General features: G+C 36.0%; 1 protein-coding gene, 1 long non-coding RNA gene and 1 pseudogene across 2 annotated transcripts; 1 reads left to right on the plus strand and 2 right to left on the minus strand.

Moving 5' to 3' along the window:
* Nucleotides 1-3,022: 3,022 nt before the first annotated feature.
* Nucleotides 3,023-43,787, minus strand: LOC141489933 (uncharacterized). The gene is made up of 3 exons (XR_012469023.1): nucleotides 43,619-43,787; nucleotides 3,520-3,714; nucleotides 3,023-3,290 (listed from the first exon to the last, which is right to left on the minus strand). It is a non-coding gene; the product is annotated as an uncharacterized LOC141489933 (long non-coding RNA).
* Nucleotides 43,788-44,289: 502 nt separating this feature from the next.
* HECA (hdc homolog, cell cycle regulator) lies at nucleotides 44,290-105,261 on the plus strand. Its single transcript, XM_074187704.1, has 4 exons — nucleotides 44,290-44,696; nucleotides 77,960-79,000; nucleotides 89,583-89,737; nucleotides 93,414-105,261. The coding sequence occupies exons 1-4, from the start codon at nucleotides 44,408-44,410 to the stop codon at nucleotides 93,576-93,578; spliced, it is 1,650 nt and encodes a 549-aa protein (XP_074043805.1). The 5' UTR covers nucleotides 44,290-44,407; the 3' UTR covers nucleotides 93,579-105,261.
* LOC141487885 (small ribosomal subunit protein eS25 pseudogene) lies at nucleotides 92,229-93,099 on the minus strand (annotated as a pseudogene).
* Nucleotides 105,262-144,179: the final 38,918 nt, after the last annotated feature.

Consider the following 144,179-nt stretch of genomic DNA (forward strand, 5'->3'; position numbering starts at 1 on the left):
ATCGAGATGTACCAACATGTTATACCCAACAGTTACAAAAATCCCTGTACAGTTCCAGAAAAGTGATGTTCACACTTTTCTCCTATGACCAATCTATTTCTTAATTAAATTGTGTGCTGGGGGAAGTTGTATTAACTCTTTGAAGCCACAAAGATGCCCTTTGGTGCATTAAAACAGTAATGGTGCTAAATGGGACCTTGAATAATTTATCACACTCTCATCATGATAAGACCTTACTTTTAATTGTATCTTTGAAGTCTGCATTCCAATAGTAATGTACTAAATAGTCCTGTGGTAGCCTGGAAGATTTAAAGAGCCTTCCCTAAACATAGGGTGATCTCAGGGCTTGGGCCATTTTATTCATTTGTTAATTTTTTGTTTATTTATTTCCAATATAAAGGTGTTGTTGCAGCCATCAATAGGGCAGGAGCTTTGAGATGCTTTCCCAATGGATTTGTACTAAGCAGGTCCTTCTTTCAACGGGTCAATCCTACATTCTCATGTTCTCCCATCCTAAGAACAAGTTTTTAACCTTTGTCTCCATGTCATTTCTCTCTTCCCTTTCATTACAAAATTCAAAAGAGTTGTTTGAAGGCCTCTATCTATCTCTTCACAGCCTACTCTCTCCACAAGTCCTTTGAAGAATGACTTTACTTCTACTAATTTACTCTTCCTTCTCTATAGGTAGTCACTTTTCTTTTCCTGAGGCTTCAGGTCTGACTTGAACCAACACTGGTTGGGAAGGTTGTAGAATGATTTCTGTTAGCAATAGGCTGAACTGGATGACCCAGGCTGAGATTTCTTCCAATTCAGATTCTGCGATTCCCAAAGTCACGGATTGCTGCCTTCTTCACTATACGCTAACACTATCCCTTCTCTGTAGTATTTGATACTTCTTTTTTTTTTCACAAGGCAAACAGGGTTAAATGGCTTGCCCATGGCCACGCAGTTAGGTAATTATTAAGTGTCTGAGGTCAGATTTGAACTCAAGTACTCCTGACTCCAGGGCCAGTGCTCTATCCACTGCACCACCTAGCTGCCCCTAGTATTTGGTACTTCCAATCACATTGTCACTCTTTTCTTCCCTTTGTTTTAGAGAAATCACATCTTGGCTCTCCTCCTTTTCATATTATTACTGAATCTCTTGTTCATGGTTTCCTTGTTCTTTTCCAGAATTCTTAATATGGATCTCCTCTCTAAGGATCTACTTTGACCCTTTCTTTTCTGTCCTTAATGCTTTTGGCTAAACTTGCATCTTGCTGGAGATTTCCAGATCTACATCTGTATACCTGACCCTTTTTCTGTGTGACATGATCTATAGCTGTTTACAGGACATCTCGAATTCAACACATCCAAAACAAATCTTGTCTTTTTTCCCTAATCTCATTCCCTTTTCTGACTTGGCTATTTTTCTCAATGACACCACCATTCATTCTCTTAGTCTCTCATGTTTGAAAACTTCAGGTTATTTGGACCTCCCTTTTGCCTCTATCATATCGTATACTTATTGACATTCAATCATACCTCTCCTAGTAGACTGTATACTACTTAATGACGTAACTGTATTATTTCTTTATTATTCTATTCTCAGTGTTTATTGAAATGAACTGAACTGAAGCTTCCATCTTTCACTTCTTAAATTCAGCTAATTTAGTCCATTAATTCCATCTCCATGACTCTTTGCTAATCCATCCCTTTCTCTCTTTTCCCAATGCCACCTTCCAAGGTACACCCTAATTATGAATAATTTCCTAACAAATCTTCCGGTTTTCTCTTCTCCTTCTTATACATTCTTCCTACCCTTGCCAAACTAACCTTTCTTATATATATAGATTGTCATATATCTAATGTGTTCAAAAAAATCTTTATTGAGTCCTTATTGCCTACTTTGTAAAGTTCAAACTTTGTTAGCTATTCCAGGTTCCCACAATCTGACATCATTCTATCTTTCTAGCATTATCTCATATTACACAGTATGTGTACCTTGGACCCCTAGTCCTGAAAGCCAAATAAGTTTCATTTTGCCCAGTGCCCACTAGGTTTCTCCACTATCCTTTCTGGAGAATGAAGGAGTCTAGAAACTCAGAAAATGGTTCCAGTCCCTCATGGATAGTGTTCTCCCAAGTGTAGGTTATGTTTCCTTCCACCTCAGCCTTATTTAACCAATAATAGTCATATGTTTGTTTCTACAAAGAGATAATTGCTTCAGTTATAATCACAAATATATAATTTAGCCCCCTAACTTGGAGGAGGCATTATTCTTCCTTTCTCCACTTTAACCTCCTTTTGTCCTTACAAACCTTGTGATTTTGGGAAGTCACTTAATCTCTTTAGATATCAGTTTCTTCAACTATAAAATGAGGTTGTTGGGTAGGAGATCTCTGAGGTCCCTTCTAGGTCTGTGAAGTCTGTGCTTAAGGGACAGCTGAGGGATAAGCAAGTCTGGTAGGTGGTTTTAGGAATCTGAGGACAAGGGCAAAGAGGGTGGTATTGGGTATCAGGCGTGAGATGGGGAAAACATCTACTAAAAAACTATGTTGAGCGAAGGGAGCAGAACTAAGAGAAGAATGTGCACATTAACAACAATATCATGAAGTGATCAATCCTGAAAGATGCAACTGCTCTCAGCAGTTCAGAAAGCTAGGGTAATTGTATTAGATTGGTTATAGACAATGCTAACCCCATCCAGAGAAAGAAAAACAAACAAAACAAAACAAAACAAAATCCTTTAGAATCTGATGAACATGACATTTACTTTTTTTAAAAAAAATATCTCATGCATTTCTTTCCATTAATACTAATTCCCCATACCAAAAATGACTAATCTGTAAACATATTTAATACAAAAATGTATGTACAATTTAACCTGACTGAGGGGAGGGAGTGGGAAGTGAGAGTGGAAGGAAATTTTATAACTTAAAAATATACATATACATATGGATGAATGTTGAAAAACCTTCATAACAATGTATTTGGAAAAATTAAATATCAGTTTAAAAAAAATCTCATCTACTTCCCAGTTTTGATCTTGTTATAGTTCCACAGACTAGGTTACTGAGGACAGGTCTTGTCTCATGTTCCAACACTTCAAGAGACAAACTCAATGATACTTCTCTTCTTTGCACTGACTGCTATGAATTACCTACCTTAGTTTTCCAGTCCAGTTCAATGCAAGGCAATGCAATCATACAGAACAAGCTTTCAATTGTAGCCTTGTCCTTCAAGGTATTCTTAAATTCCACTCTTTCTGGTGTAGCTCACCTCCTACACAAAAGGCACTGTGCTAAAATCTGGGGTTACAAAAACAAAAACAATAAAACCAAAAGTCAAACCCTTAAAGTTTGTTTTTTTTCTTAAAGTTTTTTTTACAACTTTTAAAAACTTTTTTGTTTTGTTATGTTTTTTTTTCCCTTAAACTTTTGATGGCTGAAATCAGATTGTAAAATTCTCAAGATTAGAGACTTAATAATTAAATGTTGTGCACTAGATATCATAGCATGCCTCTATAATCCCTGCTACCTGGGAAGCTGAGGATGGTAGATCTCTTGATTTCTGGATTTTTAAACTTCAGTAGGCTGAGTCAATCAGGTATCTGCTTGAAGTCCCACATGAATATTGAGAAATCCCAGGAAGAAAGGCACCAGATTGTCAAAGGAGGGATGAATTGACCCAGTTCAGAAATAGAGCAGGTCAAGTTCTTGTGCCATTAAGTACCTGGGTGAAAAAGGAAGATTTAGCCTATAAACCAACAAATGAATGAATAATAGAAAAATAAACTAATTGATACATGAATGAATGAACAAATAAATGAGTAGATATATCAATGAATGAATAGGTCAATAAAGAAACAAATGAATGAATAGAGAAGGAAACAAATGAATGAACAGGAAGATGAATAAGTAAAAATATATAAATAAACAAATATACTATAATATAAAAAACTTCTTACTATATATTAGTATAACCAAACTTACTGAATAACAATTTACATTTAAATATATTAATTTTAATGCTTAGATTATTATCACAACTTTTAAATGCTTCTAAGTTTCCATAAGGATTTTTGTCCTTTTTCAAAACATTTTCCTCCTGCATGTTCTTTTTTTTACATTATTTGATAAAGCTTCAAGACTGCTTAATTAACTGTCAGAATGACTTCCCCAAATATCATGCTAATTCTTCATGTTTGAATTGAACTAAAATTGAAAAGAAAAAAAGAGTATTCCATGTCAAATAGGTTATCTAGAGATATAATAGAAACACTTAAAAATTTATCTATTGTATTGATTTAGAATATTTGTTCCCAACCATTAAGGAAACCTCTATATTCAATGGATCTCTGCATTTAAGTTTTTTCAATTTTCAGAGGAAATTACTCAAATCAAAAAGACCCACACCAATATAAAACATTTCAGGAGACTGTAAACTCCTTGAGAAAGGGGAATTTTTATTTTTGTCACTGAATCCACAGAGCTGAGAGTAGGGCCTGGCTCAAAGTAGGCATTTAATAAATGCTAGTTGAATTATATTGTTTGTTACCATTTACTAAGTACCCAATCTTTTTGTGGCATTTAGATTAACAACTATAGGAATTTTTATAGAATATATGAAGTAACCTGAATACAAAATAAGATGACTTCCATTTTAAATTAAAACTAGCACTCAGCCTTTGGGAGAAAGAAGCTAGAGTCACTGCTGGCGAGCATTTCAGATCGCTAGGCTCAGATGATTGAGATTATTAGTAGTAGAGGGAAAGAATGAAGAAAAAGATACATAATATTCCCAAGTCCCTAAAAATCAATTTAGGATTAACTGGATGTAATGCTAAGTGCAAAATTTAATTCTAAGCACCTAATTATTTTCCATTAAGAAGATTTCAGGCTAATTAAAATTAAATTCAATTACTGAGTTGAATCCAGGACTGTGGATTTGGTAATCCTATTTAGCAATGCTCTGTTGGGCTCTTATTTGGAATATTGACTTCAGTTCTGGATGTCACACTTTAGAATGAAGAGTGAGAACCTAGAAGAGGGTGCCACGTGAAGACCCTCTGAAGGAACTGGAAACAGATTGGGGAAGAGAAGATTTGGAGGGGGTGGAGTAGGGAGGGAACCACAAGATTGCTATCTCCATCTCTTGAAGTTCTAGAAGAGAGATTGGTTTTTTTCCTACTTGGTCTTAGAGGCAAGAGCTAACCGTAATGTGATGGGAATTATAGAGAGACATATTTAGGCTTTGATGTATAGAAAAACTTACAATTATAACCCAACAAAGTAGAATAGGCCACAGAGACTGATTGTGTTATTGAAAAACAATCCCTATGTTCTTATTAACCTCTCAGATACTTTCCAACTCTGAAATTCTAGTCAATTTGGAGTTCAGGACCTGAAGTCAGGAAAATCCAGTAGAAATTTCAGTAGAAAAATTCATTAGCTGGGTAAATTACATTTTGGTGAGTCTAATCACGCTTAAAAATTGAGGTTCCTCATCATAGGCACATGGTAGGACCACAATTGAAATGAAATATTTGTCACCCTTTGCTGGGCACCTGATCTGATAAATAATAATTGGCACTGATCACAGCCATAGGGATTTTTACAGTGTAACTGAAATGACCTAAATACAATGTGAGCCAATTTCCTTTGTAGTAGTCAGTTTATGTGAAGAAAGGAGTTGAGATCACTGTTGGTGGGCATTTTAGACCATTGAGTTCAGATCACTGAGTAGTAGAAAGGAAGGAAAGCCTTTCTTAATTCTCCGTTATGGTTTGTTTCAACTCTAAACACAGCTTATTCACATCCATTTCCAAGTTCCTGAACATACTTTCTCATGGAGGTGAAAGAAGATTCAGGAATAATTGAAATATCAACAAGTTGTTAGAGAAATGAAATTTCAAATCATATATCTGGATTAGACCTTAGAGTTTATTGTGGAAATGGGGACAAGAACCACAAAAGACAGAGTTGTCTATGTAATGCTATGTTTCCTATGATCTTTGTTCAGATTGAGCCATGAAAAGAGAGGACTAAAGAACTTTTTTCCATGAAGAGAAATCCTAGGGTATTGGTAGGTCTGGAGATGCGATAGGAACTTATAGAGAAAATACTGATGCCCTGAAGGCCTTTGAGGATAAAAATACAAAAACTTCAAGATTTTATTTTGCAAAAGGCACAGAGAGATCATTTGGAATGAATTTGAATCTTTGTTAGAGATATGAAGGTCTCTAGGAAGGGAAAAACTAAAAACAAAACAAGCCAAAATCTATAGGTGTTTTTCCCTAATATTTCCCTGCCTTTTCAATTTTTGAAGAGAGAAAAAATACTCTGATTTAACATTTCCTCCTTTCTCTGTTCCCCTTCCTCGCTGAGGCCTTCACAACTTTTAATTAAGTATAGATTTTAAGGGTTTCATCAGCCAGTTTTCCTGGTAGTCTCTCTTCTGCTCAGACATATGCTTTTTCCACTCATTTTTGACTCCTAACATACATACCTTCTGCCTAGTTCCATTTTTTTAAAAAACTTGGGTTCTTACCAGAGACTTAACTTTCTTAAAAGGATCACAACTTTTTTTTCTTATCTGAAGTTTCAAAATGAATTTATATTCACAGGATCATACACCTGTCTCTTAAATCATTTTGATCAGAACAGAACACTTAAAAGATATTCTTACAGTGTTTTCTTCATAGGGTGCTAATAAGATTGCAAAATCTTCTGAGACAGATACTATGTCTGACCTCTCTTTGGCATTTCTTGTGGTCTCTAGGAAAGCCCTGATGTTTGTCCTTCATTCTCAAAGAAGATCATGACATTAGAAGGGGATGCCATGATAAGCACATGAATTAAATTTGAGTGATGGGTTGTTGTGCTAAGTCACCACCTTCACTTTCTCCTCCAGAGTCATCTGGGTCCAGTGGCCAGATAGATATGAATCAGGATGACTGAAGATGGTCCTGGATGTGAGGCAATCAGGGCTAAATGACTTGCCCAGGGTCACACAGCTAGTAAGTGGCAAATGTCTGAGATTAGATTCAAACTCCTGACCTCCTGACTCCCAAGGTCAGTACTCTATCCACTCTGTTACCTAACTAACCATGTACATAATAGATGCTTGGCTAGCACTCCTTTTGGTTATATACAGTTCTATCACTACAATATTTTGGAGTTAGATATATTCCAACTATGGGTAAAGTCATCACCTGAGGTCCTACTCTGTTGTCAGAGACAAATATAGAAAAAAATACAATGCATTAAATTATTAAGTGTACCTTAAGAAACAATATAAACAACAAGTGAAATCAAATAGCAAAACTTCTGTATTAATATATGAGACTGTATATCAAGTTTAGGCCCTAAACCTTCAAGGAAGTCTAATCAAATCTTCCTTCATTCTAGTTGGGAGGGCATGGTCACTTTGCCCTTAGGCTGAGGGGTGAATGCTTAAGCATTTTAAAGTCTACTTATTAAAGTCTTTCTGAGCAGGTAGAAAAATGGCCAACAGTTCTCATTTTGAGTTTTAGTCATTGTGATCCTGATCCTGATGTGATGCCAGGGTTTAGTACCAACACACATATCATCTCTCCTTGACTTCTAGTCCCTTCCTCCTTCTCCTGTGTTTGTCCCCCACAACAACACACTGTGTTTTTCTCAGCCCCATTTTTTTTTTTAGGTTTTTGCAAGGCAAAGGGGTTAAGTGGCTTGCCCAAGGCCACATAGCCAGGTAATTAGTAAGTGTCTGAGGTCAAATTTGAACTCAGGTCCTCCTGACTCCAGGGCCAGTGCTCTATCTACTGCGCCACCTAGCTGCTCCCTCAGCCCCATTTTCAATCCCCCTGTCCCCCAGCCTCATTATATAGTCAATCTTTGCCTTCACAGTATTGCAGGTTCACACTCAGTATTTTATTTAATATTTTCTAAAGACTTTTTTCCTAATGAATGAAGCTCTCCCAGCCTGCAGCATGTTGAAAATGGGGTTCATAGACATGTCCTCTGCACTTGTTGCATTGAAATGAATAGATTAGCCTTGTCCAGATGTTAAGAACTATTTCAGATCTTTTGAAACCATTAAGACAACTGGATGTGATTTAGCATGCAAATGTATCCCCGAGTTGGAAATAGTTCTGCTTTACCAAAGCATGCTGCCAAAATATTTCACAACTTCCTTAAAAGGTTTTTATTATTTTGCTCTGCTTATCAGAAATCAGAGGCACTTTCCTTTAACACTTTTTTTCACAGTATTTTCAACCTTTAGTTAATTTAAAGAAAGGCCTAAAGAATTGCCTCAGTTTTGCCAGGGAAGATCAAGGCTATTTGCACATCAGTGTCCACATTTGATAGAACTATCTTTAAACACACACACACACACACACACACACACACACACACACGAAAAACATAAAAACATGGAGATGGTGCTAGGTATAGCAGGTGTGTCCAGACTCTCCTAAACACTAGCCTCTTATCTTTCTTTGACAAGGTGTTAGTTAATTCTCTAGACAAAGTGTTAACTCTTTTTCTTGAGTCCTTACCTACAAATGAGGCCTTTGTTTTGTTGTTTGATTCAAGTTCAAGTTCATCTTGGTATATAAAAGTGAGTCTGATCCTCAGACCAAGGCAATTTCCTGAACAAAAGAAGGTTATTTAGCTCCATATATATGCAAAAACCTGAAATTCATACAGCCCAAATAATGATCAAGAAATCCAATAATCAATTGTATGAAGTTACTTCTATTGTAGAATTGCTCCAAAAGTCAGCCATTAGCTCCCATTAGCTCACAGGCAAAAGAAAAGGATCCCTTTACCAAAATCAGTCACAGTAGATGAGTAATCTTGCAGCCTTATAGAGAGATCAGGGAAGGACTACAGACGTTATATGTAGCTTGTAATGAAATCTTTAGGTTCAAAGGCTTCAAGAGTGGAGGGGTGCTCTGAGAAATTCTTGGGCAGAGGGGACAAGAACCACAGGATTGGAAGTTTTAGTAATTTGTAACATGAAGGTACTCAGACTGTGGTGCCCATGAGTGCTAAGATTTCATAAGGGACCTTAATGATCCAGAATAAATTGAAATAACTTTGCCAGTATATTACCTGCCATAATTGAACATTTACCTACCAGGTTTCAAACATCTAGATGGTAGATAGTGTTTTATTTTGTTCTCTAGATACCCTTCATAAATATTTAACATATAGTAAAAATTAAAAAATAATTGAAATTAAAAAAAGACTCTATGTACTAAAACTCAAAGATTCAGGGAACCCTAAAGTGTTCCAGGGTAAAAATAAGTAGGTCCAACATTTCACCCAAAAGCACAGTAGGTCAGGGAGGCTACCCTGGGACATAAAACCCCAATTCAGGAACTAAAACTATAGAAATGAATAAACCAAAGAACACTCAGTCTAGTGTAAAATTTATTGTAGCTCTAGAGCTCTCTCAAAAGAAGGAGAGAGTAAAATTCTGTAACAACTGCAAGCAGAGAATCAAAGGAAAGAAATGAATTTTCCACAAGGACTACATGAATAGCTAGAAAAGAAAATGAAGCAAAAAGTATAAAATGAAATAAATACCCTGGAGGAAAGAACCAAAAAAGAGAATAAATAGCTTGGGAGGAAAAAGGTAGCAAACCTACTCAAGTAATAAACTCCTTGAAAATTAGAATAAACCAAAAAAGAAATGTGCCTCCATGAGTTAGAAAGAAATACTAGGAAAAATCAAAAGATTGGAAAAAATAGATCAAGTAGATCTGAGATGAAAAGACAATTTGTCTGGAAAACAGGTCACAGAGATAATTTAAGAATCATTCAGCTCCCTGAAAACCAAGATTTTAAACCTGGATACTGTTTTCTTGAGATGTAAAATGAAAACTGTCCACATCTACCAGAACTAGAGGCAAAGAGGAGACAGAAGGACTATATGGATCACTTCCTGAATGAAACTCTCAAAGCAAAAGTTCAGGAAAACTATAACCAAAATTCAGAGGTCCCACATTAAAAAAAATACTGCAAGTATCCAGGAAGAAGTAATTCAAGTACCAAGATAGCACCCAAAATTGGCCTCCTATTTTAAGTGAGAGAAGATCTTGGAACATATTTCAATCAAAATACATAGGCTTACATCCAAGAATAACTTTACCTTGAAACACTAAATAAAAACTACAGCAGGAAAATGAACATTTTATGGAACAGAAGATTTTCAAATATTTCAGATAAAAATATAAGACTTGAGTAGTAACTATGTGATGGAAAAAATAAGACAAGAAAAAATTTTAAAGTTAAATTTATTTGATCAATTGGGACTCTGATTATTTAGTGCTAGCATTCTATTTGGAAGAGAAAGTATAAATATTTATTCAGAACCTAAATTTCTTTTTTTTTCTTTTCACTGCTTTATGGCTTATTTATTCATTTTCATATTATCACATTAGTCTTGTTGTGAAAGTAAACATAAACCCCCTTCCCCCAAAAAAGATAGAGGAACCTCAAGAGAAATGAAGTGAGAGAAAAAAAAAGTGTACTTTCAGTCTGTGTTCAGATTCCATCAACTCTATCTCTGGAAGGAGTTGCCTTCTTTATCATAAGTCCATCAGAGAAGTTGCTTCAATATCTTTTCACACAGTCTCTATTTCTATTTTATTCCTCCCCAATCCCATTTATTCTATTCTCTCTCTCTCCTTTCACCCCCTCAGAAGTGTGCTGTATCTGACTACCTCTCCCATGATCTTCCTTCTCTTCTATTACCTACTCCTCCCCCCTCCCTCCCCCATCTCCCTTATCCCATCCCTTTCCTCTCATTTTTCTCTAGGCTAAGATAGATTTCTATACCCTATTAAATGTATATGTCAAATCTGATTAGAATGAAGGTTTACTCATTCCCCCTGGCCTTCCTCCTTTCACTCCATTGCAAAAGCTTTTTCTTGACTCTTTTATGTGAAATATCTTAGCCCATTCTACATCTCTTTTCCCTTTCTCCCAATAGTTTCCTTTATCACTCATTGACTCCATCTTATACTGTATTATACCTTCATATTCAACTCCTTCCTGTTCCTTGTCTATATATACTCCTTCTAACTGTTCTTATAAATGAGAAGGTTCATATGAGTTATCTTCTTTCCAAGCAGGAAGTTAAATAAGAAAAGCCCAAGTTTTGAGGAGGAGTTGGTTTGGTTTCAACGGTTTTAAGAGATGAAAAAAGATAGGAAGGTAAAAGGAGAATACATTGCACATATGTGTATAGAAAGGAGGGCTTACTACCTCTCATAATTGGGATGCATTATAAGAAAAATATAAAAACATGGAGGAAAAGTTAGGGGTAGTGTACATCAGATAAACCTCACTCTTGTATACACAAAGAATTTGATGTAGAAATACATCAAATACAATGAGAAAGCAAGCAAGGTTTAGAAGAATAGAAGGAATACCAGAGAGGTAATAGTGATAAGAAAAATAAACTTCCTGATCCTGATGGCTGATTAAAGGGGTAGAGAAAGCAAAGAAGTAGAATCTAAAGGGTTATCTTAGATTACCTTCTGGATGACTGGAAAAATGGCTGAAAAACTTATGATATGTTGATTTAATGGAACATTATTAACTATAAGAAATAATAAAAGGGATGACTGAAGATCTTGGGTAATATGAACTGCAAAGAGTAAAATAAACAGAACCAGGGGAACACTTTATATGAGGACAGTGATATTGTAAAGAAAAAATGTTGAAAGATTCAAGAAGATTGATCAATGTGATTACCAGCCACTATCTCTAGAGTACTTGTGGATGAAGACTTCTGTCAAAGAGGTGATAGACTTGAGATGCAAAAGAAACACATTTTTGGATATGACCATTCTATGACTCTATTCTGCTTGACTATACATATTTATTATAAGCAGGGTGAAATAATAAATATTTTAAAAATGAAATAATTTTTAAAAATTGAATTTATTAAACAACTCATTCCCTGAAGGGAAAGAGCCATTTGTAAAATAACACACTTACATTTAATCTGAATTGTTAATATTATTTCCATCACTTTATTCAGTCCAGACAATTAATGAAATAATAAAACAAGCCCTAATTTGTTGCATTTGTCACTTTCCAAGATACAAATATTCTGAAAATTTGATAATCAACTCTCATGAACCAGTTAGAGCTAGTTCCAACATCTGTTTTTTTTTCTTTCCTGTCTTGGCTTTTAAATTGGGGATGGGATTAAAGGAAAAAAGTGGAATTAGTAATCTCCCCCAAAAGAAGTTCATTGAAGCAATTTTCAAAATTCACAAAAAACAATGGGAAGAAGTTCATCAGAAAACACAGATAGGAATACTTTTGAAAATAATATATGGAATTTGTTATATACTTTCTTAAGTAGTATAAAATGGAGGTTTGTTCTCTCAAATAGAATTTTGTATTCTTCAGTGCATATAAAATATTCTTTTCCTAGGAATAATAAATAAAATAAAATAAATTTACAAAATAAGAGACTAGATCATAGTTGGACTCATTTCACTGGAGGAAGGCTTAATGCATCCATGTTGCTGTCATAGACAAGTATGAACAGCTCCTTAATTGTGGGATATATTTCATTTTCGATTCCTAGTACCTAGTAGTGTATCTGGCTGCAAGAACTAGCAATAGATGAGAGTCAAAAAAATAGGTAAGTTAGAGACAATAATATGAATTGGACCCTGGAGGGAGGCAATCTTCATGCAATGCCCCCAGAATGAAGGAGTCATCACTAGATGGAAACATCACTAGAGGGGAAAAGAAGGAGTTTTCAATAGACAAATGAGATAAGAGAATATGAAAGGAGATGGAAATTTGGAAGGAGAGAAATACAGTGGCTCTTGATTCTCTAGTCTGCTTCCTCCTTCTGGGAATCCTCAACTTTTCATTATTTCCTTTTATAAGGATTCTAATCTAGGGTAGTATCATATTTTGTGATGGCTAGATAGGTAGAAGACTTTAAGTGTGTTGGATGACTTGTTTATGGAGAATTTGTGGGAGAAAAGAAAATCCTAAGATCATCTATTTTAAGGTAGAAAAAAACTTCAAAGTCATCTAGTCCAATTCCTTCATTTTACATATGAGGAAACTGAAGCCAAAGAGATTAAATGACTTTTCCAGGGTGACATAGCTGAATAAATGTCATGAGAAGACCTGCACAAGAAGAGGTTGTGCTATCTGAGTTATGAAAGACCTTAGCAGTCCTCCAAGAATTAACTAGGATACAATCTACATAATTGGAGGGAGTCTCCAATTGAATAAGATCATGAATCCATTGAAGAATTTAAATATAGCCAAAAACCTATTCCCAACTGAAAGATCAACAGAAATGTCAAATAAGTCACCTGGGGGAGAACACTTGTGGACAATCAGACTTGTGTTAAGTGGACAGCACTTGAAACCACCTCCTGGGAACAATGAGGATCTGCAGAGTGAGCAAACCACCAGACTAGAGACACAAGAAATTATATAGATCAGAACCCAGAGTTGTCTATCCAGAGCTGCAGGTGTGCTGAGTCAGTCTGGGTGACCCCATTTTTTTTTAGGTTTTTGCAAGGCAAATGGGGTTAATTGGCTTGCCCAAGGCCACACAGCTAGGTAATTATTAAGTGTCTGAGACCGAATTTGAACCCAGATACTCCTGACTCCAGGGCCGGTGCTTTATCCACTGTGCCACCTAGCTGCCCCGTGACCCCATTTTTAAACCTTGTTTAGACTAGGTACATGCACACAGCTAGCCTGCAGGAGATGGCAATCATAGGTGCACTAATCTTCTCCCTATTATACTGTAAAAAAAGGAGGAACTAGGGTAGCATTGATCCCAGTGCTCCTCATTGATTACATGTATCAATCAACACACTTTTGCCTCTATATGGAAGCTGTTTATTACTGTCTATAAAAAGCAGCAGTGGAAGTTTGAATCTTGGCTTGTCATACCCAACTGCTTATTACATTCGTGTGCTAACAAAATCCTTTTCCCTTTCTTTTCCTGAGTTTGCCTCATTGATTGGGAGAGGCCTAAACCAGAATTTATTTTATCACAGGGACCAACATTGGAAAAATAAATGCTACATTTGAGATAGTAAATCTTTTGGAATATTGATAGATTTTTGGAAATGGTTGCTTTTTGAGGTTCTCTGTGCTTCTTTTATTATTCTAAAATACTGAGATCTGTATGTTTTTAGGTAGAGATTTGGTCTCAATATACTAGGAGGTATCAAGTAGAAATATTTCTTAGTGGGGTCAAACCAGTTAAGGAGGAACATTACCTGGAGAATCTTTGAGTCCTTTGGATTATGAAAGACTCTGACACAAGGATTACAGAAAAACCTAACTATAGATGCACAGAAAATTGGTGTTTATGTGTATGTGCATGTTATATGTGTGTTAAAGGAAAAAGTGTGATTGGAATGACTAGAACCTGTGAATATTGTTTTAGGATGACTTCTTGGAGGAGATGAGTCTTAGGCAGAGTTTTAAAAGAAAATTAAGTTGAAGAAAAATTATTTGGAAAACACCAAACTAGTCCAATTCCCTTTTATACAGAGTTGGAAACTGAATCCTAGAGAGATTAATTTACTTAATTTTGCATAAATGAAATATCCTTTTCTATTTTTGCCTATTCATTATGACATCAGTTTATGAAAGAATTGCAATGTAGGAGAGAATGAAGTAGTACAGTAGAATTTTATTTTAAAAGATTAGCCCTTTCTGAGTGCTATGCAAAAGAATTGCACTTTCTCCTTCAACTCAGTATAAACATCTAAATGAAATGTATTGGCTTGTTAGTTTGGGTCTGAAGCTTTAAATTTGTTTTCTTCTACTCTGCTTCATCTGAATAAACTGTATGAGTGATAATATCTGCTCCTGCTAAGAATTATTTCAAAAAGAATGAGAAAGATAAATCTTAACCAAAAAAAATAAAAAGTACCTCAATGTTTCTGTAACGAAGTTCTCATCATCAAGGCCCAGACACTGAGCATGCTGGGGATAACAGCTGGTGTGATGACATTAATAGACAGCCATTGTCCTTGCATCTGGATAGTGGGCTTGTAGTCTGAGGCTATAACTAAGGCAACTACAGAGATGTCTGTCAGATTTTTTTTTGAGGTGGCAAAATGAGATGATAATCACAGTAGAAATATACAACATATAGCACTAATGAAATACCTTAGATATTCAGTCCAGATTAGGAAAGTATATAGTGAAAAAAAATTAGTCTTTCTTCTCTGGTCTTATTTCTGAATTCCTTCAAACTGTTTAGCTATTTTCTTGATAAAAATGAATTTTAAAGATTTTATTTATCTTGAGTTTCACATTTTCCCCCTGATCTTACTTCCCCCCCTCCCCACAGAAGGCAATTTGCCAATCTTTGCATTGTTTTCTTGGTATACATTGATACAGATTGAATGTGATGAGAGAGAAAAATCATATCCTTAAGGAAGAAACATAAAGTATAAGAGATAGCAAGATCAGACAATAAGATATCAGCTTTTTTTTTCTAAGTTTAAGGTAATAATCGTTGGTCTTTGTTCAAAATCCATAGTTGTTTCTCTGGATACAGATGGTATTCTCCATTGCAAACAGCCCCAAATCATCCCTGATTGTAGCACTGATGGAATAAGTGAGTCCATCAAGGTTGATCATCACTTCCATGTTGCTGTTAGCGTATACAAGTGTTCTTCTGCTTCTACTCATCTTACTCAGCATCAGTTCATGCAAATCCCTCCAGGCTTCCCTGAATTTCTATCCTTCCTGGTTTCTAACAGAGCAATAGTGTTCCATGACATATGTATACTACAGTTTGCTAAGCCATTTCCCAATTGAAGAACATTTACTTGATTTCCAATCCTTTGCCGCCACAAACAAGGCTGCTATGAATATTTTTGTACAAGTGATGTTTTTACCCTTTTTCATCATCTCTTCAGGGTATATACCCAGTAGTGGTATTGCTGGATCAAAGGGTTTGCACATTTTTGTTGCCCTTTGGGTATAGTTCCAAATTGGTCTCCAGAAAGGTTGGATGAGTTGACAGCTCTACCAACAATGTAATAGTGTCACAGATTTCCCACAACCCTTCCAACAATGATCATTATCCTTTCTGGTCATATTGGCTAGTCTGAGAGGTGTGAGGTGGTACCTCAGAGAAGCTTTAATTTGCATTTCTCTAATAATTAATGATTTAGAGCAATTTTTCATATGACTATGGTTTGCTTTGATCTCCTCATCTGTAAATTGCCTTTGCAGATAAAAATGAATTTTGAAAAACAAAACCACATTATTTAGGAAAAGAAATACAAAACCCACAAAGGTATATTTTTTTAGTGAAAGAACAATTTGGGACTAAAATATCTCAGTTAGGCTTTATATTAATGTTAGCTCCTTTTGGAAGTTGACATCTGTAGCCTTCCACGGACAGTAAAAATACAGTCATAATAAAAAAAGAATAAAGAAAATGAAAAAGTGAAAATAATGCTCCCATTGTACTTTAGGTCTATCCAAATCAAGATGTTATACACTCTTCATTTTACTTAAACAATTTTCTTCTGAAATCCAAGTTTAGGGAAAGCAGGGCAATGTTATTTTTGTCAGAATTATTAGGTAAGTTTTTTTGCTTCTTTAAATAAATTTTGATACATCGGCATTTAATCATTGAGTTCCTCCAAATCCAAGTATCTGATATGCTGAGATATGAGGAGGCTGTTAATCAAAAAATAATGAGATTTCTGAAGTCTAATCTTAGCTTGTTAGGGATTTAACCAACAACTTAAGACCTCGAATTCCATGCTTAAATAGATCAGTCCTATTTTCTTATCTATTTATATTTATTATGACAGATTCACCAATATTAATCTGCAAGTATTGTATGACATAAATATAGGCCATATCCCTAAAATGAGTGAATTTCATAAAAGAAATACACTGAAAAATTACCTTAAATTACTTAGATACTTTGATGTATATATGCTTTTAAGATTTTGAGTTATCCAAAGTGACTATATAAAATATATTTACTCTGAAACATGCTTCCACAATTCTTTTAGTTTTCAAATGAATTTGATGTTTTATTCAGTTTTGCCAACACTTCTTTTTTTATCTTTATAATTTTTATTATTCTCTTGAGAGCAGGTATTTTTTCCCTATACTTTGTACATAGTAGGTACTTCATAAAAATGTTATTGAATCTAATTCCACTGATTCTCACAATCTAACATCTTCATGGTGGTCTAATTATTTTTTAATAAATTCCCCAAAGCTCAGCATGGTATCTGAGATCACATTTAAATTACAGCTTTTCTTTCAATGCACTAAGAGAGCAATTTTAGGCCATACTCAGTTTTTCTATACAAGCTAGATTTTTGGGAGAAGGCACAGAAGACTTTTCTTTATTTGAACTAATCTGGTATTTATTGAGTATTAATGTCTGAAACTGTAGCATTCTCCAAAACAGAATTCTTTCAGCTAGTCAGTTTTACAAAATACTTTAAGAAGTAACAAGCATCTTTTTTTTAAAACCTTTTTTGGTTTTGTTTGGTATTGAATGTTTTCATCTAGCTAACATTGCAGAAAAAGACCTCAGACTTGAGTCAGAAGGCTGGGATTTTAATCCAACTGTCATTTTCTAGCTCAGTGACTTTGGTCAAACTACTTCCTTCTCTGGTTCTCAGTTCCTTTATCCATAAAGTAACTAGACTACTCCTTTTCAACTGGGACATTTTTGAGATTGTATTTTTTTGGATAGTATGTTTCTTTTCTTTTCCGGGGTGTTAGGAAGGGGAGGCTTACTGAGCAGCTAGTTATTAAGAAGAATATGTGAGTGGATTGTCCAGAAGTTTGTCTTTGATGAGAAGGCTTCCTAATTGGCTAAAAAAGTAAACCTGAGATTTTAAATTGGACAAATGAGCTCTGTCCAGAGTGCCAAATCTGCAGGGGGTGTTCTGAGAAGAAACAGGCCAGTTTTGTTTAGAGCTAGAATAGAGGAAATTGAGACAACCAAACATGAGACCCAGGGTCCAGATGATTCAGGGATAGCTTGAAGATTCATTTAGGGAATTTATTGCCAAATAGACTATATTAATAAGCATAGAAGGTCAACTAATCTGCACTAGGTAGTTTTATATTATTTCTGAAGTTGTACTTTACTTCTTACAAAGAAAAAAAACCAAATAAATATCCCTTCCTAAGCTTAAGAAAGCTTAGATGTGGTAATTAAAAAGATGAGTTATTGGAACTAAAATTATCTCAGAGCCTTTCAACATGGGGATCCCTAACTCTTGGGAGTTGGTTCAGTGGATAGAGTGCTGGGCCTGGAGTCAGGAAGACCTTAATTCAAATTTGACCTAAGACATGTAGTAGATGTGAGACCTTGGTCAAGTCACATAACCCCTATTTGCCTTAATCAACTAGAGAAAAAAATGGTAAACTACTCCAATATCTTTGTCAAGAAAACCCCATGGACATTATGGTCCACAGGGTCACAGGGTTGGATATGACTGAACAGCAACCTTGACTTTTAGAGAATAGGGTTCATGAGCTCTTATAATCATATATAAGCTTAGAAAGCCCAAGAATTAGACAGGTCAGGCAAATTACCTGCTCCAACCACTTGGGTCAGAGAATCTTTGTTAGAGTCTCCTTTCTTCTATTTACATACTACTTGTGCTGGGCAAGTCACTTTATTTTCCTGGACCTCAGTTTTGTCATCTGTAAATAAGCTAGGTGAAACTGATCATCTTCAGGATTCTTTGTAATTCTAAAACTGCATTTCTAAGCTCCTCACTAACATCTGGGATGGTGACAAAATAAGTGTATGGACTTGAGTATTGAAAGTGCCATCAAGCAATTGAGACTTCCAGCGAGATGCCTTAGATCAGGGATTCTTAACTATTTTGAGTGTCTGGTAAAGCCTAGGATGACTTCTCAGAATAATTTTTTAAATATCTAAAATAATATATATATATATATATATATATATATATACATATAGGTTACAAAGGAAAAAATTATATTAAAATTCAAGTATCAAAATATATATTTTTAAAAGTTCATGGACCTCAGGATAAGAACCCCTGGACAATGAACTAAACTTCTAAACCCCTAAAGAAGCCAGAAGAGGAAAAGCAATTCAAATTCCTGAATAATTTATTTGGATTTTTCAATTTATCTTCCATTCTAAGTTGCTTTTCTATCTAGAGATTTTAGCCCATTGTTTCTTTTCCATACACCTTTCCACACCTTATCCCCAGTGCTTCAAATATTTCCTTTCACAAAAACCCCTCTTTTCTACTCAAAATGCCACCACCTTAATTCAGACTTCTTGTCCTATTGTTGCTCTTTCCTTTTCAAACTGGACCAATGACACTTATGGATGATATCATAAATTGGATTTAAATGAGACAGAGCTGCATCCAAGCTGTTAGCCTAACTCTTTCTTCCAGTTGCCTGAGTCCAGTGGCAAGTCAAAAGTCAGGATGACTGGATCTCAGGAGGCAGTGGATTGCATTGGAGTTCTCAATCTCTGATCAAACTCTAAGTGCTCACCATCATTGCTTCAGCTGCCTTCAAGGCCATTGAAGCAAATTGTTCTTATCTGCCTATACCACTGGGGAAAGTCTGCACATGCTTGGTGCAGACATCACCATCACTTGCTATTGGATTTAAGTCCTGTCTGTTACATTCAATGTGGTTTAGCTTGTCTACCCAGATGGTTTTTCTGGGGGTTTTCAGGGAGATCTAGAACCTCCAAATAAAGGGATTGCCTAACCCTTTTCAGGGCTGTTCCTTTACCTTTGGTATCCACCTTTCACCCATCTCTCACATGTGGCTCTAAGAAACTGTAGCCTGGGAGTCATATATATGGAGGTAGAATGATTTGACAACTGAATGGATATTTAATTACATTGAAGTAAAGCTAGTTAGCTCAGCAACTGGATTTCAAGAACATGGAATCTCTCAGGAAATAGGGTAATTCAGAAGAGGCCCTTAAAAGAGTAGACATGAGTAGTAGTCACTCCCACAACCTTAGGAAAAACTGGAAAATGGGTAGTCTTACCTCCCTACTTTTAATTTTTCAGGATATTTAAAAGCCAATATGGTAGCACTCCAAAAGAGTCTTTAAATAATAATAATATTTACTCCCAGGGAAAAGGCCAAAAACTTTTATGTGGGGCAAGTGGTACAAAGTAAGAAAGATTTCAACTATGGGGGAGAGGAAAGGAAGATGGTAGACATCATCTCATGGGGACTGGAGAGAGAGATTTGGAGACATATAATAATAGAACAGAGAGGGTTGGGGAAAGAACTCACCAACTTAACATCTGATAGCATCCTGGTTAATTATTCATGTTTGTTTGGTGTTAGGCTCTGTTGTTTCTACTTTGTTGAAGGATTATAACTGTTGTTTACATACTTTAATTTCAGTGCCTTGGACTAAAGCTGTAGTCATTCTACCCTAGTTATAACTTTATACTCTACCCACTCCTAATCTTCCAGAACTATCTATCCCATCTATCTCAAAAAAATGCAGTATGACAGATCTTCATCAATTTCTGTCTTATATTATTGAAATAGTCTCCTGTTTGACCTCCCTGCCTCAACCATCTCTCCTCTTTAATTCACTCCATAATGATTCCAATGTGATTTTTCTAAAGTGGAGGCATGTTCATGTCTCCCACACTCAATAAACTCCAACAGCTCTTTATTGCTTCTGATAACAAACATAAAATCCTCTTTTGGAATTTAAATCAGGAAGATAAATTCAAATCCCATCCTTAGACTCTTACTAACTGTATGACCCTAGGCCATTAATAACCCCTATACCCCAATTTCTTCATCTGTAAAATGGGAATAATAATGGCATCTACCTCCCAGAGTTGATTTGAGAATCAAATGAGATAATATTTGAAAAGTTCTCTGTAAACTTAGAAGCCTTATATTTATGCCAGTTATTTACTCTGATTTTTATAAATTTATTTTTCAGTCCTAAAATGCTATGTCAAAAAGCAGAACATTGAAGGAGAGGATTAGGAGAAAGGAGTTGGAAGGACAAAGCCTCTTTCACTCTCTTGGAAGGGAAAAGGGAGGTGGGGTAGTAAGAATCTGAAGACACTGTTCAGGACAATTAGGGAAAGAATGGATGAAGATTCAGACAATATCTCTGCAACATTCTTCTTTCTGGTCTTTCCAGGCTAGTCCCATCTGCTCAATTAACACAGCTCCTCCAACCAAGCAAATGCTCCTTGTGGTTCTTATAAAGAGCATTTGTTTTATTAGCAGTTGTAGCATTTTAACCCTTTCCTTAGGAGTGAGTTTGCTAGAACTAGTTCGTAGGGATCTACTTAACCTAAAACAATATTCACAGGGAAAATATTTCACCAAATTCTCTGAGTTGAAAAAAGATATTATCATCATCCATTTAAATATGCCACACATGAATAGTATGAGGGGGAGTGATTAGAGCTGGGTATACTTATCAGAAATAAGCTCTGGAAACTTCTTTTACAACTGACTGAAAGTCTGAGGTGAGATCAGTGATGAAATCTGGTGTACAGATGTCAAGCTGATTGATCCTTTATGAGATTCGCTGTACAGTATAGGAATAAGGGACTAGGTAATCAGTATTACCTGAGTTCAACTACTTGGTCTGGTGCTCCTTTCTGTTCCTTGGACATTATTCCTGAGCCTGTTATACTCTTGTGAAACAAAGTGCTCCTTCCCACTTCATTTCCCATTTCCATCCTTTTGTCTTGGTCATCCCAAATTCTTATTCTGTCTTTACTGGCACCTCAAAGAATCCCTTTCTTCTTTTAATATAAAGCTCAAGCATTATCTTCTACATGAAGCCTACATGTTTGTAAGGGTATGGGTTGTATATTCCTTATTTGTCCTTCCTTCTTTAAGAGGACCATGACTTCAGAAAGGTGATGTCATGACTTGCAAGTAAAATGGATTTAAGTAAAGGAAGACTTGTAAAATCACCAATCTCACTCTCTTCTCCAGAGCCATCCAAGTGTGTAGATCAACTGAGTAAATGATCAAATCACCTAACCTCATTTAAAGTAAATGTCAAAATACTAAGCCTTGATACCTTAAACAAATGAGAATTCTTTATTGAATCAATCAGTCCTAGGTAGGTTATGTGTAGGAAAAATCCTTGATTAAATTCAGTGAAATTTGGAAGAAATATACTCAGCTTAGCTGAGGAAACTTGTTCATAACTGTGTACATAAAATATCAAACCTTTTTTGGGCTTAACAAATTCAAGTTCCTGGTCTTAGAGAGGAAAGGATGTTGAAACTAAAGTCCTTGGGGGAAGGAAGACTGTTTCAGCCTCCTCTCAACCATGGTTGGAATTGGAGGACCTTATAAACTTTGGTAGTTGGACTATTTGGAATTTTTCATCAAAGTCCCAGAAATGTTCCTAGGACAACAAAATGATTGGTGGCAATTTTTGTACCAGGAGTAGCAATAGACTGAACATGATGAAGAAACAGAGATTCAAGGCTCTCAAAGGAGCATAATAGATACTAAAAGGAAACCTAAAGGGAACACCTTGAAGTCTAATAAATGAATTTTTAGACTTTTGCTCTTATGTTCCATAAGCTTGAGCCTACTTCCCTCCATACTCTATATATACTGATAGGAATATATTGCAAATTTTTGGAGAGTAAGGGATATTTTGGATGAACTATTTTGACTTAGTAAATATCTTTTCTAAATATTAATTGATATTAATTGATAACCATGGGGATAAGGAAGTACAATAGGGTGGACATCTGGATCACAACATCAAAAACACAGCAAGCAACCAACCACTCAGGGCTACCCCTGGAGTCTAAGGGGAAAAGTAGTAGACTCACTCTGGGTGCTTGAATTGAAAGATTAAGTCCAGAACTCTTCAACTCAGGCATATAGGTATTTGTTGTCTTCCTCCTCTAAAATATAAAGTCTTGTGATTAGAGGTTGTTTCATTCTTTGTATTGCATCCCAGTACCCCGGGCAGGTGCTTGGAACAGAGTAGGTATTTAGTAAATACTTGTGATTGATCCATTTTTCTCTGTTCTATGTAGGTTTCACTAAACTTTCTGGTCTCTAGTTTTCATAATCTTTCATAATTCTAGCCAGGGTTTTTTAAACTCCTGAGTACAAAAAGATGGAAAAAACTAGTAAATAGGAGACATTATAGTCATGCCACATTAATTTTCCTTTGAAGGTCTCTAGTGAGGAAGAACCCCATTCCTTTTTTGTTTTTTTTTTTAGGTTTTTGCAAGGCAATGGGGGTTAAGTAACTTGTCCAAGGCCACACAGCTAGGTAATTATTAAGTGTCTGAGGTCAGATTTGAACTCAGGTACTCCTGACTCCAGGGCCAGTGTTCTTTTCATTGTGCCACTTTGCCGCCCCAGAATTATTAGAATTATTTTATTTTTAGTGAACACCAACTATTAGAAAGTTTTTCTTTACATCAGTACTAAATCTGCTTCTCTACATTCCTAATTCAGCTCTTTTAAATTAAATAAAATAGTTCTTAAACCTTTTTTTTTAACATGACAATCTTTATATTTGAAGACGGTTACCATGTCTCCTTCTAAGTCTTTTCTTTCTCAAGTTAAGACATACTGAATTTCTTCAACTGTTCATAATATGGCATGGTCATGTAAAAAAAAACACCATAAAAACAAAGAGTTAGGAGAAGGGATTAAGACATCAAATGGCTTTGGATTTTATCTGAAACAGACAAAGAGAAAGAACATATGCACAAACACACAGTTTGGGAAACAGATGGGGATAGAAAAAGGAGACAAAAGGGTTTAAGGAGGGCAGAATAGAAGAGGAATAGTTAAAGTAAAACAAATTTCAACTTCGCAGAGTCATAAATGGAAGATTTAAAGGCAAGAAAGAAAGTTTATGAATCTGCAATTGGGGTATGATTAAAGGAAAGAAAAAAGTGATGGAGTGGAAGTTGATTGTTTCAGTCACAAAATAACTAGTGATATCACATTACTTGTCTTTCACCACCATCTTCTTTATAAAGAGATAAAGGAAGAAATGAACACAAGAAGATTGTATGGAGGAAATTAACAATACTAACCTTGAATGTGAATTGAATGAACTCACTCATAAAATATAAGAGAATAGCAGAATAAATAGGAAAGCAGTCAATAAAACCTTTAAAAATGACTACTAGGTAGCCATGCACTGTGCTAATTGATGGGGGTGGGGTAGGGTGGGAAGAGGCATAAGACATTTCTCTCCCTCGGGGGATAATGATCTAATGGGAAAGAAAACAAGCAATCAGGTATGTACAAACAAGCTATGTATAGGATAAATAGGACATCATTAAGAGAGGGAAGGCTCTGGGATTAAGAAGTTTGGGAAAAATTTCTTGTAAAAGATGGGATTTTTGTTGGAACTTGGAAGGAGAATATTTCTTTGAGGACAGCTAGAGAAAAATGTCTATTGTGGAGAAGTGCAATGACTTGTTTGTGGAACAGCAAAAAGACTAGTGTCAATGAGTACATAATAAGGAGTAAGGAGTCAGAAGACTGGAAAGGGGAGAGTTAGGTTATGAAGGGCTTTGGAGTTTATTGAGTAAGGGAAGTTGGTCCTGACCTTTAGGAGTTAGGCAAAAATTCCTAATTCATCTTTAGATGACTGATGGAGGACTGAGTGAAACAGAGATAAACTTGAAGCAGCAGATGTGCCATCAGGCTATTACAGTAATCCAGACTTGAAGTGTTTTGGACATGTTGAGTTTAAGATGTCTACTGAACATTTAATTTGAAAGTCTGAAAGGCAGTTGTAGATAAAGATTGGAAAGAGAGATTTGTCAGAATAGCTATCTTTCAGAATCATCAACATAGAGATGGGAGCTGATGAGATCACCAAGTGAAATAACATAAAAAGAGAAGAAAAAAAGATCTAAGACAGAACCCTGAGGGACACCTATAGTTAATGGGCATGACCTGGATGAGAATCTACCAAAGGAGATTGAGAAGGTATGAGGAAAAACATGTTTATATGAAACACACTTGAAAAACCAAAGATTCATACAGAGTTCAGTGAAGAACAACATTTATCATGTGTCAGATGAACTAAAATCTTTCACAGTAGCAGTTGTGATCTCAGAGAAAGTAACTGTGAAAATAAACATAACAAAAAGTAACAAATAGGGAAACCATATTTTGCTTAAAGCACTATAGACAATGAAATCATATCAATACTTAATATATAAGTACTAGATGTTTTAGATTTTAGGTAATTAAAGAATGAGTTAATTGGAAAAAATGGATATCAAAACTGTAATGTTTGGGGATCTCAATTTACCCTTTTGCCAAAATAGATATATTTAACAAAAAGATAAACAAGAAAAAAATTATAAAAGTTAGCTAAGCTAGACTTTGGTGATTTCTGAAGAGGGATAAAAGGAAAATTCATACCTTAAAACTTTGTATGATATCTTTTAAAAAGGTGACTAACTCTGGAGTAAAGAAGACCTGTATTCAAATCAAACCTCAAACACTTGACACTTATTAGCTGTGTGACCCTGGGTAAGTCTCTTAATCCCAATACCTTGCAAAAGAAAAAAAGGAACTGCGCAAAAGCTTAAAATATGCAGAAAAGCTGAAAGATAAAACATTTTTTACTGATCATAATGCAATAAAAATTATGACCAATAAAGGGTTTTCAGAGCTAGGTCTCAAACTTAAGTGACAACTCAAAAGTTTATTTTGAAAGAATTGATGAGTTAAAGAACAAATGATAGAAATAATTTCATCAAAGAAAATAACAATAAGAAAATATGCCAAAACTTTGAGGATAAGGGACAGCTAGGTGGCACAGTGGATAGAGTACCAGTCCTGGAGTCAGGAGGACCTGAGTTCAAATTTGACCTCAGACAAATAATCAATAATTACCTAACTGTATGACTTTGGGCAAGTCACTTAACCCTATTGCCTTGCAAAAACAAAAATATAACCCCCCCCAAAACAAACGAAACTTTGAGGATATAGTCAGAGCAGTGCTTAGATGGAAATTTATATAGCTGAATATTTTCATTAACTTTCTTCTTCCTCTCTGATTTCTAGCTTCCCTGACTTCCTTCAAATCTGAACTGAATTCCTATCTTTTATAAGAAATTTTTTTCCCTTCCTCCATAATCTTCTCTCTCAGACTACTCCCAATTTATCCTGTATTTATCTTTTTTTGTATGTGGTTGTTTGAATATTTTTTCTCATTAGAACGTGAGATTCAGAGTCTTTTTGTCTTTCTTTGTATCCTAAGCACTTAGCATACATATATAAAACACAAATATAGAAATCCTAAAAATCAAAGAAGAGAGTAACAAAACTGAAAGCAAAATAAAAAACCCATGGAAGTGGCAAATAAAACCAAGAGCTTTTTATAAAAAAATTAATAAGATAGATTAAATTTTTGACTAATCTGATTTTTAAAAAGGGAAGAAAGTCAAGTTATCAATATTGAATTTTAAGCCAGTATGACCAGAAAGGATAATGATCATTGTTGGAAGGGTTGTGGGAAATCTGGGACACTATTACACTGATGGTGGAGCTGTGAACTCATCCAACCTTTCTGGAGAGAAACTTGGAACTACACCTGAAGAGCAACAAAAATGAGCATACCCTTTGATCCAGCAATAAATATCACTACTGGGTCTATACCCTGAAGAGATCATGAAAAAGGGTAAAAGCGTCACTTGTATAAAAATATTCATAGCAGCCCTGTTTGTGGTGGAAATGAATTGGAAATCAAGTAAATGGCCTTCAATTGGGGAATGGCTTAGCAAACTGTGGTAAAGGTATATCATGGAACACTGTTGTTCTATTAGAAACCAGGAGGGATGGGAATTCAGGGAAGCCTGGAGGGATTTGCATGAACTGATGCTGAGTGAGACAAGCAGAACCAGAAAAACACTGTACACCCTAACAGCAACATGGGGGTGAGGATCAATCTCGATGGATTTGCTTGTTCTATCAGTACAACAATCAGGAACAATTTTGGGCTGTCTGCAATGGAGAATACCACCTGTATCCAGATAAAGAGCTGTAGAGTTTAAACAAAGTTCAAGGACTATTCCCTTTAATTTAGGGGGAAAAAAACCATATCTTATTGTCTGATCTTGTTATCTCTTATACTTTTTGTTTCTCCCTTATGGATATGATTTCTCTCTCATCACATTCAATTTGGATCAATGTACAACATGGAAATAAAGTAAGGACTGACAGATTGCTTTACGTGGGTGGTTGGGGGGAGGGAAGTAAGACGGGGGGGGGATTGCAAAACTCAAAATCTTTAATAAAAAAATTATATATATATATATATTGAATTTTAAAAAGGAGAATTCACAAGAAATGAAGTATAAATAAAGGAAAATATAGAATCATTTTGCTCAATCATATGTCAACAAAACTGATAGCAAATGAAATGGGGGAATATTTTTAAAATACTCTAGTTTCTCTAATAGCAGATTCAGATGAAAAAGACAGAAAATTTAACCTAGTCTCAGAAAAATCATTGAGTAATGCCTAAATAAACTTCAAAGTGGGGGTTGGGAACCTTGTGGGACCATATGGATTTACAAATGAATTTTAATAAACACTAAAAAAGCAATTAAATATGATATTAAATAACCATTTCAAAAATAGGACATGAAGAAATTCTACCACACTCTTCTAATATAAATAAGATTCTCCTACCTAGACTATGAGAGACTAAGCAGAAAATAAAGCTATGAACCAATATCTCTAATGAATATTGATGTAAAATTAATGAATAAAATATTAGCAAAGAAGCTATGACTTTATGTATGTATGCATATATATTAAATATGGCATAACAAGATTGGATTTAAACCAAGAATGTGGGGTTCATTTAATATTAGGTAAACTATAAACATAATAGACAACATTAATAATAAAATCATTATTATATCAATAGCTATAGTAAAAGCTTTTGACAAAATGTATCACCCATATATTTTAATTTTATTTTCCATATAGCAAGTATATTTTACTCCTTCCCACCTATTAGATTCCTTCCCCCAACCTAATTGATCAAATAAAAAAAACCAAATGACTCAATAAATATCTATATAGTTTGACATATTAAATGTCACATTGTGCCTGAAAATGTATGGTTTTCTTTCTATATTTTAAGTTCATCACCTCTCTAGCAGGAAGAGAAGTAGGATGCTTCATCTTTATTCTTTTGGACTTGTGGATTTCATTCTTGGACTTGTAGCTTGTCATTATATATTTAACAGAGGTCTGAAGTCTTTCAAAGTTTTTTTCTTTTCTCTACAATGCTGTTATCACTGTATAAATTATTCTGCTAGATCTTGGCTTCAGCTCATAAAAGATTTCCCAGTTTCCTCTGAAATTATCCATTTCATGATTTCTTAAGGAACAATAATATTTCATTACATTTATATATCACATTTCGTTTAGACATTTCCCTAGAGTAATATAATTCCTTATTTTCCAATTTTTAGCTACCTTGAAAATTGCTGCTATAAATATTTGTGTATGTATAGATCTGTTTCTCTTTTCCTTGCTTTCTTTGAGGATATATATACTTAGTAATGATATAGCTAAGTCAAAAGGTATGTACAGTTTAGTAATTTTCTGGGCACAGATCCAAATTGCTTTCTATAATAGCTGGGCTTCCATTAACAGTACTCAAGTTACCTATTTTCTCACAGTCCCTCCAAAATCTTATTTTCCTCTTTTTTAATATTCATCAATCTTTTATTTGTGAGACTGAACCTCAAAATTACTGCAATTCATGTTTCTCTAATTTTTATTGATTTAAAGCATTTTCATATTATTATATATAATAGCTCAGATTTCTTCCTTTGAAAAACACCTGCTCATATCCTTTTATCTATTTGAATATGGATCTTAATCTTATAAATTTCCATTGGTTCCTTTATATAACTTGGAAATTATTTATAAGGGGAGCATGATAAAGGAATATGATAAAATGAAAAACTTTGTCAGAGAGACTTATTGTAAAGGCTTCCCCCCCATTTAGCATTCTTCCCATTTTTGTTACATTAGATTTGTTTTGCAAAACCTTTTAAATTTCATAAAATCATTATTGTCCATCTTATCTTATGATCTTTTCAACCACTTGTTTGGTACTGAACTTCTCTCTACATTCCATGTGGCACAACGAGAGAGAGAGATCCAAAAGGTAATTTCTTCCTTGATCCTCTAATTTTTTTTTTTTTTCTTTTTTTTGTTTAGCAATAGGTTTAAGTGACTTGCTCAAGGTTACACAACTAGGTAATTATTAAGTGTCTGAGGTTGAATTTGAACTCAATTCCTCCTGATTCCAGTGCTGGTACTCTAACCTCTGTGCCACCTAGCTGTCCTTCTTCTAATTTGTTTTTGATCATTTTTAAACACTTAAGTCACATATGAATGTAGAGCTTATCTTGGTATATAGTTTGAAGAGTTAATCTAAATATAATTTCTACCAACCTGCTCTCTAATTTTCACAGGAGTTTTTGTCAAGTAGTGAATTATTTACCCAATAACTGGAATCTTTGGATTTAAAAAATACTATGATCCTGGTTTCATTTGCTTCTCTGTGTTATGTACTTATTGAATGCTACTGATCCGCTTCTCTTTCTTTTACTCAGAAGCAGATTATTATAATAATTATGATAATATCATTATATTATAATAATTACGGTTTTATAGTATAGTTTGATACCCTTCCTGTCCTTACACATTTTTCATTATTCCTGTTGAGATTCTTCATTTTTAATTCTTCCAATGAATTTGTTATTATTTTTTAAAAATATTCTTTTATAATTTTATTGGTATAGCAATCAACTAGTTAATCAAGAGACACTTATTAAGTGCCTACTATGGTCCAGATCTGATGGGATAAATTGGAGATAACCAATAGGGGGAAAGTGCTAGCATTTAGGGGAATTAGGAAAGGTTTCATTTTGAAGATGTAATTTTAAGCTGGGGCTTGAAGTAAACCATGGCCCCACATATGGAAGATACCCATTAAAAATGTCTGGAGTTGAAAGATGGAGTTTCTTTTGCAAGAAATATCAAGGGAAGAAGTGTCACTAGATCACAGAATGCATAGGGGTAAGCAATATTTTTTTTTAATTTATTTTCATTTCCAAATTCTTTCCCTTACCCTAGGTTCTTCCCCATTCATTCAGAAGGCAAGCAACATGATTTTCATTATAAATGTGGAGTCATGTTAAACATGCTCCTTGTCAACAGATTGAATATGATGGTGGGGGGCAGTGAGAAAAAATGAGGAGTCAACAATTACGAGTCATGAGCCTGGGTGACTGGGCGGTTAGGAAGATAGAAAGTTGGAGGATTTGCAGGGGGGATGTGACCAGTATTAGACATTTGGGGTTTAAGATATCTAAGAGACAGTTGGAGATGCAAGTCTGGAGATCAGGAGAGGTTAGGGCTAGATAAGCAGATTTTAGAATCATTGATATAGAGATAATAATTGAACCATGGGAGCTATAAGATTATTATACAAATATTATAGAAGGGAAATAAGAAGAGAACCCAGAACAGAACCCTGTAGGTTATGCACAGTTAGTGGATATGACCCTGATAAAAATCTAGCAAAGTAGACTGAGGAGTAGTGAAATAGGTAGGAAAAAGACAAAAATAGAATAGTGTCATGGAAACTAAAAGAGAAGACAATATCAAGGAGAAGAAGGTGATTGACAGTTTCAAAGTTTGCAGAGATATCAAGAATAAGAATTTAGAAAAGTATGTTTGGCAATGAAGAGATCATTGGTAACTTTGGAGAGAGTAGTTTTGGTTGAATGGTGAGGTTGGGAGACCAGACAATGAAGAATTAAGAAGAGACTGAGAGGAATATGGAATTGGAAGCATCGATACAACAGTGAATAAGTCCATTAACTTGTATAGTATTGGCATTTTTAATAAGTTGGCTTAACTTACCAATGGGTAATTAATACTTCTCCAGTTAGTTCTGACTTTATTTCTTCAAAAAGTTTTTTTGGTTAGATGCTGAGTTCTTGAGTGAAGTTCGGAAAATATACTTACAAGTATTTTATAGCTTCTGTAGTGATTTTGAAAGAAATTTATCATTCTAGCTCTTATAGAAAAAATTTTGTTATAATATACAGAAAACTTATTAATTATTATAATACTTAAACCTAGAGATTGTTTGAAAATAGAACATTGCCTTGACCTCAGTAAATCTCCAAGAATTCAGGAAATTAGCTACAAAGAAATTTTGTTTTCCCTGGGTCCTGGATTCACCCAAAACCTGATCTTTTGGACCTCTACACTCAGGTCTTGTTTTGGTTCCAATAAAACTTGTGGTTTTGGGTGCCATTTACCCAAATTTTATTGAATATTTATATTTACTCATAGCCATTTCAATCTACCTTGCTTTCAATTTACCCTCTCCGCAAAATTGCTTATAAGCATATACGTGGCTCGTGTATGAGTACCCCTATATATGTCCTTTCCATCTTGCTCTGTTCTATCAAATAAATTTCTTTCTAAAACTCTTTCAGTTGAGGCAACTAGGTGGCACAGTGGATAGACAGGTTCTGGAGTCAGGAAAACTGGAGTTCAAAGCGGACCTCAGACACTTAATTACCTAGCTGTGTGACTTTGGGCAAGTCACTTAAACTCACTGCCTTGCAAAAATAAAAAAAAAAAACCTCTTTCAGATTTTGGGGTTTGTTTTCAGAAACCACATTATGCTTGGTTTTGTTGGTTTTATATATAAAAATACTGATTTCATATGCATTTAGTTTATATCCTGTAACTTTGAAGTTATCAATTATTTTAATTAATTTTGAGTAGACTCTCTAAGCTTTTCTAAGTCCACCATCATATAATATAAAAAAGTAATCATTTTGTTTTCTCTTTTATTATGATTAGTCATTCACTTTCTTTTTTAATCTAGTTCTATTTCTAGCACTAAATTAAATAGTAAGGTTGGTAATGGGCTTTACCCTTATCTCACTGGAAAGATCACTAACTTTTTACCATTATATATAATACTTGCTTTTGGATATAAAGTAATGCTATTTAAAATATTAAAGAAATATCTCTTTATTCCTATTGTCTTTTTTGATTGGAATGAATGTTGCATTTTATCAAAAGCATTTTCCATACCTCTTGATATGCTTCAATTATTTATATTATTAATGGGGTTTTTTATGTTTTATTCTACCTTACATTGAGCGAATCCTATATCCCCAATAACTCATTTCTTCAAAAAATTAAAAGATAAGAATAAATAATAGGGTAAATGGTATCTATATAAAACTAAGGGCTTATATTATATCTAATGGAGAAAAACTAGAAGATTTTCCAGTAAGATTAGGGTAAAATAAAGATGTCCACTCTCAGTATTATTATTTGATATAGTTCTAGGAATTCTATAATAATAACACAAGAAAAAGAAACTTGGGGAGTAGACATATAAAAGAAGAAAAGAAAACTTGAAGGTCTATTTAGAGAATCTAGCGATTCAACTAAAATAGATAAAACAATAATCTCAGCAAACTAGCATTATAAGAAGCAGAAATATTTATATAATACAGAACTCATCAATCATCCTTTCTGTATATTACTAATAAAACCTATAAGGAAGTGAAATTTTATTCAAAAGAACTAATGAATTTACAAAATATTTGTGAATTCATCAATGAAGACACAATTCAATGTATATAATTACAAAATAATCTTGACAGAAGCAAAGACAGACAGACACACACACATACACACACACACACACACACACCTATATGGGTATTCGAAGAAACATTAGTTACTTTTTTTGGTTTTTTGCAAGGCAATGGAGTAAAGTGACTTGCCCAAGGTCACACAGCTAGGCAATTATTAAGTGTCTGAGGTTTGATTTGAACTCAGGTATTCCTGACTCTAGGGCTGGTGCTCTATCCACTGTGCCACCTAGCCACCCCTATTGGTTACTTTTGGTTGGGCCATGTCAACATAATAAAAATGACAAGACTACCCAAATCAATTTGCTTATTCAAAGTCATACTAATTAAAATATCAAAGGGCTATTTTATAGAGTAAGAAAAAATAAGTACAAAAATAATCTGGAGGAAAAAAGATTAAAAATCTCAAGAGAAATTTAAAAATGCAAGCAAAAGGGGGGTGTATCAGATTTCAAAGTACACTATAAAGCTGAAATCATCAAAACTATATAAAAATGTAGAATAGTTGATCAGTGGAAGAAATTAATGTATAACACAGCAACAATTAACATAATGAAAGAGAGTCTGAGAAACTCAAATAACCTTCTACTACCGGAATAAGGACTTTCTCATTAAAAACTGCTGGGAAAAACAAGAAAGTCTAATAGAAATTAGTTTTAATTAACATCTCACACCATTTGCCACAATAACTTTCTATAAATGCATGACATAAGATAAATATTAACATATTAGGGGGAGGGGAAGAGATCCTGATTTAAAAAGGAATAAATAATCAGAGAAAATAAAGTAGATAATTTTTAGTTTATAAAATTGAAATGTTTTTGTATTCACAAAATCAACAAAGGTATAATTAGAAGGGAAATGGTTAACCAGACAAGGTACTTGTGTTGACATTCTCATATAAAAATCTCCTTTATCTAAGATACAGAGGAAACATTCAAATATATAACAAAAATAATCACTGATAATATTAATTTTAAAGATTATGAACAGATGATTTTTAAAAGTAGAAATACAAGCTTTCAGTATTCACATGAAAAATGCTTCAAATCACTAATGATAAGAGAAACACTTAAGTTTCACCTCCCCTCCATCAGACTGACAAATAAGACCCAGAAGGAAAATCACAGTTGTTAGAGGGTATAAGATATAAGGAAAGATAGGGACATGAATGTCTTGTTGGTGGAATTGCAAGTTGGACCAATAATTCTGGACAGCACTTTGGAAATAAAAATACCTAATTGTTTATAATAGACCCCCAAAAGATAAATGAAAGAAGGGAAGATCTCCAGGGAACAAAAACATTTGTAACTGTACTTTTTATTTTAGCAAAGAGTTGGAAACTAAGGTGGTGTTTATCAATTGAAGAATAGTTGAGCAATGCTGATATATGAATGTAATGGAATATTTTGAGTTGGGAGAAATAGTGCAAGGGATGAATTCAGAAACTCCTGGGAATATATATGAATTGATGCAGTGATATGAACAGAAACAGGGGAATAATTTATATACTAAATATAACACTATATAAACAACTTTAAATGACTCCATATAATCAATGACCAAGCATGCAATGATTAACCATGACTTCAGAGGAGTAATGTTGAATTATGTTTACTCCTCTTGACAGAGAGGTAAAGACCTGCAAGTATGTAATGAGAGACATTTTTCCATATTTGATCAATACAATACAAATTTGTTTTGCCTGACTATGCTAACTTGACACAGAGGAGGAATATTTTGTTTGAAGGAAAGTGAATAGGGAGAAGGGGAGGTGGAAAAGTGATACTGATGCCCCCAAAATGAAAGAAAGAAAATCATGTCAGTGAAGTCTTTTAAGAAAATGCACAAAAGATTAGAAGGAGGTTTAAAGGGCAGCACAATAAGATAGCTTTAGCATTAATGTTGAGTAGACACTTTAATAAAAGCTGTAGATGTTACCATCTTTTTTCTGTCCTTTATATTTAGAAAATATACTATGGTGAAAAACATTAAAAAGATAGTGAAGTGAGAGGGAAGAGCACCATCTCATAACTATATGGCTGGGAGAACAAACTTTTTAGTTTGTTATGTAGTTTCTTTTATGTTTAAAAAAATAGGTGAGCACTTGAATAGTTTTTTAAAGGTGATAGAAATAGGGAAAGTCAATTGGAAAAAATGTTGAAAATGTTTTCGTTGGGAATTTTGGGGGTGACTGCATTTTTTTATAGTAAGAATGCTTTTTAAAAATATATTTCATTCATTCTGAGAAGGTTCAGTGCATTGCCAAGGGTCTGAAAACACTTGTGAGTACTTGTAAGTTCTATATGAAAATGAAGGAAAATTCTCTTTTAACACCCAGAAACTCACACCCTAGTTTCCTGCTAGAACTTGCTGGTCTCCATTTCATGTCAGCAAGAAACAACTGCTGTTTCCAAGTAGTCAATAATCTCCCTGCAGTTTGAAGGTTCCATTTTCTTTAAGATGAACATAAAAAACAAAACATAAACCAAACCAAACATAAAGTATAATTGACCTAGTTATTCATCTACCACAAAAGCTTATTCTCCAATTATTACAAGATATTGGAAACTACCTCACAACACACCAAAGAAAATTAAGAGGTGTCCTCAAGATATCCATCCACCTTTGGGATCCAGGGGAGTGATGCTTGAACCCATAAAGGTCTAATGCATGAAGTTCCTGGCATAATCCTCCTCTCAGACTGAAAGCTAAGAAGTGATAGGAAGCTGATTATAACTCAGTCCCACTAACAGCAATCATCAGCCAGCATGAAAATACTTTTCTCTGGGAGTACTTTGATTTCACGTATCCTCTTTTTTAGAGACTAAAATCATTAAACTAGAAATGTAGCATTGTACAATAAACAGACTGGTGGATTTGGTTTCAAGAGCTGCCTTAGACACACTCTACCTACATAACTGGGATACATTACTTGACCTTCCAGTGCATTTGACAACTCTATAAATTCATAAATTATAAATGAGTTATCAATATTGAAAGATGGACTCACAGGACTCAGGGGAAATATTCCTTAATAAACAGAACTTCCTTTGTTTTAAAACTGGTAAGGCAAATTTATTTGATTTGGGCTGGAGGGGGGGTGCGGAGTTGGTGAGGTAATTGGTGTTGACTTGCCCAGGATCACACAGTTAATAAGTTTCAAGTATCTGAGGTCAAATTTGAATTCAGGTCCTCCTGACTCCAGGGCCAGTGCTTTATCCATTGTGCCACTAACTAACCCTAATTTGGTTAATAAAAAAAACAACCCAGGAAAACTTTGGGACATTTCCTACTTTTGGGGGCTTTAAAGAAAGTAGGAAATTCTATTACTTTGTTGATCTTGGTTTTGTTGTTTAGGATATCTCAACTAGACACCAAGTTGACAGAGCACAAAACAGAAACACAACAAAATCCATTTCATTCCCTACTACATCCCTATCCTCCATCTAATACATAAACACATCAAGATTCTTCCAGGAAGTCATAATATTGTCATTTCTACATTCACAAAATCTCTTGCAAAGGTCCCCTTTGCTTTATTCACATACTATTCTAGCTCAGAACCTCATTACCTTTTGATTGGACTAATTCAATAGCCTCCTAATTGGTTTCCCTACTTCATGTCTCTCCCCCACTCAAGTTGACCCTTCACTCAACTGCCTAAGTGTTTTTCCTATTAAAGCACAGGCTTGACCTTGCCAGCCTCTTACTCAATAAACTCCAGGGTCTCTCTCTATTAAATCCAGGATCAAATATATGATCCTCTATTTGCTAACCTGGCTCTTCCTACCTTTCTATGCTTTTTTACCCTATACTAGCCAACTTGCTGTTTCTCCCACATTATTACATGTTCTTGCTCCTTATCTCAACTTTTCTGGCTTCCTCATCTCAAATCACATCCTTTGCTGGTCCTCTGAATTGCTATTGCCTTTCTCTATGAGATTTCCTTCTATATACTATGTAGGTTAATCCTTCTTTGAAGTCCTATGTCATTGCCTTCAAAAAAAAAATCCTTATTTCATACTACTTTAAACTCCAAACGCTATGTTTTAAAGGTTCAAAATGCAACAAACATTTATTAAGCACATATTGTTCAGGACCTTGTGTTAAGGTCTAGAGAACATATAAAAATTAAATAGAACATAGACTTAAAAGTATGTAAGTGAACATATGTAAGTTAAATACAAATACATACAAATATATAAGTGAACAGATATGTGAGTAGAAATTCACAAATAAGTGCTCCATACTCAGAGGAGCATGTTAATTAATCAATGTGGATGTTGCAACCTATATAAACCTGTCCATTCTGCACATGCCTTAAGGGATCTATCTATCTAACACACCACAAGCCTTTCCTTGATTTCTCCTGCCATAATGAAGATTTCAGTGGAGTACTCTAGCTGTCTTCCTGTTATCCCTCCTCTTTGGCAACGTCCTCCACAAATTCCTAGATAACAACTTCAATGACCATAGCCAAGGGTCCTCCATGTCTTAGAGGCACTTCTGTCCTGGGTCCACCTTCTAATTAGTGACTGTCCTTCCCTGAACATCAGAATAAATTCTCCTTGAGGTTATTATTTCATTCTCTTTAATCAGTATTTCAGCATCTAATATAGTATCTGGTACAGAGTAAATACCTGATAAATATTTGTTGATTGATTGGCAGAGAATAATGAGAAAGGCACTCTGTATGGGGTCAACAGAATAAACAAAACAGAGGTAGAAATGAATAGAGTGGAGGAATTCATTTTTTATACCTTAGAATAGCATATTTTACTTTATAGCAATTTTATAGATAAACAGTAGGAATATAAACATATAAATATATATGCATATATTAGATGCACAAGGAATTTCAGGAGTAAATATATACATAAAAGTATGTGTGTATGCATATATGTGCATACATGTTGTATATATTTTAGGTATATAATTTATTAGGTATATATGTATGTATATATATATGTATATAATTTGATGTTATTGTTGAGGTTTTTTTGGTTATGTCTGACTCTTTGAGACCCATTTAAGGTTTTCTTGGTAAGGATATTTGTAGTTGTTAGCCATTTTCTTCTCCAGTTCATTTTATAGATGAGGAAACTGTGGTCAACAGGGTTGAGTGACTTTCCCAGGGTTACACAGCTAGGAAGGATCTGAGACCAGATTTGAACTTAAGAGGAATCTTCCTGACCCCAGGCTAGGCATTCTATCTAGTGTGCTACCCAGTTGTCAAACATACACACATATATTTATACACATGTACACACATGCACATATATATGCATATGCATGTGTGTGCATAGGTATTTATATGTAATATATATATATATATATATATATATATATATATATATATATATATATATGTATATATTTGTGATACTTTGGAAGAGACTAGCCAGAGGGTACAGAGATGGCTAGATGACTCAGTGGATACAGCACTAGACCTAGAGTCAGGAAGACCTGAATTCAAATTCAGCCTGTTTGCCTTAATCCTTTGGAGATCAAGAAATAGCAAACCACTCCAGTAACTTTGCCAAGATATCTTCTCATAAAGAGTGGGATACAACTAAATGACTGAACAAGCCTGAAGGTAGTAGGTCTTTAAAAAGAATCATATTGGACTTGGAGTCAGAAAAATCTGACACTTAGTAGTTTTGTGATCAGGGTCAAGTCATTGAATATTTTGTCTCAGTTTCTTTATTTGTAAAATGATGATATACATAAAACCCACAGGAGCTTCAAGAGAAAATGCAAAAAAAGTTTTGCATGCCTTAAAGTATCATATGAATGAGAATAATTATTATAGTTGTTTAGCATTTACATATAATCTTTCAGCATTAAATTCACAAGTGGTTTTCAGAGTTATATGTGTTATCCATCTAATTACATATCATTGACAAAAAACATCTACACATTTTGTTTACAACATACATATCAGTTTTCATCACGCAACACTATCATGAAAGGATGAATTGCTATTTCTATTTTTCAAAAGAGGAAAAGGAAACATAAATATAATGTCAATTATTAAGTGGTATCACCTTAAGCAAACTTTTTGTAGTGTTGGTTTAGAATTATTGTTCATTATTTTTGTTTCCAGATTGCTGCAAATGTATTTCTTTATTAGTCAAAATTAATTCCAGAGTCAGTTCTAAGAATCTTGATAATCTTGAGCTTGATAACTAACTTTTCATTGTCACTTCTAAATTATTAATAATCAGCAGAACTCAATTTTACTTTGAGATCTCAGGACACAGAGCCAGAGTGTCCAAAAACTAGGGCACTGGAACAATGACCGTTTATTTGAACTCTGGAGGATCCCATCCAGAACTGGAGGGTTCTTTTCTTTAGGGATTTCACTCTCTTTCTATAATGGCATGTCCACTCCCATCCCTTTCTACAGGGAGGCTCATTTGGAAGTACATAAGATTGGAGGCAGAACTTTTTAGTTGAGGTAATCCAAATTATAAGGGAATATAGTCTGATTCTATTTAATGTATTAGACTTTCTATAAAGTATGTTAGTGTATGGTCTCAGACATTTACTTTGTGACAGTGGACATTTGGTTACAACTTCTCTTATTCTCAATTCCTTGCTCTTTAAAGGGTTAGAGACTAGAATTGTGATTTTATTGGTATAGTTATTCCCAGAGAAGGAAATTCCCTTCTCTGCCATTTATAAATTTGGCTAGCTGTTTGGAGGATGGAGAATTTAAATGACTCAAGTGAGTGAAGATTACTCAGCTAGAATTTATCAGAAGTGGGACTTGGATCTATTTCTTTCTGGATCTGAGAACACCTACTTAGCAATATGCCATACTGCCTATCCTGTAAGTATCTTAAAGATAATAAAATCTGTAGTATCTACTTCATGGGGTTGCTTTGAAATTCAAATGAGAATGTGTGTAAGGTACTTTGCAAACTTTAAAACCTTATATAAATGTCAGTTATTAATTATGGCAAAAAATAATAAAACTTTATTATCTGATAATGGGTTTCTGAGGGTTTCTGCCATTTTTTCTTCTTATAGATTGCAGGATTTCACTTATCATTTGAACTTTCAGAGACAAGGCAGTTAATAGTCAATACATATTTGTTAAGCACCTACCTTGAAAGAGCTGGGATTACAAATTCAGCTGAAAGAAAAAGAAGTTTTTGCCCTCAATGAGTTACAATCTAAAGAGAAAAGAAAACACAGAAAAGGAAGGGGGAAAAGTTGTGGGGTAAGGTCCAATGGTGTGGTATTGGGGAACGGTGCTTTGGACTTTGTGGCTCCACCTTTCAATAGAAGGGGCAAAGGGAAGTGATGAGATATGAGTACTAAAGTTGATTTGATCTTGTAGGAAAAAGAGGTTTTTGCCAAAGATAGAGCTGCTGTGGCATAATGAAGTCAGAAAAATCTCAAAGCAGTTAGGTTGGAAATGAGATGTCTGTTCTAAACCCCTTCCTTAGGTGGAGGCTTTGAAGTTCATGGATCCAAGCAAAATACAACAATTATATACAAAAAAAGATACAAATACACACACATATACATAAATAATAAATGGGAAACAACAGAGGAAAAAAATAACAGAATGAAAAGAAACAGAAAAAAGTCTCCCATGGAATGTGGAATATGAAGGGAATCAGGGAAACCAGGAGGCAGAGATGTTGAAGGAGAGAATTCCAGGTATGGAAGATTGAGACATTTCTCAGAGTGGGAAGATGGAATGTGTTTTATGAGGAACAGCAAGGAGATCAGTGTTAGTGGATTGAGGAGTTTGGGTGGGAGAGTGGGGATGTGGGGAAGTTGCCAGGTGCTAGGAAAGAAAATTGGTTAGTAGGGTTTCGAAATAGAATTTTTAAGTTGATCTTGGAATTTATTGAATAAAATGGTGACATAATCAGATCAGTGCTTTAAAGTGGATTGATAGTAGATTAAACTATTGCAAAAGCTCTGACATGAGATCTCAAGGGTCTGCACTATTGTGGTGACAGCATCAGAGAAAGAATAAGCTAGAGATTTTTCAAAGGTGAAATCACAGGTCTTAGTAACAGATTGGATATGGGGGGGGGGGCGGTGAGAGACAGTGACTCCAAGATTTGCTGTTTATCCATTAAGCTATGCTAATTCTCATATGTCCCTTACTCCTACTTAAATTTTTTATCTCTCTTCTTGTTTTTCATCATTGTGATCTTTGTAGTATGATAGGCTGTATCTATTATCTTTTCATAAAGTTTGATTTAGACTGATAATTTAGTACTGGGATGAACTGGGAGTGGAATCACTTGGCTTTTCTCTGGCCTTTTTTATTCATCTAGTTCATTTGAATAAGGATATACATAGTTCATTCAATTAGAAGGAATAACAAGGAACTCAGCTGGTGGTGCCCTTTGAATCAATTACAATCATTTTTGCAAGAAAGGATTTCAAATCTCAGATCTTATAAGAATAGTAGGTGGCAGCTGTTAGAATTTCTGGAAGGTACCCACATCTAAATACATAAATGAAGTCACTTATATTACACCTTACGCTGCATCACCTCAGTTTTTGTATGCTCTAGGACAGTGCTTTCCCCCCCTCAATTTCCTTTGAGACATTTGTCTTTTTTAAAACTAAAAGTCTTAGAAGATTTAAAGTTAGCACTATATTTCTGAATACTTCACTTTTATTTGAGGGACGGGTGGAGTATGAAGTCACATTTATATAGTACTATTGATGCTATAAAGCATCTTCTATTCAACAATCTAGTGAGGTATAGTGCATATTAGTATCCTTAATTTAAAGATTATATAAATAATAATGTTTGTCTTTCATTCTTGAAGAAGACCATGGCAGCAGGGAGATGATGCCATGACAAGCACATGTATTAGATTTGAATGAGTTACCACGTAGCTGCTTGCTACTTGGGTTTGGTTCTGCCTATGAGGAATCATTTTCAGACTCAGGAAAGCATGGGTGGGAATAAAACAAAAAATTATGAAAAAGGTTACAAGGCATAGGAAGGGCTAGAAAAGAGAAAGAGAGGGATAAAAGAACAGCCAAGCAGTGCTGGCTGGGCTATTGTCAGAGAAGACTGAGCCAGTCTGGAACTGGAGTCCAGCTCAGGTTTTTATGTCTTGCCTCTCATCCAGGGGGCAAAAGGTAAACTCCCTTTCTTTTACTAGACCCTTAGGTAGAGGATAAAATCAAAGGAGATCAGGATACAAATTTTACATTAAGCCATGAATCAATGGTATTTTAAGAATGGGGAGGGTCTCCTCCCAAGATTACAATTGTTTCTGTTACAATCATAATTCTCTACTTCAAGTCAATTTATATCTTAAGAGTCAATTTATGTCTCCACTCAAATTCTTTCTGTTACATTCAAATTCTCTTCATCTTCCCCTTTATCAATCAGCCTCACTTTCTCCTCTGAGTTTGTCTGGGTCCAGTGGTCAGATGTCAATCAGGACAACTGGAGATGACCCTGGATGTGAAGCGATCAGGGTCAAGTGACTTGTCCAAGGTCACACAGCTAGTAAATGTCTGAAGCTGGATTCAAACTCTTGTCCTTCTGACTCCAAGGCCAGTACTCTATCCACTGGTCCCTCTAGCTGCCCTTAATTTACAGAGAAGGAAACACGAAAATGTCACAAAACCAATGAAAAGAAGCAGAGACTATAACTGGGCTGAAATTTCTGTTTGTTTTTCAGATCTATAGGGTTATAAGCCAGGTCCAGACTATATCTATATCTATATCTATATCTATATCTATATCATCTATATATACAAAGATAGATAGATAGATAGATGGATAAATGGATGGATGGATGGGTGGGTGGATGAATAGATAGATAGTAGCAAGATGAAACTACAATGGGCAACTTTTTTATATCAATTGATTTAAGGTTAAGTGGCACAGTGGATAGAACACTGACTCTGGAGTCAAGGGGATCTGGGTTCAAATCTAGCTTGAGACACTTGACACTTTCTAGCTGTGTGACCTTGGGCAAGTCACTTAATCTAATTGCCTTGCATCCAGAGCCATCTCCAGTTTCATGATTCATCTCTGGCCACTGCGCCCAGATGGCTCAAGAGGAGAAAGTGAGGCTGGTGAGTTAGCACAGCATCCCCCTCACTGAAATCCAATATATGTGCTTGTCAAGATATCACCTCCCTGATGTTGTGATCTTCAAGAATGATGGACAAACAACATTTAAGGCAGCTAGATGTAGCATTGTGCTTGAAGTCAGGAAGACCTGAGCTCAAGTCCTAACCCAGACAAGCACTATGACTCAAGGCAAGTCATATAACCTTTCTCAACTTCTGTAAAATGGGGATAATATCACTTACCTAACGGAGTTGTGAGATTTGAATAAGATAATAAGTGTAGAACAGTTTGCAAACTTTAAAATGATATAAACAGCTAAATAATGATAGCTAATATATATGCTGAGTGCTTCACAATTATCTTCTTTTGCACAACTATTATTATTCCTATTTAACAGATGGAGAAACTGAGGCAAACAAGTGCAATGATTTGTCCAGGATCACCCAACTAGGAAATGCTCGTTTCCTTCTAACTTCCCTTCCTTTCCTATTAGGCTCAAATCTGATTTGTGAGTTTGTCACCGCATTGCCTCCCCTGATGACACAATCTTCCTCAAGAAGGAAGGACAAGGGGCAGCTACCACAGTGGACAGAGCAGCAGCCCTGAAGTCAGGAGGACTTGAGTTCAAATCCAGACTCAGACGCTTAATAATTGCCTAGCTGTGTGGCCTTGGGCAAGTCACTTAACCCCATTGCTTTGCAAAAAAAAGAAGGCAGGACAAGCATCGAAGGAGGTTCTTTGTGATTTTGGACAAGCCACTTAAATTTCTTGGGCCTATGCTTTTACTGCGTATGGAGGGGACTGACCTATAATTCCGTTGTAAATTCTCGTAGGTTTTGTTTGTGCCGCCTGGGTTTTCGCATTCGTGCCTCTGCAGCAGCCCCCAGGTTCCGTCCGGGCTAGCCTGGCACGGAGCCGCCGGGTCTCCCACGGCTCGGCCATCTGGCCGCCTCATTCCAGGCTCCCAGGGACCCTCGTGGGGCGGCCGGCGCGGGGCTCCCGGGGACGCCACACAGGGCGGGCCCGTCCGAAGCCGCCTGGCACGAGGTGCGCGGGGGCCCGAGACGCCCGGGGGCGGGGCCGCCGGCGGGGGCGGGGCCGCCCGTGAGGTCAGCGTGGGCGTGGCCGGCAGGAGCCCTGGTGGCGTCACGGGCGGGGGCGGGGCCGCGCTGAGGTCAGCGTGGGCGTGGCCGGCAGGAGCCCTGGTGGCGTCACGAGCGGGGGCGGGGCCGCCGGCGGGGGCGGGGCCGCGCTGAGGTCACCGTGGGCGTGGCCGGCAGGAGCCCTGGTGGCGTCACGGGCGGGGGCGGGGCCAGAGCGTGCCGGAGCCCAGAATCAAAACAAGCCGGAGCCCCGCCTGGCCCCTCCGGCTGGGAGCGGCTCCCTCGCGCCCCGGCGGCAGGCGGCGGCAGGCGGCGGCCCGGCCGCCCGGGCAGCGGGGCATGGCGCGGGGGGCGCGGGGGGCGCGGGCGCCGCGGCCCTAGCGCGAGACCCCGGCCCCGCCGGTCCGTGTCCGCCGCGGGGCGGGGGCCATGAGCCGCCGCCCCCGGGGGAGCCGCCTTCGCTGAAGCCCGGCGGCCGCGGATCCTCGCGAGATGCCCAACCCCAAGAGCAGCAAAGGCGGCCGCAAGAACAAGCGCGCCAACAGCAGCGGCGACGAGCAGGAAAATGGAGCCGGGGCCCTGGCCGCGGCGGCGGCGGCGGGCGCGGCGGGCGGGGGAGCCCCGGCGGCGGCGGCGGCGGGCGCGGCCGGAGCGGCCGGAGCCGGGGCGGCCGGAGCCGGGGCGGGCGCGGCCGGAGCCGGGGCGGGAGCGGCGCCCGGAGCGGGCTCGGCGGCGGCGGGCGCGGCGGGCGCGGCGGCGGCCGCGGGCGACGCCAGGAGCGGTAAGGCGGCCGGGGCTCCCGGGGAGGGTCCGGGCCGCGCCCCGGCGCCCGAGCCGGGGAGCCCCGGCGCCCCGCGGCCCGGGCCCCCCGCGCCGGCCCGCTCCCCCGCCCTTCCTTCCCGGCTTTGTCAGCGCGGCCGCGGTGAGGAAGGAAGCGCGGGAGGGCGGCACGGCGGCGGCACGGGGGGCGGCACGGGGGGCGGCACGGCGGCGGCACGGGGGGCGGCACGGCGGCGGCACGGCGGCGGCCCCGGGGGCGGCTCGAGGACGGGCCCGAAGTTCCGAGCCCGGCTGCCGCGAAACTTGCGGCCCCGCCGCGTCCTGCCCCAGACGCGGGGCCCGGGGAAGGCGCCCCGGCTGGCGGCGAACCCCGAGTGACGCTGCGTTTGGGGGCGAGGGCGGCGGGCGGCGGGCGCAGGGCGGGCCCGGGAAAGTTTGTGGGTAGCGCTCGGGGCGGCCGCGGCGCCAATGCAGCCAGGGTGCCCGTGTGTGTCTGTGTGCTTGCATGTCCGTGCGTGCGTGTGTGTGTGTGTGTGGAGGGGTGCGGGGAAGGGAGCAGAAACGGGTGTGTGTAGTAAAGAAAAGGTATCAGAGAGGTGTGTGTATAGGGGTGGAGGGAAGGTAGCAGAAAGGGGTGTGTGTTGGGGTGGAGGAAAGGTAGCAGAAAGATTGGGTTGCTTTTTGTGTGTAGGAGCAGAGGAAAGGTAGCAGAAAGGGGTGTGTGTGTGTAGGGGTGGAGAAAAGGTAGCAGAAAGGGGTATGTTTAGGGGTGGAAGAAAGATATCAGAAAGGGATGTGTACAGGGTTGGAGGAAAGGTAGCAGAAAAATAGGGATGCTTATATGTGGGGATGAAAGAAAGGTAGACTTGGGGATGTGTGAATAGGAAGGGAAGAAAGGTAGCAGGAAAGGGTGTGTGTGTGTGTGTGTGTAGGAGTGGAGAAAAGGTATCAGAAAGGTGTCTATAGGGGTGGGGGAAAGTAGACAGACAGGGGTGGAAGAATGGTAGGAGAAAGGTGTTTGTGTGTGTATGGATGGGGTGGAGGAAAGATAACAGAAGGAGGGTATCTGTGTATGCATGAGGGGGCAGAGTGTAAGTAAATGTAAGAAAGAAAATAGAGATGATTTTGAGTGATATTCTAATGGCCATTTTTGGCATTTGGAAGGATTTCTTAGGTAGATGGGTCATTTTTTTTTTCAGGTGGTCCACCTTCATTTTTTAAGAACTTCTGCAGGGCTGTCAATAAAAGATTGAAGAAGAAGTTAGTGCAGGCTTCAGTTCTTATGCTTCTGATTTTGCACTGACCTTTTTAAACACCTGATTTTGAATAATTAAGGTGAATTTTTGTCCTCTCTTACTGATAGACCTTTTGGTTCCTCCCTGGAGACTTAATTTTACTTTAAATTCACTACATCAGTCTAATTTAGGTCTGTGAAGAGTGCTCCCTTTGGCACTCCTCAACAGTTTTTTGGTTATTATGAAGGATTGCACTTCAGAAACCAGGCAGTCTCTATATAGGCATCAAACCCTATTGATGCACCAATGAAAAATTGAGAATTGCAGGCAGGTTTATATTAAATATAAATTTATTAACTCTTAACTGATTTTTTCAGATTGTTTCTGATTTCCAAAAGGAACCTGAGACTTTCCATAATCAGTTTAGATCTGTGATGCCTGTTGTTGGTATTTGTTGCTTAACAGAGAAGGCCCAAGGGATCACCAGTGGGAGGGTGAATCCTCCTTGAATTCAGCCTTAAAGGTTAGGTGTATGTATACAATTATATTTGTATATCTTTAGCTAGATACACATTTGTTTCACTTAGTAACTAAATATAGTCTTTCATTAATAAATGTCTAGGCTTTTAAAAATCCATTTAAATTATCTGCCCCTACCACCTCTTGGACAGGATAGTAGAGGTAATTAGTTCCATTTTTTAACTTATTCCATTAACTAGCATTAGTCCTAAATAGATACCCTGTTCAAGGTGAAAGTGTCTCCTTGTCTTCCTAATATGAGCTTTTAGTGAACAAGTTTTGTGTTCCTGCCTACCCATGTCTTTCATGATTTTATAGATTTCTATTCAGCTATCTTTAGCCTTTGCCCTTTATAGAATGAAGATTCCTTAATTTTATTGTAGTCTAATGCAGTATTTTGGGGGGGAGTAGTAGCATAATATGGGGGAGAAAGTCCTGGTTCTTGAGGAAAAGGAACTGGATTTAAAAAAGAATTCTGCCACTTAAAAGATTATCTTTGTAACCTTAGGTAAATTGCTTTATAAACTCTCTGAATCTCAGTTTCTTCATTTTTAAAATAAACTCTACCAGATTCTAAGGTCCTTTCCAGTTCTAAGTGTGGGACCCTATGAACCTTTCTCTTCATTTTGGTAGACATCCTTAGAGAACAATAGTAATTAAAAACAGGATCTTAAATGAATCTTTTTCCTGGGTTAGCAGTTCCTACTTCATCGGATTGATACCCTGTGGACCTGGACAAGAGGCACATAGGAATAGGAGGCATGGATAAGTTGTGATCTGTAATGGGATTTGTGATCTGTGATGAGATTAGCCACATTGTTGAGGTCCATTGAAATATTGAAATAGCTTAAATTTGTGAATACTGAAATCCTTTCACACATGCATTATCTTATTATACTGTGATAACTTATTATCATGGTTTAACACTACAAGTAGGTAAGGGCACATACCTATCCAAAAAGGGTTATTGTGAGAACCTCACTTAATGAACATCAATGTTAAATGAATAGTTATTGTTGTTATTTTTTCCAGAACTATAATTTCATTATTATTAGGCCTATTTTCACATAAGGAGAAACTAGTACTAACAGAGAATATGATTTGCTTAGAAGTTAAAATGCTAAAGCTCAAATAATATCTTTAATAAAAATAAATTTTAAAAAAAGAAGTTAATGCTTAGGAACTGACAGAGCCAAGTGTTATTTCAAGTCCATTTTGTTTTCTATTCTAGTATGATTTCTTTAAATAACAATTCCTTTTTCCTGCATTTGACTAATAGCTTAAAGGCCTTCATTCTATACACTTTGTATTTTTTTTTTCTTTCCTGGAATAGATTTATTAGATCTTCTATATTCTGTGCCTATCAGTTTGGCACTAGATCTTGCATTACAGAGTTAAGTGTCATCTGAAAATGTGGAAGTTTTGTATATTCCTCAGGTAATTAATAAAATATTCTACTAGATGAATTTTAGCACTTACTCGTAAAGAAAGGAAAGAAAGGTCTTCATTCTTCAACATCCAGAGATATCATCTCCTTTTAACATTAAAATTTCTTGTCTCTTAATCAGTTCTCTGTCAAAGATAAAACAAAATCTTGTTGCACCTCTGATTCCTTGGTGATTCAATTTTTGTTATAGTATTTGGTGTTTTAACTTTTTATCAGGCTTTTTAAAAGTCTAAGGGACGTCTTATTTGTTTGCATGTCCGTTTCTGTAAGAACACCAGTAAATGAGTCAGTGTGCTTTCACTTTTTTCAGCTTTTGCTGCCTATATGGAAACTCCAGGCCATTTCTTTCCAACTCCCTCCCCCTTTTCTTTTTCCCTTGTTCCAGTTCAGAGTGTGGACTAAGTAGATAGTAGTCAGGACTGTATGAGTGAAGTCTTATGTTGTGGCACTGGAAATCTCTTGGTAACTTCTTTCATGTGTTAAAATAATCTGGAAATCTAATTTTTCTCTGAAGGATGAGCTTGAGAAATGGATATTTAATCCTATGGAAGGTATATTTCTGGTTTGGACTTTATCTAATAATTAAATAGAAAAATTGAAAGGTGAGGTGTTGGCATTGGCACCAAGAGTGATAAAGCAGACAATATTAAGGGGCTCATGTTAGGGGATAGATAAAATTATATGAGGTCAGATCCTTAATCTCTAGGATGAGTAAAATTGGCAAAAGTCTGAGAAGATTTTAGTTCAGAATAACTTGCAGGTCAGATTTTTTTGTATTCTGAAAGGAGATTACTATTTGAGGGTGTTGTTGAAAAGTAATGCTAGGGGCTGCTAGGTGGCCCAGTGGATAAAGCACCGGCCCTGGAGTCAGGAGTACCTGGGTTCAAATCCGGCCTCAGACACTTAATAATTACCTAGTTGTGTGGCCTTGGGCAAGCCACTTAACCCCATTTGCCTTGCGAAATCCTAAAAAAAAAAAAGTAATGCTAGTAAATTTAAAGTGAAAAAAAGAGGCAACGAAAAGAATCTGTGGAATATTGTTTTTGGGGTGCTTGACTGGAGGGAACTTTACCACTCTCATTTACTAAGTGAAGAAACAGCCTTAGAGAAGTTGAGTGATTTTGACCCAGATCATGTAGCTTGCTAAGCTATAATAGTTGGGACCTAAAATCTTGAGCTTCCTTTATTTAAAAAAAATTCAAAAGTTTAAATTGATGTCTACTTACATGCTGTTGCCACTTCTCAGTTACTCTCTTTATTCCCTCCCCTCTTCTACACACTCCCCTCCTCATCCTTACTCCATTGTTTTAACTGTTAAACACTCCTAGCAACTTGTATACTATATACTTCCCTAAGCAGTTTTCATTTTTAGGTCTTAGTAGTTTTTATTTGTTACCCAAATAAATACCTCCTGGTTTCCTTAATGAGTGAAGAAGACACTGGGTAAAGCTGTGGGCTGTGGTTGTAGTAAGTGAATAGAATGGAGGGATAGCAACTTGTATATAGATCTTGGATAACTTGGATATTAATTGTAATATCTTTGTATTTTCTGGGAAGAGATTGAATTGTTGAGACATGTCTCTTATGTAGAATTTGAAACTTTTTGTAGGGATCTGTGGGGAAGGATTTTTTTTAGTTTTTTTTTTTTTGCTAGGCAATGGGGTTAAGTGACTTGCCCAAGGCCACACAGCTAGGTAATTAAGTGTCTGAGGTCAAATTTGAACTCAGGTACTCCTGACTCCAGGGCAGGTGCTCTGTCCACTGTGCCATCTAGCTGCTCCTGGAAAGGATTTTTTCAAAAGCTTCCCTTTTATACTTTTAAACATGTATTATAGCATTATGACTACAAGTATACATTTTGTTCACATCCTTTGGCCTGGCGGGTAGAGAGGAGATACATTTATTATACAGTTGATCCTAAGCTATAGTTTTCGTTTGCCTTGTTCTCGCATCTGAAATTCTGATGACTATATCTCATATATCTTGTGATTTTAAAAATTTGTATGGTTTTGATTTACACCAACTTTTGTTTTTGTTAATCCCGGTTAACCATTCCTATCCAGGTATCCTCTGGTATTCTTTATTCATTCAGTCCATTTATTAAAATATTGAGTTTTGACTGCACAAGGCCCTGTGTGGCATACACAATTTTAGCAGATAATTGTTCCTTGCCTTTTAGAAGTTTATGATTGAGTAGGGGAGATGAGACATGTACAGAAATATGGCACAATGCAAGGGAGTTTAGGATAAATGAAACGTATTTAGTTTGAACTAAAAATTGAAGACTACAGAGGAAAGGGGGGTTTATTTCTAGCTGAGGTGATATGATAAGGCATCATAGAGGAGATAGCATTTGAGCTGGGCTTTGAAGGATTAGGAGACAAAGATGTGAAATAAAAGCATTATGAGCATAGAAAATGCCATGAGGCAAAGTGTAGAAGTGGAAAGTATAATTCATGTAGAGGAAGTCTAGTTCAGATTTTCTGGAACATAATGTTTGTGTCAGAGTTGGAATTTATTTTGATAGGTAGTGGGGAACCAGTGAATATTTTTGAGAAGAGTGGTGACACAAAGTAGTATGTTAAAAAAAATTAATCAGTAACTTTGTATAGGAAGCAGAGACAGCAATTAAAATATGTTACAATAGTTAAACAGGAGTAAAAAAATAGGTCCTTAACTAGGGTAGTGGCAGTGGGGAGAGAAAAGGAAGGAACAGATCAAGTGTTGCTGGAACTGATATTGCAGCCCTGCCTCTTTATTACAACACCCTCTGAACTCCCTCAAGTGAGGTGTCCTTTTTGAAGCAGCAGGATATAAGTAAAAAGCACTTATATGGCTGGGTTCAATTCATATCCCATCTCTGTCTCTCTGCCTAAATTCTACTTATATCATAAGGAGGTTGGTCTTTCAGGTCCCCTTTTTATTCTTATTCTGATATTTATCCAGGTTTGTGATTTGTGTCTTTTGGAGCCAATTCTATTCCATGGTGTAGGGGAAAGTTGAGTGTTTCAGTAAAACGTAAGCTTCTTTAGTTAAACAACAAGCATTTATTAAACTCTTCTGCTGCTGCTGGGCTCTGATAATACAAAGACAAAAATTAAACAATCCTTGCCCTCACAGCTTTATCAGGGGAAGCAATGTGTCTATAAGTAAGGATATTACAAAATATAGTCAAGGTAAATTTTGGGGGGAATAAAGCACTAATATTTGGAGGGATCAGAAAAGACCTTAAAGAGAAGGTAATGCTTAAGATGAGCTTAGGAAACTAGTGTGGATCAGGAAGAAATAATAACCACTTACAATGTACTGAGTACTTAAAAATATCTCATTTGATCCTTACAACTTTGATGTATAAGGGGACTGAGGCACAGAGAGGTTAAGTTACATAGCTACTGAGTGTGTGAATCCTAGTTGCCTTTTCTTGGGTATGTGTTAGTTTGGTTCAGTGGGTCATAGGGTATAATGCAGAGGTTCTCAAAGTGTGTTCTGTGGACCTTTGAGACCATTCAAAATTATTTTTATAATAATTTTCAGATGTTATTTTCCTTCTAAATACTCCTCCCTTTTCCAAGTACACATCAGTATGAGACTAGATCTTAATATACTTTAATTGAAACTATTACAACAGATTATGAATGCAGAAGAGATGCCAATCTAACTGTATTTTGTTAAGCTAGACATTAAAGACATTTGTTGAAATATGGAAAACAGTGACATTCTTCTCAACAATGAATTTATTTAAAAAAATAGTTATTCTAAAATAAGTTTTTATTTTAAACATGTAATATGCTTAATAGTTATTTTTAAATGAATTATTTTAAAAATTATCAGCTTAAATTGCTATTGTGATATATATTGATAGATATAATCCACAATAATTTTTAAGAGTTTAAAGGGGATCTTGAAACCATCAGGTTTTAAAAGATGGTATAGTAGAAAGGGCACCAAAGTTTCTTGGAGTCCTAGTCTAGCAACTAAATCTTGGGCAGGTACCTTTTGCTCTCTGAGCCTCAAGGGTTTCCTCTGTTAAAAAAACAAAACAAAAGTCATGTAAGCTACTGCTTGAACTCCCAGGATTGTTGTGCTTTATATTCTACTGTTGGAGAACTGTGAGCTTCTATCTCCCACCTCATTGTCTCTCTTAAGTACCATATAGATGTGAGTTGGCCCAACTGTTATAATTCAGTTACATTACTAGTTAATTAGATTGGTGTCCTTTTGGAAGGAAGTATAAATCATAATAAAATTTATTGTGAATTAAATAACTGATTTGGTAAACAAATAACTATTTTCTAAAATAAAAACGTTGTTGAGAAGAGTGCCACTGTTTTTACATATTTCAACAAGGATTGTCTTTCATTGAACTCTTTCTAGTTCTAGCACATTGTACCTGGCAGGTGTATACTAAAAAGGTTTTGTGGTCTAGCCTTGGAACCTAATTCCATTTACCTCTGTGGAAGACTGTGTTTTGAACTCTAGACAAGTCAGGAAACTTTGAGAATATGTTTATCACCTATGTGCTAGGTTTTTAATATCTGTTAAATCCTAGACTCTAGGTTATTTCCTGCTTAAGTAATCAGTACAAATTTTAGTCATTTCAGTTTCTTCTCCCTCCACCCTCTAGCATTGAAAAAAATGTGAGCATTCACTTGACCTTCAATTCAACAGTCATTATTCTAGGTTGTTAACTGGAGATATTTTCTTTTCTAATCTGGAATGCTCTTCTTAAATTTGGATTTAAAGTATTTTATCATATAAAATTCTCTTTGTAATTAAGATGGGTAAAAGATGTTTTCCCCTCATTTCCTTTCTTTTTTACAGTTTGTCTACTAGAGGGAATGATGAATTATTCTCAGCCCCAGAAATGGCTTCTTTCTTGTTACTTCATTTTGCTTGTCACAAGGTCTGAGAATTTAACCACTTTAGTCAGTCCAATAAAATGCTTCTTTAAAAAGAAAATCTTTAGAAAGAAGTTGCAGCTAAATGTTAATAAGAATTTAGAGGAGAATCCTTTGTAGAAACTTATTTTGAGAACTGCTAAGGTGATTAGAATCGAGATTTGGTCAGAATATTGCATTCTTTGCTTTATAATGTCACTTTTTTTTCCTAGAATTTTTTTTTAATCTTAAGGGGCAATGGGGTTAAGTGACTTGCCCAAGGTCATACAGGTAATTATTAAGTGTCTGAGGTTGGATTTGAACTTGGGTCTTCTGACTCCAGGGCCAGTACTCTATCCACTGCGCCACCCAGCTGCCCCCTACTCTTTGCTTTAGATCACAAATTCCATGGCTACATGGGAGAGACTTGCTTGGTTTCCTCTTGAATGCATTTGAAGACCTATCATTGATAGGAGGCTTGTTTTGGATCTTATGATCCTCAGCAGTAAAGCTGGCTTGGACTTGTCATCTTCCTACTCTGCTGCCTCTTTCCTCTGTTGCCGCTTTAGCGCAAGCCCTCATCAGCATCACAACAACCTGATGGTAGATTTGTCCACCTCGAGTCTCTCCCCACTCGGGGTCATGCTGCAGTGATTTTCTTAAAGCACAGGTCTGTCATCATCATCTTATTCAGTAAACTCCAGTGATATACAAAATGCTTTTTTGACATTCAGAGCCCTTCAAAATCTTGCCCCTTCTTACCATTTCAGCCATGTACTGTTTGATCCAGTAACATTAGCCTTCTGTCTGTTCCATAAACAGGACATCCCATTTCTCAGCTGTAGGCATTTTCTCTACCATATCTGGAAGGTTCTTCCTCTTCAGTTTCTGCCTCCTGACTTCGCATAACTGGGATTCCCCCAATAGATTGTGAGCTCCTTGGGAACAGGCTGACTTTTGCAGTTTTTTAATCGCCTGTGCTTCTGCACATAGTAGAAATACTGTTGTTGACTGATTGACTGACTTCAGTCCTCAGGACTGAGAGTGTCAAACACTTGATGCCATCGTTTGCAGAATCCTCAGTAATTATGGGCATTGGTTCTCTCTGCTTCCTGAACTTGGTAGGTTAGCTAATTGAGGTTTTCTTTGGGCAATTAAATGCCAGGGGAAGGCTTTTGGTTTGACTGAGTAGAAAACCTTCAGTGAAGAGAGGAAGAGGATTTTCATTTTGTTTTTCGTGCATCATTAGAAAGTAGCTAATCTCTGTTTATGACAATGGATTTATTTCCTTGTTATATCTTCTTATTTTTTGGTCTTGATTTAAAGATATTTTAAAACAACAAACTCTTGTTGGAGAACCTTGTATTTCAAAAATGAAGAATTTTGGCTTTTGAATTTTTTTTATTTCAGAAAGCTAGATTCTCAGTGGCTGGTGAAATAGCCCTGATTTACTTTTCTCTTTTCTAAAAAGAACATGACCATCAAAAAGTAGATGATTTTTGATAATTTAGAAACTACTTATTTTTTATCTTTTATGTAGAAATTGAATCCAGAATATTTCACTGTGAAAATACTTAAAACAGTTTTAAAAGGTATAGTCAAGGGAGAGATTTTTAGGGGAAGACTGAACTTATAGGAAAAGTTAAGGGGAAGAGGAAGAGTGTGTTAAATGTTTGTTGTTATTAATGGAACTACAGTAGCAGCAAGTTAAATTTTTCTAATACATTTAGAACACAGCTTATGTCACACGGATTCAGATGTAATATAAATCAAATCACATTTCCCTAAAAAATGATCAAATTAGGCAAAATCCTAATATTAAAAAAATTTTTCTGTGATTCAGTTACTTACGTGATACTGTAGATTATAAAAGTGTTTTTATTGTATTTTTATATTGTGCAAATAGATTATTACCATTTTAATTTTAGGTTTTTTTACATTCAAATTTAGCCTATTATACACATTTAGGTACCCTGACTAGTAACTCAAATTGTTCATATCAAGTATAGAAATAATTGACAAAATTTAAGTATATGTTTCCTCCAGAGGTAAGCATAAGGATCAGGTTAACACGGCATCTCCCTTTAGGACATGGTAGGCAGCAGCCAAGAAATTATTTTGGCACTCTAATTCCTAAGCTTTGATATGTTCTATTTTAAGTTTCTGAATGAGCACATATAAATGTAGCAACTATTGTGATATAAAATTTAATCAGACCCCATTTAAAAATGACTAATTATTATAGTAATATTCTTCATAACTAGAACTTAGACTTCATCTTCAGCATTCTGGATTGGAGCTGAGAACCCAAGCAACAAATTTCCCACAGCACTCAGAATAGCTGTCAAAGCCAGAACTCCATAAACCTTAACTCAGAATATTATTTACAATATTTGTAGATTACACAAAGTATCAAATACTGTTTCACATCATATAATAAATTTGAAGATTAAGTTAGAAAGGGGATAATACTAAAGGTAGGATTAGTCAATATATGGAAACCCTATAAAAGGGAAAGATGCCACTGGCAGTTGGTGAGTAAACAACAGCTGTAGTGTCCCAGTTGAATAACTTTTTGGGTGAGGTAGGTCCAATGCAGTAAGCAAAAATAGATAAATGCTGAACCCCTATGTCTGCAGAATTTCAGAGATAAACCCACAAGTAGGAAAGTAGTGTAGAGAATAGAGAGTTGGCAATTACTTAGACTTTGCAAAAGGCGAATGTTTCCTAACTCGGTAAGACACACTGTTCCTGATAAATTGCTGAGGTTTTTCTCTATTTCAGATCAACACTCTTCTCCCTGCCTTTCTTCTCTCCTTGCCCTGCTGCCAGATGAGCCCCAACCCCTGCCACCTGCTGCTTCTTTGCACAAATCTAAATTGCCTTGTTACCCTCTTCACACAGTTCTCATCCCAAGGTAGTTTAGTTTCCCACTGTGAAACTGTAGATATTGAAATTCATTATTTACTTATTTACTGACTCTCCTCTCCCCCAGCATCCCAGCTTATAAACTGGATCTAAATTGCCACATAGCTTTCTTACAATAATAACAAGGTTAAATTGTGGACCACAAAAAAGACCTCATGCTTCTCATTTTGGTTATTCAGTTGAAATTAAATTTGCATACTAACAAAATGTGACACTAACAAAAGCATTACTTTATTCTCACTTTATGCACCAGTGTTGACCCAGTTTCTTGTATCTTCTTCCCAAATGACCATGAGCCAAAAGAATTTCCTGAACATGGTGCTTCCTTGATCATATTTTAACTTTGTTGCTCTTCTGGGCATAAGTGGACTTTTGACAAATCTGAGGTGGTTGTTGTGCTTTCTTTCCAACTTGAGATGAAAAGTCATTAAGAATATTTCCTCATGAGAAGGAAACTTTTGCTTTCAGAGCTCACATCAGAGACCTTAAAATATGAGGAATACTTGGCTACTTTGCTAATATAAGTCCGTCCCGTGCCCCCCCCCCCCCCCCCCCCCCGAGATTTAAGTGACTAATGAGATTTGTGTTTTAGTACTTGGGAGTAATAACATATTCTGGTTTGGAAGACATCGCATCCTCCTAAGATACCTGATGCAACTGATCTTGATGCTTCTCTTTGGATTCACATCTGGATCTTTAAATGAGTCCTTCATTTGTGTAAATTCTTTTTATTTGAACTATTCAGTCATAGAATGTTAGAACTGAAAGGGGAATTTAGAGATTATTCCACTTGAGGCCCAAGCAGCTAAAATGTTTTAATTTGTCCACAGTTAAAAAAAGTATTAAGTAGCAGGAGATCATTCCTTCCTTCTGTCTTCAGATTCAGTGCTCCTTCTGTTAGTTTTCTTGTTCACCTTTAAGAAAATACTTTCCAAAGGTATTACTGATTTTTCTAGATTACTACAACTGATTTTTTTTTTACTGAGCATGGTTTTTTAAAGAGCATAATCCTACCATATAAGTATATACATAACTCATTCTTCATTATTCCTACTACATAATTCTATATTTCTGCTATGTAATTTTTTCCTTACACTATTTACTTTTTTCTGCTGCTATATGAAGTAGGAATCCTAAGACTGTAGTGTTATAAGCTTGTTTTAATATGGAATTTAAAGCTTAAAGGGACCTTAGATCTTTCAGGTAAAGCATGATGAATTTTCTTACTGTTTATTATTTTTAAGAAGAAAAAAGTATAGTTAATTTCAATTTGTTCAGTCATCTTTTCTTGCTTATTTAAGTTGGGATTTTTACTAAGACTTGTCTGAATTTGCCCTTTATTTCTGAATTTACCCCCTCCTTCTACAGAAAGTTTTTTATCAGTTACCAAGGCATCTGTGAGTCATTTCCCTCAAACCATGTCCTAATTCCATTCAGGGTTGGGACCAGAATTAAGCAATCCTAAAGTTTAGGTTGTTGTTGAAGCTACACAAGGTATGTATCAGATTAATAAAGGAAGAGTTGAGAGGAACTAAATAAGTTTATGTTGTAGGAATAAATTTTTCTTTAATTTATGTTAATATATTGAACTTGTGAAATATTTAAAAGGGGAAGCTGGACCAGTCAGTCTTAAGCTACATGCCAGTAAATGTTGGAGATATTTTTTTGTTCTCCTTATAATGTAGGAATGCATACTTACAGACAAATGGATTGTATTTTTATTTTTTAATTGAACAAACAAAAGTGCCACATTCAGGTTTTATTGCTTGATTTGTCTTAACTAAGTTCCATTTAGGACAGCTATTGGTGTCCCAAAAGTTCAGTTTCACTAATTTCTTTATCATACTTTATATTGCTTTTTAAAATTAAGGAGAAAAAAATAAAATAAAATTAAGGAGGAGGCATTGTCTCACAGTGGATAGAGTGCTGACTTTGGAGCCAGGAAGACTGAATAAGACATTTAATGTCTTGATCCTCTTGCTAACTTGAATTGATAGGTGGAATTTCTTAAGTGAATTACCAATGAAATAACATATAGTACCTATTTCTTTCTTTAAAATTAATTAATAGCATCATTGTGAATTCTATGAAAATATCTCATAAATTTTACTGAGATGAATTATTTAGATATGATGTTGGTTGGGCACATATAGATTCAGCACCTTGAAGTTTTTCTTGAGTTTGTCTTTTTTTGTGCTTAAGCCTTGAGGCAGACACATTTAAGATTTAACCTATTATAATTTGGATACTTTATTTTGGCTCATTTTTTTAAGCTTATCCTACTCTATATAGGTTATAGTTGAGTTGAAGAAGGAAGAATCTTGGAGGAGAATATCAGCTTGAAATTTTGTTTTATTTAAAGGATTTCAACATACCTGTTTAGAAGTAATAAGCAATTATACTGAAGTAATGATTTATGGAAACAAAACGAATAATTATGGTTGCCTTCTTGATGGCTTTTTAAACTAAACACAGTTTTGTTTCTGTGGCCTCCTTATATCTGTGTTCCTACTGGAGGTTGTTGTTGTTGATCCTTTGTTCTCAAAGACTGTGTAATCAGGGAAATAATTCTGTAACTTTGTGAGAGGGTGCTGTGCAAAGTCACCAGCCTCACATTTTCTATTAGTCCAGGTGGCTAGATGTGGATAAGGATGATTGGAGATATAGCCTCCATTTCCATTGAACTGCCCACAGATGAGCCCATTTACGCCTTTTCCTCCTATGTGGTTCTTGTCTACACCTTTCCATATAGTTTCCATAGATATCAAATTCCCTGGAAACCTTCCTCTTACTCATTTAGTATTTCATTCTCCCTGTAGGAGTGACCTGTTTTCTTTTCCAATCATACAGACCTTTGATGTCCTTTACTATCCTTGCTGCTTTTAATTGTTGGGAATGGGTTGCTTTTGACTTTCACCAACTATGTATCTTTCCATTACTTTTTGAGTCTGCTGTAGTTTTGATTCTCTTGAGATCATACTGTTCCATAATATATTACTCTCTAGATTTTTTTTTTTAAATATTGACTTTTGCAGCAGGGAGCAGTTTGACTGCATTAGAAGTGATGAACAGTTTCCTAGATGCCATCTGACCAACTCTCCTCAGAAAGAATAGATAGGCTTTGGCAAATATTTTCCCTCACAGACTACACCTTTAGAGTCTAGTGATTATAAAGTAACAAAATGCTTATTACTGTTTGACTTAAAAAAAAAAAATTTGAGTTGGTAGAACAATTTAAATGTAGCCTATTTAAGACTGCTCTGATGATGGGTCTGCCATGCATGTTAGGACTGTGCAAGATTCTGCAACCACAAAGATGATGTTCGGCAGTCTGCTGAGCATTGAGGCATAAGACAGGAAAGTATACACCAAAGAAGAATATTTTGCACAGAGACCAAATATGTGAGACATTCCCTGTAGATCAACATTTTTTGTGCTGAAGCCCTCTTTGGAAATCTGGGGAGCATTATGGACTTTTTCATAGAATAATCTTTTTAAACACATAAAATGTATAAGATTTATAAAAGAATCAAATTATATTAAAAATAGTTATCATAATGTTAAGCAAACCAGTAAACAGACAAAAAACCCAAGTTCACAACCCCCAGATTAAGAACCATTGCTATTAATAATGAGGTTTTTCTAGTTGTTTTGATTTCATATCCCTATATCACTACAGGGACTCTTTACTTGTAGTATAGTAGCAAGAAAACTGAATTTGAAATCAGGCGGGTCTGGTTCAAATTCAAACGCTGCTACTTTTACTATTATTAGCCCATGGACAATAAAATATTTCCTGGGCCTCAGTTTCTTCATCTGTAAAATGAGGTTGGATTAGAGGCTTTCTAAGGTCTCTTCTTGCCCTGAATCTTATCCTAATTAGATCTGTAGTCATCTAACACATTGGCCTTACTAACATTACAAGAAAAAATGAGTGGATGAAGAATGTATGTGATCTGGATTATAATTTACAATTTAAAATTTTTGAGTATTCATTCAGTACTTATCATTTAAAATACTACTGGGTTTTAATAATGCTTCAGTATGGAATACTAAAGCTACTTTCTTTGAGATAAAGGGTCTGTGTATTAATATTTTTTGACATACCTAATTTGAAGTTTGAATGATCCCCATTACTTTTAACTTCCTGTGGTTGGGGAAAATTTTATTGAAACTTGTATGTTTTATTGTATATATTATTAAGTAGATATCTAAGTTTGTTGCCAGAATTTAGGCTTGATTGTGGTCCTTGAACGTGTGATTTAATTTTAATCTAAGTATATAAAATGTGCTAACACTCCCCCTTCTTTGGCAAGTCTTTTTTTTGTTGAAACAGATCTTATAACTTGTCTGTCTGTTGGTTGTTGGTCTTGCTCTTAAAAAGGCTTCTGACCTGTTAGTCCCCAAGGCTTTATCTGTCAGCTCCACACCCTAGGAAAATAGCTATTTGTGCTGGGTGGGATCTTTCTAAGACTTTTTAAAAGGTTAATTGAGTGAGGAGAGTTGGGAAAGAAAAGAATATCTTTCAAGGAATTACTTATACAAAACAGTATCTGCTATTATTTTGTCAAGAGTATGGAAAAGCAGAGAAATTGGTTTTTGGTTTGAAAGTGATGGCCTAATTTGCTGTAGTGTGTTGGCATTTATTTCCTAAGACATGTTAGTATGAAATCAGTCTTGGGAGTTGGCATATTGGCATGACACTGGCACAAATGGGAAAGGAAAATATAGTGTGTGTGTGTGTATTTTGCACTTTTATAAGATCTGTATCATCACTAAATAGTCTATATTTGTAATAAATTTCCCAGTGTGTTCTTCTGTTTGGCAAGTCAATGTTCCCCCTAGGTTACTAAGCGCTTGGCAAGTTGTAGCTTTTAAAGTGAAGCACCAAGGGGCGGCTAGGTGGCGCAGTGGATAGAGCACCGGTTCTGGAGTCAGGAGTACCTGAGTTCAAATTCGACCTCAGACACTTAATAATTACCTAGCTGTGTGGCCTTGGGCAAGTCACTTAGCCCCATTTGCCTTGCAAAAAAACCTAAAAAAAAAGCCAAAACAAAACAAAAAAAATAAAGTGAAGCACTGAGAAACTTCAAGTCCTAAGTGCTTTCCTACTGTCTCTTTGTTGCTAAATTGCTTTTTTCCCCCAATATTAATGAAATCATCTTTCTTCACTTAAATCTTCATTGCCTTTTAAATAAACAAAACATATTCATTTTAACTGAATGATAGAAAGTAGATTCTTGCAGATTGTTACCTTTTTTGTATCAAGTATGACATTAGACAACTTGGTGTAAAGAACAAAACTTTTGGAGACAACAAGCTAACTTAGTTAAATGGTTACTTAGAATCAGTTGGTTATAAAGGGGTCAAAATTTTAAATGGTATTGTAGTTCAGTGCCCAAGTAATGGAAAACTGGAGTTTTTTTTAACTTAGTAGTAGAATCTAACAAGAATAGCTTCCATGTTGCATAGAATCCAATTCTAGCATTGTTTTAAATATATCAGGAAATTTGATTTTGGATTGTTAGAATTGTACATTACGGGGTAAGATGTCATAGTATTGCTATAAATTTGTTGACAAAACTATAATGAGGCTGGTGACTTTGCACAGCACCCTCTCACTTAAATCCAACTCACTTCAAGTTACTTCCCTGATTACACAGTCTTTGAGAACAAAGGATCAACAACAACAACCTCCAGTAGTAACATAGATATAAGGAGGCCACAGAAACAAAACTGTGTTTAGTTTAAAAATTGCCCACTTTATATTCTTAGAACTTTCCTTGATTTTTTTGAAAGAAGCATGCTGGAATAGCTATAATGCTAATATATAGCTTTATCAGGATATTTGGCATAGATTAGTTAAATAGGGTTTTTCATCTTAGTCCCCAACATACATTTGCATCATTTGTGTCAGTTCACTGCTACCTGGATAATTCTGAGAAAGAATAAAGAATTAAATTATTCAAGAAAAAATCTGATATTTTGTCTTGTTTACATTCTTTAAAGAATTTAGATTTGGAAGAAAGTTTAACTATGATTTAAATTGGCTATATGCCTTTAGGAAATGTTAATTATATTATAGTTTTTTTTCCTTGTGCACTGTGATATGCATCATACCATTTGTAACAAATATCTCTGGGGTTTGGTTGAGTGCAGGGTTGGGTTCTGGTCCTGGCCCAGATGCTAACAAAGTCCCTAAGAAGTAGTGACCTCAGTAGTGAGTATGGCTGTGAGGGGTGGTGCAGAGACCACAGGCATTAAAAATAAGAGGATCCAACTGAGTTTGAATCACAGGTGTGCCAACTTTGCTAAGTATCTTGCTACAAATCCAAGAGTATTATGTCTACAACTCTCCCCTGGTTTATTAATCTAATAATTCAGTCCAAAAGTGACCTGAGGGGGGCAGCTAGGTGGTGCAGTGGATAAAGCACTGGCCCTGGAGGCAGGAGAACCTGGGTTCAAATGTGGTCTCAGACACTTAATAATTACCTAACTGTGTGGCTTTGGGCAAGCCACTTAACCCCATTTGCCTTACAAAAACCTAAAAAAAAATACATTGTCAAAAGTGACCTGAGATTAATCTGACATAATTTAATTTTGGTGAATCTACTGTGCTGATTGCTATGAATCATTGCTTTCCTCTCTAATAGTACACAAATCTTCTATTTGAGGAACTTTTTTTTTTGACATTCTGCCCAGAATGTACATCAGGTTTCCAATCTGCTATATACCAAATTAGCCTTTCTACCCAAGATAGGAAGGTTTAAACTGAATGATGAAACATCGAGGCAGGGATTCATAACCATTTGAAAAACGAAAAGAATTTTATATCCCAAGGAATTTTTTCACGGGATCAGTATCACTCTGGATGAAGATGTCTGATATAGAGTGCCATAATTCTTTATATTTAGCTATTTTTCCATTCAGCATTTTTATTAACTTGAAAGAAAATGCATTTAGTACAATTAAAATTTCCCAGGGACAATGGACATGAAAGCAAGAAGGAAATGGCATCTGAACTCAAGAGGCTTATATTCTACTTGGCAGTTTATAGCATGTACGTAAAGCAGTGAAGTAAAAGGAAAATTAAGGAGGGGGGAGACCACTAACAATTGGGGGGGGAGAGAAACGTTTCATTGAAGGTGTGACACTCTTAAGTCTTGAAGAAAAATAAAACCTATGAGAATTAAAGAAGTACAATTTGCAGTTATCTAGAAAGTTGACTATTGAGCTTGGGAAATTGCACATATTCCAAGCTAGGACATAGAATTCATGTAGTGGATCATTGAAAAGAGCATGAAGTAAAACTGGAGAGGTTCATGGAAGCTGGATTGTAGATAGCCCTACATTCCAGGCTAAGATGATTATATTTTATCCTGTAGGAAATAGAGAACCATTGAAAGTTTTTGAGCAGGAGAGTGGCATGTTCATACTTGTATCTTATTTTATTTTGGCTATGGATTAGAGAAGAGTTGTGATGAGAGCAAGGAGAACAGTTAACATGATATTGCTGTTGTCCAGGTGAGAAGTGAAGAGGACTGGATTTCTGGAGGTGGTGGGGCAAAAATGAAGTAAAGGGATAGATAACAGATTTGTGGAGGTAGATGCAACAATACTTAGCTATTCTGTCTGGGGAGTGAGGGAGTATTCAAACATGAATAGAAAGATTTCTGAGTGGTGGGCTATTTATGTGGGATAAAGTCTATGACATTCTTTCTTTTTTCCTGTTTGGGGCAAGATAAAGACATGAAAGAAGTAGTAACCAGTACTAAAGTGGTGTCTTCAAGAAAAGACTAGGTTTCTGTGGAGCTTTCTATGTTAAGGAGGAGTATGAAAAAGAGATCTAGTATTTTTTAGAAAGGGATGTTTCTTACTAATTGACTGGGGATTGCAGACTTCAGTGCCTTTCTCCCCCGGCCCCCATTCCCTTTGCCTTGTTTCTCCCTTCATTTCATTCTTGCAGGCTGCAAACTACTTTGATATTCATCAATATTTGCCAAAGTGATAATATAATACAAAAAAGTTTGAAAACCCTTTACCTTGTGTACTCCTCTGATTTTACAAATGAGGATATTGAGGCAACAGAGAAGTTCAATGATGTGCCAGAGGCCATGTAGGTTGTAAGCCACAGAGCTGGGGTTTGAATCTAGGTTGAATGACTCCACATATAATGAGTGGCTCTTTATACTGTACCAGTTTTTGAAGTTGATAGAAAAATTTGATTCTTTGTCAGGAAAATGATAGCTTTAAGCTATTTTAAGCTAAAGTATGTTTATAGTTAAAACTCATTATTTACTTCCTCACCCAGTACAAAAAGACATTATCCTAATGTCTACCTTGATTTAAGTATTATTCTATCCTTGAATAAAAAAATGTTATACCAAGCCCTTTTCATTTGAAGATCATATATTTTTTTAAGAATAATTTCATTTTAGGGAGCAGACTCGGACATTTATTTACACACTTATCTAAAACATTTATTATATGTATGTGTATATCTACAAATAAAAATACATATGCCATAATACTTATTTCACTGATTTCAAACTGATTTTTGAATAGTTAGCTTAGTGCTTATGTTGTTATTTTTTTGGTTGAAAGATATCCCTGAAAATGCTTTCAGACAGCTCAGATGTATAATTAGCACTTGATAGCTAGTATTTCATATTTCTTTGTATTCCTTTCTGAGTACTACCATTTAGAAACAATAAGCTAGAGAGCATCCTGTAAGAGACTGCTCCTGATGAGGAGGGCACTGAAAGTCATGTCCTAGGACATGGTGGTAGGTCCTAGGGATGTTTGGGCTGAAGAAGAGAGCACTTGGTGACTGGGATGGTAGAAGGATGTCTTTGCCAGGAGATGAAGAATGGTTATGTAGAAGAAGTGTGAGACCAATCCTTGCTTGGCCTCAAAGAGCAGAAATAGTGGTTTGAAGTAACAGTGGGGCAAATTTAACCTTCATATGGGGGGGGTTGGATTAGTAATTAGAATTGTGTTTGGTACTGCTTTAGACTGGAAGGAACATACATTAAATGCCTATTATGTGCCACTTTATTCAATATTATCCCATTTTAACCTCACAATAACCCTGTAAGGTAGGTGCTGTTATTATTCCTATTTTTATGATTGAAGAAACTGAGATAAATCGGTTAAATGGCTTTCCCAGGATCACATAGCTAGTAAATTCCTGAAACTAGATTTGAATTTAGGTTTTCCTAACTGTAGGCCTGTGCTGTATTTATTGTGCCACCTCACTGCCCCTCTGGGAAGTGTTATGGGAGATGTTTCTCTATAGGTCTTCATCTTCATAGAGGGGGTGAAAGATTTGAGGATACTATTGAAAGGATTATACAGTTTAGATATGGTACCTTCTATTCCCCAAGGGTCTCTAATACTGTATAGAACTTTACATAAATGAAGTGTTTTTTAAGATCATGTGCAAAATACCAGGTACATTTGTAAAGTAATGAGATAATGTACACAAGCCTGTAAGAGTAACATCAGTCTCTTCATCATTACATCTTGTTTTTTTCTGGAAAAAAAAATCACCTGATATTTGAATATAAGTTTATCTTCATTGAGAAGATAATGGATTTTTCTCTTGAAGCAAGATTTCAACCCTACAAATTAGATTTTTTTAGGATTGCTTTCATTATATCTCTTAGAAGAATGAGAGTCCCATTACCAAAAGGGGAAGAGAATAGAAATCTGTATGTTTGAGTAGAGTGAGATGTGATTAGTATCCTGGCTAGGTCAGAAACTTAAATTCTATGAGGTAGACTTATATGGAAAATTAAGTCATTTGGAGATCTGCACACACTAAAGATCAAAAAGGCATCCTAAAGGAAATTGCCTTTGACCTGAATGAAGTGAAGCCAGAAGTATTTGTAAATATTTCATAACTGACTAATAATTAGGGAAAAAGTGCCATTATATATTTCTAAGTCTAATCTGCATTATGAATATTTTTATCCATCCTTTTCTTGACTGGACAATCAACTAAACAATACATCAAGCCCTAATTTGTAGTGTTTGCTGATTTCTGAGATGTAAATAATGTTGAAAATTTAACAGTGGGCCTAACTAGTATAATGGGTCCCAGTACACATGTGGGGAACACCTACTGACAACCAAAAATAATTTTCCCATTTTGGTGATTACATTAGTAACCTGACAATAATTATAATTTTATATTGGGGAAAAAACAGGCAACATTAGCTTGGTGAGAGGTACTTGTTTGGTTGAAGTTGGGGTGCAAATCACCCCATACCATATGAATATGTAATTTATAATATATAGAGAGTTGACTTTAAAGTTAGTGTTTAAGTTGAGCTTGAGACAAAAAAATACACTTTTTCTATTTGAACTACAGAATTTTAGATCTGGCAAGTCAAAAGGAATCATTGAGGCAAAGTGGAAACTTAGAATCAAGAAGAAAGGAAGTTAAATTCTGTTTCTTAACAATTATCAATTAAATGACCATGGACAGATTATTTGCCTATTGCAGTGATTATGTGTTTCAAATGAGATTATATGTAAAGTATTTTATAAATATTTTCAAGGGCTACATAACTATCAGCTACTTTTACAATTGTTTATTAGCAAAACATATATCAAATCATAGATCTAGAGCTAGAAGGAATTTTATAATATATATATATTCCAACTCCCCCATTTTGTAGGTGAAGAAATTGAAGCCGAAGGGACGTCATTACTTGTCCATGGCTGTTATATGTAGGAAATGACAGAAAAGTAAATTTGCACCCTTAGATTTCAGAACAAGTACTCTTCTAAGTTCTCTCCAGTGACTATTTGTTGAGATAGTGTACCCTAAATTTCAGTGCTCAGTCTTAATGATTTTAATGATACTCTCTTTAATGATTTAAAGGTTTTCTGTGTGTGTGTATGTGTGTGTGTGTGTGTGTGTGTGTGAGAGAGAGAGAGAGAGAGAGAGAGAGAGAGAGAGAGAGATATTAGGCTTTAGTAATAGATTGAGGGAAAATATATTCTAAGGTTCATAAAATTTTTATTGCCTGGAACTCTAATATTTTCATCAATTATCTGGATAATGGAATAGTTTCAGGGTTGCCAAATATATTTGCCTCCTGTGATGAATATCAAATTGATCATAGACCTGTACTGAATTTAAATTCCTTAGAACACTCCAGCTGCTGAAGAAGGTGCTGACATCTGCATATCTGTGATTGGGTAATGTTAGGGCTTCTAGGTGGCACCGTGGATTGAGCTTAGACCCTGGAATCAGGAAAACCTGAGTACAAATGTGACCAAAGACACTAAGTGATCCTGGGCAAGTCATTTTACCCTCTTTGTCTCAATTTCCTCATTTGTAAAATGAGCTGGAGATGGAAATGGAATCAGACATAACTGAATAAAAAACCCAACTGAACAACAACATTAAAAATACTTTTTTCAGTTCTTAATTAAATATGAACTTTATCCTTTGCCTTCAGTTAAATTCAACTTTCCTCTGTTCTGCTTCTCTGTTCTCTTTTCTTCCCTTTTTAGTATGGACAATCAATCATGTGGCAGTTGGGTAAACTTGAACTCAGTGGTAAAAGATAGACAAATGTCAAGATCCTTGGGCAATATTTTTAGTTATTCAAAAAAGCACTTATTAATCATCTGTTTATATGCCAGTCCTGAGGACACAAATCAAAGAATGAAACAATCCCTGTTCACAAGGAGCTTGCATTCTAATAAGGGAGACAGGTAGGATGTCCCAAAAGTCTGAGACATCCATTATGGAGAGAAACCATAAAGAGATGTAAGGTTGTCTGGAGAGAATGAATCTTAGGAAAGACTGTAGAAAATGAATGTAGTCTTGAAAGAAAAGTTAGATTCTGTGAGGTGGATGTAAAGAGAAGGGAGTGTATTCCTAGACCTTTGGAAGGAGCAGTGACAAAGACTGGATGATAGTGTTTGAAAGGGAATTATGAAGAGATTTAATTCTAGTTTGAGAAGAATTTAAAACACAAAAGAATTTATATTCTATCCTAGAGGCAATAGCATTGGAAGATCTGCATTTAGAGAAAATCACTTTGACAGTGTGTGAATGGCATCTTGGAGTAAGGAGAAACTCAGGGCTGGAACAACAGTGTTGATGAGGGCTGTGTGGTGAGAGAGTCAAGAGAAGTGGGGTTGGGGAGAGTGATTTCCATTTGGACATATTGAGTTAAAAGTTGTTCTTAACACTTTAATTTTGAAACATATACAGTAGACAGTTAATAATGATACAGGATTGAAGTTAAGAGTAAAGGATTGGTTGGATATACAAATCAGTGACCCATTTGCATAGAGATAAACCCATAAGAACTAATGTGGTCTGCAGGTATCTTGTAAAATTAGAAAAACAAGGGGCTCAAGAGAGAGTCTTGAGACATACACACAGAATGACAAGCCAGCAAAGGAGACTGAGAAAGAATGATCAGACAGGCAGTAGGAGAACCAAGAGAGAGGAGACATTATTTAGGAGCATAGGGTTGTTAACATGTGTCACATGCAGGTTGAGATGGATGGGGACTGAAAAAAAATAATCAGGCTTTGCAATCATTGTTAGCTTTAGAGAGAGCAGTTTTAATTGTGATGAGTTCAGAATCCATTATAAAGGCTCAAGAAGTAAGAGAGCAATTTTAAGTGCAATCCTTTTTTGTGTGTTTTTCATGCTACATTTCAATTTTTGTATTTGTTAGCATTTATTAAGTTCATAATAAAAATTACAATGAATGAGAGGAAAGTGAGAGTCAAAGCAGCAAATATAGACAACTTTTTGGTAGATGGCTGAGAAAAGGAGATAAGATAGGATGAAGGATTGAGAAGATGGATGAAGATTTGGGCTCATTTGGGAGTAATAAGGGAGAAAACAATAGATGGAGGGAGAGTTCGTAGATTAGAGAAAGACACTGAATTGATTGAATATGTAATTTGCTGGAAAAGTCTAGAAAAAAAGATACAATTGGGGCACTCTTGGACTTTGCAAGAAAGGCCATCTCATTAGATCCTGGGGGAAAAGGTGGAAAGAGTAGGGAATGATGTCAAAGGGTTTTGAGATGAGTAGAAGAGAAAAAGGAGTTTATTGTGAATGGTTTCAATTTTCTCAGTGAAGTAATAACTGTAAAGGAAAAAACATCATTAAATTTTCATTGGTATTAAAGGAAGGAGAGATTAAAAGTTATTTTTTTAAAGTATTCTTGAATTGTTTTCTGCTTCTCAAGCAAAAAGTACTGGGGATATAAAAGCAAAGGAAAAGCCAGACTTGGCTCCATTGGAGCTTCCTGGGAGTTGGTGGTAAGGGAGGAGCCCATCTCTGGGTTGATGACTTAGAAAAGTGGAATTGGGGCACAACATCCTAAGAACAATGGGAGAACTGATTTCACAAGAAGGTTTCAAAACTAAAGAGCAAGGAAATGGGGTGGGGAATCGAGTTGCCAAGGAAAGGTCTTATGCTATAAATGAGAGGTGGGACTTGAATTCAAGACTTCCTGATCTTTGTTGTCAGCTCTGTTTGACTCTGCTTAGGCCACTCTGCCTCTTGGCATCTTAGGTAACATAACAATTCAGCGTGAGTGTGGCAAGTTTTTGAGATTTCAGACTTAAATAGACTGATGTTTGGGAGAGAGGGAAGCCAAACAATGGGGAGGAAAGCTAATATGAGATGAGAGAAACACTGGCTCTTTGTTAACATGTTAGGAAAAATATGCTATCTCACACTCAAAAGAATCACTCTGTGGTCATTTTTGTAAATAAGTAAATGATGTGATGCTAGGGGATATTCCTGGAGATTTGTACATGGTGGTGCAGCAGTCTTTTTTTTTGCTCATCATATTAAAACAATTTCTCTTCTACTGGCCAGTGGCCTTATTTAGTGCCTGAATATATGCTGTTTAGTAAAAGCTTATTGATTGAATATAAATTGAATATTAAACTGGTTGAGGATCCGATAAATGATAAAAATGTCTAGTTTCAGTTTCCATTAGACTGAGCTCCTGGAGAACGGGGATTTTTTTGGGAGGAGGTGGGGTGGGTTTTCTTCTCTGTCGAGATCTTAGCACAGACATGGCTCATAGAATAAGCTCTTGAATACTAATTTGTTGACTGACAAAATAATGGCATATAGTACTAGTATGGAGAGATCGTTTTCTCAATGGTACGTGAATAATTAGTAAATGTACAAAGGAGAGAGCAAGGCAGTGCAGGTGGGAAAAACAGTAGGAATAAAGAAGCCAGGTTGGCTTCTTTGGGTAGGGTTGGGAGGCTATCTTCTTATAGCTTAGATTTAAAAGAATGTCAGGAGATGAATATGAGGAGAGAAAGAGTTTAAAATACCTGGAGTTGGGAGATGCAGGGTCTTGTTTAGTGAATAGCAAAGAGGCAAGTGCTTGGAAAGTATATAAATAAGGCTTAAGAAGACTGAAAAGTTAACAGAAGTTTGTGAGGGAATAATAAACTAGTTACTTTGAGTGGAGTAGCAGGGCCATGTTTTAGCTAGAAGGTCAGCTTGTGAAGCATATTTTATTTTATTTTTTCCAATTACATGTAAAGATAGTTTTTAACATTCATTTTTTAATTTTTTAAATTTACATTTTAATTTACTAAGATAGTCTTCTTGTAAGAGCAAACATAATTCCCCCTCCCCCACAAAAATAAAAAAAACTTAATGAGAAATAAAGTGAAAGAAAGAAAAAATGGGTTTCAGTCTGTGTTCAGATACATCAGCTCTGTCTCTGAGGTGGGTTGCATTCTTTATCATAAGTCCATCAGAGAAGTTACTTCCATATTTTTCCACAGTTGCTGTTGCTGATTGTAATTTCCTCTATCCATTTCTCCCCACTACCATTTATTATATTTTCTCTCTCCTTTCACTCTGTTTCTCTCCAAAAGTGTGCTGTGGGGCAGCCAAGTAGTGCAGTGGACAGAGCACAAGCTCTGGGGCCAGGTGGCTCCAAGCTTACATCCCACTCCAGAGACCAAGCAACCAAGCAGCCCCATGGTCCCAGACAGGCCACCCAATCCCACCACCTTGCAAAAAGTTAAAAAAAAAAGTGTTTGTTGTATCTGACTTCCCTCTCATCTATCACCTCTACCCCTTCTCCCTGTCCCCTGTCAGCTTTCTCTCCTTTTTCCTCTAGATTTCTATACCCCATTAAGTATGTATGTTGTTTCCTCTCTGAGCCACTTCCAATGAGAATGAAGGCTCCCTCATTTCCCCCTTACCTTCCTGCCTTCCACTCCATTTCAAAAGCTTTTTCTTGACTCTTTTACACGAAATATCTTAGCCCATTCTACCTCTGCTTTCCTTTTCTCCCTGAACATTCACTTTTTACCCATTGACACTATTTTTACAATATATTATTTCTTCAAATTCAGCTCCCTCCTGTTCCTTGTCTACATATGCTCTTCTAACTGCTCTAATAAATGAGAAGGTTCATATGAGTATTATCAGTATCATCCTCCCATGCAGCAATATACAGTTCAATATCATTAAATCCTTTGTAATTTACTCTTCCCGTCCACCCTCTCTATGCTTTACCTGAGTCCTGTATTTGAAGATCAAATGTTCAGCTCTGGTCGTTTCAGCAGGAGCATTTGAAATTCCCCTATTTCATTGAATGCCCATCTTTTTCCCCCCGGAAGAGGATGTTAACTGTCTAGTTGATTCACAGTTCTATTCCAAGTTTTTTTGCCTTCCAGATTATCATATTCCAAGCTCTACAAGCCCTTAATGTGAATGCTGTTAAATTCTTTGTAATCCTGCTCCACAATATTTGAATTGTTTCTTTCTGGCTACTTGTAATATTTTCTCTTTGACTTGGGGGTTTTTGAATTTGGCTGTAATATTCCTGAGGTTTATTATTTTTTTGTTATCTCTTTCAGGAGGAGATCAGTGAATTCTCTCAATTTCTATTTTGCCCTCTGTTTCTAGATATTAGGGCAGTTTTCCTGTAGAAATTCTTTTAAAATGAAGTCAAGGCTCTTTTCCTAATCATGACTTTTAGGTAGCACAATAATTTTAAAATTGTTTCTCCTGGATCTGTTTGTTTTTCCAATAAGATATTTCATATTTTTGTCTAGTTTTTTCATTCTTTTGGTATTGTTTTATTATTTCTTTTTTCCCCTTTTTTTGTTTTTGCAAGGCAGTGGAGTTAAGTGACTTACCCAAGGTCATACAGCTAAATAATTATTAAGTGTCTGAAGCTGAATTTGAACTCAGGTCCTCCTGACTCCAGGGCTGGTGCTCTTTCCACTGTGCCACCTAGCTGCCCCCGTTTTATTGTTTCTTGCAAAGCCATCAGCTTCCTTTAGCATCATTCTACATTTGAAGGAGTTGTTTTCTTCACAGAGCTTTCTTATCTCCTTTTCCATCTGGCCAGTTCTGCTCTTTAAGGTATTCTCCTCATTAACTTTCTGGACTGCTTTTTCCATTCGACCTAGACTGGTTATTAATATATTTTCTTCAGCATTTTTTTGGATCTCCTTCACCAAGCTTCTGACTTGGTTTTCATGTTTTAACTGATCTCTCTTCTTTCTCTTCCCATTTTTTCCTCTACTTCCATTACTTGATTTTCAAAATCTTTTTTTTTTAATTCTTTCATAACCCGAGTCCAACTTCTATTTTTCTTGGAGACTTTGGATACAGAAGCTTGGATTTTCTCATCTTTTGAGTGTGTGTTTTGATCTTCCATAGGACCAAAATAATTGTCTATGGTCAGGTTCCTTTTTTTTTTTTTTTTTTTGGTTTACTCATTTCCTCAGCCTGTGCCCCTGTTTTTGTGGTGCTTCCTGAGCTTTTGAGTGTTATCAGGACACCCTTGTAAAGACTTCAGTTCCTTCAAGGTCTTATGAGAGGCTTTGACTGCTCTCCTGGCCTGTGTTCTGGTCTGTGAATGACCACAAGCACATCCCTCTGTCCTGGAGCTTTGGGGGAAGAGGGTCTCCTGCTCCTCTATGGTAATATGGGGACCCAGACTGTGATCAAGGGCTGAATATGGACAAAGCACCAGAGTCCTGTCCCAGGGACAGAGGAGAGACCTTGACAGTTTCCCACCCCCCCCCACTCCCTTACCTTCTGTGGGCTGAGTGCTCTGGGAGCAGCTCTGGGAGGGCACCCTGCTGGGTGACTCCATAGGCCTGCATCCCTTTCCTGGGATCTGGGCTTCACTGAGGGCCACGCTGGCTCATTCTGGCAGAGGTTGGTGTCCCCTGGGTTGGCAGGTCAGGAAACTGCTTCTGCTGCCAGGAGCCAGACACCCCACAGCCTGTTTTCTGGAATGCTGAAACTCCTTTGCTCCCACCTAGTGATCTTGGGTGCATTGCCACCCTCTCCAATCCTGTGGAACAGAGCCTTTTCACAATCTTCCTACCTTGGGCTGGGGCATTGCCTCACTGAATCTATGAGTTCTGTCTCTTGAAAATTTAATTAGAGTCATACTTTTAAAGTTTTTGAAATATTTTCGAAGTGAGCTCCTGGGAAACCCTATCCTTATGCTGCCATCCCCTTAACATTCATTTAAAAAAAATTGATTTCCAAATTTCTCTCACTCCTCCCTAAAATGGTAAGCAATTTGATGTAGGTTCTGTGTGTGTGTGGGGGGGTGTGTATGTGTGTGTGTGATCATGTAAACATAGTCATAGTTTCATATTAGTCATGTTGTGAGAGAAGCAGAAGACTAAAAGGAAAAAACTACCCCCAAAAGTGAAAGTAACATGCTTTGATCTTCATTCAGACTATATCAGTTCTTTTCCCTGGATGTGGATAATATTTTCCAACATGAATCCTTTGGACTTGTCTTAGATCATTGTATTGCTAAAAATCATATTTGAGCAAAACACAGCAGTGACCTTAGCATATACAATGTTCTCCTGATTCTGATTACTTCACTCTGTATCAGTTCATGTAAGTCTTTCCAGGTTTTTCTGAAGTCTGCTTCTCCCCATTTCTTACAACAAAATAATTATTGTACTGTATTCATATACTATAACTTATTCTTCAAATGATCAACATTCCCTCAATTTCAAATTCTTTGCTGCCAAAAAAGGAGCTGCTTATAATTTTGTATGTGTAAGTTTTTTCTTTTCATTTTTATGTCGTATTAGCCAATCTGCCAGGTATGATGTAGTCTCTGAGTTGTTTTAATTTGAATTTCTCTAATCTAGAGTAATTTAGAGCATTTTTTGTGAAGCAGATTTTATAGTTGCTTTTTTTTTTTTGCAAGGCAATGGGGTTAAGTGGCTTGCCCAAGGCCACACAGCTAGGTAATTATTGTGTCTGAGGCCGGATTTGAAATCAGGTACTCCTGACTCCAGGGCCAGTGCTCTATCCACTGCACCACCTAGCCTTCCATGAAGCAGATTTTAAAGGCAATTTCCACAGATTATAGAAGAAATTAGCTGGAAAATCAGGTACAATAGAATCCTCTTGGGAAAAATATTAAAATCTTTTCCTTTTTTCCAAGTTCAGCCCAAGAACTATCTATTATGAATGGTTTTGAGCCCTAGTCCTCCAAGCATCTCCTGCCTTTCATCTTCCCATAGCTAGCTCATGAGTCTCTGATGACTTTCTGATGTTCTGTGTACTTTTATTTGATTCAGACTGAAATCATGATTACTTTTATGTATGTTTATCATCCTCCTAAATTATAATGTTCCTAAAAGCATCAAGTAAGTTTTTTTAAAAATATTTTTATCCAAAAGCACCTTGCATTTAGTTGGTAATTTAATAAATGTCTTGTTGGATTGAACACTACTTTGTTTTTATTCTATTAGCTTAAAAAATGTTATCCTTAATTAAAGATTCTTTACCTAGAAGAATTTTTTTGAAAACCTACAATTTATATTTAACAAACTTTATCTTGCATTATACATTTATGGGTTTGTGTCCAGCATTTTATCAGCTTTATAGTAATTTATAAAACAGCATCATGGAAATAGCATATGGAGAGTCCCATTAGAGTGAGAACTGAGGAGATTTGTAGGACTATAATATTTTTAGAGCTGGAAAAGATCTTAAAGATCATGTAATTTAACCTTCTCACTTTATAGATCATGGAACTGAAGTCCAGAGAGTGGTTGTCTGAAGTGACAACTAGCTGAAGAAGTGTGGAAATTTTAGTGCTGTTTTAGAGCTGGGAATCTTTCCTTAAAAACAGGGAATTAAGAACTCAGGGTAGATATAATTGCTTCTTCAGTGTAAAAAAAACAGATTTTAAAAAAGTTTTTGGTTAAAATCTTTTTATTTTATTTTTTTTAAAGTCTTTCGTGGTATGGTTTTAATTTTAATTTTGTCCACTGCAAACTTAAAAAAAAATATGATCAGGGATAAGCAATCTCCAGTACAGAACTTCCTGGCATCTGGTCCTAGATTAATTTTACTATGGTCCTGCCACTACAGTTAAAGGGTATTTTTTAATTCCCTTCCCTATTCTTTATCTTGCATATTTGCTGTCTCTTTAAAATTATATTCACAATTTTATGAACAGAACCTTAGAGCTTGCAGGTGTTTAAAAATGTTTATTTTTGTTGACTTTTTAAAAGTATAATTAGAGATTAAAGAACCAAATGGCTGAGCACAGTGGTTGACTATCATTTAAAAAAAGGGTGTTAATAGTGAAGTACCACAGTTCTAGCTCTTGACAGGGCTAATATTCTAATTTTAGGAGATTCTATACTTTATTGCCTTTTTATGTGCTCAAGGTCTATCTTTATGTAGTGGTGGTTTTCTTCTTGGTTTGCTGGGACTTGTAATAAGACTAATTTTTTTCTTTTCCTTTCTGCTCAGCTTTCTTCTCTCACTGCCATCCTTTTTATCTACTTCCTCCTTCCTCCACTTGTCTTCCTGACAACTCATTTTATAGATGAGGAAACTGAACTTCCCCATCCCCATTGGTCACAAAAGGAAATGGAATAATATTTTAAAGTGTTGTTTTAGTTTTTTGTTCCCTGTTTTGAATTAAAGCTCAAGTGACCTTAACCTTTTAAAATTCAACTCTAATTTTTCAAATATAATTAAGTGTTGGGCTTGTTAGACCCTCAGCAGCAGTTCAGTTTATTTGGCATGCATATTTCAGTGTCTTTTTGATTTGGTAGGTAGACTTGTAGAAGCTTCAAAATCTGTACCAAAGCTATTGAACTTTCTACAGAGTAGTGTGAAATTTCTGGTGATTGTTTACTTTTGTGGTTCAACTTTACCAAATGCATCTTCTAACATGAAGTTTAGGTGAACTGGTATCTGGTTAGGCTTGAGTTTAATTTTGCTTCAGTTTTTGTTTCACTGAATTTGTTCTTTTAGGAAGATTACTGTGCCAAAGGTAGTCTTGCCAGTTCTGTCAGTTTAGGCATGTTAAAAAAAAAAATCTCTGGAAGTTCTATATTGCCATTGTTAGAGACAATACACGATTTTTTTTTTTTAAGTTCACTTGTACCCTTATTTGTAGTGGGACAGAAAATCATAAGTCAATATGCCCTAGAGCTGGAAGAGACTTGAGTGATTATCTAGGCTAAGGGTTCTTAAACCTTTTTGTTTGGTAGTTTAATAGATCCCTTGGGCAGTTTGGTGAAAACCTTCATAAAATAATGGTTTATTGCCTCTATTCATAATGGAAGGAAATAGTGAATGTCAGCAGTTAGTGAAAATACAAATGTAATTTTTTTTTTGTTATCCTAAGTTCATGAACCCCCAGAAATATATCCAAATCTTTCAATCCTTAAGAGACTTTTGGACCTTAGGTTAAGAATGTTGATTCTTGTTCTCCACCCCCACTCCCCCTTAGAGAAAATAAGAGCTTAACCAAGGGTACATAGGACAGGCAGGTAATAGACCTAAGAACCTATACTAGGTACACATAGACAGGCAATAAGCTGACATAGGAGTCTGAAGTATTGCCTACAGTGCTTGATGATTTTTGACCCTTGGCAAATTATGTAATCAATGGGAGTGCCTGCAGAAAACTCTCTCAGTCTATAAATTGCAGAAAAAGTGCCAATCCACATTGGTAGACAAAATTCTTCTTTAGGAGCTTCCTTCCACCATTGAAATTATAGCTCTAGGGGTGTCTAGGTGGCGCAGTGGATAAAGCACTGGCCCTGGAGTCAGGAGTACCTGGGTTCAAATCCGGTCTCAGACACTTAATAATTACCTAGCTGTGTGGCCTTGGGCAAGCCACTTAACCCCATTTGCCTTACAAAAAAAAAACCCTAAAAAAACCCTAAAAAAAAAGAAATTACAGCTCCAGTGTAAAAAAAAAATTCTGTGTCAACAACACAATACTCTACCATGGGGGCTATAGAAATAGTGCCTCCAAGTCAGATGCTTTAAAGCAGTTGAGCTTTAATTTATCTTTCCAATCTTTTCTTATTTTTCCCTTTTATACTGTCAGTCAATCAGTAAACAGTTATCAAATGCCAAAGGATAGTTCCTGCCCTCAAGGACCCCACTTTTCCTGCTTAGAATCCTCCCTAGCTTCTTTGAGGTGGTTCCACTTCCTAAGGGAAACCTCTTGAAGTATTCTGATATTACTTTGAATTTACTTTATGTATGTGTTAGCTCTTCCCTCTCCCCACTCTCAGCCTATCAGGAAGTAAATGAACTTTGCTTGATTGTATCACCCCTTTTGTGCCCCAGTTTTAACTCTGGTGAAAATCAGTAATATATTTTTGTATTATATCCAATAATAATATAATGATTGTATAAAGGGCTGAATCTGAGGCAATCTTCTAGGAATGCTGTTTTGGTTATAGCAGATGAGAACTACCTTCTTCAGAGTCAGTTTTGTCAGTTGTGTTTGTATGACTTGTCCATGACTGGAAATTATCATGTTACTTCATGGTTCTCTGTGGTGACTTGTTTTTAAAGAAAAATTAGTTGAACATCATTGAATAAAGACATGTTAGGAAAACATACCAGATGGTAGCAGTTCTGACACATATCTAGTTACCATTTAGAAAATTTGATATTCTCAAGTTCATGAATAGTTACTTATGAATACCAGAATCCTCACCCTTCTCTCCTTCCCTCCCCACAGTAGGGGTGTTCATGGAACTTAAAGCTAGAGCGAAGTGCTCTCTCATTCTAGATGTATTTTTTGGCTCAGTTGCCCAAGCTTGACAATACCTTTTGCTTTATCAGACTGGGTCAGAATGATAGCTTTTCTCTTGGAACATGTGTCAGTGTGACACTCAGTAGTGTAGCATGCCCAGCAGTAAGTGTCCATCCTGGTTGACTTGTCTGTTTTGTTTTCTTCAGAAGCACCTTGTGCCACGCCACTCATCTGCAGCTTTGGAAGGCCGGTTGATCTTGATAAGGACGATTACCAGAAAGTGGTCTGCAACAATGAGCACTGCCCCTACAGCACCTGGATGCATCTTCAGTGTTTTTATGAGTGGGAAAGCAGCATCCTGGTCCAGTTTAACTGCATTGGCCGTGCCCGGAGTTGGAATGAAAAGCAGTGTCGCCAGAACATGTGGACCAAGAAGGGCTATGATCTGGCCTTTCGTTTCTGCTCATGTCGTTGTGGACAAGGCCACTTGAAGAAGGATACGGATTGGTACCAGGTGAAGCGAATGCAGGATGAAAAAAAGAAGAAGTCTGTGGCAGAGAAGAGCATGGGGAGGTCAATGGCAGAGACTGGGGAGGAGGTGAAAAAGTGCCGGCCTCTTAACAAGGCCCAGAAAGGACTGAATCATGACCTCCCACGGCGGCATTCTATGGACAGACAGAACTCCCAGGAGAAAGGGGTCAATGCGGGGGGCTATGGGGTGCGGTCCCCCTGTGGCTCTCCTGGCCAGTCTCCTCCTTCAGGGTACTCCATTCTCTCTCCAGCCCATTTCAGTGGACCCCGCTCCTCAAGATACCTTGGGGAATTTTTAAAGAATGCCATTCACTTGGAGCCTCACAAAAAGAATATGGCTGGAGGGAGCATGTTTCGAAATGCTCACTTTGACTATGGGGCAGCTGGTTTGCCAGCACACAGGGGTGGGCATTTTGATGCTCCAGTGCAATTTCTCAGGAGGCTTGACCTCTCAGAGCTCCTGGCTCACATCCCTAGGCACAAGTTGAACACTTTCCACGTAAGGATGGAAGATGATGCCCAAGTAGGCCAAGGGGAGGATCTACGGAAATTCATTCTTGCTGCCCTTAGTGCCAGCCACAGAAATGTTGTAAACTGTGCCCTTTGTCACCGGGCCCTCCCAGTATTTGAACAGTTCCCTCTAGTGGATGGAACCCTGTTCTTAAGTCCATCAAGACATGATGAAATTGAATATGATGTTCCTTGTCACCTTCAAGGTACAGGTGTTAGTTCGCCTTGCCTGCTTTCCCTTTTTAAAGCCCAGGAATTGATTTTCTGTGTCTCATTTTAGCTAGATATGCTTTGTTCTTTATAGTCAGATACTGGATAGCATTTGAATGTTTGCTATTTCAGCTTTACCTAATGATATATTTAAAACTTGATGTCATCCTTTCCAGCACAGAGATATTTTCTTAGTAGAGAAGGTCATTTTGTGTTTGTGTTGTTGAATGAAGAGAGTTTTTCCTTCAAGGCTACTAATGTGTAGCAGTTCCCTTTTGATCATGGGGGATTTCAAAGAATGAATTGAATTGCTTACTCTGCTTTCCTGCAGCCTGCAGGAAATAAGCTGGTGTTGTAATTTTTGTCTGTTGATGTCCCTGGAAAGCTATATAGAATAAGTAACTTAAACTCTTCATTCCATATCTTGGTATCAAGATTGAAAGAAGGTGAGGACTGGAAAGGCTTGAAGAAGTTTTAAGTCTGTTAAAGTAATCTTAAAGATGCCTTGTGGTATTGGGATAGCAAAATTTAGGACTGTTAAAAACTATTTAGAAAATGGCTTAAAGTTTCTTTTGACTGCAGGGACTTTGTTTATTCTAATCCTCAGAGAACAATCAGAGGAATTCTCTGTATTTGAGAAACCTGCTATTTCAAATCAAATACAAAGATAGGTTGAATTGAGACCTAGAGGGGGGGAAAAAAACCATTGAGAAACATAAATTCCTTTGAGTTTACATGAACCATGTGAGCACATGGGTAGGGTCAACCTCTACTCTTTTTTTGATCAACCCAGACTTTTTATTGAATTAAATATTTACTGAGGGCCTATAAGTACCAGGTACCATAATAATGACATATTCCCCCAAGGATATAAGAATATATTTGAGGAGAGCAGATACATATAATTTGTGATACATTGGAAAGGGCATTGGATTTGTAGTCAGAAACTTAGTTTGAACTGAAGCCATGTGACTTTGGGCCTTATGTGGGACTTAGTTTCTGTATTTGTTGAGTGAAGGAATTGAATGAGATTATCCTCCAGGTCTTTTCTGGATCTGAATCTATAATAATATACTCCTGATTCCAGGTAATTAATAATGATAATGCAAAGAAATTTCAAATAAGTAATATGGACATATTCAGAGAAGATAAAAAAATGCTTAGACTTGGGGATAATTAGGGAAGTCTTTCTCTTGGAAGTATGATTTAAGCTGAATCTTTGATGGAAGGTAGGATTTTGGGTAGAAAGGTTGGTAGATTGATAAATAGAAGCAAAAGAACAGATGTGGGAAAATTTAGGCCATTTTCAGGAAACTTGAGTAGATTGTTTGCTGAAGCAAACAGTTCATGTCAATGCAATGAGCTTGTAAAGGGAGATTGGGGTCACATTTTGAAAGTCTTGAATGCAAAAATAAGGATTTAGGATTTTATCCAATGGGCACTATATTGGGATGCCATAATGAAAGTGGAATTTTAGGAAGGTTAATCTAGAATGATGACTTGGGTAGAAAGAAGAGAGAATGGCAACAGAGAAGGTTAGTGCATCAATCTAGACTAAAGTTGATTAAGATCTAGATGAGGGTATTGGAAACATGAATAGAAAGGGAAGGAGAAAATGGAAAGAAACATTTTGAAAGAGCTATAGGACTTAATGGTAGGGGACAAAAGTGAACAAGTCAGATCCCAAGATTTCTAGCCTAGGAACCATCAGCAGAAGTCAGGTGAAGTCATCTAGTGTTTATCAAGAATCTAACATGTGCTAAGAGTTAGAGACACAAAGTAAGGTAATGAAACAGTCTCTGCCATCCAAGGCCTTGCAGTGTAATGGGGGACAATATGACAACCATTACACTCAAATAAGTTGTATATGCAGGGTAAATTGGAGATGATAAAGGGAAAGTGAGACTTGAGCTTAGATTTGAAAGAAACAAGCAGATGAATATGAGAAGGGAGAATTCCAGGGATGGGGGACGTTCACTGAAACTGTTTGGACTCAGGAGATGGAAGGGTTTTGTACAAGAAACAACAAGAAGGCCAGTGTTCAACTGAATTTTAAATGGAGAAGAGGAAGTATAAGAAGATTGTCAAGGGGTCCAGGTTATGAAGGGCTTTAAAAGCTTAACAGAGAATTTTGTATTTATCAGTAGAATTTATCAGATGGGAAAAGATGATCAGATTTGTCTTTTTAGGAACATCAATTTGACAGCTGAGTGGAGAATAAACTCTTCTACTCAATAGGAGCAAGGAGAAATATGAGGCAGGAAGACCAACCAGCAGGTTATTGTAATAGCCTAGGCATGACTGGACTGGACCAGAATGCTGGCAGAATAAAAAGTGAAGGGAGGGCTGTAAAAGAGAAATTGTGGCGATTTAAGTGATAGAACTTGTGATGCCACATAAGTGACAACTGCTTGAATATGCAGTGAGAAATAGGAGAGAAAGGAAATTGGTAATTTGAGAAGAAAGATCTGTTTAGTTTGAATTGGAACATACAAGCATTGATCAGTACTGGTAGATCGTCAGAAATAAGCCACTGAAACTCAGAAGATACTAGAAGTAAATATTTGGCAGTCATCTGTATCAGATGGTGGCTAAAGATATCAGAGTACATGAGCTCACTGAGATGATGAATATAAGAGAGGAGAATATAGAACCTTGGGGTGGATACACAGGTTCAGAGAGGCAATCGGAGGACACAATTCACTGACTATTCAATAGATTCAGTTAAATGTTAAATGTCTGATCTTTGCAGGCATTTAACCTTTTCAAAATCTGTTTATGAAAAATGAAGGTGCTATTAATGTACCACAGACATTAAAATAGGTTAGGTTATTATGATAAAATTCCTCAAACATCAAAGTGTTAAGACCCACAAATTTGCCAGTAGCACAAATGATAACATTTTGGGGGAGAAAGTCCTTTCATTTCCATGAGATTCCAATTCTAGGCTGCTAATGTAAATCCTTCCATTTGCCATTGTATCCTTATTGGGCGTTCTTTAAGATCCTTTATCTGAAGTTCTAACACAAAATAGATATACTTTTGTTCTAAGTTGCATTGTTTTCAAAAGCTTAAACTGCTTTTGCTTTATTGAACTACTCTTCCTCTCCTTTTCTCCTTTCCTTCTCCTCTCCCCTCTCTCCTCAATTCAGCTCCCATCTCTGTGTCCTGACGTTGGGAAACATGTTCTTTTCTTTTTAGAATATGATGAGATTTCCCCAATTAGAGCCTTCTTTATTTCTTCAGGAAAGGAGTATATATTCCTTTTCCAATTGGCTCTTTGGACATTTCCCCTAAAGAATGGGGCTTCCTAAGTTATTTTTTGTCATAGATCCCTTGAGCAGTCTGGTGAAGCCCATCCCCATTTCTTCTCATAATAATGTATTTTAAAATGCAGAAAATAAAATACATAGAAATCCAAAGGAAATTAATTTTATTGAAAATGTTATTTAACCCCCTCCCAAAAAAACCCCAGAAAACAAGTTCATGAACCACCTCCCCACCCCAGGGAGCCTGCCAGGTTTTTTTTGCACTTGGAAGATCAACTGTAACTTCTAGAAATTTGAAACACTCTTGAATACTTATTCTGCTGAGAGTATGTTACGACCTGGCTGCAAATTTGGGGACCTGTTTTAGGTCAGTGTTTCTAAATGCTCCAAAACAATCACATATTAAAAGAAATGTTTGTTGCCTTCTGACATAAGCTCTCTGTCTTCTGAATTTATAAAGGTCAGAACGTCAGACCATCAAAAACTTAGGATCAAGCTACTAAAAACAATTAATAGTTTGTATTTATAAAAGAGTGCTAAGCTTTGCAAAGCTCTTTACATGTTATTTCGGTCCTAACAACAATCCTTGGAAGAATGTTTGTTCCTTCTCCTAAGAATCCTTGGTTATTATTGCCACTTTACAAATCAAAAACCAGGTGAAATTAATTGAGATGAAGCCTGAAGAGGTTGAGATGAATCTGAGGAAGGTTAAGTGATTTGCCAAGGGTGAAATGTTTGAGGCAAGATTCAGACTTAGTTTTACCTATCTCCAGGTCCCTTACTCTTATAGTTGAGCTGCCAGATGTGCATCCTGATATGACTCCATCTCTGGGACCCCTGGGGCATGCCCTTGGAATGTTAATTGTCATACATGATCAGGAAGAGAGAGAAAAGACTCATAGCTCATTGGTAGCCTTCTCTGGACTAGAGGGAAGGAGCTTGGTTAGAGACTGTTAGCACACCCTTCCTGCATCCTACAAGCTTTCTGGTTAGGGTGGGGATGTGGCTCAAAATCTGAAGTTTTCTCACACTGTATTGACCCCCCCCACCCCAGGCCCTTCCGAATTGACCTTATCAACTATCTCTTCATTTTACCTATTCTATCAGGATCAGTCTCCACTACCAGAAACATTAGAGACCCCTTGGTTCACTTTTAAATCAGAAGAGTGTAGACCCCCTTAAATAGCAAATTCTAATCCAGGAGCTCTATCTAGTGCTGCCAGTTGCTCTTGTAATGTTCATTTAAGAAGAGTGGGTAGTTTTACCACAACAAAAATTTCCTTTAAGAGCTTATCCAAAGTGGGATGGTGTCTTCACTTAATTGACATGAAGGTGGTGAGTTCAACTGCTTTGTAGCTTTTATGAGTCTGGTACATAAAAGTAAGTTTATTGGTTCAGAAGGGAAAAAAAAAACATGTAAATGTAAGAGATGATTCTGGTTCCCATTCCCAAATTAGATATAGGGATCTGGAACTTTTATATAATGATTTATTTTTCACCATGAGTCAGGGAAGGAGAGAACACTTTAGAGAGCAAAGAAAAGGGTAATTTTGTTTTATTTTCAAAATTATTTATTCCAAAGCATAATCTCCCTGGAACCTTCCCATTCTGTGTAATGTCTATGAAATTCTTTTCCTTGTGATAACAGCTGAGATGATTGAAAAGCCTGAGACAGAGTTTCTGGATAATTAATCAGTTTATTAATTAGGTAGCTAATAACAAATTGATGGTCAGTGATTTCTCTCAGTAACCAAAGATCAAACCATGAAAATATCTGAATGTTCAAAAACCTTTGGAAAAGGAGGGGTGTCCCTGATAGGTGAAAATCAGCTCTGATTGGTGAACATTGATGAGGAGGTGGACTTATTAATAAGGAGTTAAGCTAAAAGTATTCAGCTCCTCCTGCTGACAACTATGACTTGACTGAGATGTTTCCTCCAACCTAGACAAAGGAATACATCTCTACCCAGATCACTTTAATTGGCTTTATCCTTCATAAGCTCAGTTACCCTTGACCACAATTGGGGATGTTGTAAGGGCATAGATTTTTTTCCTAAGACAGGAATTCACCAAGATTAGATTCTGTTTGTAAGGTCTTCTAATTCTGTAGGATCTGACCCAATCACAGAGCATGTACCAGGAGGATTTGGGTGATCTCATCTATCAGCAATTCTCTTCAGAGACCGACTGACTGATCCACAGAGACTGGTCTCTGAATGCAAAAATAGAAAGGAAAACCCTCAATCCTAATTTAATAATTGTTATTAATATAATAGAAAATAATCACTTTTCTCATTGCTGATTGAATAATTAATAGTGAAATTTTGCAGTATAGTCACTGTAGTTGATGGAGATTATTCAGCTTAGATTTGAGAAAGATACATATGTGGAATTTTTCTTTGAACATATGTAAGTATGTGTGTATGCATATATATGGGGATATGTGTAGTTATTTTTGAGGCACATTTAGAAGATTGCAAGAATCAGGAGTAAAAATTTTATCTTATTGGTTAGACTTATTGGGATCATAGACTATCAGAACTGAGAGAGAGACCTAAAGATTTCTGCTCTCACCCCCTTACTTTATGAATTAAGTGACAAAAGCCCAGAAAGTAAAGTAATGTGCTCAAAATCACACAGGAAATTTACCTAGAGCTAGATTCACAGTTTTGTCCTCTGACTTCAAATCCTATATTCTTTCCACTGTATTAACTAAACTTTCAAAAACACTCTAGCAAATCAAAGTATCTTTTTGTATGAATATACAGAAAATAAAATTTGTCCTAGTATTTGCCTTCTTTTTTGGGGGGGCGGTTAATGCCTTTTTAAGAAAGTTCCTTAAGAAGGCTCCCCAGAAACAGATATTTAATTTAGTCTTTCATTCATTCATTCATCCATTTAAAGAAAGTTAAATCAGTCTGGGAGTTTCTCCACCATTGATACTAAATCAGTTGTAGAAATGGTAAGGTAGTTAAATAGGAACTAACCAAGATTGTACTTGCTATGCCTAGAATTAATGTCACATAAACATTTTCAGGAATCTTTTCCCTTTCTCATTTCATAGTAACTTAGATGTCTTCCCCTTAACTTGTGTCCCTGAAGAAGTGGTCAAGGCAAACCCTTCATGAAGCCTTGATCACAGGTCTTTCTTTCCTACCTTTTCCAGCAGATTGTTCCCACCTCTTCTTTCTATTATCTCCTGACTCTTCTTGCCTCCTACAAAAATTTCCATGTTGTTTCCACATATTAAAAAAAACCCACTGTTTCTTTTGATTTTGCCATTCCTGCTGTTCATCTCTCTTTCCCTTCTCATCTAAACACCTGGAGAAAGCCATATACTCTAGATGCCTCCTTCTAAATCCTCTGTGATTTGCCTTCCAACCTCATTATTCAATGGAAACTGCTCTCTCCAAAGTTAACAGTGATCCCTTAATTGCCAAATATAATGAATTTTTTTCAAAACTCATCATTCTTGACCTTTGTATAGTATTTGACATTGTTGATCACTGTCTCTTCCTGTATACTCTTCTCTCTAGGTTTTCCTTCTTCTTATCTATCTTTTTCAGTCCTTTCTGATTCTTCATCAGTGGCCCACCCACTAAGAATATCCCCTCTGTGCTGGATCCTTTTCATTTTTTGCTCTAGGCTGCCAGAAGTTTCATCAGCTCTCTTGGGTTCAGTTATCATCTTTATAAAATGATTCCTATATCCATTTCTCTAGTCCTGCTTTATCCTGAACTCTGTGACCTAACAGTCTTTTGTACATCTCACACTGGATGTCCTTTAGCCAAGAAATGTAAACATAGGCATGTCCAGAACAGAAGTCATTATCTTTCTCTTAAAACTCACCCTTCTGATTTTCCCTATTGCTATAGAGGGAACTGCTATTTTCTGAGTCACCCAGGCTTGAAATCTAACTTTCTCTGACTCTTTTCTTACTTGCCCCACATTAGTAGTCTCTTGCAAGAGCTTACTATTTCTGCCTTTACAGCTCTTGTACATATCTCCTTTTCTCCACTCATAGTCACCACCTTAATTTAGTTCTTTATAACCTAATTGGTTTTCCTCCCATAACTCTGCTCTAATCTCTCTCTCCACTCACCTGCCAAAATGATTTTGCTAAAGGTAAGGCATGTGTATGTCACTCTTCTCTCCCCCACCCCCAGTTTCCTCCATCTTAGTCAATGTCAATAGCTCTCTGTTATTTCCAGGAGCAAAAATAAGGTTTTTTAAAAATGGTATGTTATTTTATTTTTCCCAGTTACATGCAGTTACATGAAAGTTTTCAACTTTCATCTTTTTGTAAGGTTTCGAGTTCCACATTTTTCTACTTTCTCCCTTTCTTTTCCCCATCCCCACTGCAGTGACTAATGTGATATAGGTTATACAGGTACAATCACATATAATATATTTCTGTATTAGTTATGTTGGGAAAGAAGAATCAGAATAAAAGGGCTTAAAAAAACCATGAGAAATTTGAAAAAATATAAAACAAGTTTTTAAAAAGTGAAAATACCATGATTTGGCCTGCATTCAGATTCCAGTTTTTTCTCTGAATGTGGGTAGTATTTTCCATTGTCCTTGATCACTGAACTGCTGAGAGAGGAGCTGCATCCATCATAGTTGATCATCATACAGTACTGCTCTGAATGTGTACAGTGTTCTGATTCTGCTCATTTGACTCAGTATCAGTTAATGTAAAACTTTCCAGGCTTTTCTGAAGTCTAACTGCTCATGATTTCTTACAGAACAATAGTACTCCTATCACATTCATATACCACAACTTGTTTAGCTTGATGGATATCGCCTCAATTTCCAATTCTTTGCCATCACAAAAAGAGCTGATATTTTTGCACATGTGAGTCTTTTTTTCCCCTTTTTTTTAATGAACTCTTTGGGATGTTGACTCGATATTGCTGGATCAAAGGGTATGCACAGTTTTTTTAGTTCTTTATGCATGGTTCCAAATTATTCCCCAGAGTGGTTGGAGTTCATAGCTCCACCAGTAGTACATTAGTGTCTCAAGTTTTTCCATGTCCCTTCCAACATTGGTCATTTTCCTTGTCATTTTAGCCAATCTGATAGGTGTGAAGTGATACTTCAGAGTTGTTTTAATTTACATTTCTCTATGATTATTTTTTCATGTGACTGTAGATAGTTTTAATTTCTTCATCTGAAAACTTCCTGTTCATATCCTTTGACCATTTATCAATTGGAAAATGATGTGAATTCTTATAAATTTGACTCAGCTCTTTTTATATTTTAGATATGAGGTGTTTATCAGAAATACTGTCTGTGAAAATTGTTTCCCTGCTTGGTCTTGTTTGTGTAAACCCTTTTTAATTCAGTGTACTCAGAATTATCCATTTTGCATTTTATAATGTTCTCTATCGCATGTTTGTTCATGTCTCCATAGATGAGACTGATAAACTATTCCTTGTTCTCCCAGTTGTCTTCCAGTATCACCCATGTATGAAAGGACCTGGTATTTAAAGCTATCATAGTCTGGCCCATTCCTACCTTTACAATCTTTTTGCACTTTATCCCCCTCTTGCTGCATTAGTCTACTTGTTCCTCATATTTGACACTACCTTTCCCATCTCAATTATTTCAGAACTGGTTGTTTCATACTTCTGAAATGCTTTCTCCCTCATCATCTCTTCCTCTTGGTTTCCTGACTTCAAGACTTGCCCACTGTATACAAGAGGTTTTTCATGATGTTTTTGCTAGGCTTTCCTATTACCTTTCCTCTGAGAATCCTTTGATGAGCTATGTCTCATATTACCTAATTATTTACACCTCACCTACCAGAATAATATTCTTAATAAATGCTTTTTGATTGAACTTTTTCAGATTTTTTAATATAAGCATATGGGAAAATGGATCCTTTTCAATTCATTATACTACTTGCTATGCTAAGTAATTCAGTATCAAACCAAATGATTTTGGAACCTGATTCTCTAATGGTAATAACTGGGAAAATACTGTCCTAACAGTGTTTTATTGTTATTGGGTGACAGTGAGAGTATAATAGCAAAATTTTAGATTATTTTATCATATGAGGAAGCCAGTCCCTTGAAAGTAAGGCCTTAATAAGAACTTTTTTTTTTTCTGATTCCTACATCTGTTAGGTCATCTATACATCTTTAAAATTCTTAAAGATTTAGATTTTGATGTACATACATACCATCATTCATTGATTAAAATGTATGAAGTTCCATTAAAATCAAGGTTATTCATTACCATGCAAATATGTTTATGTATAATACTCTTATTCATCAAAAAGGTCTAATGAATAGTTGAAAACAAATGAATAATTGAAGCTCAGAATTGAAGAGGGAGAAAAACTGAATTAAGATTTACAATAGGAAAAAACATTGAGTTCAGATTCTCTCATCTGTAAAATATTGAGGGGATGGTACCAAATGATTTGTTAGATCTCTTCTAGCTCTAAATCTATGAGCCTAATTCCCATCACACAGAATAGTGCTTAGAATGTAGTAAACAGTTGTTAAACATTTGTTGATTAATCCTGTAAATTCTGAAAAAATATATCAGGAATGAAGAAAAAAATATAGAAGGGAAGTATGCAGTGAAGATTTTTGTTGACCACACCACAATTTTTGGACCCTAGGCCTGCATTTTGACCAAGAGTACAAAAGCAAGTGTTGGGTTTTTTAAATATCTTACATCTTGCTGTAGGGCAATACCTAAATCATTGATGACTAGGAAAGTTTTAGACTACTATCCTTTGTAAATGATAATTAGGAAAAGCTCTTTGCAAATGCCAAAGTAAGTACTTCTGATATTATTCCTCATTTGATAGATGAAGAAACTTTGACTCAGGGAGGTCAAAGAACTTCATGGTCTTACAACTAGTTAATTTCAGAGAGAGGATTTGAACCCAGGTTTTCCTGACTCTTAGGTTCAACGTTTTGTCTACTTTTGGAGATTAGTTGCCATGGTTTTGAGTTGTTCTTTTGATGGTAATTTTTGTATAGAAAAGGTGAATATCCCCATATTGAGTTCTTATTCTACCTAACTCAGAAATGCCTATTTCCAAAGAGTAAAGGTAGCTTAACCCACTAATGAGAAAAAAACAACTTAACTTTACCAAATGTAAAGCTCATCATCCAGTAACGTGATACACATAATGTATTTTGATTTTCTGTTTATCTGAGTCCATAAGGTTGAAATTTTAAAAATCTGCTCCACAGCTGGTAGATGAAGGAGAGTAACACTTTTCATTGTATAAGAAGAAAAAAAAATCTTTATTTTAGGATATGAATGGTTTATTTTTTATTTACAGGGAGGCTTATGCATCTGTATGCTGTGTGTGTAGACTGCTTAGAAGGGGTTCATAAAATAATCTGCATCAAGTGTAAGTCTCGATGGGATGGAAGCTGGCATCAGCTGGGCACCATGTATACCTATGATATTTTGGCAGCCTCTCCATGTTGTCAGGTTGGTATTCCTCTTGAACAGAGCAACAAGGTGCATCAATTTTCTATTTCCTGTATCAGTTGTGTGGGGTTTTGTGGCATTATTATATCCACTGTGTTACTACTCCTTGGGGAGGTGGGAAGAATATAAAGAAGAGTTTTCAGTAGCTTTCAAGATGGTGCTTTCACATTCTCCAAGAGACAAGGAGATTGTACAAATCATTCCAGTATCTTTCTGATGCCAGTGAGGAATTCTTTAATCTACTGGCAGCCAGAGAAGAGGAAAGATTAATGGCAGATTAAGTAAGTCATAAACATTTCTGATTGGATTGCTTAGAAACATCTTTTGTACTGTCTAATGTTTTAAAAAAATAATAAACAGTTGCGAATTAATTGGCAGTCTTCAAGTGGTTGCCATTTTGTGGGAACAGAGGGATTTTATTTTCTTATAAAATACAAGATGTAACTTTTTCATTAAAGTAACTTTGCATAACCTTTTTCTAATGACCAAATCTCATTCTTCTAAGAAATAAAATGATTTTGAAAAGAAAGTGCCTTTACTGTTAAGTATTCATCAGAATATAAACTTCTACATCTGTGGAGATTCCAGGTTGGCAAGATCTTCAGCTCTAAAGTTCAGACTTTGTTTGGGAGAAACCTGACAGATTGACAAACTCATTTCTCAGATTAACTTTATCCCCTCAGATAAATGGTCAAAGAGATCTGAGGTAATGATGCTGTTGAGTTTTCTCTAGGAAACCATAGTAATCTTAGAGTCAGGAGACAGTAAGAAATCTAGAAAGATCATGGATAGCCTAATTCCTCTGCTTTTAGCCATAACCAACTAATTAATTAGCCTAAAAGTATTCCAAGGAGATGAACATTATTAAAAATCTCAAGAAATTAGATGTTGTGGCCTCTCAATACTCAGAGACTCAGATTATATTTAGTATTATTAATTTAAAAATCCAGGACCCCTTGCCTGGAATGCCTATCTCTCCTTTGCTTTTTAGAATCCCTTGTTGCCAGAAAAACTCAGTTCAAGAAGCACATTCTCCATGAGGCCTTTCTAATTTCCTCAATTTTTAATTCCTACCCTGATGAAAATTGACCTTTTCTCTATTTTATATAAACTTATTTATAGTTTGACTCCCCTAAGATTATGCAAACCTTCTTAGACCTGAAATTGTTTAATTTTTGTTTTTTATTTCTTCAAGTTCTAGCATTGTGCCTGGCTCTTTATCTTAAAATTTATTCAAGAAATATTTTGGTGTCTTACTAGTTTTTGTATTGTATTTTTAATCGTTTTGTAGTATTTCCCTCACAACAGGTCTCTGATAGTTGAGAAAGGAAGGAATCACCAGATCTTTTTTAAAAAATTTAAGTTAAAGGGTACTACAGGGACCAATGTAATAAAAGGAAAGAACAATAAATATGAAATTAAAGAGCCCAGTTTCAAATCCTCTTGTTGCCATCAAATACCTAAATGATCTTGGATGAGTAAGAGTTAAGAGATGAGGGTTTGAGGCCTATGTCAGTTGCTTAAAAGCTATGATTTTGATTTAAACTCTCTAACTCATTGAATATCAGACTTATAAAGGGACCTTAGAAGTCATCCTGTTGAGCCCAGGCTTTGTTAGCATGCCTAGGGTTACACAACAATGGACCATGGGATATGAACCCAGGAATCTTAATGGTACTTACTCTTTAATTTATGACATTACTTTGCCAGGTCTCCTAAATTTGTTGTGAAATTCAAATAAGATTTTTTAAATGGTTTGTAAACTGTAAAGAGCTGTGCAAATGGCTGGTATTGCTCTTACCATTATACCTAAGGAATTGCTGGTGCCTGAATTGAGAGAGTTAAAGGAAAAAAAGATTTGTTTGTCTCCTTTAAAAAAATAAAAAATCATACATTTGCTGCTTATAAGATTTTGAAGTAGTGAGGAATATTTTAACACCATCTAGTCCAACCTTTCATTTTATATATAATCTATTGGGAGAAACTGATTTGTTCAGTTATATAAATTGGTCATAGAAATAATTGCTGGTTCATAGTTGAACAAGAATTAGAACTCAGCTCTCACAAAAGCACTTTCTACTACCCCAAGCTATTAAACCTACTAAATGGTAATGGGATTTTTTTTTTTCAGGCTAAAACTTTCATGCACCAATTACAATTTCAAGTTACCCACTACTGTTCATAGTTTAATGGCTTTTATTATTACAATTTATATTCAGATTTTCCTTTTCTTTTTTCCCAGTGAGGAAGAAAAAATAGCTAACCACTAAACTGCACATTTATTAATTAACTCTTCCATGTGAAGACATTAATAACCTCATATGTTATTAACTTATGAAAGTGAAGAGTTGTCCCACTATAAATGTAGCATCTATTAACAAGAGCCATAACATTTTGGGAGGTAATATGAAACATGAAGAGGGACAAATAGAATTTTTTTTTAATCAAATAAGTTTATTTTTGAAAATGTGAACAAAAATGTTGAACCATTTCATGCATCTTCAGAGGCTGGAGCATCTCCACCCTTGGTGTTCCTGGTATATAGCACTTGAACTCTGTTCTTGGAAACCAGCATAATCAGACCTTTACTAAGCAGTTCCTGGAGGGCTGCTCAGGCTAAAGAACCCTGAATCTTCAGTCTCTCTGAGACTACTGCAGGGGTAATAAGTTTATAGTTGGGGATCTCCTTGCAGAGTTTGTCATATGTTGCTTTGTAAAACCAGATTGTTGAAACTTATCTTGAACTTTTCCTTTGGACCACTTCTTGACTTTGCCCCCAGACTTGTTCACGGGATCTTTGTCCTTCTTGGCTGACTTGCTGGCATCTTTCTTCTTATCGTCCTTCGGTGGCAGGAACTCCTACTTCAACTGCCTCCAAGCTAAGATGTCGGACAGAAAGGATATAGAAATATTTTTTAGAATCACCATAGTATTTAGAGGTTGGTTATGATTAAAAGAAGTTGTCTTAGAGACGTTTTATGTAACTGGGTAAATCAATTGCCTTCAACAGATTTCAGTTTCCTCATCTCTAAAATGAAGGTTTGGACAGGCTATCTGTTTTGGTTGCCTTTGTTAGTGAACCTTTTTAGTGTGAGCTCACCTCAGTAATACTTACATGTAGTTTACTTGCTAGTCATGGATTATTCAGATAAGTTGCTTGAATTGATCTTTTAAGATCCCTATAATGATAGGATCATAGATTTTTTTTTAGAAGACACTTCAGAGGTTGTACAGTCAACTTTATAAAAGGAAACTGAAGCACAAAAAAGGTTAAATTACTTTTTAACTCCAAATACAGCAGCTTATCTAATGATTGACTCTGCCATTCCCATGACTCCATTCTATGTTCTTACCAATGTCATGACATTTATAAGCAGTATTGTGTGCCACCAGAAAAGAATTGGGAATACTTACTTTTCCCTTCAGTCATTGAAACTATCAAAAACATACAAATTTGAAACTCCAGAATTGAGTGACTCATTTCTTATATCCTGTGTGGTTTCTTGAAGGGTGAGGAATGGGCAATGCATATAGCCTCCATTCCAGAGGAGGTAAGCTTAGCTTAGTTGCTTGCTCATGTAGTCATACTTATCTGGTACTTGGTTTTTTTTTTTTTAATGGAAAGGAAGAATTCAGAAATCTTTCATTGATAAGTCTTTTCTCTTTCCCCTTGCAGGCCCGACTGAACTGTAAGCACTGTGGAAAACCAGTCATAGATGTACGGATTGGAATGCAGTATTTTTCTGAATACAGCAATGTCCAGCAGTGCCCCCATTGTGGGAACTTAGACTACCACTTTGTGAAGCCATTTTCTTCTTTTAAAGTTTTAGAGGCTTATTGACGAAAGCTTTGCTTTAGTAATAGCTATTTTATGGGTATTACTACTTTATTACATATCTTTTATAGGAAACACTGTTGACATTGGTTTCTTTTCTAATTTAAAGAATTTCTTTGTATGTACTAAAACTGGGGATTGACCCTGCATCCTCCTTTGGCACCTAAGTGTTTAGTTAGTGGTCAGGGCCTGAGCCCCAGTAAGTAACTTTGTGAGTCTGGGGGTGGGGGATCACCATCACTGATTGTCTCTGATAGAGCTTTAAGTTAAAAGATGACAGGGAAGGGTGGGGAGATTTTAGGGAAGGGATGGTGTAGGTATAAACTGATCACATAGTAAAGTCTGGCAGTGTGAGGAGGTGGGAAAAAGCCCTTATTAAAACAGTAGACAGTTCCAGCTGATCTATTTTCAGATTTTCCCATGGGTTAGGGAAAACTGTATGACATGTGAATGTAAATCTATGCCAGGAGGCACACCAGTGTTGGATTCTACATCTTGGCATAGTGCTTTGCAGTAAGCATTAATGTGGAGTTTACCTTCACTGACATCATTTGGAAGTGGCCCTGGTGTACTGTTTTCCATCAGTATTGTAGTTTAGCGGTCAGGTCAAGTGATTCCTACCAGAATTCAGTTCCAAGTTAGGATACGTCTCTTTGAAATTATTGGTGGTGCAAATATTTTTAGGCAAGGTTTTCTCATGACCTGGAGAACATATTAAATGGCTTGTACTGATGCATGTTGGTTCAGGAAGGCAGGACTGCAGAGTTGTGTGGTTAGAACTCTTTCTTCAAAGCGGTGTAAAAATGACTTTTAAATTGGGAAATTCACCAGTAGTGTACCAGGTTTGTACCAGTTGCAAGATAGTAGTGGCATCTGTTGTCTTGCAGGTGAACTTCACAGCCATGATTCTTAAAAATGCTGGTGAGCTTCAAAAGGAATCAGTGCTGTACCTTCCAAAGAGTCATTTATGGCCTTGTCTTGCCTAATAAATGCTGAGCCTTCTAAAATCACATATTTGACCAGTTGGGGGTGGGAGAGGGTACATTTAAAGGATGTTAAAGAATAAAAGGGCTAATATTTCTATTTGGGGTTTATCCTTTTCACATGGGGATATTATTGCTATTAATAAAAGGTATACACTAAAATGTTATTCTTCTAAAGATTTTTTGCAAAACTTTGTTGGCTTTACTATAGAAATATTAAGCATTTAGAAAGTTGGCTTTTTTGTCTAAGATGAAGACTTCCATTCAAGATTTCTAATTAAATTATAAAAAAACCTTAGATCCCTGTTAGTGACTTTAGAAGGAACCACAGTCCCCTCCCTCCTTTCAAAAACTAATTTTTACATAGAATGTGCTTTAAAAAACATTAACAACAAAACTCCCTAATTTCAAGTAATTTGGTTAAGTGTGTTGAGTTAAATATTTCCAAAGAACACCAGAAACATTGTCACATACTTGATTGAAAACTAGAGTCAGAGTTTATTTGAATATTTTGTATTGCTTAACCACTTTATACCAGTTTAATATTCCCAGAGGAATCAAGTTTGGCTTGTCTTTTAACATTGTTGAGGCTTTACTGCCAGTGAGTTTAGGTGTATCACAGACAGCATTTGCTACTTTGTGGAAAGCCAGCAGCATTAGAGAATCAAAAATATTATCCAGTGCCCTTTATCTTTCAGCTCTATTTGATTCCAAATGTGCTTTCCTTTAGCCATTTTGGTGGTCTGAAAAGTGTTTCATCACAGGAACAATAAATGAAATATTTGTGAGAGGCCAAATCTGTACTCAGTCAGCTAATATTTGTTTGAACCAAAAGAACTTTATGGGATGCAGAATGAATATTTGTCTTTAAGACACAAAGCTATAATTATGAACAGTTTTGATGTTGAGTACATTAGGTGCCGAAACTTAAATTTTGAAGGAACTTTCTGTCTTAAGAGTACCACTTGGACATTGTTACAGAGACTAAAGAGTAAACTTTCTGCAATTCATTTCTTTTCCCAACAAAGAGTTTACAGTTTAATCTGCCTGTAATATTCCTGTGGGACATATTAAGTGAATTCTCCACAAAACTGTTTTTCCCTTTATATTTTTTCCCAGGTCTTTGAAGAAATAATGGCTACTTTAGCCTTTTATTTTAAAAATTCAGTTCAAGTCAACAAATGTTTTTTAAGCACTTATGTGCACTGTGATGTGAAATCAGAATGCCATGGATTGTCTATTTGTAGACAAATTTATATATTTATCTTTTTGGCAAAAAGGTAATAAATTCTACCATTCTTGAATCTTAATGATACTATTGGCCTTCAAGTTGTTTGTGTTGCCTAAAAGGAAATTCTGCTGTTTTGCGGTTTAAAATAAAACTGGGACACAGGAGCGTGTAAGTAAATGTCTTGCCAGCCAACACAATTTATTATAATATTCTCACAAAGGAAGTTGCTTGAGTTATTTCTCATTGGCTAGAATGTTAATAAGAATAAGAAATATATCCACTAAAGCTTGCCCCTTTGGGGGAGGACTGAGGCGGTTATGAAGGCAGAGTATGGGGGGAAAGAAAAAGAGACATGAATTACCTGAGAAATGCAGTTTCTATTTCTTAGGAGAGTAGCAAAGGGTGACATTCTCTAAGTGCAGCTATTTCAAGATGATTCTGCTTTTTTTTTCATCATTTTCCTTTTGTTATTTTGTTTTGTATAGTTTCATCATGAGCAAATAAAATTCTGTGCATTAGTAAATTGCAGAACAAGTAAAAGATAGTTTTGATGTCAGATCTTTTTTTTTTCTTTTCAATCCAACCTTTGCCACTCTACCTGCTATCCTTACCTTCCTATAAAGGTAGGGAAGGCACCATGTCGTTGTCTCTTAAGATAGAAGTTGTATAATGTAGCCAAGTGGCATACCAATTTTATTTTATATTTTTTTTTTGAAAAATTACACCCTTTCTCTTCCTCCAAATCCCCTCAAAACACACAGGACAACGCTCAAACAAGATTAAAAAGACTTCCTTTAATTTCCAACACTTACTAGCAGTTATATTTAAGAAGGGGGGATGTTTTATGTGGTGGTCTAGTGTATTTGGACATATTAATTTTGGGATACCTAGAACTAAAAGTTAACTGATATGTAACTTGACCAACCACCTCAAATAACTGACCTGCAGAAATCAATTCTTCATTTAGTCCAAGAGCCTAATTTCAGGTATTATCTGAATTCTGCTGTGCTTAGATCAGTGACTCACAGTTTACATTTCTCTTTTATCTAATCAACTGGCTCCTTCAGTCATTTGGATTGGAAGTGGAAGGGTGAATAGGGAGGGTGGGGTGCTGGGAGGGGGAGGGGAGTGCTACTACTGTTCAGTGTGTGGAACCTGCAGCAGAATGTTGCCTAACCCAGTTGATTTCCATTTACTGCTGACTGTTACTCTTGCCAGGCAATGGAGAGAAGATATAGTGGATGGGCACCATTAAAACCAGCTCAGAAATGTGTTCTTGTCAGTAAAGGTTTCTTGTCAAGATGTCTTGGATTGCACTTTCACGAAGGAAAGATAATGTATATAACAAATGAATGTTGATGAAACTGAAATGTTTGGTTATGGTACTGTTGTGTGTGGTGTAAGAGGATTTCTGTTTGTGATCTGTCTGTATTAAAAAGTAATAAAGTTGTAAAAACCTCACATTGTTGCTTCTGTGGATGTGCTGTCTTTTTTTCCTTTGACCTGAGAATTTTGAGCAAGAGAGGTTATTTGATCAGAAAGGTGTAAAAAAAAGTTTCTATGGTTTCCTGTCATTCCTTTGGTCTCTGTCCATGTAACAACCATCCTATAATGAAAGATTTCATTGTAGGCAGAGAAAAGAACTTAGCTGTAATTAAGCTCCTTGTAGTCCTTTTGTTGCATTATCCTTAGGAAGCAAATTGCCTCAGACATCTTAGCCACCTAAGGAAAACCCAACCAAACACATAAAGCAGTCTAGAATCTTATAGGAAGAAATATAAGGGATTCATGAGACCTCTCTGCTTTCCAAAAGTATCCTTTATTTGCTAATATACTACAGAGTCTGTGTGTTAGGGATGATTCATCTGGAGGTTCCAGGTACTGCAGATGTGATTACTAGGAATGTAGTCATGTTAACAAAATTTTGTGATATTTATGAGGAACAGGAAGGTTTTCCCTTAATCAAAAGGAATGTTAAAGGTAAATAAGCAGTTGAAATTAGTAGAAAATATTTAGTTACCTAGTCTTTAAATCTTCAATTCTATTATAATGTGGTCTGGGGTTTATAAATGAGAGGTAGATGCTGATGCTTATACTATAGCTTCAATAATATATTTTTATTAAAAAGTGTGAAATCAGCTAAATTATATTCTAATCCTGCTTTTCTCATTTAGCCATACCTTGGTTGATCTCTCTTGGACCGAATATGTATGAAAGTATGAAAGCTGTTTTAAAAATATAAAATGAAATGTATGTATGTACATGTGAGTATATATGAAAATATAAATTATGTACACATGTATGTGTACATATACATGAGGGTATATACATATGTATATGTATGATATGCAAATGTGGACATAGAAGTATGTGTACATAATGTTTATACATTCCTATTTTCATACATCACTTTACATACATGTGTATGCATACATACTGGTCCAATAACCTTATTGCACAGTGAGGATGATTGAGGTTTCCAGGTCCAGATAATGTGACTTGCCTACGGTTATTTAGCTAATTGGTTACAACCAGGTCTAGAGCCCATTTTTCCTTATATCAAGCCATTGTTCTTAAACACACATAAGGTATATTATAATTAATCCCAGAGAGCCACTATTCACTTGGTAACAATCACTGGTATTTGCTGAGGAGAAAGCTATCTTTTGGGCCTTGGCTTAGCATTTCTAAGTCAATGAAGTGATTGATAGCTGGTGATCTTGTTTAGTTTGTTATAAAAGTATTTTACTTAGGATTAAAATGAAACTGGCCATTGTAACACTGGAGAAAACATACTGCTTGTTACTGATGCTCAAATTTTTCACATGCTAATGCATGAAATTTAGAGTTACAGAATTCCTTTTGTAATTTAAATTATGTGTAATAGGTTATAGAAGTCATAGTTAGAAAAAACTCATAGGTATCATTAAGTATTACATCCTAATTTTTCAGGTAAAGAAACAGGCCTGAAATCATTAAATGATTAAATTAGTAAATTTAAAGAGTTGGTTAAAATCATTTGCCTTCATTTTTTTGGGAGGTGGGTGGTAATCAAGACCATCTTCCTTTCTCTCCTCTTTGCCTCCTGCAGAGTACATTATCTGCCTTCTTATTGCCACCTTATTAAAAGAAACTTATTTTACTGAACTGGACTTCTCACTTTGTTCTTCAGTGCTTTACCTTTTGGACCTTTAGATTTCAACTCTATCTTGCTTTTATCTTTTCATTTTGCCTCCTGCTGAACATCAAATAAGATATAGGGTGAAAGCCTAAGTCTTAAAAGACACATACATTTTTATTCAAGTGCCTATGTGAACAAAATATTCTGACCATGTTGAAAACATTCTGTTTTATTTGGCACTTTAAAAATACTCAGAAAAAATGTTAGGCCCTTTTATGAAGTCAGAGATGTAAGTGAGAAAATTAGGATCAAGATGTGACTGCACATCTGTTAAATGACTCTTTTGATACATAGTGGAGAGAGATACCATGCAGAGACTTGAATTTTCTGGATGATGAACCAGAGGTGACCTTGGTGGAAAGAAACTAAGGAAATATTTTCACAGTAACAGATGTAAAGAAATTCATATGAATAACAACTAGAAACAGACTGACCAGGAGTTGTAAAAGCACTAGGATAAAGCCATTGAAATCTAACAAAAATAATGGTTTTCAGTGCATAAAAGAAAACAAATACTAGGATGAATAGTGCTTGGAACTACAGTTTGGTAGTGGCAAACTCATTTTGTACTTGGAAGCCTCTTATCATTTAGAAATCTTCCTAGCTAGGTCATCATATCGCATGTTAAAGTAATCTATGTGTAATTGATAAAGAAAAATAGGAAATTGGATTGTTTAATGCTCCTGTTTCCACTAGCTATGCATCCCTGAAAAAATAAAGTTTTACTTTTTAATGGAAGGAGTTTTGGTTTTAGAGTCAAGGTTTATGTATAAATACATGGTTGGAAGGGAGCAGCGTAGAGTCAAGACTGTTTTAACTTCTGCTTCAAACCCATTCTGTGTATGACTTGAGGAAGCGACTTATCTCTAGGCCTCACTTTTCCTGTTCTATAAAATGAGACTTGATCTTGACCTCTGGAGTCCCATCCAGTCCTAAACCTCTATGATCTGTAACTCAAGAGGAATACTTTGCTGTCCTTGACAAATGATCATTCAACCATTCCTGGATTGAAGGAACTCACTATCTGAGTTAGCTATACAACTTTTGAACAATTCTGATTGTTAAAAAGTTTTTCCTTTTATCAAGCCATGACTCTCTCTCTTCAACTTCTACCTATTTCAGCATTATCTGACCAAGAAGAAAACTTCTAATTCCTCTACCTCAAAGGAAGCCCTTCAGATAAGACGATTTTATCTAATAAGTCATTTCACAAGCCTAATTTTCATGCTCGGTTCCTTCAACAAATTTTTATATGCAGTGGTTTCTAGTCTCTGTGTTATTTTGTATATCCTCTAAACTTCCTTCCAGTTTCCTAAAGTATGGCAGAGCTGAGCACAGTGCTTTATATGTGAAATGATGAACTTGAACACTTACCTTTTAAATGATTAAAAACTATTACCAGCTAATAGATGGGCAGCTGTTTATAAACATAACTTTACATTTCTCCCTAAAAGTTGCACTTTATAAAATTTAACTCACTGTTCTAACCTATAGAAATGATTGGGTTCCTTTCTTGGTCATCCAATATACTTATTCTCAGCATCTGAAAATTTGATAACAGTGCCATCTTCATTTAAATCCTCTAATGCTCAGAGCCCTTACAAGATCATGGAATGATAACTGATTGATGAGTAGAAATGAGTCTAAAACAGACACTTAGCAATAAGGAATGGGGACACATAATCTACCAGAGATTATTTTCCAGATTGACATTGATTCATTAATTACTAATTATAGTTTCAAATCTACTCAACCAAGTCATTGAACTTTGGGTTCAAGTCATTGATTTGTCAATAGGGAGATCCTCATAAATTGTAAAATACTTTTATTCTTTCGTTTTTGAAATTTAGGCATTGTATGCCTATTTTATTCTTCTTGGTTTATAATTCTTGTGTAACTGTCAAAAAACGAAATATGTTTAGTTGGGCTTCACTTTTGGGGGGAGTTGGGTGAGTGATTTGCAAATCTTTCCTCCAGTAATGCTTTAATGAAGTCAGGCTTATTTGGAAGGACTTTCACCCCCCTTCCTTTTTCCCCCAATTGGTATATTTACCCACAGACCACAACTTTACCAATGTCAAGTTGAGTTCTTGTTCCAGTTTTTCTACTCATTAACTATGACTTCAGAAAAATCATCACCTTGCAGATTATCAGTAACTTTGCCTGTAAAATTAGGATTATTTTTGTATTATCCATCTCACAAGATTATAGAAAGAAAAAAGCATGATACCTTGAGAGTTCCATAAAAAAATTAGTTAATAGGTTCTGTTCACCAGATGGTAGACACCCAAAGTTCAGGTGTAATGACTAGTAGAAATTAATACCCCTCCATTGGGTTAAGCTTTCTTAAATGATTTTAACAACAAAAATGTAATAGTAAATTATCAAATTAAATTATTATTAGAATTAAGTTAGGAGCAGCTAAGGTGGTGCAGTGGATAGAGCACCAGCCCTGGAGTCAGGAGTACTTGAGTTCAAATCCAGCCTCAGACACTTTAATAATTACCTAGCTGTGTGGCCTTGGTCAAGCCACTTAACCCCATTTGCCTTGCAAAAACCTAAAAAAAAAAAATTAAGATTATGGAAAGGAACTTATATCAGTTTATTCTACCTTCACATTATAGATGAAAAAACAAAAGTTGTCATTTGCTTAATGTCATGGGTAATTTAAGTGGCAAAGCAAACATTCAAACTCTGGCAAGGCTTTTGATTTTACATTTAGTCCGCTTTCCCCTGTTCTAGGATAGGCTGCATCTCGAGTTATATCACAGTTTTACTACCACTTGTAAAGAGAGAGACTTTTCTACCTCACTAGCAATCCCAGTTGGCTTCTAGTATTATATTTTTCAACAATATTTGATTTCATAAATGATTTTTGATTCATTTTATGTGTGTGAACATTCACATGTTCCCAAAGAAACTATTGTTGTACCTTTTAAAATTAAATTGAATTTAAACTAATTTTACTTCAGGGCTCGTAGGTAAGATATTGGAAAATTGCTTGAAAATTAATGCCATATATGTACTTTCATTTTAGAGACTTTCATACAGATTCATTTTTGCCTCATTAATCAGTCATCTAATGCCCAGAAGCCCTCATAGGCTCATGGAGTGGAAGTTGATTGATGAGCAGAAATGAGCCTAGGACAGGTACTTAGTAAAATTTAGGTAGTTTGCTTTTTGTTTTATTCTCCTGCTCTTTTACTGGTTATCTCCCTTCTTTAGTTTGTCAGCCATGGTCTCAGGTGCTATGCCATAGACCAGAGGTGTCAAACATGCACTTAGTGTGCTGCTGAATCAGATTAAAATGTAGTTGAAAAATATTTATCAAAAAAACAGGTAATATCTATGCATGGTTTTCTAAGTCATTATGTAGGCTGCAGGAAGTTTCATATAGTTTAGTTGACCCTCTTTTTATGTGAGAGTCACTGTTTAAATCATTGGAACCGTGATTTTAGCCCAGTGACATAGAATAAAATGTTGGAGTTAGATCGGATTTCAAGGATCATTAAATCATTTTATCTAACAAAATCACTTTCTATATTTGTAAACAGTCTAATAGAGTCTAAGTGACTTGCCCAAGTTTACATGATTAGTAGAACTAAGACTAGAATCCAGGTACCTTGATTCCCAGTGTTCTTTGCATTTTATTTCATTGCAAGTCCTATTGAAATATTACGTAGTAACAACTCTTTCAAATTGCATTTGACTTAGGGACTTTTCAAGATCAAAAAACCTTCCGGACTTAAGGGAAGGAATCTCCAATGATGCATTTTCAAACACCATCCCAGTAGGTGGCAGGAAGATAATTTTGGGTTGGGGACCACATTCAGTGTTGATCTCATATAGGTAGTTTCCTACTTCCTTTAAGATTCACCTTGAACAAATTAGAGGAGAAGGGAGGAGAAGGGAGTAGAAGTCTAGTAAGTGATCACTGATATACATAAAGGTTATGTAATTATTAGATCTTCCTTCTTGAAGTAGGTTAAAAGTCTGAAAAAAACCTGAATTCACATGTTCTTTTAGATTGTAACTGAACTAGGCCTATGTATGAAACTTTTTAACCATCAAGGCTTAGGAAATAACTTGGGAAAAATCCCTTTTGTGGTATGAATAGAAATAATTACCTCTGACCCTTTGTTGATAGTTAAAGAAAAATGAGTTACATATTCCTCATTTCACTGTAACCTGTCCCTTTCCATGTAACTTTTCTTGGGCAAATAGGTAAGTTTACTTTGATCCCTCCCAAAACTAGTTAGATGAGCAAGACATATCAAAGATAATAAACTGAAAGGTACATTGCCCTATAAACTACAATTTCCACCTGTTTTAGTTATTACCATACCTAAAAATTTTCTAGGAAGAATCAAAATGCCCAAGTTATTGAATAGCAGTGTCTGCAGATAGATGCTTACTCATCTAGTGAGGATCTAGTATGTGTGTCTCTCATATATAGATGTTTGTATTTGTTGGTAATTGTGTGTGATAAGGTCTAGGTGAACATCATCCATAGGGGCAATCTGGCAACTCTTAGTTTTGTAGTTTAAGGAGGTTTGTCTATGGTCACATGTTTCAGAGAAAGGACTAGAATTCAGGGATTCCTTGCTCCAATACTGGCCTGTCTACTGTGCCATGCTGCTTCTTATGTATGTGTGTACACATAAATATATTGATTGATTTTTGGTATTATACAGTTGTAGACTTAAATCAGCTAGGTGGAGTAGTACATTGAATGCCAGACCTGATGCCAGGAAAACTTATTTTCCTAAGTTTAAATCTGACTCCAGGCATTCACTAGCTGTGCTACTCTAAATAAGTCACCCAGTTTGCCTCAGTTTCCTCCTCTGTAAAATGAACTGGAGAAGGAAATGACACTCCAGCCCCAAAGTGGGTAAGTGACCTACTCATGTATTCCTGACTACAAACATATCACTTTAATGATGCCACTTCTATGTACTATGAAATATAATGAAATAATGTGTAAATATAAACCATTAATATTACTGTTTTCCCTTTCGTGCATTGTCCAAAATTCTTAAAAGGTTTTGAAAGATTTTATAGATGACTACCAATAGCTTTTAAAACATTTACTACCTCCTGACCCAGGTGGCTGCATGTACAGAATAGAATTCATTATCTTTCTCCCTAAACCCAACCTACTTCTGAGCATACCTTGTCACTGTCAAGGATACCACCCATGTTGGCCATCTTGGTGTCATCTTTCACTTCTCTGTCATTCCCCCAAGATATTCAATCAATTTCCAGATCTTATCATTTCTATTTCCACAATATCTCTCCCATTTATCCCCTTCTCTCAATTTACATCACCATTGCCCTAGTTAAGACTATTGAAAGTCTTTTGTTAAAGTCTTAAGCCTTGTCCAATACACATGCTTAATAAAATTTAGTGGTTCCTTTACTTGGTATTTAAAACTTTTTACATCCTACCTTTCCAGACTCATTTTGCATTACTCTCTTCTACATGTTCTTTGTTCCAAACAAACCCAAACAAATTGGTGTCTGTTCCTCATCCATGAAATTCTATTTGTCCCTCATAACTAAAATGTACTCTTTTCTTAACTTCTTGGAATCCCTGGTTTTTGTCAGACAGGTTAACTCAAATGTTACCTTCTCCAGAAAGCATTTCCTGGAGCCCATCTGTTAGTGCCTTCACCTTCAAAGTTATGTTGGATTTGCATATTCCAATTTATTTACCTACTCTTTCTTTCATTAGACTGTGAGCCCCTCAGGGACAGGATTTGTTTCATTGATGGTCCTGTGGGATGGTTAGGCAGCTATGTGGTACATTGGAAAGAATGCTGAGCCTGGAGTCAGGAAAACATGAGTTCAAATCTCACCTCATTTACTTGCTAGCTGTGTGACCCAGGGTAAGTTGGTTGACTTTTGTCTGCTTCAGTCTCCTTACCTTTAAGATGGGAATAATGATATAGTCATCTCTCAGGGTTGTTGTGAGAATCAAATGAGATTATTGTAAAGCCCTTTGCAATTCTTAAAGAGCTATATATAGATACACACATATATGTGCTAACTATTGTTAATGTAAATTTTGTTAAAATTAATATAAAATTGAACTAATAAAGCTTGTATTTTTGGATCAATTTCAAAAAATTTTGCATCAAACATTTATTAAGTATCTCTTATATGGAAGGCACTTTTTCAAGGAACTGAGAATATTATAGATGACTTAAAAGGGTTATAATACTATATGTGAAATGACTGATTTGAGAGAGTGTGATAAATGTAAAGAGGAAGTCTGAGCAAAATGCTTTAAGAAAGATGGTGAAGGGGAGAGGGTCTGGGGGGGGTGGTAGGAGGAGGGTGATATTTGTTATGGGTTTTAAAGAAAAGGGAGGGATTGAACATCTTAGTTAAGGGAACATGAGTCCTTTACAGGCATGGGATAAAAAGCAGATATGGGAGGAGCCAAGAAGAGAAACCAGGGAAAAGGAGAGAGTATTTGTCTAGTTCTAGTTGACTGGAATGTAGTTTATTAACAGACGGTGAGATAAGACTAGAAAGATTGGGTGGCATCACATTGTGGAGGACCTGGAATGCCAGGAGCAGCCATTTATACTTAGTAGACCATGGGGGCCTCCTGAAGGTTTTTGAGGAGCAATGACATCAGATTGGGGCATTTGGATGATTACCAGGGCAGGGAGATGGTAGGTGATTTTGCAAGGAGATAGATCATGGGCAAGAAGGCAAATTACAAAGCTATGGCAATAGTCTCTGAGAAGAGATGAAGGTAGTTGTAATGGAAGTGGAACATATGTTAGGGGTGGTTGAAACTAAATCAACAAAATGAGGCATGGTGGATGTCAGATAATGACACTGATGTGAGACAAGTTTGAAACCTAGTTCTGTTTTCTATTTGAATCTCAATTTCCTCAGCTGTAAGGTGAGGAAGATTGTACTAGATATCCTATAATGTTCCATTTTGATCTAAGACTAAATCTAGGAAAGGGGCAGATTTTTTTTTTAATTTTTTGCATAGGTGAAGGAGGTGGGGAGGGGATAAATTCAGTTTTGACCATGCTGAATTTGAAGGATTACTGGAAAAGTATTGAAGCTCTGGAGAAAGGTAGGAAGGTAGAGAATAGAGAAGGAATTAGAGTTGTTTGCATATTGGAGATCTTTGAGCTATGGATAGATAGATAACTAGATAAGGTAATTGAATTAGAACTCATTGTTTCAGCACAGGGAGGAGTTTGGAGGATTAATAAAAAATAGAATTATGAAGGACATTGGAATGAAGAATTTCAGAAATGAAAATTTCAATTTTAATATTTGATTTTAATTATAATAGTTTTATTAGTATACAGGTAGTGCTTTGTGTGCAGGGAAAATGAACATTTAGAAGCTTTGTGTTAGAATGTTAGTCATTTTTCTAGATGTTTTTAATCTATGATGTTCTATGTAGGAGGGATAAAGCCTGGTAGTTCTAATTCTTTTGATTTTGAAGTTGTTTTCTTTGAACATAAATGTTCCTGTGACAGTTAATGTAGGAAGTAATAATGCTTTATTACAGCTTTCAGAGTATAAAGCATTACAAAAATGGTGATAAATTCATTTCAGCATACTTGTCTATTTTCAGTTACTAAAAACTTTATAATTTCTCATAAAGTTAATGCTTTTTCACATTTCATGTTTGAATTTGTGTTTGTGGAAAGTTTGACAAGAACTATGGAACAAAATCATCTAAGTTCCTTGAGGGAGTTCATTCAAAATTGCTCATATTAAAAATTTTAATGGTATTGATATCTTCTAAGAAGAGTAAAATTCAAGTTAAATCCTCAGTTCATGTGCCATCACCTACTGGAATTCTTTTCCTGATAAATATAGTTGTTGGTTAATAAGAGTTGTCTGCTTTTATTAAATGATCACACACGCACTTATCTGTGAATATGTTTTATTGCCTCACTCCTTCCAAAATAAACTCTCTGAGGTCTGAGACTCTTGGTTTTGTCTTTGTATTTCTACTGTCTCTTATATTGTAAGTGTTAAATAAATGCTTACAAAGTGTTATAGAAATGTGAGAAAATAATCTCTCCTTAGTTACTAAAAACCTTTGATAGAATTTAAAGTAGTGGTTTAAAAAAAAGCTGTTTCTTAGTTCATGTGAAAATTTTATCTGATAGCATGTTGATTTTGAGACTTGTGTAAGATGTGCTTATTTATTACTGCCCTAGAAACACTCATGAACTGCATAGTTGGATGAATCCCCTTAGGTAAGTGAGGATTTCAGCATGTTCTTTTTGAAAGTGTTCTAGGTCAGATTTCCAATCTGGTCCATTGAGGTAAGCTTCTAACTCTTCAGAGGGTGCTTTGTTATTGAATCAGCAGGTAGAATGAAACCTGAAAAACAAGCTTGGCAGATACAGAATATTACCTTTATTACAACTGATGAAACTAGTCACAAAATAATTTGCAAGGGTAGAGGGAACAGATTAAGATGTGCTTCCTTGAAATCAGGTGATGGACATCTAAGAAAGAAATTCAGTGATTATCCAGCATTTATTGGAAGCTTGATGGATGATTAAATTTAGATGTTAGACCATTTCATATATTTTTAAAAACAGATATAGCAATTGAGACTACATAATTATGAGAGCTAGGATTTCAACCCAGGTAATCCAACTATAGAGGCACTTAGATGGCTCGAGGTGGGATTACCTGAGTTCAAATCTGGCCTCAGACACTTACTAGCTACATGATCCTGAGCAAGTCACTTAATCTTTGTTTGCCTTAACCCACTGGAGAAGGAAATGGCAAACCACCTGAATATCTTTGTCAAGGATTTGCATTAAGATTGATAGAGGGAGCTGATGAAATAACTAAGAAGAATGAGATTATTTAAACTCTCTTCTGTTTTAATAAAGAGAATGATGGTGACTGTGGCAAGAAATTGATTGGGATCAGGCATAGTGCCACATGCTTGTAATCCCTTACTACCAGGGAGGTTGATAGATCTCTTGAGCTCAGAAGGTTTGAGTTGCAATAGGCTAAACCAATTAGCTTGTCTGTACTAAGTCTAGTACTAATATGGTAAGATCTTGGGAAGGAGGGGTGATCATGTTGCTTAGGGCAAAGTGGACCTGCTTGGGTCAGAAATAGTGCATATCAAAGATCCCATGCTGATCAAAACAGGGCCAAGCCATAAGTAGTCACAATACTTAAAGCTTGTAAGAGATGGGGATTGGCAATCCTTAGGGAAGGGAAGGGAAAGGAAGGGGAGAGGAGGGGAAGGAAGGGAAGGGAAGGGGGGAGGAACAGAAGAGGGGAGAGGAGAGGGGAGAGAAGGAGAGGAAGAGAAGAGAGGAGAGGAGGGAAGGAAGAAGGGAAGGAAAGGGAAAGAGGAAGGAAAGGAAAAGGCAAAGGAAAGGAATTTAGGGAAAGTATTATAGAAATGTGAGTCTTTGGAAAATGAAGTAAGAAGATAGTGTAGCTAAATGGAATTTCAACTGCTTGACTGGCTGGCCTCAAATAGTGATCATTCATGGAATGAAGGATAAGGCTGTAGTGGAGGGACTCAGTTCTCAGCCCCATTCTCTCTCCATTTTTATTAGCGATCTAATAAAATGTCATTTATATGAAATTTGAAGCATAAGTTGAGATGGGTAGTCAATACACTAGGACAGAATTGGGATTCAAAATGAATGTTGCCAGGTTATAACTGGGCTGAAGCTAACCACATCAAATTTAATAATCATAAATGTGAATATTTCTTGGATTAAAACATTCACCTGCATATTAATGGGCATAGGAGATATAGCTGTAGCTAGAAAATAGTTCAGGTGAAAAGTTGAAGTGAATTGCAGTGTCATGATGAGTCAGGAGCAAGACAGGACAGCTAAGAAAGTAATTACTCCTGCTTCTGCCTTCTGGGGCTGAGCAGAACAAGGCTCATCCCTCTTCCACTCGACAATCCTTCATGTTCTCCTAGATGGTTATCTGGCTGTTCTCTAAGTTTGCTCCAGGCTAAATAACCCCCGGTTTTATTGTATTTTGTTTTGCTTTGTTTCTAATATATGAGCTTGTGGCCCTTTACCACCTTGATCACCCTTTCTGATCACCACCTTAGCTCTCTTCCTTGTCAAAGTCAGTGTTTACAAGTTGATATTATCTTTGACTTCTCTCTTTTTCTTCTCTAGTATCATTAATTTGATTCTGAAGTATTTCTCCTATCTACCCCCTTCTCTTTATTCTCACTGCCTTTTCTTTACCATCTGCCTGGACTTCTATGATAGTTTAAAGCAGTGATTTCCAAACTGATGGCCATATATTCAGAAGGGGTCATGCTAGGACCATGAGGGTATGTGCCAATCAGATGGTGGAGAAATGGATTGTATCCCACCTTTCCTCCTATAGCCAGTTGTGAAGTTTGTTTCCAGCACAGCTCCACTTATTATTCTCCTACGTTACTCCATTCCATTCTTTCCTGGTTTATAATTTAACTAGACCTAATGCAGACATCAGCAACCTATAGGTGCCATTAGGAAAAATTCCCTTTCACTCCTAGCATACCCACACCCTGTTCCCAAGATCACCTGAAGGCTGTTCCTTAGACTGACTCTGAGGCTATGGCTCGTAAGACTTCCTTCCCCACCCTTCTTTCTATTTCCCTTGGCTAGATTGAGTCATTCAGGATGGGATAGCATGCAGGGACCAAAGCTTGCATAACAATCTCATTTTCTTCTTAAACCCCTCTCTCTTCTGAACTTCTGATTCTATCAAAGTCATCACCATTCTTCCAGTTTCTAAGTTTGCAGCCTTAGTGTCTTTCTTGACTCCTCACTCTCCCCTTGCTCCCCAAAACCTCACCCCTCCCAGTCAGTTGCCAAGTCTTATTGTTTCTACCAACATGACATCTCTCATATCATTCTCTTAACTCACATACCCAACACCCTAATTCAGGTTCTTAGTACCTCTGGGTCAGTTTATTGCATTAACCTCCTAATAGGTATCAAGTCTGTCTCTTCTCCAATCTGTCATTCACATGTCAAAGTGACTTTCCTAAAATTCAGATCTGACCATTTCATTTTATCAGACTCCAATTGCTCCTGATTATCTCTAGAATCAAATATAAACTGCTTTATTTGGCATTCAAAGCTCTTCCCAACCTGGCCCCCAACTTACTGGTGAATTAATGAATGTTAATACATTTGCTAAGTTCTGATTACATCCCTGTCCTCAAGGGCTTAGTAATAGAGGAAGAGAACTTATAAAAGTCACTTTGAAAGGTAGGAGTACTGGATATGTGTATTGAAACTTGGTTTGGAAATAGCCCGGATGGAGGAGCTTTATTCAGGGCAAGATAAGATGAAACTCAATTATCATAGCTTGGTATACAAGAGTGGAGTTCAGGTTACAAGAATGATTGGAAGGGTATTGTATAGGACCTTAGTAGCCCAAATGTCTTGGTTTGAAAATGACTAGAAAGTGGCTTTATATTTTACTCCCATTCTCAGATTCTTCTGTTGAAAGTACTCTTAGAAACTTCTTTCCTTCAAAACTCAGCCCAAGCCCCATCTACTTTATGAAGCTTTTCCTGATCTATTCCCATTAGCTCCTCGTTCTCTTCCCCTCAAAGTATGTTTATTTTTTATCATTCTGTATATACTCATTTATGTACATATTGTCTCTTCCAACAGAATGTAAGCTCCTAGAGATCAAGAACTGTGTCATTTCTGTTTTTTACTCTCCAACACTCTAGTGTGCTGCTGGCAAATAGAAGATGCTTTTAAAAATATATTTTTATGTATCTTTTGTGTTTACATTGTCTATGATTCTTTATGTATCTTTGCCCCATCTGCTATTTTAGAAAGTCATTCTTTATAACAAAAACTTTTTTAAAAGGAGAAAGAAAAAAAAGCAAAAAAGCAAAACCAATGAACACATTGAAAAAAATCTAATGTTATATACAATGTTTCATATGCATGTACCCCCACCTCTGCAAAGAAGTGGGAGAAACGTTTGTCTTCTCTCTTCTTTGGGGGTCTATATAACCTGTTTATAATTTTATAACATTTACTTTCAAGTTTTTGTGGTGGTGGTTTTTTTTTCATTTACATTGTTGTAGTCATTGTGTACTTTGTTTCTCTGGCTCTTCTTGCAGAGATAAATAAAAGCTGATAGTTCTTTTGGTCATTAACTATCATTGTCTCATCTACGCAACAGTTACTCCCTACCATTGGGGGATGGTCACTTTTTCCCAAGTTTCCACTGTTTCTACTTTAAGCATGGCTCTCTCTTACTAGTCATAAATAGTATCTTCTTTTTGTTTCTTTTACCTTTTGTAAAAATTTTAAATAAACTAGAACTGAAAACAAAGTGAATACCCATCAGTCAGGGAATGGCTAAATATATTATGATACATGAAGGCAATGGAACATTACTATGCTGTAAGAAATGACAAACATGAATAAAACAGAGAAATGCAGAAAGATATATATCAACTGAATGCAAAGTAGAGAAAGCAAGAAGGCTTGTAAATGCAACTAGATTAATTGATTATTGGAATGAACCTTGAAATGGATAAAAATCACAGGTCTGTTAGTATCTAAAATAGTCACCTATCTGTTTCACCATCTGTAAACTTAGTTGAATCCCAATTTCACGATACAAGCTACAGAAAGAATTTTAAATGTGTATTTGAAGAAAGATATAAGAAGGGATATGAAATATACTGCAAAACTATTAGATGCAAGGATTCAAAAAAGGGCAAATATTTACATGATGATGATAATTTTGCAAATGCTGCCAAAGCCATCCCCTTCCCCCAGTTTTAACCCCCAAAGAAAAGCTAATAAAATTACCTAGCATTTATTAAATATTTTATTTTTACAGTTACATGTAAAAACAATTTTGAACATTTGTTTTTTAAAACTTTGAATTCCAAATTCTCTCTTCCTCTTTTTCCAGTCCCCAATTGAGAAAGCAAGCAATTATTTCAAATATCTATTTCAAGATTTTACATGTATAGTCATGCAAAATAAATGCCCTACCCCCCACCGCCCCTCCAAAATCCAAGGAAAAGAAAGTAAAATGGTTCACAGACTCCAACAGTTCTTTCTCTGGAGGTGAATAGTATTCTTCATCATAAGTCCTTCAGAATTGTCTTGGGTCATTGTATTGTTGCGAATAGCTTAATCATTCCCAGTGGATCATTGTACAATATTGCTGTTATTATGCACTCTATTCTGACTCTGCTTGCTTCACTTTGCAACATATAAGTCTTTCCAGGTTTTTCTGAAAGCATGCTGCCCATCATTTCTTATAGCACAATCATATTCCATCACAATCATATGCCATAACTTATTTAGACATTCCCCAATTGATGGACATTCCCTCAATTTACAATTCTTTGCCACAACAAAGAGTTTCTATACATTTTGGGGGGATATATAAGTCCTTTTCCTTTTTTTTAAAAGAATCTTTTTTTGGAAACAGACCTAGTAATATATTTCTGGGTTAAAGGGTATGTTTATATAGTGCTTCCTATGTACCAGACACTTCACTGTGGGGGCGTGACAATTTTTCTCTCATTTGATCCTCACAACAATCATATGAGATAGGTGTTATTATTACCCCTAGTTTAAAGATGAGGAAACTGAAGCAATTAAAGATTAAATGAATGCTCAGGATCACACAACTAGTAAGTGTCTGGGACCCCCATTTGAACTCAGATCTTCCTGAACTGCATCCACTGTGCCCCCCATCTTCCCAAAAGATTTTATATGACAACATTTTCTTCATAAAAAGAGATTAGAAAGAATGCTTAAAGAAGTTCTCAAACTTAAAGATATTATGCGTCCTTCTTTTACCAAGATCTTAAGTGTCCTAAATAATATTGCTCATCTCTTCTGTGATGACTAGTGACTATCAGTACACAAAATCTATCCCTTTGAGTAAAGGAAACATAAAATTTTTTATTAATATCTTCTGATTTTACATCATCTTTTGTGGTAGGAGCAATATTCTAACCTCCTGCTAGTTCTCCTTTAAGGATTATTGAGATTGTCTTTGAAATTTTTATCGACTTGGGAAACAAAACATTCAGGGTAACATTTTTCTGATATCCTGAGTACAAAATAATCATAAGTAGCTATTATCTCTTTCATCCTTTGTTGACTGATCATTATGAGCAACTTAGGTTTACTAAATTGAATTACAACATGGAATCCTTGATGCCTATCCTTATCTAATATTCTTTCCTTGTTATGGTTAAGGAAATATCTTTTTATTGACTGTTGAATGACCTACAAGTGTTCAATTTTATTCTACTGTTGAACCTAAAATACCAGGACCAATCTACACCCTGCAAAATTATAGAAGTATTTTGTTATAGTAGCAAAGAACAAAGTAGATGCTGGGAATGACTAAACAACTGAGAAATGGCTAAACAGATATTTGTTTACAAATGTGGTGGAGTGTTAGTTACTGAGCTATAAAAAATTAAATATGATTAATATAGGGAGGCATGAGAAGACATAAGAATTGATGCAAAGTAAGCAGTAACAGGAAAAAATAATAGGCATGGTGATGACAGTGTAAATGGAAACAACAAAACCATGAGAAAACAAAAAAATGTAAATGTAAAACAAGTTTTAGAAAATGAAGATTGTATGCTTTAATTTGTATTGAAACTCCTTAGTTTTCCCTCTGGCTGTGGATGGTATTTTCCATCACAAGTATTTTAGAATTGTCTTTGATTACTGAACTTCTAAGAGGAGCTAAGTCTATCATAGTTGATCACCACATAATGTTGATGTTAATGTATAAATGTTCTCCTGGCTCTGCTCACTACACTCAGTATCAGTTCTTGCAGGGTTTTTTTTCAGATTTTTCTGAAGCTGCCTGCTCATGATTTCTTATAGAACTATAGTACTCCGTCACATTTATATGCCACAATTTGTTCAGTCATTCCACAATTGATGGGCATCCTCTCATTTTCCAATTTGTTGCCACTACAAAAAGAGCTGCTCTAAATATTTTTGTATAGGTGGTTCCCCCCTTTTTATGATCTCTTTGGGGTACAGAATTAGTGGTAGTATCGCTAGATAAAGAGTATACATAGTTTTATAGCTCTCTGGGCATAATTCCAAAGTGATCTCCAGAATAATTGGATCAGTTCACAACTCTACCAACACTATGTTAGTGTTCTAGTTTTACCATGTTCCCTGCAACATTAATCATTTTCCTTTTTTGTCATTTTAATCAATCTGATAGGTGTGAGATGGTAACTTAGGTTGTTTTAATTTGCATTTCTGTAATAATGAATTAGAGCATTTTTTCCTACAACTACAGATAGCTTTCTTCATTTGAAAACTGCCTGTTCTTATCCTTTGATCATTTAGAATGATATGTTCTTAATGACACATCTATTAAAACTATTAGCCATTAAAATCAAGTATTTAAATAAATTGATCCTTTGTATACATTTAGAAAACATATATATATATATGTAAGGTGTGTGTGTGTGTGCGCACTTAGAGGAAGAGCGGAAGAGACAGAGGGAGAGAGAGAGAATATACATGCTCAAATTATTTTTGACCAATAGCATGTGATCAGATATGTGCAGATAGCTTGTTTAATAGGTCTTCTTTCCTCTATCCAAATCATATATGTAATAAGAAAATTTTTCTACATTACACCTAGATCTAGTCAACATTTCTGTGACCAATGTGGGGGTCCAGCCTCCACAGGGTCCTTGGAACCTGACAGGAGGGATAGAGTTGGTGAAATGAGTTGAGTCAACAAATGGGTAAAGGCAGGAGCAGGTTGACTTGGATTTATTTTTATAGTTTCAGAATCATGTATGTTTCAAGAAAACAAGCAAGTTGAGATCATTTTCTTGGTTACAAGAGTATACAATCTTCATCATCAATCATATAGTTCATATGGTTACAAGTTTTTATCATGTGATTACAAGTTTAAGTAATAATCATATAGTTAATTGATTTCTTATCCCTACTCAGACCATGATGACCTTAACCTTATTTAATACTACATTGTATAATTGCTAATTCATTTAAAGTTATTAATTAAGCAATTCTTTTAATGGAAAGTTTTTTATATTTTTTGTGTAGGTAATGTTTTTCGATACACTTCCTTAACAGTCTGTAGTGAGTGTCTTTATGCTTGTCCACCCATCCATTAACTCTTACAATAACCAACTTTTCTTTCTAGCCTTGTTGGTAGAAGCCACAGTTTCTGTGACTTTTTTATTCTTTCCCATGAAACTAAGGCTGCTGGAGTTCACATATTGGTCGCCTGTACTATTTTCTCACCATCTTTTTCATATATTCCTGTGTATAGTAAGGGGGGCAAAACTATTAATTTGCCTGGAATTCTATCTGACCCATCTTGTATCTGTTTTCCCTATATATATTCTGGCATCTCCTTGGAATTCCCAGTGCTGGGTTTTCCAGAGATTTCATAATGTTGAAGCCTTTTGTATGCCTCAGGGAAAGGCAGTCCTGTTAAATTTGGACAGAGTTTACAATCTGTTTTATTCAAGGAATTTTTCTGAAATCCTTCCTTTATAGTCATTCCAGTATTAGGGTGAGTAAATATTGTAATCAATAATAAACCTATAAATATTGGTATGCATGAAATCCCTATATATATTGAAGAAGGAAATGTTGTTCCATCAGGCAGTGTGACTGCCTTGAGTCTTCTTGCTGCGACTGTGTCAAACAGCTTAGAGACCCTGGCTCCCAACAGACCAAAGTCTATTAGTAGCTCTTAATTATCTCCCAAGTCAAATCTTTTTTTTTTTAAATTAACATTTAAGGCTCCACAGTCTGGTGTTATCCTACTTTTCCATCCACATCTCATACTACTTTCCTCTGCATCTTTGAATGCTCCAGCCATACTAATCTATCTATTGCTCACATATTTGCCCACCCCATTCATGTTTTTTCCTTTGTTCATCCTGTTCTCTACACCTGAAATACTCTGCCCTGCTCCACTTGTTGAATTTCTACCTATCCTTTAAAGTCCAACATAAATGCTGCCTTCTCTAGGAAGCCTCTCTAATCAGTAATGACTTTTGCCTCTTGGAATCTCACATCATTTTCTTCATGTGCATTATCATGATTCGTAGTTATTTACATGTATATCTTCCTTTCTATCGTAATGGACTCTATTAGTGAATTAGGAACTGTGGTTTGTCTAAATTTTGGGGTCTTATTTAACACCTAGTTCTTAGTACATAGTATGTTCTCTGCAACCAGAAGGTACCCAGATAATTGACATTTCTTCTGTACCTCTCAAGTAAATGTCTTCCATTTAGTTTTCCTGAATTTGACATCTTCAGTTCAAATTTGTTATTGTTCAGTCGTTTTTCAATTGTGTCCAACTCTTCATTTTCCTACTTGAGGTTTTCTTGGCAAAGATTCTAGAGGGGTTTGCCTTTCCTTTTCCAGCTCATTTTATAGATGAAGAATTAAGGCAAAGAGAGTTAAGGGACTTGTCTAGGGTCACACAGCTAGTAAGTGTCTGAGGCTAAAGTTGAACTCAGGAAAATGAGTCTTCTTACTTTTGACCCAGCACTCTATCCACTATACCATCTAGTTACTCCATCACTTCAAATACCTTTCCTCAAGTCTAATTAATGCAAATTTTACCAAATAGCTTTCATCCTTTCCTTATAAGATGCTTTACAATTCCATTTTTATAAAATCTTTCCTGATTTCATCAAGTAGTGATTCCCCCTCCCCAAAATATTCCTGACTTACTCATGTATCCTTCTAAACTATAAATGTTCAGTCTGGTTCCTGATATGATTATTTTCAGGTGCAAATTTTATGATTGTCTTGCTTTTTGGTTTACTTTGACTTCTGACAAGTTTATATATGTCACTGTCACTTGTTTTACATTTGTAACGCAGGTCAATAGAGAGGTCCAAAATAATGAGGAAAAGTTCTTATAGCTGGTCAAAGGAAGAATGTCCAGGTAAACGTTGAGAACAGTTGTCTTTTAGTATTGAGACCAGAAGTCAGAATGCAGAGTTAAGGAGACACTTTCATGGGAGTAGACAAGGGGCTTGAGGATCATAAATCTAGATCTAGAAGGAACTTTAGAAGTCATCTAGTCCAACCCCCTCCATATTATTCATATGAAAACTGAGTTCCAGAGAAGTCAAGAAACTTGCTCAGGGAGGTATTAAGAGACAGAATCTTGATCCTCGGATGTCAAGTCCAGTTCCATTACACTATGTTGACCCATCTGTACCATACTGACAGGAGTTTGTCCATGAAAGGGAAAGGAAGCTAGAAGGAAGAATGCAGTCAAGTGATAGTTTTTGCTTAGCTCTACCTAGATCCAAGTCTGCTTAAATTCAAACAGGGAAAGTGAATTGTGTTGGTTCTTTCTGAATCCAGAAGTTTATGTGAAAGAATGTGAAAGAGGATTTAAGGTGGAGGTATTATGGAGCTCAAGTGAGAAAATAGATGTAAAGCACTTTGCAAATAAACCTTAAAGCTCTGTATAAATGCCAATGATGATTATTATTGTTAACCTATACTCAGCAGACCTTCAGTCTTCCTGAGCCTTCTACTGTACTATTGAGCCCGTGCAATATTTAGAGAGTAATTCAGGAGTGTGTTGCTAAATGTTTAACAAGCAGGCTCTCCAGAGGGGAGAAAATTTTAGAAACACACTTTTATGTTTAATCTGCATTATTGACACTTTTTTAAGTTAAACAAAAAAGACCCAATAAATCAAGTTCCAATGTGCATCTATTACACATTTCTGAAATATGTTCAACCTGAAAATTTAACAATGAACTCTGTCTTTTAATCAGTGAACAAAATGGTTTATTTCATGTTAAATAGGGTACAGAATGTGAGACAGTACTTATAAAACATCTTAGGATGAGTTAGAACAAGAGGTTCAAATTTACCTCAAAAAGAGTCCTCAAATAATGACAAAATTTCACCTTCAGAATATGAGGCACATCATGCATAAACCTAAAACAAAAACTATTTGAAAGATGTTTCCATGCTAAAATACTGAAAAAGATACAATTATTCATGGGAAATGACATATCAGAATTAAGAAATATAACATTATTGTAAACCTGGCATGACAATCTATTTCATAATCACTCAGATTAAGTAATAATGAATGTTGGCAGAGAAAGTACCTAAATATAAACCTCTTTAACGCATATTAATATACCTTAACAGAAAATTGGAAGGGATTGGTAGACAGAGGAGCTCTTATTGACCCTGAAAGTGTATACAAAATTGACATACTTACTGGTATTCAAAAGAGTAATTTTAGGATTACGTCTGCAATTATTAGAGTGCCATCCAAAAATTATTCAAAATCACAATTTGCCTTCTTAAATAAAGCCAATAATATCAAAGCAATTAAAAAGACCCCAGATATATCTAGACTACATTTTTCTCAGGGTAGTAACCATGATTTTCTATAATTATTTAAAAATTCAGAAGTGCCTTCAAGTCTCAAACATCTTTTTTTTCTTTTTTCTTTTTTTTAGGTTTTTGAAAAGCAATGGGGTTAAGTGGCTTGCCCAAGGTCACACAGGTAATTATTAAGTGTCTGAGACCGGATTTGAACCCAGGTACTCCTGACTCCAGGGCCGGTGCTTTATCTACTTATGCCACCAAGCCGCCCCTTATCAAGGTTCTTGAGCAAGCTTCAGTAGATATAAAAGACCCATCATTTCCTGTGATAATTGTCAATATGAAAGAAGACCATGTTAGTTCATGGTGCTCTAAATGGACTTTCTTGCTAGTTGGAGCTGGCTCCAGCATACCCTTGGTTTAAGGGAAACAGGCCATTTAAACTTTATGATGATTTCTCAGCTCTTGCAAGGATAGGGAGTGCCACTATTCCTTGGAGTTCTTTACTCATCTTTTATAACTATTTTGTCTTGTTTGGCTAAAGTATGATAGTATTGTTAGGAGAAAGTCTTATTGTTCAGTTGTTTCAGTAATGTCTGGCTTTGTGACTTCATTTGAGATTTTCTTGGCAAAGATACTGGAGTGATTTGCCATTTTCTTCTCCAGCTCATTTTACAGATGAGAAAACTGAGGTAAACAGCTATATGACTTGCCCAGAGTCACATAGCTAGTAAGTGTCCATAAACCCATAAAGATTAATCTTCCTGATTCTGAGCCCAGTGCTCGGGTCCTAATTTTGTTGCTTATAAGGAAATTACTTCCTAAATTGAACTACCTAGGGGCAGCTAGGTGGCATAGTGGATAGAGCACCGGCCCTGGAGTTACCGGCCTCAGAAGCTTAATAATGACCTAGCTGTGTAGCCTTGGGCAAGCCACTTAACCCCATTGCCTTGCAAAAAAAAATACCCTAAAAAAAATAAAATTGAACTACCTAAAAATATTATGGTTTTCTGTGTCTAGGTGTCCCAATGGATAGATTGTTGACCCTGTAACCAGGAAGACTTGAGTCCAAATGTGTCTTCAGATACTTTATAAGTCACTTAATCACTGCCTCAGTTTCCTCAACTGTAAAATGGGGATAATAAAGGCACCTGAATCCCACAGTGGTTGTGAGGATAAAATAAAATAATATTTGTATAGAGTGTTGTGCGCTGTGTTGGAACATAGTAGGCATGTCAGATATACTTGTTCCCTTCTCTTTTCCTTTCTCATATTTGAGTGTGAAGGGAACATTTTTCTTCTGAGACTGAATAACCATGTATTGAAGATGCTTTTTATGTAGGATTTATGATTTTGGTATGGTTTGGTCTGAATGACCTCTGGTGTTCCTTCTGTCTCTAAGATTCTGAAATCAATAATAAATTGGTTTGTGTTAATATAAATTATGTATCCTGGAGTGAAAAAGGTGCTACTCCCATTATTTTCTGCCCTTATCAGATCACATGTGGAAGTATAACCAAATCTTGAGTGTCAGATTTGTAGAGACAGGTTTCTTTTTGTTTTATTTTTTTGAATTAAGAACTAGAAAATCATCGATAACATGCACTTTTCCACATTCAAAGAAGAACAGAAAAATTAGTGTAATGAACATTTAAATCTATTACATGAATAGTGTCAACATTAACCTACTTGCTTTTATCCCTCTTTGAACTCCCTTCTGCCCTTTTTTGTGTAATTTCTTTTCTCTTTCTTTTGGGCAGGCATCATTATCACCACTCCCTCTCTACTGGACCCTTTCCATGAAATTTTCTCCCTCCTTGTAATAAACAATCAAATCAAATTTGCATTTGTCATGTCTGAAATGATGTATCTCATTCTGCACTTAACTCATTACCACTTGACCAAGAGGTGGTAGGCATGCTTCATTATCAGTTCTTTGGAGTCATGGTTAGTCATTGAAATGATCTGAATTCTAAAGTCTTTCAAGGTTGTTTTTTTCCCTATGATGTTGTGGTTATTGTATAAATCATTCTTCTATTTCTACTTACTCTGCCTCAGTTCATATAAATCCTCTGAGATTTCTTCGAATTTATCCCTTTCATCAATTGTTATGGTCTAATAGTATTCCATTAAATTCATAAACCATCATTTGTTCCTCTACTGTCAGGTACCTGCTTAGTTTCTAGTTCTTTGCTACAACAAAAAGTGCTTCACTACTTTTTTCCCCTTCTACTTGTGAATTCTTTCTTTCCTTTACCATTTTTGGGATATATTGTATTGATATAATGTTGTGAAATTTTATTCAGTTTAATGACTTTTTGGACATAGATCCAAATTGTTTTTCAGAATAGTTAGATCAATTCACAAACAGTATAGTGTGCCTGTCCTCTCTCACCTCCTTAATTAATTATCATTTTCCTTTTTCTTTTTGTTTTTTTAGTGATTTAATGCATTTTTTAATGTGATCGTTGATAGCTTGGATTTCTTCCCATGAGAACAACCTTTTCATTTCCTTTGATCATATATCTTTTGGGAATGACACTTATTTTTTTATATATTTGTAGCAGTTCTCTATAAGACAGAATTATGCCTATGATTTCATCAGTAAAGGACACTCCTGTCAAGGCAGATAGATACCTTCTCTGTGACTTAGATTTTTAGACTTTCTTAGAGTACTCAGAGATCATCTTGCTCAAGATCAGGATTGTCAGAAGTAGAAGTCAAAACCAGTTTCAAGGCTTGCACTTTCTTTACTATACTATGTATATACACTGTCTCCTTATATATCTTCAATATCAGGCCTTTATTAGAGAAATTGACTTCAATTTTTTTCTATTTAATTATTTCCATTCTAATTTGAACTGCATTGATTTTGTTTGTGCAAGAGCTTTTCAACATTATATAATCAAAATTATCCATTTTGTATCATGTGATACTCTTCATCATTTGTCTGGTCTATAACTCTTATCCTGTTCACAAAGGTGTTTCTTATATGTGAGGCAAATTTCAACTAAATATGATAAAAAAAATATCCTAAGAATTTGACCTACCCCAACATGAAAAGGGATGACTGGGGGTTGTGAGGAGATGTAATGAATTCTTTATCCCTGGTGGTTCTTTTAAAGTAGAGACTATATATTGTGGCTTTTTTTGGTTTTGTTTTTTTAGGTTTTTGCAAGGCAAACGGGGTTAAGTGGCTTGCCCAAGGCCACACAGCTAGGTAATTATTAAGTGTCTGAGACCAGATTTGAACCCAGGTACTCCTGACTCCAGGGTCGGTGCTTTATCTACTATACCACCTAGCCGCCCCTGAGACTATATATTGTGAGAGATTTTCTCACTATCTGCTCTATGATAGTCATTCATCAATTGTGTAGCTACTATGGTCCCTCGACCTATTGGTTGAAATTGAACAAAATGCTTTTAGAAATGTGTGATGATTAACAACCCCAGGTAAACAAGTGTCTATGTCTCCCCAGGGCTACCACCAAATGAAAAAATAACAAATTTTATATTCCTGCTGCTTAGTATGGTATAAATGTAAACACTTTGCCCCCAATTAATTAACTACTGCATAATCTAATACCCTCAGATAATATTCTAGTATCTTTTTTTTTTAGGTTTTTGCAAGGCAACAGGGTTAAGTGACTTGCCCAAGGCCACACAGTTAAGTAATTATTAAGCGTCTGAGGCCGTATTTGAACTCAGGTACTCCTGACTCCAGGGCTGGTGCTCTATCACTGCACCACCTAGCCACCCCTTCTCAAATAATATTCTATAGCATTATGAGACATTTGGAGTGGTATCTGTTTGTGGCCATATCTCCTTATCTCTTACTGTGGTATGAACCCATATTGATAATGAAGGAAAGAAGGAAATACACATTTATGAAGTGCTTACTATGTAGCAGTCACAGAAGTGCTAGATCTAAAAATACAAGTAAAATAAAGGACCGTCCCTGTTCTCAAGGAATTTACATGTAAACCAGTACATAAAAGGGAAAGATGACAGACTGGGAGAGATGACAGTAGCTGATATGGGAGCATAGTTTTGAAATCCAATCAGGAGGGGCGGCTAGGTGGCTCAATGGATAAAGCACCGACCCTGGAGTCAGGAGTACCTGGGTTCAAATCTGGTCCCAGACAATAATTACCTAGTTGTGTGGCCTTGGGCAGGACACTTAACCCCATTTGCCTTGCAAAAAAAAAAACCCTAAAAAAAAAAAGAAATCCAATCAGGAATAGGGTCAAGGAGTGAAAGAGGACTGACTTGAACCCTTCCTCAAAATGGAGATCCTAAGAGGAACTCACCAAAGGCAAAAGGGGGAAGGTCTTGTAGAGACACATTCCAGGTTGAGAAGACCACAAGGATAGTAGGATGTTCTCAGGTGCCAAAGAAAGTTCTAGGATGAGACATTAGGAGTAGCATGGAATTCAGGAAACAGCTTGGGAGAGAATGATAGTTGTCTTAGGTTCTTATGCATCAAATGGAGGCCACAAGGGGGACTCACCAGTCAGAGAGAGGGGTGGGTTTTAAAGAAGAATGGTATAGTAGAAGTATATACCTCATAGGTATAGTTAAATAAAGTTAAAAGAGAAGAATTCATGCATAAGTATAAAATTTGTCTTCTGGCTTCTCATTATACTTTCCTTACTACAAAGGGGTAGAAGTAATTAGATTTCCCTCCTGACCACAACACTAATATTATAAGTGGGACTTTTGATTTGAAGAAGTGTTGTGTTTGAACTCTTTTCCAATTCTATAATTGTGCTGTTTTATAAGTACATGCTGCCATTCTAGATCCATACATTACATAGAATCATAATGCATAAGAACTGAAAAGGGGCCAAGAACCAATCTGAGTGATTTTCCTAGAAATGCCATCATTAATCCCAGGATAAAATTAATAAAAGGTTATTTCCTTTGAGGGGCACTTGGTACACTGGGGACTTGGTCTCCAAAAAGAAGAACCAGAACCAAGCATAAAAATGCATTCAACTTCCAGTTTGTTGGATATTAGGATTTTTTATTTCTTGCTAATTTAATGCTTAAGCTGTCCCTTCTAAGGTTTCCTGACACCTGTACAGAATGACCTTCCTTACTTGGGAATCTCTGGTCACAAAACTAATTGACCCTTATGATGAAATATCCCATGTAGGATTAAATATGTAGAGTCTACAACTTAGATTTGGGTCTTGGTTCATTAAATCCATTAATTACTTACATTACAGGAAGTCTTTAGAGTCAGGATATTCATATATTCTGGGAGATGATTGCTTATTGCTCATCTATGGTGATGGGAACTGTGAGGCCAATAGAGTCTTGAAATACTTCCAGGTATGTTCCTTATTAACTGTACAATTTGGGGTCTAGGTGAGTCATGCTCTTAAAGCTGCTAAAAAGGAAAAGTATGACAAAGACAGTTAGATGTGATTACAGTACCATGTTGCCAATTTAAAGTCCTATCTAAAGAATAAACATTGCTTTTGCTAGAAATCATCTTGAGACTGTAAAGAATAAGCTTCTAATAAATTAAATTTAAAAATCAGCTTCTATTATTAAAAAAACACAGCAACTTAATGTAAATCAGTATATTTGCTCTCCCCCAATCTTAGTTACTTGCCCTCTCTTGGCATCATATAAGTTCTCATCTTAGGTTGGACTTGATCAGGAATTCTTTTTTTTTTTTGATCAGGAATTCTTAACCTGGCCTGTAAACTTTTTTATTTTTAAATACTTAGATACTCTAGATATTGAGATATTATTAATTTCCTTTGTAATGCTAGTTTTTAATGCATTGAAGATGCAATTAACAGACCTCATCAAACTTCCAAAGAGGTCTCTGATACAAAAAAAAATGTTTAAAGTTCTGGTAGATCAAAGTATACTATGTTTGCTTTTTAAAACTTCTTTTATGCTTTTTCTCTTTCTCATGTGTTTTTCCCCTTTAGTTTTAATTCTTCCTTTACAAAATGACTAATATAGAAATATGTTAAACACACTTGTACATATATAACCTTTATCAGATTACTAACTGACATAGGGAGGGTAGTATAAAAATGTGGAAGTCAAAAAAAAGAACGTTGAAAACTATCTTTGCATGTAATTTGCATAAACAGAACAGGATAACATAAAGATAAAAATGCTGTTAGATGATCTCTAAGTTCTATTCTAGTTCAAAAATCTGAAGAAGTATTATCCAGTCATATATGTCAAAGATAATTAACATTGCCTCTCTGATCATATCTACAATGTTTCTTTCAGAAATCATTCATTTAGGCATCTAGATAAATGACAAGTGCTCCATGAGAGCAGTTTTTTTTTTCTTTTTGTTTTTGTATCCCCAGAGCCTAATACAATACAAATTAGGTGCTTAATAAATAAATGCTTCCTGAATTCTTCTCCATTGCCTCCTTGAGGCACTGGAGATTGATCTTTGTTTCTCAAAACTTTGCCAATGGTGTGTAAGTTGGCAGATCCTACCAAATGGAAAAGGCTTTGGGTAAGTTTTTGATCATTGATTATTATATTATTACCACAGATGGAATGAGTAATGATTTTTCTTTTTTAGGTCACAGTAATTCATTGAAACTACAGTCTAAGGAATGTATATGCATGTTTGTCTTGGGATATGGGGGTAGAGTTGAAACAGAAGAAAAGATTGCATTCTGAATGGAAGAACTGCACAGATCTTCTGAAATAGGGTATCTCTTCATGATCTTGTCCTCTCACTTGTATTTTCTCTTACTGTACATGACTGCCTTAGCTATATCTAATTCATTTTTTCTGGTGTAAAGATTACCCTCTGGGGGAAAAAAGATGAAAGCAAAATAGGAATTGATTAGTTTTTTTTTAACCTTTGTCTAATAATATTTTATAGAATCATGAAAATCAGAGTGGCAAGGAATCTCAGAAGTCATTTATTTAGTCTAACTTGTACCTGAAAGGATAAACTCTCTATTATATCTTTGAACAAGGGGTTATTTGACCTCTGACACATTATTATTATTATTTTTGTTTGTTTTTGTTTTTAGGTTTTTGCAAGGCGATGGGGTTAAGTGACTTGCCTAAGGTCAAACAGCTAGGTAATTGTTAAGTGTCTGAGAATGGATTTGAACACAGGTCCTCTGGCTCCAGGGCTGGTCAGTGCTCTATCCACTGTGTCACCTAGCTTCCCCTTATTATCCTTGTTGATAAGAAAACTCAAAATATCTTACAGTAGCCTGTTTCACTTTTGAACAGTTTCAATTGTTAAGCTGCTTTTTTGCTATATGATTCTAAAACATCCTCTCTCTAATTTCTGCTCATTGTTTCTAATGCTCTCTGGAGCAAAAGAGAACAAATCTAATCCTTCTACCAAGCTGACAACACTTCAAATACTTAAGGAGAGTGATCATCTCCTTTGAAAGTTTTAGGATTGGGGGCAACTAGGTGGGGCAGTGGCCCTGGAATCAGGAGTACCTGGGTTAAAGTTCAGTCTCAGACACTTAACAATTACCTAGTTGTGTGGCCTTGGGCAAGCCACTTAACCCCATTTGCCTTGCAAAAACATAAAAAAAAAATTAGTTTTAGGATTGGGCCAGGTAGGTGGCACAGTGGACAGAGCACTGGCCCTGGAGTCAGGAGAACCTGAGTTCAAATATGTCCTCAGATGCTTAATTATTACTTAACTGTATGACCTTGGGCAAGTCACAACCCCATTGCTTTGCAAAAGCCAAACAAGAAAGAAAGAAAGAAAGAAAGAAAGAAAGAAAGAAAGAAAGAAAGAAAGAAAGAAAGAAAGAAAGAAAGAAAGAAAGTCCAGGACACACAGACACTAAGTGACAGAATTGGTCATGAACCCAAGTCCTCAGACTCCAGAGTCACTCTCTGCTTCCTGAAACTTAAATATCCTTCAATTCATATAGTATTGTCTTCAGTTCTCTCTGTATTCAGGCTGCTTTCTGCTGAATGCTTTTTAGTGTGTCAATGTTCTTACCCAAAAAGGATACACTCCAGATATCATCTGACCAAGTGAAGACCATAACCGCCCTTATTCTGTAATGTTAATTCAAGGTATTAGAAATCTAATCTTGGAGTCAGGAGAGACCTGAATTTGAAAATAGACCCTGTCATTTTCCCCAAGTAACCAAGAGTAAAATCAATTGACTTCTTAGTGCAAGATTATCAGTAACAGAGAAAAGTCACTCCTCTGAATTGGTGGAAGGAATCTCCATTCTCAAGAGTCCCTGATACTGATGAAATCACAGATTGTGGTTCTACTCACCCTTGAAATTTTAAGGAAATACTATTTCATGTTGTTGACACATATTGAGTTTGTAATGTATTAAAAACCTATAGCTTATAATACATATGAGCTATACATATTATATAACTGTTTCTCCTATCCTATATTTGTGTAGAATTGACTTTTAGAACCCAAGTATGTGACTCTACATTTGTCTCTAAGATATTTCCTTTTCTTAGATATGATCCATCATTCTAGTTGACTGAGATTTTTTGAATCTCTGTTCTATATCTCAAATGTTAATTATTCTTATTAGTTTCATGTGTTCTACATATTTGATAAGCAAACTATCTATGTTGGTATTGAGAATCCTGTTACTTATATGCTTCATTTACACATGTTCCTTGACTTCTTAATGGGGCTTTTTTAGTTTTGATAACATTCTAGTTTGGTATATTATTACCAATAATTCACACATGGTTTTATTTGAAAATAGATTAATTTTGTAAACATACATAATTACATTAATTATAGAACATTTTAGCTTAAAAAAATAAGCAAATCATTGTTCAAAAAAATGAGACTATGATAGCTAATAATATCTCCCCCACATATATATATATACATATCTGTATATATATGTATATAAATTATGAAAGTTACTGCATACTAGGTACAGGATCAAGCCCATTATTATCTTATTTAATCCTCACAGCACCATGGAAGGTAAGTGCCATTTTCATTCCCATTTTACAGATGAGGAAGCTGGGACAAACAGAGGTTAAATGACTTGCTTAGGATCACACAGTAAGTGTGAAGTAGCTCATCTCAAATAATTATTTTCACTAGTCATTTTGGAGGTTAAGATAATAGTAATGCATATGCAGCACAGAGAAGACATGCACAGAAGAAAAATAGATGAGGCTAAGGTTCAAGAAGGAGAAAAGAGATCTACATAGAGAGAGAATATTAGAGCCAGAACTGGAAGCTATAGCTTCCAGTCAGAATATCTCTAGAAAGGTTGAAAGAAATAATAATGGATTTTTCCAGTGTCTTGTTGGGTTATTCTTCCTAGGGTGCATTGGACCTCCAGCTCTGGCCTAAACAAGAGTTTCTGAACCTCTCAAATTCAGTGGTGTTTGAGTCATTGAGGCAGGCAGAGGATATATAGGGTAGGGAAAAAAAGAATTCTTTGAACTCCTCTCTGAGCCAGAGAGATAAAAGGAGGAAAACCCCATACCAACAATTCAAAATTGCTCTTCTAAAAATAAGTATAAGTGGTAAAAGGTGAGGAAGAAGAGCTGTCCCCCCCACAACAAACTGCTATGTAGTGTGAGTCCACATTTGCATATACATTTCAAGCTACCAAAAATACATAGATATCTTTTTAAGATACATAGATATCAATGTGTCTTGCTTCTCTATGGTAGGAATATATTTCTTTGTTGCTGCATATATCTTTCTATTTCAGTCTAACTGGACTTGGAAACATTTGCTGCTTTTCTAGGGCAGGGAGATAAGCTGACTGTGCAGAAGATCATTACTGAGCATTTAAGTTATTTACTTCAAGGACCTTTTAAATTTATTGAGGAAGTGGGGGTAAGGAAGCATCTACCAAGTTTTAGTCTGAGAATATTAGATTGCCCTTGAATGGGTTTTTAGGGTCCATTTTCTTTTAATATATTTTTCCAGAGTGATGACGAGTCATCTTAGTGTTCTATTTGTCTCCCCAGCACTTAGAAAATTCACCGTCCAAAATCTGATCCCAGAATTCTTAATTCAAGGAATGTGACTTCTTTAAAGCTCTGTAGTTAAACAGGTTGGGAAAGGAGGACTTTCTTTTGCTTTTCTCTGTGATCCTAGAGCTTAATACAATATTTGGCACATTGTAGGCACTTAATAAATGCTTATCAACTAACTAATAACTAAGGAGGGGAAACAGTGATGTCTGCAGAACTGGTCCCAATGTCACTACTTCTGTAATCTTCCCCCTTACTCCTATATCCACATGGGAGGGATTCAAAAATGGTGCATAGAACCATTATTATGACTTTCATATGCTGTTTATAAGCAATTCAGTAAGTAGACTGCTTACTGTCAAAGCCTTTGTCAAAGTCTTTAATAAAATTAATAAAATAGAATAATAAATAGAGCAGCCCTAAGAGTCTTTCTGAGATCCTGAACTTCACTCTATGTAAACATCATGGATCCACAGTTGTTTAACCATTTCAGAATTTTCTGAATTGCAACAGCTTCAAGAATATAGTCTAACCATCTTATCCACAAAAATGTTGTGAGACTTTATCAGATAGATACTTTTGTTGAAATTCTGGCAATATTATGTATAATATTCCTTTGATTTAATAGTTTAGTTGCTTTATCATAAAAGGAAATGAAATTAGGGAAGGGGGGGGGCTGAAGGATTGGGTTCATTTGAGATGAAAGCCACCAGGACTCTGACTCAGGGAGATATGAAAGGCTTGATTTTGTACTAAGTTCACATGTTATTACATAAAGTTCATAGGTGATTGCAAAAGGTTTACAGGTCAAGCTCTCTGGAGAGGCAGCAAGATAGTAAACTACTTAAAGGACAGACTGATTAGCAGAAGTTGAGATTTAAAGAAAATAGGCTAAAGTGCTTAAGAGAAAAAGGAAGGAAAGAAGCTTAGAACAACATAGATCTAGCCACATGGATCTGGGGCCAAAAATGTAGTTATAAGCTGGGAAATGAATAATCAAGTTAAAAGTGAAAAAAAGGAAAAGAAAAGGAACTTAGAGGAGAGAAGGGATAAAGAACCAGCAGGAAATTTAGAGAAAAAAAGAAGAGAAAAAGATCAACATAGATCTAGCTACATGGAATTGGGGCCATATTCTTCCAGCAATATGGCCAGACCCTGAAAGTCTAGTTAATAGAAAGAAAGGCCTGCTGAGAGGTAGTGAGTGATCTGAGCTCATGTCCAGAAGAGGTCAAGGTCAGAAGGAAAGAGAGAGAGAGAGAGAGAGAGAGAGAGAGAGAGAGAGATAGCTCTGCAAAGTCTGCTCAAACACCTTTCTAATGGATGGGGCAAGGGTGGTGCTTGAATTCTTTAGCACCTGGCTCCAGGTATTTTCTAATGTATATGCCACAGGGGAAGTCCACAAGAAGTGACTAAAATAGTACTTATTTTGTATGAGTGGCTTCCAGGTATAAAGTAAAATTGCTTTCTCCTGCCCCAAAGGGGGTGATCAAAACTTCAATGTGGCTTAGGAAATAGAGATAGCAAAATAGTCAACATAGAATAGAGACCATCCTCCACAGAAAAACCTCAAAAGATTACAGTATTTTTCCTGTCTCCTGTTTCACTATCCATCATATCCACAAAGATATTGTGAAAGACTGTCAGATAGATACTTTGCTGACATTCTAGCAATATTATATATAACATTTCTTTGATTTAATAATTTAGTAGCCCTATTAGAAAAGGAAATGAAATATGTTCAGAATGATAATTGATCATTGATAAGAACCTATATTGGTTTATAGTATTCATAATCTATGCTTTTATTAATATATCATATAATTTGTCAAGAATCAAAGGCTTTCTGGTTTAGGGTATGAAGATTCCATTTTCTTCACTTTACAAAAATCATTACATTTGTCCATTCCCATGGTTCCTCTCTTGTCTTCCATGATTTAAAAAAAATATCATTGATAACAGCTTAGCAGTCACATAATATCCCACAGTGTTGTTCATGAGGTGTTGGTGATCTGAACTCATTTATGATAGCTAGATATTCTTTTACTATCTCACTTATCTTGGGTTTCAATATCCTATTAAATATTTTTGTTATATTTTCAGTCTGGGTCTCATTTTCCTTGACAGAGAAAATAAACAAAATGAAACCTAAATACTTCTATTCTTATTTTCACTTATTATCATTAAAGTTATTTCTTCTCAAGAATTCCATCATTTCTGCTTCAGTAACTAATCATTACTACCATGTCATAGAGGAATACTATAATAATGAGGGGAGATTTCAGCTATCTATTCATGACCTAGAGTTCTCTTTTCCAGAGTCAGAGCTGATGATACATATTCTTTTTAAAAGAATAAATTTTCATTAATATATTTTATTTCTTCATCACCTACATTTTCTATTGCATCTGATTTGTCTCTTACTCTCAGAGAGCTATCACTTGTAATAAAGTAAAAGAAGGGGGGAAAAATTGAAGTTCGGCAAAAATAACCAACATATTGAAAAAGTCTGATAGTAAGTGCAGAGTTCCACAGCTATAGATTACCACCTCCAAAGAATCATAGGGAGGTCTCTTTTCATTATTTCTTTTGGGAGATCAACCTTGATCATTATAATTTTGTAAGAGTCAATTTCTATTACTTTGTTGATTTTTTTCATTGATATTGTTGCATTCATTATGTAATTTTTAGACTTCTGTTGATTTCTCTTTGCATCAGTCCATTGCCAAACTTCCTAAATTTCTCTGTATTCACTATATTTATCATTTCAAAAGCACAGTAATATTCCATTATACCATACACCACAATTTGGTTAGCTGTCCCCTAATTGATGGGTATCTATTTTGGTTCTTGTTCTTTCTACTACAAAAAATGCAATTCTGATATTCTTGATTGGACTCACTGAAGATTTCATTCTGCAAAAGTTGGGGGGGGGGGAAGGAGCTGATATACTGTTCTTGCTTCTAAAAGATATGGCAATAGGGCTTGTTGAAATAGAAATGATGAGAATGTTGGAGGGAAGTGACCTCTCTGTTGTAGAATCTGTGATAAAGAACTGCTGCTCTGCACAAATAGGACAATAGTATTAATGGAAAGGAGATAGAATTTCTCAACTCCTATTTGTCCTGTTCTCTTTTTTTTTAATTTTAAAGATTTTATTTATTCTGAGTTTTACAATTTTTCCCCTAATCTCACTTCCCTCCCCCCACCCAGAAAGCAATCTGTTAGTCTTTACATTGCTTCCATGGTAGACATTGATCTAAGTTGAAAGTGATAAGAGAGAAATCATATCCTTAAGGAAGAAAAATAAAGTATAAGAGATTGCAAAATTATATAAGATAATGATTTTCACTTCAGCTGAAGCAAAATATATTTTGCTCCAACCTTTTACTTTTACTCTATATGTATCTCTCTGCTTCAAATAAGTTTCTCTTGTAAGCAGCATATTGTAGGATTCTAGTTTTTAATCCACTCTGCTATTTGCTTGTTTCAAGGGAGAGTTCATCCCATTCACATTCAAAGTTATAATTACTAACTCTTTTTTGCCCTCCATGCTATCTTCCCTCTGTTTCTATTTTTCCCCTTTTTTCCTTTATCCATACTCCCCAGTATTTTGTTTCTGAATGCCCCCACCTTCAGTGTGTTTGTCCTCCTATATCAACCCCCCTTCCCCTTTCTTTCCCCTTTTCCCCTTCTGTTAGTTCCCTTTTTTCTCCCCCTTCCCATCCCTACTCCCCTTTTCCCCTTTTAAGTTTCTTAATTTAACTGAATGTGTGTAAGTTAACTTTAAGCCAAGTCTGATGAGAAGATTCAGGTAGTTCTAACCTCCTCCTTTCGTGCCCTCTATTGCAATAGGTCTTTTGTACCTCTTAATATAATGTGATTTACCTCATTCAATCTCCTCCATCCTCCCACCTTGTTACTGTCCTCCCTTTTAAGGAGGTATTGTTTTTAAATCATTCCGAGTCACAGAAAAGTTATGACTGTCCATCACTTCTGAATAAGTATATTTTCTCTAACAGAGTTACAATTCTTGAGAGTTACTGGGGTCTTTCTCCCAGGTAGGGATATAGTCAGTTTTATCTTATTGGATAATAGTCTCATGGATAACTCATAAGTGTCCATCACTTCTGGCTAAACACATTCTCTCTAATAGAGTTACAATTCTCAAGAGTTATGAGAATCTTTCTCCCAAGTGGGGATGTAGCCAGTTTCATCTTATTGCATAGCATATTTTTCTTTACCCCCCCTTTTATTAGCCTTTTCATGTGTCTCTTAAGCCTCCTGTTTGATGTCCAAATTTTCTGTTTAGCTCTGTTCTTTTCATCAGGAAATGTAGGAAGTCCCCCAGTTCATTAAATGTCCATCTTTTCCCCTGGAAGAGAAGGCTCAGCTTTGCCAGATAGTAGATTCTTGGCTACATTCCAAGCTTCCTTGCTCTTTGGAATATCTCATTCCAGGCCCTTTTATCCCTTAACATTGATGCATTCAGGGCCTGCGTAATCCTTACTGGGGCTCCATGGTATTTAAATTGTTTCTTTCTGGCTGCTTGCAGAATTTTTTCTTTTATCTGATAGTTATGTAATTTGGTCACATTTCTTGGTGTTTTCATTTTAGGATCTCTTTCTGGGAGGGGATCGATGTATTCTTTCAGTAACTATCTTGCCATCTGGTTCCATGATATCAGGTAAATTTTGCATCACTAAATTCTGTAATATTAAGTCCAGGCTTTTTTCTCTTCAATGTTTTCAGGAAGTCCTATAATTCTCAGGTTGTCCCTTCTTGATTGGTTCTTGAGGTCAGTGGTTTTGTTGATGAGATATTTTACATTTTCTTCTATTTTTTTGATCTTTTGGTTTTGTTTAACAGAATCTTGTTGTCTCATGAAGTCATTAGTTTCCATAGATTCCATTCTTTTTTTTTTAGAGAAGAATTTTCTTCATTTACCTTTTGCAACTCCTTTTCCAATTGGCCAATTCCATTTTTGAAGGAGTTTTCTATTTGCCCAAGTGTAGTTTTGAGAGAATTAATTTCTTTTTGCATTTACCCAACTGAGGATTTGAGAGAATTATTTTCTTTTTGCTTTTCCCAATTGAGGATCTGAGAAAATTATTCTCATTTTGTATTTGTCCATTTGTATTTCCCAATGTTTTGTTTTCTTGTTGCAAGATGTTAATTTTCTATTGAGTTTCTTTTCCTAACTTTTCCAATTGATTTTTATTTTTTTTAATTTTTAATTTTTTGCAAGGGAAATGGGGCTAAGTGGCTTGCCCAAGGCCACACAGCTAGGCAATTACTAAGTGTCTGAGACCAGATTTGAACCCAGGTACTCCTGACTCCAGGGCCAGTGCTTTATCCACTGCACCACCTAGTCACCCTCCAATTGATTTTTAAACTTCTTCCTGATTTCTTCAAGGAAGTCTTTCTGGGCTGGAGACCAATTCATATTTTCCTCAGAAGTGCTAGATCTTTCTGGTTTAGAATCTAATCCTTCTAAATATTTCTCCATAGGTCCCCCTTTTTGTTGTTTTTTTTATCATTTTTCTAGGATCTTGTATTTGGGGGGGCTGGCTCTCAGAGGTTTTGCTTCTGAAGATCCTAAGAGGCTTTGTTCACTTGGTTTAGTAATTCCAAGACCTGGCCGGTAGGGGATGCTGTTTGCTTTCTCTGGAGTGATAGAAGTCCTCTCCCAATCCTGGAGGGACTAAGGAGGGAGGGAGGAGGGGCAGCAGGCTCTGAGTAGACCTTAAACAATGGACTGGAAGTCGATCTTGCTTTCAGCTGAGTGGGTTCCTTAGTCCACACCTATGCCTGAGGGGATGGGGGGGCAGGGTGGCTACCTTTTGTTCTTGGAAGAATGCTCCAAAATTATGGAGCTCATGTCCTGCATCCAGGCATGCAGACCTCCCCGCCCCCTGGTCAAAGACTCCATGGCTAAAGTTGGTTCTCCATCTGCCTCTCACCTCTAACACCAGTCCTTTGACTCCCCCCACACACACACTGCTGTCCCTGCCCTGACCCTCTGGTCTCCTCTCCCAGTTCACCCATGTTCCCCAGAACTAATTGGAAACTGAATAACCTTGTTTTAAAGAATGAATAGATCAAACAACAAATTATAGAAAGAATTAAATATTTTATCCTAGATAATGACAATAATGAAACAACATACCAAAACCTATGGGACTCACTCAAAGCAGCTGTTAGGGGATATATTATATCTTTAAATGCTTACATGAATAAATTAGAGAAAGAGGAAATCAATGAACTAAATATGGAACTAAAAAAATTAGAGAAAGAACAAATTAAAACCCCCCAATTAAATACTAAATTAGAAATTCTAAAAATTAAAGTAGAAATTAATAAAAGTAAAAGCAAAAAACTATTGAATTAATAAATAAAACCAAGAGTTGGTTTTATGAATAAAATTGATAAACCTCTGGTCAATTTGATTTAAAAAAAGAAAGAAAAAACCAAATTGCTAAGTATCATAAATGAAAAATATGAACTCAGCACCAATGAGGAGGAAATTAAAGTAATAATTCAGAAATATTTTGCCCAACTCTATGCCAATGAATTTGACAATCTAAGTGAAATGGATGAATATTTTAAAAAAATATAAATTCCCCAGATTAAATGAAGAGTAGATTAAATACCTAAACAACCCTATCTCAGAAAAAGAAATTCAACAAGTTATCATTGAACTCCCTAAGAAAAAATCTCCAGGGCCTGATGGATTCACAAGTGAATTCTACCAAACATTTAAGGAGCAACTGGTTCCAATTCTATATAAACTCTTTGGAAAAATAGGGAAAGATGGAACTCTGCCTAACTATGACACCAGTATGGTGCTGATACCTAAACCAGGAAGAGTTAAAACAGAGAAAGAAAATTATAGACCCATCTCCCTGATGAATATAGATGCAAAAATCTTAAATAAAATCTTAGCAAAATGATTACAAGTTATCACTAGGATAATATATTATGACCAAGTAGGATCTATCCCAGGAATGCAGGGTTGGTTCAATATTAGGAAAACTGTTAGTGTAATTGATTATTATATCAACAACAAACCTATCAGAAATTATATGATTATATCAATAGATGCTGAAAAAACTTTTGACAAAATACAGCACCTATTCCTACTAAAAACACTAGAGAGTATGGGAATGAATGTACTGTTCCTTAGAATAATAAGAAGTATCTATCTGAAACCATCAACAAGCATTATATTCAATGGGGAGAGGCTAGAGGCATTCTGAATAAGATCAGGAGTGAAACAAGGATGCCCATTATCACCACTACTATTCAATATTGTATTAGAAATGTTAGCTTCAGCAAATAAACAAGGAAAAGAAATTGAAGGAATTAGAATTGGGAAGGAAGAGACAAAACTGTCACTCTTTGCAGATGACATGATGGTATACCTAGAGAATCCCAAGAAATCATCCAAAAAACTACTGGAAACATTTAGCAAATTTAGCAAAGTTGCGGGATATAAAATAAACCCTCATAAATCCTCAAGTTTTCTGTATATGACTAGCAAGATAAAGCAGGAAGAGCTAGAAAGAGAAATCCCATTCAAAAGTAACCTCAGACAATATAAAATACCTGGGAGTCTACCTGCCAAGGCAGATTCAGAAATTTTTGGAAACAATTACCAAACACTTCTTGCACAAATAAAATCAAATTTAAATAACTGGGCAAACATCAACTGCTCATGGATAGGTTGAGTTAATATAATAAAAATGACAATTCTACCAAAGTTAAACTACCTGTTTAGTGCCCTACTAATCAAAATTCCAAAAAATTACTTTAATGAGTTACAAAGTGGTTAGTAAATTCATATGGAGAAATAAAAAGTCAAGAATTTCCAGGGATTCAATGAAAAAAAGTGCAAAAGAAGGTGGCTTAGCCCTACCAGATCTAAAATTATATTATAAAGCATCAATCATCAAAACTATCTGGTGTTGGCTAAGAAATACAGTAGTGGAGTAGTGGAATAGACTAGGTGCAATAGCAGGAAATGATTATAGTAATCTGCTGTTTGATAAACCCAGAGTCCAGTTATTGGGGAAAAAAAACTCTCTCTTTGATAAAAACTGCTGGGAAATTGGAAGTTAGTATGAAAGAAATTTAGATTAGACCAACACCTCACACCCTATACCAAGATAAGATCCAAATGGATACAGGATTTAGACATAAAAATGTTATTATAAACAAACTAGAAGATCAAGGATTTTAGTTTACCTGTCAGATCTATGGAAAGGGAAGCAGTTTATGACTAAGAAGAGATGAAGAACATCACTAAAAGCAAACTAGATGATTTTGATTACATTCAATTAAAAAGCTTTTGCACAGACAAAACCAAGATCAAAAGAAATGTAATAAACTGGGAAACAATCTTTACAACTAGTATTTCTGACAAAGGACTCATTTCTAAAATATACAGAGAAATGATTTAAATTTAAATTTTAAATTTTAAATATTTTTTAAAAAAGCCATTCCCCAATTGACAAATGGTCAAAGAATATGCAAAGGCAATTTACAGATGAAGAGATCAAAGCAATCCATGATCATATGAAAAATTGCTCTAAATCATTACCTATTAGAGAAATGCAAATTAAAATTTCTCTGAGGTACCACCTCACACCTCTCAGACTGGTCAATATGACCAGAAAGGACAATGATCATTGTTGGAAGGGTTGTGGAAAATCTGTGTCACTATTACATTGTTGGTAGAGCTGTGAACTCATCCAACCTTTCCTGGAGAGCAGTATGGAACTATATCCAAAGGGCAACAAAAAGTTGATCCAGCAATACTACTACTGGGTCTATACCCTGAAGAGATCATGAAAAAGGGTAAAAACATCACTTATACAAAAATATTCAGCATCCCTGTTTGTGGTGGCAAAAAATTGGAAATCAAGTAAATGTCTCCCAATTGGGGAATGGCTTAACAAACTGTGGTATATGTATGTCATGGAACACTATTATTCTATTAGAAACCAGGGATGGGAATTCAGGGAAGCCTGGAGGGATTTGCATGAACTGACATGAGTGAGATGAGTAGAATCAGAGGGACATTGTTCAACCTAATAGCAACATGGAGGTGATGATCAATCTTGATGAACTTGCTCATTCCATCAGTGCAACAATCAGGGACAATATGGTGCTTTCTGTGATGGAGAATACCATCTGTATCCAGAGAGGGAACTGTGGAGTTTGAACAAAGACCAAGGACTATTACCTTTAATTTAAGGGAAAAAAACTGATATCTTATTGTCTGATCTTGCTATCTCTTATACTTTATGTTTCTTCCTTAAGGATATAATTTCTCTCTCATTACATTCAGTTTGGATCAATGTATACTATGAAAACAATGTAAAGACTGGCAAATTGCCTTCTGTGGGGGATGGGGAGGGAAGTTAGGGGGAAAATTGTAAAACTCAAAATAAATACAATCTTTTAAAAAAAAGGGAAAAAAAAGAAAAATCTTGGCAAGTGAGAGGGATGCCAAGTGTCCTGATTTTAACCCCTACACACTTTAGGTGGATTTAGATTTACCTAGTAATCTGATATAATCAAGAATATTTGTCTCCTAGGTTCTATCTTTTAGTGCTGAGCTTCTCCAAACTTTGTTTCTCAGATGATTGCTACAAAATTTTTCACAGGATTCATACTTAAAACATTTTCATATTGGTGGGGCCTGCCCAGTCTTGCATTTTGCTTCTAGACTCCAGTGTCATTTTTTGATCATCCTGATCATTAAAGGGAACTTGAATGGAGGATAACTATTACATGTGTACATATATAATTATTATAACAGACTATTGCTAGCTTTAAAAAAACACTTGCTAAATTTCTAGGCTAATTCTTTTCAATCCTTAAGGGAGGATAGGAGAAAGAGGAGAGATTTTGTCAGTTCTTGCCAGCTGTTCCATACTTCTGATGGGAGGCACTGGTATGCAAGCAGTCTATTGTACAGCTGTTCAGGCAACAGTTGGAAACACTAACAGGAATCTAGAGTTAGGGCTCAACTTTTTAGCAGAAGGTTTCTAAAGAGGAATGTGAGGTGTTCTTATTTCCCTAGTAGTGTCCACCTGTTCTAGCAGCCTATCCATTACCTAAATAGGAATGTATAGAAATCAGCAACAATCTGGCTTCCATAAATTTAGAAATCTATATTGTACCTGTTCATTAACTCCTGTGTATTCAAAGATCTAGGTGTCCAAGGAATCCAGGTGCCCATGTGCTGTATGACTCATGTGAAAGACTTTGCTCTATTTAAAAGTTGATCTACAAAGATGGGGTTACTGGTGAATATAGGACCTCAAGCAAAAAAAATTGAGGATAGAAAATAGATAGAAAAACCAACCCCCCCCCCAGATCTTAGCTCATAGAATTTATAACACAAGGAACCTTAGAAATATTCTAGTCATGAGATTATAAATTTAGAACTAGAACTCCATAACCATCTAATTAGACCAACTGTTTCATTTTATAGGTAAGAAACTGAGGACCAGAGATGGGAAAGCTCAAGATCAACACATCAAAAATGACCAAAATTATCAAAACCAATAACTCCAAATTTTATCAATATTGGACTTCATTACAAAAGGGTATGATAATAAAAATAGATTTATTTTGTTCCCATGTTCCCTTTTCCCTCTCTTTTCCTTCCTTTCTCCCTCCTTTCCTTTTTCTAGTCCTTTCCTTCTCTTCTTTTCTTTATTCCTTCCCTTTCTTTCCTTTCACTTCCATGTTCCCTTCCCTTCATCTCCTTATTCCTGTCTTTCTTTTCCTTCCCATTGCCCATGTTGTCTACTGTGATATGCTTTCAAAGATGAAATTCTATTATTCTATGAAAATGTATATCAAAAACTCTGACTCTTTGATATTTGCTTCAACCCTATCCCTTAATATTATTATCATTAAAGAAGCAAGAATCTCTATATTTTTACGAAATATGATTTTAAAATTTCCCTAATACAGGTTTCCTCAATTCTCCTAACTTTCCATCTGATGCAATTCATTTTAAAAATATTTCCCATCTTAACCCTCTGGTCTCTTTCCAGTCAACTTCATCTAATAGCATTTTATGGCATCTTTGGCTTAGAAATTTTTATACATATTGGTCTATGGGTCTAGTTCATTGCTCAGCGGGGGCACTATATCTCCATACCAACTATAGCTATATGTAACTGTTTGGCAATGAATACACATCAATTGATGTCAGTTGATCTTGAATTCCTAATCCAATTGCTGGATTATTTAGCTGATGCTATCTTCCTTAGGAGCTTGAAAGCCTTCAAAATTTGAGCTTATTTGCACAGGTAACAGAATATGTACAAAGAGAAAATTGGAGGGGGAGGGGAAGGTGTTGGGCATTTCATTTGGTAGCAGCTGGGATAATGACAGGTGCCAGATGGGAGATCTGGTTCTGGCCTCCCCCTACTGCTCCATAGTGCTATAAAATTTGGGGAGTGCTGTTTATTTAGTGAATTTGTGCCTGGATCCTTGAGTATGTTTCTGTTAATTGATAGAGATACTCTAATAAGGCTTAAATTATATTGCTTTTTCAATGCAGACATCTGAGGGATCACACATTTGTTGCTCCTGTGGAATACACCCCATCTCCAATCTGCTATTGCCTTTAATTTTTCCATCTAGAATTATTCTTCCTTGCTGATTCCCAAGTCTAACTTTGGGTAATAATTCTTGCAGTCAGTATAAAGTGAAAGGGCTTGCCTTGGGTTATTGATACAAGCAGCAGCTCCTGAGAGACTTCAAATTGAGCTAAATTGCACTTGCTTGAACATTGAAATCTTCCTGGAATTTCAGTAGGTGGCGCTCCCATTCTCTAGGTTATTGAAACGGCCTACAATGCTATGGCAATGAGTTGGGACAGCCGGGAATGCAAATGATCAGTACAAAGCAGCCCTTTTGGGCAGGGAGAGGTACAAACCAGGTTATCGGCGTAGCTGCAGCTGCTGCTTGTCAGTCCCTGGTCAAAGGCAGCCTCTGAGTTTCTAAGGGGCCCTGGATCATGAGGCTACAGATTCTATGCCGTTTAATCCACTTGTGAAAAATAGACAGGGGCCACTTATCAGGCTCCCAGCAGATTTGATCTGCAGCAGCCCGGAGACAGAGACAAAACTGACTATTTCCTCCTGTGGGACTAGTGTGAGTTCTTAACCTTGCAGAAGTATCTTGCTGGTCCATGGATAGAAATAGAAATGTTCTAAGAGGAGCCTCATGCTGGGCTGGGTCCAGATAATCTCAAACCTGTGGCAAGATTATAATTGTGGTTTTTCCCTTGGAATCCAATGTTAGCCCATCCCATCCCCTACCCCCTCCAGCCATTAGGTGCCACTTGCCACATCTTTTATATACTCTGTCAGAAGTAGTAATACAAAGCAATAGAAAACCATGCAGTCCTTTTTGTTTTGTTCTGTTTGTTGATTTGGTTTGATTTTTGCAAAAGCATAAATCCCAATGAGAATAGTGAGAGACAAAGCAAAGCTGGTAGGAAAACTATCATTTTAGCAAAGATGTCTGTCTTATACTTGAAAACCAAAGCCCTGAATTACAATTTAGGTATTGCAGCACAAAGAAAAGAATGTTAGCTATAGCATCAGAGGACCGAATACAAATCTAGGCACTGCCTCAGGCTGGAACTTGACCTCTCTGGGCTTCAGTGTCTTTATCTTTAAAATGAGGAGGGAGGTGGTGGTGGGACACTAAATGCTCTCTAAGGTTCCTCCCAACTTTAAAACTACCTTAGTGTATTTTATATTTCCAGTTGCCTCATATGGAAAATGGGAATAATGCTTATTATCTATGTTAACAACTTTAACTGGATAATAGCATGGACAAGGAACAGACAAAAAGGCATAAAAACATCTAAAATAAAGCTGACTGAAGATAAAGTACCCAATAAAGTTGGAGTAAAAATATTCCACTTGGCAGAACTATGTGATAATCAAAATGTTGATCCTTAGTAAAAAATGTAGATTATGGTTATGCATCACACAAAAGAATTATGTGTACAATCTTTATTGTGATTTCATGACAAGTGAAAAATTCTATAGGCGAGGTGAGTCATATAAAGAGGCACTGGGGATGAATCATATAACAAGGATGATAGACATTAGATGAACCATCTGGATCTCACAGGACCACAAATTGCCAACTAGGAGCTGAAAATTTGCAGGAGTGAGCACTAGTGTTCTGATTCTTTGGAACAGAAATGGGAATAAGGAGAATGAGACTGTACTGTCTGGTATTTGTGGATTTGTGCCCTCATCAAGTTAAAAGACTGAAAAAAATAATATTTGAACTGCCTCCTCCTCAGACTTTTGAACAAAAGCACTTTGAAAATTATGTAACTCATGATTTTGACCAAAAGATCGAGTTGGTGTAAAGAAAAAACATATGAAATTCAATCAAGTTCAGTTGTTTATCTATATTGCAAGATAATATTTGTAACTCTTAAGAACTTTATTACTATAAGAGCAATTAGAAGAAGTATATGTAGACAAAGAGTATAGTAATAATGTGACTTGCTACCCCAAAACACAAAATAAAGGGGTGAGAAATAAAATTGTACTGGAAGAAGTAGGGGAGAGATAGAATGAGTTAAGTTATCCTACATAAAAGAGGCATGAGGAGCTCTTTTAATGGAGAAGAAGGGAGAGGGTACTAGCAGGCAAAATATTAGCCTTATTCTCATCAAAATTGGTTCAAAACTCATAATCAGATTGATACATAAAAATTATCTTACCTTCAAAGGAAGGAACAAAGGACAGGGATAATAGAAAGGGGAAGGGTGCTGATCAGAATTAAAATACTTGTAAGGAGATAAAGAGTGGGAGGGGGTAAGAGAGAAGGAGATAAACAAGGGGAAAATATCACAACTATAAATGTGACTGTGATAAACTCATTCATAAGATGGAAGCAGATAGGAATAAAGACCAGAATCCTATAATATGCGGTTTACAAGAAATATTTTAAACAGAGAAGCACACAAGATAAAAAGTTAAGAGACTAGAGTGGCAACTACTATACTTCAGATGAAGCAAAGAAAGCAAAAGTAGCAATTCTGATCTCAGATAAAGTAAAAGCAAAAATAGATTTAATTGAAAGAGATAAGGAAGGAAACTGTATCTTGCTGAAAGGTATCATAGACTAGAAGTGAAATCAATGCTAAAGATAATGCACCAAATGGTTTAACATCTAAATTTTTGAAGAAGTTGAATGAGTTACTAGAGGAAATAGATAACAGAATTATACTAGTGGAGGACCTCAATCTTTCCTTCTCAGAACTAGATAAATCTGATAATCAAAATAAACAAGAAGTATAGGAAGTGAATAAAATTCTGAAAAAGGTATGATAGACCTCTAGAGAGAACTGAATAGGAATAGAAAGGAATACACCTTTTACTCAACAGTACATAGAACCTATACAAAAATTGAAAATGTATTGGGACACAAAAACCTCACCCCTAAATGCAGAAAAGCAGAAATGGCAAATGTATTCTTTTCAGATATAATGCAATAAAAATACATTCAATAATGGATATTGTAAAGAAAGATTAAAATTAATTGGATATGAAATAAACAAATCCTAAAAAAAAGAACAAATCATAGGAACAACTAGAGAAAATGGCAACAATGAGACAATATATCAAAATTTATGGGATATAGTCAAATAATTGATAATGATAAACAAATGATAATGATAAGGGAAAATTTATATCACTAATTGCTGCATCAATAAAAAAGTAGATCAATGAATTGGTCACGCAACTAAAAAACTAAAGAACAAATTAAAAATAATTAAAACACCAAACAGGAAATATTGAAAATTAAAGTAGAGATTTATGAAACTGAAAGAAAATCCTTGAACTAAGAAATAAAACTGGAAGCTGGTTTTATGAAAAAGATATTAAATAGATAAGTCATTTGTTAATTTGATTAAAAAATAGGAAAAATAAAATCAAATTACTTGTATTAAAAATGAAAGGGGTGAACTCACCACCAATGAGCTATTTTGCCCAACTATATGCTAATGAATTTGGCAATCTAAATGAAATGGATGAATACAAAAACATAAATTACCCAGATTTACAGAAGAAGGAATAAAATATTTAGATAACCCAGTCTTAGGGGAAAAAACTGAACAAGCCATCAATGAACTTCCTAAGAAAAAATCCCCAAGATCAAATGGAGTCACAAGTGAATTCTATCAAACAATGAAAGAACAATTAGTCCTAACACTATATAAAGTACTTGTAAAAATAGGTAAAGGAGTCTATAAAATTCCTTTTATGACACAAATATGAGAAAGAAAGTTATAGACCAATTTACCTAATGAATATTAATGCAAAATTTTTACATAAAATAATAGCGAAGAGATTACAGCAATATATTACAAGGATTCAAACTTGCTGAGCAGGTAGACTATATATCAGGAATGCAGGAACGCTTTAGTATTAGGAAAACTATCAGCATAATTGACCTTATCAATAACAACCCCAATAAAAATGATATGATTATATCAGAAAAAGTTTTTTGACAAAATACAGCATCCATTCCTATTAAAAACATTAGAGGGCACAGGAATAAATGGAAACATTTCTTCAAATAATAAATACTATTTATCTAAAATCATCAGCAAGTATTATTTGTAATGTGGATAAACTAGAAGCCTTCCCAGTAAGGTCACAGGTGAAGCACAGATGCTCATGATTACTCCTATGGTTTAATAGTGTATTAGAAATGTTAGCCATAGTAATGAGAGAAGAAAAAGGAATTAAAGGAATTAGAATAGGCAATGAGGGAACACAACTA

This window comes from Macrotis lagotis, chromosome 5, assembly GCF_037893015.1.
Source record: "Macrotis lagotis isolate mMagLag1 chromosome 5, bilby.v1.9.chrom.fasta, whole genome shotgun sequence".
Lineage (NCBI taxonomy): Eukaryota > Metazoa > Chordata > Mammalia > Peramelemorphia > Peramelidae > Macrotis > Macrotis lagotis.

What these genes read in the sequence shown, in the direction of transcription:
- HECA (XM_074187704.1), top strand. Translation starts at nt 44,408, where the DNA reads ATGCCCAACCCCAAGAGCAGCAAAGGCGGCCGCAAGAACAAGCGCGCC. An exon ending in CGCGGGCGACGCCAGGAGCG is followed by an intron (nt 44,697 to 77,959) that starts GTAAGGCGGCCG and finishes TGTTTTCTTCAG; the next exon opens with AAGCACCTTGTGCCACGCCA. An exon ending in TGTTCCTTGTCACCTTCAAG is followed by an intron (nt 79,001 to 89,582) that starts GTACAGGTGTTA and finishes TTTTATTTACAG; the next exon opens with GGAGGCTTATGCATCTGTAT.